The sequence below is a fragment of the Perognathus longimembris genome, chromosome 9 (assembly GCF_023159225.1).
Source record: "Perognathus longimembris pacificus isolate PPM17 chromosome 9, ASM2315922v1, whole genome shotgun sequence".
Taxonomy (NCBI): Eukaryota; Metazoa; Chordata; class Mammalia; order Rodentia; family Heteromyidae; genus Perognathus; species Perognathus longimembris.
This window is the reverse complement of record NC_063169.1, coordinates 4,210,910-4,355,088: the sequence shown is the minus strand read 5'-3', so window position 1 is coordinate 4,355,088 and position 144,179 is coordinate 4,210,910.

Here is a 144,179-nt window from a genome sequence, read left to right as displayed (position 1 = left end):
CACATACTGAAAAATACAATACACAAATAGATTCCAGGAGGATATTTGGGAAACCTGATACAACTCTGACTACAAGACTCCTGGAAGAGAGAAACAACATTTCTCTAATCATTCATTTGTAGTAAACTCAAAAGAAAGTACTTTCTTTTCAACACTTTTGGAGATAAAAAGTAAAATGACATAAAATACCCGAGCAGACCAGAAATCTATAAAGTCTCAGACGGGGAAAAGTAGAGCACTGCCAGGGCGGATAATTTCACACCTTGCTGATTTTAAAAGTCAGTCAGGCTTATTCACGAAGGACCTTCAACATGAGAAAGCAAAGCTCTTTACTTGACTTAACTCTAATTAATTTTCAATTTAATCCATGTAAATGCTGAGCAAAACTCAGTAATGAATCTAGAAGCATTAAAATCTCATTACTGGGTTTCAAGGCTCTGCCACAGTGAACAGAATGCTCTCCATCCTCAATGGGTCTCTCTCATTAGCAGAAATTTCTGAATATAATCACAAAGATTTTGAAAGGTTGAATGAGTTACTTGTGTACAGATAGCCACATTTCAGGAACCTCGCACTAAAGGTCAGTGGGTAAGAAATACCTTGTCATGATAATCCAAGAAAAACCTGTCATTTTTAAGCACACTTTGTTAATAATATTATTCTAGCCTTATGAAAGTACGGAAGAGGAATTGTTCACTAGTTGAATGTAGAATTTTCCTGTTTTATTTAAAAATGCAAAACGAGGATTAAAAATTCTGTAAGTATGAGGATTTAAGATTATAGTTGAGTAATTACAACAATAGCAATATTGATGATTGATGTCTATTCCTGAGGGTCTGTTTAGTTTTGCTGAACACTATCCTCTATCTTTCTAGTCTTATGAGTGAAAAATAAAAGCAAATAACTAGATTAAATAGAATTAAAATGATCATATTGATAACGGTGACAAGCTTAGCATTTTCAAATGTTAATCTTGCTGTAGCTAAAAGCCAATTTTGCCTGCACAAACAACATAATACTTTAGATATTTCACAAAGCCATGGTATGAACAAAGGCCAAAGCAAACTTAAATTGAGGGGACAGCCAGCACCAAAGTTTCAAATTCCATTAAAAAGAAAACAATACTGTTGAAAAGTCCCATGGCTTGAGATACAGCGATGTGTTGTTACTTTATCTCATAATGTGGAATTAAATTGGAAGTACTAACATGTATTTTGACTTCCAAATAATCCGATGAATACTTATTTAATATCTTGAAATGCCAGTTAGTTGTTTGGGAGTTATTCCTAGAAAAATGTGTCATTGGCTTTTCTTAGGCCGAGCTCTACTAGTAAAGCCTTTGTTCGATGGCATGAGTCCCTTCATACTGCTTACCTTCCAATTCTGAAACGAAATTCATGTGCAGCCAATTGAAATGCTTTCAAACTCAGCCCTGAGGTCCTTGAAGTAAAATCACATTATTGGAAATTCCATGAAACTGTTTCAGTCTCCAATTATGCACTGGTTACTCCCTTTACACTACTTCTTCCATAGCTCCACAATTCAAGGTCAATGACAATGCATACTACAAATTTAAGCAGGTTAATAAAAAAGAAAGCATATTCGAGTAATCATTTGGCATTGATTTTCTTCTCTTTGAGCATGGATGATGGTCAACCTTGACTCTTCACTAGAACCACCTAGAAATCGTAAACTCTTCTTTCCTCCTAGAAAATCTGACTTACTAGGGATGCGGTTGACAGGTACATATTTTTTGAGGAACTTCCCAGCAATTCTAACGCATAAACTAAATTAAGAAGCACTCATTTCCAGGGCGTTTCAATGAACACCTGGAGCAGAGTTAGAATTTTGGCTGGGATTGGTTGCCTGATAACCAATTGGAATTTTCTGAGCCTCCTAACAATGAACAGTCAAGATACTTTGTGCCTTCTCCCAATCAACCAAATGCTGTAGTCTACAGCAATTGAGGAAGATGCAGGCAGTGGTTTTCCAGCTTGAATGTGCACAAGAATCCTCTATGCAATCCTGGAACTATAGATTTTTGCCTCACTTAGTATGCTCGATCATGATTGTGTATAGAGATCATTTGGTGACTTTTGTTTCACGTCCAAAGTTTGACATTTCCTCACTTCAGAGACTTGAAAGAGACAACATATTGGTATTTAAAAAAAAATAAAACTATTCAGGGACTTCTAATGATTACAGTCATCAATAATATATATAGCCTGTTATCCTGGTTCATCAAAAATAAAACAACTTGGGATATTGGCACTTTCACATTGGTTAGCAATATTAAACCAATATTTAACATTGGTTAGCAATATTACAAGTTAGTAAGCACAGCCTAAAGACATCAACAATTTAAGACAAGCATTAATGTAATACAAAGAGAATGAAGATGGACAGATGGGAAAGAAAGACATAATTTTGACAGTTAACTTATTGTTTATCTTATATTCAAATTTAGCTGTGTATTCTCTTTTACTTTTGTTCTTCAGTTTTGTTTCACTAAACTGGTGACCCTGTACCAAACAGATCTAGAAAAGCAGCAACGCTTTGACAAAAACACTCAGCTTTGGAATACAGCAGATAGAAACCAGAGTGGTTTAACCCTAAGTTAAACTCACAATCAAACCAAGAAAAAGGTTAATCTTACTTTTTAAGTTTAAAATTTAGGAATTGAGGGAAATCTGAATAATCAAGCAATCTTACTGGAATTCGGCCTAAGTCGGCATTTAAAAGATCAAATAAAGAGAAATTTGATCTTGAAGGTGTAATCATCAATATGGCATTTCTTTGTAAAGGCTCTTGTAAATTACTTTTCCATTTAGTTAAAAAAATAAATTGAATACAAAAGCCATCTGTTAATCAGTGAGAGCTACCTTTAAAGTTAAAACAAAAGGAAAATATGGTGATGAAAATAACATTCCATTTCCTCTCCTTATGTTCTTTATGTAGACACACAACCAGGAGCTTAAATGTCAGCCAGTCATTGGGCACCCATAGGTCTTGGGTAATTTTATTAAATAATTTGTCCCACAGTGAGGGCAAATGAGCAATTTTCAGTTTTATATTTTGTCTCATATTTCAAATCTGTTTGTTAGTGAGAGACAGGAATTTCCCAAATCATTTCAAGTTACACACTGGCATGGAGTCTAGCCATTCACTTCCTGTCTGCAGAGGGATATTTATAGCAGTACTGTGTAAAAGTAGGACAAGTAAAACTAACCAAAAGGGAAAGTGCTAATGATACTTAACAGAAGAAAACATAAATTGCACATGTTGCATGTTGAAAGAATATAAGTAATGTACAGTAATTGAATTTTATATATAATATCACATATAATAACATGATCATAACCATAACGTTAAAGATGAGCTAGAGGTGGGCGTGGTGGTGTGTTTCTTTAATCCCAACTACACAGAATGTGTACATAGGTACATAGACTCTAGATTTTACCCAGAGGTTTAGAAAAAGAAATTTTTTGCCACAGCATATAATTATTTGAAGTGAGAGTATTTATAAGGGAACACATGTGTTCCTGGATCATCAATCATACCATAGATTCAGTGTTTGGGGAAAAAAATACTATCACTAAAGACAATACACCTATTTAGGGGAGTGAAAAAACTGAAGGATGTGACTGAAATCAAAGGCCTCGTTACGTGGAGGAATTCAATGAGAGTTCTAGAGGGAAATGGCATCAGGTACCATGCTGGGAGAAGACGCGGATGCCTACAGGCCATGTCGAGGTTGTGGTAGAGGAAGAACAGCCTGAGGAAAGAGCAGCCAACGTCCCCAGTAGATGAATTTACCGGTGGTGGAGAGAAAGAAAACATAAAGCTAATTACATCACTCACGTCAAGAGCGAGAATATCAAAGTTCCACCACGTTAAGACAGGAGGGCAGACGACGTAGTGGCCCCTTGATCAACAGTGATGCATCCCCCGCTCCAGGAGAGAACCATCTTGTGGAAGACAGGCACTTCTGCCAGCTAGCACTTCCCCCAACTTAGCCTAGGAGTACCTTGGTGTTCGCCGGATTCTCAGATTCTTTTGCTTTCTCTACGAGGGAAAGAGATATGACTGCCGGTGTATAGTTGTAGGATTTCCTGGTTTTCATCCGCAGCAGACTTTCTAGAAGCTGCTAATGTGCTAGGAAGAACAAGCTTTGGAAGACGTGGTGAGGGGGGGAGACGGAGCAGGGGGCAGCTTCTTTCGGGAAGCAGAATGCGCATCACAGCCACTATGCGGTGGATCGGCAGGTGATGAACGCTCTGGTGCGAAGAAGCAATCCCGTGTACCCTGATTGCCAGTGATCTCTTGGAAACAATTTCACTTTTGTTCAGTTTAGATGTCTCAATTCCCAGAGCAACAAGTCCACCAGAGAACAAAATCTCAGTACATTTGAAGAAACGGCGCTGCTTCAGTGCTTCGGGTAGAAGTAGGAGTCCTGGACCATCCTTAGTGGTCTTGCCACCTAAGTAGTTGATCACTGAATCTCTTCCCTGCCCAGTGTTGAGGGTAGATGAGCAATATAGCAAGCTAAAACAAAAACAAAACAAAGTAAGTTTGTCTTAGCTAATGCTGGCTGCTATAATGAACTAGCATAACTGGGTGGCTTATAAACAATGACATGATGAGGCCACAGATAGACGAGACAAGGAAGGCCTTCAGAGTGTCAATTTCAAGGTCAGATATCCCATTTATGATAGTTTTATGCTTACAGCCTACTCACCCACGCAAGTCCTCACCTCCTAAAACCATCTCACTGAGAGCCAGGACTTCAGTATATAAACAAAGGGTAAGATGCATTTATTCATATCATATTATTGTTTTAAACAGAGCCATTATTATTATCGTTATTATTATTCCAATAGGGCGAGGCAAACAGATCCGTGGACAACTGCCACTGTGTGAAGAGATGTCCTGGTCATGAATTCTAAGAGAAAAGCCCAGGCCAGGCCATGGTGACCTACACAAAGAGAAACTGCGGTCACTCGGGAGCAGAGAGAGATAAAGAGACAGGCAAGACCTTTTGACGTGGTTTCCATGTGAAGGTGTGAGGAGAATGGGGTAAGTAGGTTCAGGACTCGTTATTTTGAACAACTTCAGTGTGATTGGTCCAGGGGCTAGCCTTGGTTGTTTGGTAGCCGGCTACTGCTAGCTATCTACTCTGGAATGATTAAGACAACAGGACAGTGGTAGAGAATATAGGGGTATAAAATCATGATAAACACTGCCGCTCAGGAAAACTCCTCAGATTGATTATTTTTTTTATTACTGAAAGTAAACCTTTGCTCCTGTTGTTTCCCACGCGTTAGAATTAGCTAGCCCCATGAAGACACGTTTCTTTTAGGCTAGCAAGTCCTGAAGAGGCCAAAGCATTACAAGTACGAATAATCACCCGTGCACGAACAAGTGCCTCCTCTCCATGCCGCCTGGCCCCGGGACTTCCTTGTCTTTATTTTTTTTATAGGACGCTAAGTACACATCCAATCCATTCACAAAGTCAGCATGCAGGTTTTCTATATTTTAACATAAAGCTGCTTCTTTCCTCAGAAAATAAATGACCACTTCTGGTCAAAACCGGGGCTCTAGATCCTGCATTTATCGTCCAGCTTTGTGAGACTAAATGTTTCCTACTTGTCAGGATTGCTCAACGAATGAACCCCATGCCGCCCGATGCAATGAAGCCGTGCATAGCATCTGCTCTGTCACTCCTGGTGAATAGCAGGGCTACGCTGAAGTCCCGCCGTTTCTAGCTTTACATACATCGTGTATTGGCCAGCATAATCGCCTCTTTGAACTTGATTTCTTGGTCTGCTGCTTTACAAAGGTAGCATCCGATTATTACTATCTCCCTGGGTCCGCACAGTACAGGGTTGTCTTAGGAGCCTCTGAGAGCTCCAATCCAATACGGCATTCCACCCCACCTTGATTCAGCACCCATGAGATCCAGCCCAGTAAACACTCTCCCCACTCTCGCTGTTCCATGATGGCCCTTCTTCAAACGGAAGAACGGACTCTAGTTATGTTTCTGAAGTCACTAGGGGAAGAGGAACGGATCCTGAAAGAATGTGTTATTGTGTGAGGCAGACATGCTGCACTGTACTAAGTGCGGAGAGAAATGTTCCACTTCAAGAGCAGAAGAGTAGGCTACTTCTGTAAACCCTTGTGTTCAGGAAAACCAGGAAGATCAAGATTGTTCAAGTTTAATAACTCACATGGCCGTATCCTCTCTCTCAGCATCAAACACATTTGAAGTCAAGATTCTTCACGTAGAAGTTCTGCCAGGCGTCAGAGTCGCACCTCTTCCGGTGCTTCTCTCGGCTTAGAAGCGGGTCCCCTGTCTCCTTTTGCCCTCTAATTTCTGGGGAAGAAAGTCTCTTTATTTACTCCTCAAAAGACTGTGGCTCTCACACAACTCTGAAGTAGTGACTGATAGATCACCTTCTGACTTCCAGCTTTGTTGATTGTTCTCTTCATAGCACCCAGTAAGAAACAGGAGTGTATACTCTCTGTTTCTTTCCCCAAACTTCCTTACATGTTGGAGTTGAAAATTTTAAGTTGCGAAATACTCCTTTATATGTGCAAGTACATAGATTTTGTCATGATGAGACAGAACTGAGGCAATGTCCACTCTTCAGTAGGAACAACTCCAAGGACTGTCCAAGTTTAATTGGCACAATGTGTAGACACCGCTTGTTTCCCCACCTATTTCTTACGTTTGTTTATATAAAGGGGATGGTGCTACCCAATGTCGTATCTCACAAGCTTTCCATACAGATGTCCCCGCGGGGGCCAGACCTGTTAAAGGAGGTTCTCCCCGCGCCCCGTGAGCCAGGGCGCCTGTCTGTATCCCCGGAACTCGTGTTCATCTTGCTAATATCATTCAACCTAGTTTTTGCTAATAAGGTAAAAATAATAGGTTTTTTTTTGTTTTAAATATTCTGTGTTTATTGATCTCATTTGTATTCCTGTTTCCAAATACACTTATATTTTTCTCATTTCTAAGTTTACCCATCTAAATGGAATTCTACTCATCCTTCAGAAAGAATGATATTGTACCATTCAAATGGAACTGGAAAGACTTGGAAAAAATACATTAAGCAAAATAAGACAGAGCCAGGGACACATAGGTTTCACTGTGTCCCTCATGAGTGATGGCTAGAATGTGTACCCATGGCCTAACGTATGAAACTGTAACCTCTCTGTACATCACTTTGACAACAAATTAAAAATATATATATACAAGTAAACACACTGGGAGGTAAGCAAGGAGTTACAAATGAATTATCTGAAGTAGAATAGACTCTATGGAGAGGGCAAAGAGTGTAATTCCTTCAAAAGACTAAGTCAATGCCCAACAAAATAAGTACCAGAAGATGAGTATTGCAAGAGGGGAGGGAGGGGCCCAGGGAAGAGGGGCGAAAGGATGAAGGGGGAGAGGGGAAGAATGAAGGCTGGAATTCATTGCACAGACCACAGAATTGAGAAATATAACTGAAGGGGTGGGTTGAAGGGGAGGTTGAAGATAGTGAAGTGATAACAGATCAAGATACATTGTACACATAAACTACTTTGTTAAATGGCAAAAAAAATAGGATACATAACATGAACATAAGGGAAGTAAGGGAAGGGTTGAGGTAGATGGGGTGGTTGAGAATGTGCAAAGGGGTGACATGGCTCAAGATGCACTGCATTCATCCACTGCTCTGGTGAACGACAACTCCTTTGTACAACTCTTTAAAGATAATAAAACCATTCAAAAAACAAGAAGTAAAAATAAATAAATTCTTCAGTAAGTTCAACACTAATGGTCAAAACACATTTTGCCCAGTATTTTATGATAGTCTCTCTGAATGTGCCTATGTTCTGGAACAGGCAAACTCTAGGAAGATAGAGATGAAGTCATGCTGTATGAGAGAAGGGCCAGCAGGTAGGACACACTCTCGCGCGTGCGCGCGCGCACACACACACACACACACACACACACACACTTTGTCTTAAGAAATGTATCTGCATTTCTCGTGGACTTAGCTCGCCTCTCCTTCATTCTATTTGAGGGAAACGGCTAAGTGAAGCAGCTCTGGAAAGCGCTTGCTCTTGCAAGACTTCAGCATTTGGGGTAGGCAGGAGACTGGGCTGCACGGAGAGCCCAGACAGGACCGTGGCCGCAGGTGAAGACCAGAGCCCTGACCGGAGCTATTAACGCAGCTGTCACCTCCATGCTGCTCTTCCAAGATGGATCACGTGTGAGAAACTCGAGAACATACTTTTCCCTATCACCACTTACTGATTCACCTTGTGTATCATGTAGATCAGGTTGATTATTCAGACGGAACTGGAAATAACTTTCTGTTCAGTCTTTACATGGTTTAGTCATTGTGTACAGTTCAGGTACTTTTATGCCTCAGAGCAATTTGAAGACAGTCTAATTTTAAACATCAAAAGAGAATAATGATGAATACCTGAAATTTCGACTTGAGAACTATCAATAATTTTTTCATTCTAAAAAAAAATCTCAATATAATTATTTCCAGTTTCTTCATTTTTTTGTATCCATAACACTTCACCTCTCTCAGCTTTTTATATCCTTACATCAAACCTTACAATTTACTGTGAACATTCTCTGTGCTGAGAAATTTAACTTTATTACTCCATTTTGTTCACACAGGAACAAATTTCAGTTGGTTATGAACGTTTTCAGGATGCAGAAATGGATTCTCTAAGAGGTTAAATGTCAAAGCAGTCTTTAAATACTGATACATTTTGAGTCCAGCTACTAAAGTCCGAGTGAATGAGTATTTCAAGAAGTTGTTGATTTTTTATCTTAAAGGATAATACAACTCAATTTCTGTTCCTTAAATAGACAGCATGCTCCAGAAGAGTTGATAATAATCTTGTCAAAATATATAATTTCCCCTCTTTGTGAATTAGAATATGTAGAAAAACAATATTCTTAATTTTTCAAGCATGAAGTATAATCTTGTTTTCATGGTCCACTTCCATGAAAATAGACATCAATATCAGCATGCAGGAAAATAGACATCAATATCAGCATACAGGAAAATGAGCATGGGCACTTAAGAGGATTCTTTCATAGAAGAAAGAAATAAGAAACAAGGAAAGCAGAGAATGCCTTTTTCTTTGGTTTCATTTTCTCTGAATTTAAATGGCAGGTAGGAAAGTCACTGGACACTGAAATATCAGATGATACAGAGCCCAACTGGCATCACTGAAGTTAGACTCCCTAAATCCAAATGATTTCTTTGCTGAATTCAGCTTGATAATTTAGGTGTGACTGCTTGGAACAACCAAGGAACACTTACTTTCTTTGAGACTTAAATTCTCATCAGCAAAACTAGGGTTGGTATAATTTCAATGTTTCAGTTAATTACTGCTTGAAATTATATAACATAGACTAAAGGGCTTTTTATGAATTATGAATTGCATGGATATGTAACTATACAAATACATAGTCCTGATTGACCTTGACTACACCGTAGATACAGATGGCATAGGTAAACTATGACAAGCAATCTTAAATGGTGGGACTTTGTCAAGATGTCTGAACCCAAAGAGCTGAGAGAATCGACCTCAACCTCTCCCGCCCAATTTGGAGGACTTTAGTAGTCTAAAATCGCAATGGAACTGTCACGCCTCTCCATCAGAAAACCCTTCAATCTTACATCCTTTATCTCTTTGTTTCCTATCTAGTGAAGGATGGATAGCTACTTAAATAGCCAATGCACTAGGATTGATTAACACCTGGGCAAAGAGACATGTCATGACACATGGAGATGTGATCTTGTGCCCAGGGCTAGAAGTCTGTAATGTAGAAGTGCCTGGCTCCATGATGTTAGATCATCAGCTAAACTCTGAACACTAGCCACCTCCGGCGGCTACATCACCTGTACCCCCAAAGGCCAACTCCTGGCTAGTTCTTAGTTGTCTAAGTTGAGTCCTGTCCCTTTGATGACCTAAAAGAGAAAGTTTAACATACTACAAAAGTAAAACTTGTTTGCAACAGCCAGAATTTTCTAATTTCAGTTCTTTCTATCAGCCACACTTTCTCATATGACCTTTGTGTCAGAGTTGTTTGGTAATGACACCCACACAGTCTGGTTATTACCCTGCTTGGCACTTGCCTTTTTACATTTATTTTATTTTCTCATTATTTGTGTGCTGTTACTGGGGCTTGAACTTAGATGCTATGCCTTTGTGTTTTTGCTCAAGGCATGCTACCACTTGAGCCACGCCTTTCCTTTTCGACTTCTTAGTGGATAACTGGAAATGGTGTCTCACAGACTTTCCTGCCTGGCGTGACTTTGCACCACAGTCCTCAGATCTCAGCCTCCTGAGTGCTGGCTAGCACTTGCTTCATCACAAAGGACAGAATAGGAGAGGATCAGGTTAGGAACAAAATTCACTGCTTATAGATTGGCTTGTGTGTTTAGGAAATATATCCTATATGTTTAATCTTTGTGAGAAACTTCAATAGTAGTATTCTTACTGCTCTGTTACGAATAGCAGATTAGGCTCTGAAATCACATATAACTTACCAGAACAAAATATACAATCAACAGTGTAAGGCAGAACGTCTGTTCCCTCTGAAATTTCTGTCCCAGCGGAACAGAGCCGAGTGGAATTCACGGCCGCCCACTTGCAGGGAGATGTTTGGTGTCATCGTTGGCTTCTTTTCTTTCACTTCCTGCTGGAGAGAACTACTCATGTGGTTTGCTTGTTTTTGTTGTTTTTTTGCTTTTTTCGTCTACATAAGCCTTGGCTATTAAAGTGAATCAGAGCTTTCTGGAAGCAGCCACTTGATATGCCCCGTGTTACGAGGATCCATCCTGAACTTCTTGACTTCTGGTTGAGCTGGAAGAGGAAAGAACACGCTGATTAATGACTTTGGGGGTGGACGAAAGTGCCCTCAAGTCCTGGCATCAACACTTAGGAGTGTGTAACTTGGGTCTAATGACTTCACATCGTTCTGTGAGAATGTACACGTAAGGCTCTCAATAAGACCAGTGAATGATGAAGAGAGGGCGGCCAGGAAGTAAGAAGTACCGTGGGGCTTCTATTTCCCAACGATGACTCATTATTATTATGTTCTTTCTAACGCACCCTGCTCATCCTCTGCTCTGAACTGAAGTCAAGTTGAGTGTAGGGTAAATAAAAGTTAGGTAAGCAACATAAAAATCCCAAGACCAGAAACAATCTTTTTCTTCAGTGTTGTCTCTCAACAGCCTGTCAAGTGAACAAGGAAAACCCAGAAGAATGGAAGGTTTGACACTTCATAAAAGAGGAAAACATGGTCACAGCCCAATGCTTCCCTGAGAACTCATTTCATCTATTATACTAACGAATTGCTTCAAAACTAGGGAAGAAAGACTAATTAAAAGATTTTCATCCAAAGCTTACATGAAACAAGTTAACAAAGGGAGCCAGGAATGTACTCATGAATCACAGAAACTTCCTTGTGAACTATTGATTCACACCTAGCTTAATTGTCATAATATTTATATGATAACTTTTGTTGCCACAATATACAGGTACTACCCATACCATGGTTACCAGGTAGATAGATACTAGTCCAAAAATGGTTTTCTTTGGTACTAGGGATTAAACTCAGGGCTTCAGACTTGCTAGTCCAGAACCCTACCACGGGAGCAATACACTTGTTCTGCTTTTTTTGTTCATTGCCTGTTTGTGTATTTGTTTGCTTATTTGTTTCTCAGAGCCTTATGCTTTTTCTGGGCCAGTCTTGAACTGTACTACTGCAACCTGCAGTTCCCAAATACCTGGGATAATAGATCTGTGCCTCTGCAGCTCCACATCTGGCTCAAAAATACTTTTTTTAAATTAGTATTACATTCTCTCTGTCTCTGTCTCTCTGTGTCTCTGTCTGTCTGTCTTTCAGCCAGTACTGGGGCTTGAACTCAGGTTTTCAGGCTCTCGCTTGGCTTTACCTTTTATTCACGGCTAGTGTTCTACCAGTGGACTCACACTTCCACTTCTGCCATTTTTTGCTGGTAATTTGAAAAGAAGAGTCTCACGTATTTTTCTGTGTGGGCTGGCTCAAACTGCTATCCTCAGATCACAGCCTCCCAAGTAGTAAGAATTACAGATGGGAGACACTGTGTTTATAGTCTCTTAATAGCTAACTGTGTAACTCTGAATGTGCTTCTTAAAGCACATATATTTCCCTAGATGTATACTTGATCTACTATACACCAAATTCTTTCTTGCATTTCCGACCCATGCTTCACCAGTAGAGTGACTATAAACACTGATGACCTTGAGTGCAAGTCTGATGACCTGTGCGCTCAGCTTCCAGCATGTGAGCATTTTGTGGCCTGAAGCAGACTGTGCCTCATTTCCAACCCATGAAACAATCACTGAAGTAGTCTCAGCTGTATAGTTATGTAGTTAACTAATCGCTTTCCCGTCCATTATCTTATTTCGTATCACAGCCTCCTCCACACCCACCTCCTTTGGTTGCTGAATAGGGAAAAGAAGCTAGTAGATAGGAAAGCTTTCAGAAAGTTAGAGACCAGTCAAGTGAATGTAGTAATAATGGCTTCACGATATAATTAGAAAATCCCACAGAGAGGAGCCATGTTCCCAGTGTTTAATGAGACAACGTTCTTAAACGTTAACACAGACCTTCCGTGGGTATTTTAGCTAACGAGCGCCTAATTTGCAAGGCTGTCTTCATCAGCAGCTCCCGGTAACACCACCGGCAGCACCACCGACGAGGAGAGCTGTGCCAAAGATGCCTGCTGACTGCTGGTTCTGAGCACCACTGCGGCCCTCAGCCAAGCAACCCACACAACACACAACGGCTTTTCCTTTTACACTTCCCATTGGTATAGTAAATAGCAACTTTTGCCAACTATTCATAAAACACTGACCCACACACGTCTACAAGTGCCTATTTTGAGATTTACCAAGAAATAAATATGCAATCTCCAAAACAGCTCGGTGTTTTTCGGTGCCCACTCTTTTCTCTACGCTCATGATCTAAAAGCATTTACACTGCGGGGGAAAAAAAAATTTGAAAGAGCATATAATTATGAATAGTTTCCTTTAAAATAGGCCTTAAAACTCAATCTGAAAAGACTCAGAAAAACACCACTCCTCTTTCTTCTTGAAAACCAACAACAGATGCAAGGAGTATGTTTTGAAAGACTGCTTAAGCAGTCAGTGTCATTTTACCAGACAATTGAAGAGTTATAGCCAGCTCTCTATTTGGTCATTTGTGATAGTTTTAAAAATTATAAATAGAAATTATTGCAATGAGTAAAGATATACACAGCTAGCCCCAGTGACTCATGCCTGTAATCTTAGCTACTCAGGAGGCTGAGATCTAAGAATCACTTTTCAAAGCCACCCCAGCCAGGAAAGTCTGTGAGACTCTTATCTTCAATTAGCCACCAGAAAACCAGAAGTGGTGCTGTGGTTCAAAGTGGTAGAGCACGAGCTTTTACCGGAAGAGCTCAGAGACAGCTCCCAGGCCCAGAGTTCAAACCCCACAACCAACCAGATAGAGAGAGAAAGGCGGAGGGGGGGGGGGGGGCGAGAGAGAATGTATGTGGAGATGATGTAATTTGAAGCCAGCATGAGCAAAAACTAGTGAGAATTCCCTCACCTCATCTCAACAGATAGGCCAGACCTGCTTTCTGTAATTGTCTCCATACAGGAGGCACAGGTAGAGGATTGTGGGCGCAGGCTAGCTCAGGCAAAACATCTCGCCCCCCCCAAATTACTGAAGCACAGTTTAGAAGAGGGAGGTGGAGACACGGCTTAAAGTTGAAGCATCTGCTCAAGTGTGAGGCCCTGGGTTCAAACGGCCGAAAAGATGGGTTCTGAGCAAGAGGGATTTGTATGGAATTGAAGTTTACTATATAGCAAAATGAGCAGAAGAGTAAGAGCCTGGATCTTTTACTGTAAATTCAAGATTCCTTTAGCATTAACATTTAAACTTTAACATTTCTCTCTTGTTTTCGTATTTTTAAAAAATCTGACTATTTAAACCAATCCAATAATTTCAACCACAATCTTACATGGACTTCAAATCATTTTCCTCCTTTCAAAACTCCCTTATCAGACTCTCCTCAGATGTACTATGGGAGGTAAAAGTTGTCACCAGCCTGTCAGAAACATAGGTCCATAAACACAGCTTTCTTCTACCCAAACCAGAGATCTGAAAGTCCTCTTTCCAATCTCTTGCTATATGGATGAAAGCTATGCTGATTTACATCGTCCAAACCCATCCCATGTTCAAGCTTTTGCCCTTTCTCGACTGGAGTGACAAAAATAGAATCCCAGATTCCCAGAGGAGGTGGCATGTAAGCTAAGCCACAGATGATTTGCTCATCTGAGCAAATCCGACAAAAGGATGAAGATGAAGCCACACTTTCACTGAAGAAAAGTGAACAAAACACTTTCCTCCACACCCTTTCACCTAGTTCCCAACATTTTGTTTTGTTTATAGAGACATTGTTATGAAAGATGAAATATAAGCTATGCACTTGCCAGAAGTGGCGCCCAGCCTCAATTCCTGAGTGCTGTCCCTGAGGAGTTTCATTCAGAGCCGGCACGCCACCACTTGAGTCCTATTTGTATTGCCACCGTTTGGGTGGTTAATTACAGATAAAAGTCTTACTAATTTTTCTGCTTGGCCTGGCTTTGAACTGCAATCCTCAGTTAGCTAGGATAATAGGTGTGTGCCACCAACACCCACGTCATTTTCGTTCTTTTCTAATGAAAAACAAGGGACTAGCTCAGAGAAGAGGGTAGCATGTGCAATGTCATGTGACCAAGAAGCAGTAGATCGAGGACTAAATATAAATAAAAATTAAGGCCTGTGTGAGCTCAATGCTGCGTCCATATTAATGTGCCTCAATGTAAGGTGTGCTAAATTCTATCTTCACAAAACCTACAAATATTTTGAAGATACAAAGGATTTGAATGTCTCAAAGGCATCCATCAAGATTGAGGACATTGTTATTAATTCCAAATGGGATCCTTTCAAATGATGCTATCTGACAGCTGTGTAAAACCATAATCCAAAGACATCTTATAAATGTTATCTCAGTAATCAAAACAACTGTATGAAGTAGATACTCTGTCATTTCTACTTTGTGAGTTCCAAGACTTAAGGGATTTCTAGAACTTACTCTCTAGTGTACTTTGATTTTGTGTTTTTGTTTATGAAAGCCCCTAGTAACCCCCCCCCAAAATGGTTACAGATATGTTTTAGCAAGTTTATATTTCATATATAAAATCAGTACATTGGAAAGGCAGACCCAACCTTAGTACATTTTGTTTTACTAGACTTCTTTGGAGCCTATCAGAAAAAATATATTCTGTATTAGGCACATATGTTTTCTGATCTGCTGGAGAGAAAATCTGCTTAGTTCATATAAATCAGATGGGCTGACTTTGGAAAATAGTCCAACATCTCTCTCGTGTGGAGATTTGGCTACTCTTCATTTTCTCTCTCTCTGTGGAGGTCAACACTTAAGATTCCTGCAGCTTTTCTTCATTTCGAAAGTATCTGACATAAACCCTTTCTCCCAACTCTGGACATTTTTATTATCTTTTAACTGAGTAATAGAAACACACAGAGGCAAGCAAATAGGGAGAAAGAACTTAGGCTTGCTTGTCTATGGGATCATACACAGTATAAAAGATGCACTGGGTAGACTGGATAGATAGCTGACAGAAATGGCATCTTTCCTACTACATACTAAGTTTTCGGAATCCCTACAGGTCTCAAACATGAGACTATTTAATCACTAATTATATCTTGTAGCAGATCACAACTCTAACTGGCATGGATCACAACTGCATGAGACACTGTAGCAAGAACCAACCTTCTAAGCTCAGCCCATACAAACAGAAGAGAAAAGTACTTATTTCAATATATTCAGTTTACATAGCAGTGGGTACCTGGAATATTACATTGCATGGTTTCAGTTTCTGCCTTTATACTGAGTAAAGTTTTAGTAACAAGCTTGGTGATATTCTATCCATCATAAAAGATTTTATCTCCTATGTAATCTTTCATAAGAGAACATCAATTTCAAACAACAGTTTTCAAAATTAGACACTATCACACACAGTTGTTAAAAGGCTTGCAAAATGAGCCAGAAGGAAGCATGCAGAAAATCATTGGTCAGAGAGAACCACTGCTAAAGGCAAAGAACTTTAAAACTTAGCACATCTTTGAATTGCAAAAATCCAAGAGAGATGCAATATTACCCAAGGCATAAGAGGCAACCACACCGAAACAGAATGTTCACACATCTATTCACTTGTCGACATCAAAATTATGAGACATCCAATGCAAATTGATTCTGCAGACAATAAAAGGATCCCTTTTAATTCACTTATTTTTCTGTTTAATATTAATTACCTATAGTAGTACGTGTATATCTATACTACAAAACAACAATTCCTAAATGCAAGTTTGAGGGGTAAATTCAATAGACAAAGAGATAGATGATAGATAGATGATAGATAGATAGATAGATAGATAGATAGATAGATAGACAGACAGACAGACAAATCATTTAACGTACAACTTTTAGACTGGCTACCAAGGTTATATTCCTGCATTAACTAAGAAAAATGGTTTGTCTTATCTTTAAGCAGTTGTACAAAAAGATTTCAACATGTCAGGTTGTGAGTGCAATGCATCTTGATCAATATTGTCCTTCCATCTTTCTTACCGATCTCTCCCAACCCCACCCCTCCTCTCAAGTTGCCTGGCTTCATTTCCACATATGTACATTGATTTTTGTTTTTATTTTGCCAATCCTGGTGCTTGAACACAGGGCCTGGGTACTGTCCCTGAGCTTCTTTTGCTCAAGGCTAGTGCTCTCCACTTGAGCCACGGTGCCACTTCTGGCCATTTTCTGTATATGTGGTATAATTATATCCAAGTTAGTTGAGTGTAAATTGTTTTCCTTTGTGTTACTGAAAAACCCCATAAAATAAAGAGTAATACATCCAGGAGATGAAAAAAGATCCATACCAAAGAGGCAAACTTTATATAAAGCTGTTAAAGTGAAATTAGCCTGGTATTTTATTTTAAACACAGAGACAAGATTAATGGAACAAACTGAGATCAACCATCTACATACGCAAAAATTAGTTAACAATGAAGTTGGCATCTCTCGTCAATGGAGAAAGACATGGGTTTGATAGCTGTTAATATTCACTGGGAAAAACACACACACACACACAACACATAAATTCTGCTTACTTTTTAGAAGACATCACCTTACCAACTGACAAATGTTACACTTTTAATTGCATAAAATGGTGTTACCTTTCTAATTGAAATTAAAAATGCAGGAAGCGGAGCTGTAGCTCAAGTGGGAGAGAGCTAGCCTTGAGCAGAAAGAGCTCAGGGACAGCACCTAGGTCCTGAGTTCAAGCCCCAAGATCAACCAAAAAGCAAAGCAAATTCAAAATACAGAATCCATACAAGATGACTGACACATAACAGCAAAACACAGAAGCAGTGTGGGGCATAGAATAACAGCTTTCCCTTCCGCCAGGGATCAACAGGAGGCGTCAATGTGTTCGATGGAAAGCACCCCGCACGCAGCCTCCCGGGTCTCTTCTAGTTGCTCTCTGCATCCTCAGTTTCATATTCGTGTCTTGTTTATCACGGATTTCCACCCCTTGCTCCTTGTCTTCCTCCCTATAAATTTCTCTCCTTTTCCACAGAGCAGCTTTCAATTTGCCTTCCCCTCCTTTGGTCCTTCTAGCTCCTAAGGCTTTCGGACTCTTCTTATTTTCAATGCACCCATATCTCTACTTTCAGTAAAAAAAAAAATAATAATCCTCTATCCATGATAGTCTCCAATTGCATTTTTACTTACTGTATCACTCAATCGCCCCTCTATGTGCTCCCTAGCCAGTGGTAATTCTTTGACCTCTTCCCCTCAGGACGCACTCTGCTCCTTCAGAACTGGGGAGTCCTCAGTGCAGAGAACGTGTCTTCCCGTGTTCCTCAGCAGCACCGACCCTCCCTCCCCCCAGGGTGAAGAGGTGAACAGGAGCTCCACTCTGGAGAGATAAGAAGCACATCAGGCTTTATTGCATCGCCGAGGGAATTTAGCTTACTCTCCTCTGGCTCTTCTCAAACGACGAAGTCATATTCATGAATTCTTCTGTGCATCCAAGGCTCTATTGAAGCAAATTATACGATTAATAAACAATGAATTTGCATGTGACTGGAACACAGTGACCCAGGAGATGAGAACAGAGTGAATATTTTAAAGAAGGTCACTCAGCTCATGCCAAGCCACAGTGAGGAGCGTCCAACACTGACGTAACGGGAGGCAACATGGCCACCTGCAGACATGCTTTCCTGGCCAGCCACCCTGTCAGCAGACGCTTCTCATAACAGGCACAGGAGACAGGCAGGCCTCGTCTAAACGCCTCCCGGGGTGCAGATGCTTGGCCATCCTGCACCAAACACAATCCTGGGAGGCTTCTTTTTTTTCTAAAAAAAAAAAAAAAATGGCAGGAAATGCAAATCAAAACAACATTGAGATTCCATCTCACCCCAGCAAGAATGTCATATATCAAGAAAACTAATAATAACAATTGTTGGAGGGGATGTGGCCAAAAGGGAACCCTACTTCATTGTTGGTGGGAATGTAAACTGGTTCAGCCACTCTGGCAAGCAGTATGGAGATTCCTCAGAAGGCTAAATGTAGAACTCCCCTATGACCCAGCAGCCCCACTGTTGGGTATCTATCCAAAAGACCACAAACAAAATCACAGTAATGCCACCAGCACAACAATGTTCATCGCAGCACAGTTTGTCATAGCGAGAAGCTGGAACCAACCCAGATGCCCCTCCATAGATGAATGGATCAGGAAAATGTGGTACATTTACACAATGGAATTTTATGCCTCTATCAGAAAGAATGACATTGTTCCATTTGTAAGGAAATGGAAGGACTTGGAAAAAGTTATACTAAGTGAAGTGAGCCAGACCCAAAGAAACATGGACTCTATGGCCTCCCTTATTGGGAATAATTAGTACAGGTTTAGGCAAGCCATAGCAGAGCATCACAAGGCCCAATAGCTATACCCTTAGAAACACATAAGATGATGCTAAGTGAAATGAACTCCATGATATGGAAACAAGTGATATATCACAGTTATAACTACTTTCAACATCCTATGTGTATGTGTAGTTTCTATTATTGATGATGTTTTGCATCACCTTCCTATGTTTGTACCTACACTATCTCTGTAATCTTATCTGAGTATATTGGAAACCGTGTTTACTGGTATTGGAAGTAGGAAATTCAAAGGGAATACCAAATTTGAGAGACACAGGGTAAAAAAAGAGAAATAACTACAAAAGCAATACTTGCAAAACTGTTTGGTGTAAGTGAACTGAACAACTGGGGGGGGGGAGGGAAAGGGGGGAGGGAGGGGGGCATGAGGGACAAGGCCACAAACAGTACAAGAAATGTATCCAATGCCCAACGTATGATACTGTAACCTCTCTGTACGTCAGTTTGATAATAAAAATTTGAGGGAAAAAAAAAATGACCATCCTTATAGTTGGGCACCTAAAATAGGACTGGCCTTCTTAATTTCTACAGCTTCTTAGCCTTCATGGTTGCTGTACAAGAGGTAGAATTTTCCAGGGAAAAGTGAAATTCTTTCCCCAAGGGCTACTTTCAACTAAAGGCAGGACGGGAGAGTGCAGAAAGCGAGATCAAATGAGATTGTTCGTAACACAACGCCACCGCTTGCCTCGCGGGGATCAGCTCAGTCGTCCAGGTGGAGAAAGAAATGTCAAGAGGAACCTGATGAGATACGTCTCTGAAAGTTTAAAGAAATATTGTCCAAAGTTTTATGTTGAAAGCTACCAGGCGACAATGAAGAATAATTTTTAGCAATGTCCTGGCCATGGCATATGGGAACATCTAGAAATGAAGAGAAGGTTCTTGGGGGAAGGGCAATGTATTTACTCACACACAACACTGACCCCAACCCCAAACCACACCCATCTCCTATGTGTTGATGCTAGGATCCCATGACTCCCAGTGATAGAAGATGGGCTAGAAGAAAACAGAAAATGAGGGGTGAAGAGAATGAGAAGACACGAGAAAGGGGCCTTTAATTTGAAGTTTGGATTTGACATTAGAATAGTAAAGGGAGCAGAATGAAAGCTAGATAGTTTTAACACCGATATGAAAGGCATTTATTCAAGATAACAGTTACCATCAACACCAGCTGGTGTTGGTAACACCAGTTACCATAGTTGAGGAAGAAGGTTTGCAAACATCTACTGGGAGCTAGATATGTTTAAAGGTGAAATCCCACTTGTGAGTCTAGTACAATGAGTTCTACATGCTATACGGTATACTGCAAAGCAACTTTCCATTTGACAGTTCAGCTTTTTTTAATCTGGAAAAAATTAATTTAAGCAAAGAAAGTAATTATCCTAAAAGCAATAGGGGACTTCAAGCCCCAAGACTCACATGCTCCCCCCCCACACACACAAGCAATAGGTGTGATGTAGCTCTAAAAAATGCCCTAGATTTAAATATTTATACCTAGAAACCGCATATGATGACTTTAAGGAGATTTGTTCCTCTCCTAGTCAATAAGAAGACTGAAAATACTATTCTTTTCAATATAAAAGCAAAACACACATGCCTCTGATACATTTAAATTGAATATGAAATTTGATCACAATTTAGACTGAATATGAAATTTGGATCATTACTATTGATAAACAAATAAATTCAAATGTCACCAACTAAGGATTCTTGGAACATCAAATGGTTTTGGAATAATAACACCAAAAGCAAATCCTAGGAGAAAAGAATAAACAAAAATACAGTATCACTTTGTATGTTTCAATGAACATTTGCCAAGAAGGACCTTGAAGAAAAACACAGCAAGGAGTTCAGTACACATCCTTTCAAACTGAACAGCTTTCCTCAGATAGCGGCTTGCTGGTTGTTGATGGATATTAGGCATATGCACATACACATGTGAGAAAATATGCACACTGAACACTTAATGTTTCCTTCTTGCCTGTTCTAGAAGAAGCTCAGAGTGTTGAAACCCTCTCCCACATGTTACTATTTCTCTCCATAAATCTTCACTGCCTTGTCTTGGGAAAATACCTTATGGCAAATTCATTACTAAATCGTTTATTGTGAAGAATATGCATGTGAGGCAAATTGAAAGATATTTTTAGCCATATCTGAATTTCCATAGAAATATGAAATAATGAATAACCAATGCCAAATTAAGAATTATAAATGAAAAGTCAACATACCCCCTTCCTAATAAAAAGGTATAATTTTTTTTGTATCACTATGTACCTATACACGCACCTATGGCTTAAATTAGCTTGTAGGATTATTTAAGGATATCAAATCACCATTTCGGATGGAAAATCCATTCGACTGGGTCAGAGCTTGCTGTGTAACATGGCACGGGTTTAGGCGTGCATTCGCGGTGGATTATCTGAAGTGCTTCATATGCCAGAATCTCAGAGTCAAGGATCTGAGAAGAAATGGAGGCGGGTACTTCCAGAAGTTTCTCGTTTGGCCTGCTATGTTATATGCTACATCTCCTTTATCCCAGATAACCCACACTAGAGAAGTAGTTTTTTAATTCTCTCAATATGTTTAATGTTCTCAATTAAACAACAACAAAAAAATCTAATAATCCATCGACTGCTTATTTGTGATCACTAAAAGGCTTTCAATACGCTGGAAATTCTCGGCTTAAGGAAGCTTTCGCTCACTGGTGTCTGTTTCCACAAGACCCACGTTCTCTGTGACCCTGAGATCACTTTGTGAAAGCTATGTAATGTGACTTTCAAATGACTCTGAGGGAATGCATTTAAATGTTTGCCTGTCTTCATTTGATTTGCTACATTTTACAAATTTGGGTGACAGAAGATCCCATGAAAAGGACTTATCAGTCAACTCCTGTTATTCCACCCATAAATTTTATTTTAAGTCCCAAGTCCAGTCAGCGGTAAGATAATGCCTCGTGCTGCACTCTACAGCAAGATTTCACACAGGAGGCATGTTACACAACACGTCTCCCTTCAGTCATACTTCTATCATTCCCACATGAACCCCATCTGCTTTCCAGCTCTTTTCCATCTCCACACTTCTGATTTCAGAATGCATTAGTTACTTTTTAAATCAAATTTAAGGTACCTTTCAGTTTTTAATACCCAGGTCTGTTGCATAGCCTCAAAAATAACTTACTATGTTTGAAAAGTTGCCCATGTTCTAATCATTTTCACTCGGTATCCGGGGAAGTGACTCTGCTCCTCTAAGTTTGCTGCACATTTGCCACCGCTACTCTTCTCACTGTGATATACTTTGCCAATTTTTCTGGTCTTCATTATAACTCTACCACTGACGTTAATTTCCCCACTCATCAATCGCTCCTATTTTGTCAATGTTTAGGACTTCAAAGGAAAGAGAAAATATAATTGAACACTGTCACTGATTATTGTTTCTTTACTCTCTCTAGCTTTATAACTTTCTCAAAACACCAATCTTTCTATGCTTTTATGAGAATCTTCATGTCAAGAGTCTCCAATTCTGAACTCTAGCTTCTGTCACCCCCCCACCCCACCCCCGGTAAGCAGGCTATGGATGGCAGATGATGCCGTCCTATTAAGAGACAAGACACGGGTTTACCATGAACCGTGTTGGTAAGCTTGTGCTACATCCATAAGTCCTGCCGGATTCACTATTCTAGTCACTCAAGTTCAGACCTTCAGAAAAATCCGTTCCTTTTCTCACTCATTTGCCAAGCCCTGAAAGCTTTTCTTTCTTTGCTATGTCACCCAATATCCCCCCCCCTTTTTTTTTCATTCTCATTATGATGACAGTGACTTAGATCAGGCTCTTGAAGGTAAGAAGTCTTAACAAAATTACTACCTCTATGTCCATTTCTTCTCAGTTGCAATGCACCACCACTGTATTAAACTTAATGGCCTTTCTTGTATTCTATCGGAATATATCAATATTTTTTCAGTTGGGAATTCGAGGCTTCCCATGCTTTAAGTCAAGTCTACGTTTCCAGTTCTGAGCAACCACAGTGCTAACCATTTGCCACTCTGCCTGCTTCTCCCCAGGTTACACCCTTCCTCCATAATTAATACTGTTCTGTCACATTTCACAATTGTTGCTATCCAATCCTCTGTTCACAAATTACACTCCCTACCCCAAAACTAAAAGTATCCACTAGGATAAAATACTCACCGATTCCTTCATTTTTGGATATAGCATTAACCCTTGCAAGGTTGAACATTGCCTATGTAGGTACATACAGTGAAATGGTCAAGCAATAGTAAAACAAAACATGAGTTATGATGAAAGAATAACAATATTAGAAACCAGGGCTGAGAAAAACAGAAATAGAAATACATGCTATCAAATGCCAAACCGTAATTTCTGTCTGTAGGAAGCCTTTTGAGGTCTTTTCATGGTTTCTGACGATGCTTTATAACTGGAAAAGCACTAATGAATGCTCGTCAATATTTAATTAAATTACTCTTCCTAGATTTGGGAGGAAATAAGCCAACTTGCTTCAAAAGTCTGTTTTTTGTTTTTAGTAAATCTACCTATTTCTGAGTACTAGTACTAATGAATGTCCCTGCATGTTAAAATCAATAACGTCTCAGCACAGATTTTGACATGATAGAAAAAAAAATAGAATGGATGGATGCAAAAGTAGCCTGATGTCACATAGTAGAAACCTAGCCTTGGTTGGTGAATCTGTTTCCTGGCACGTGGCACTGAAAACCTTTGGAATCTCCCAAGCACGGAGCCTTGCACGCTAGGGAAGTGACGGGGCTGGCTGGAGGCCTCTGGCTAACCTCTGCCTGGCTCTTGGTTGCTGGGGGAACCAACTATGTTATACCAGAGTTGGAAAATCCAGAGTGGGAAGGAAGTGATGATGGTTCATTGATACCAACAGCCAAAGCATTAAAGTCATTTTGCCTACACAATGAAGTCCCTGAATTAATCCTCTGTAAAGTCCCCCAAAGGAGAGGTGTCAGAGTTTCCTTGTTGTTGAACATACCCCTGTGTTGCTATGGTGAAGGACCCCAAGTCCACTGTGCAGGCCTCGTCAGTGTTTAGTCAAGGATCCAGCACTACAATGCACCGAACTTAAATCTAATAGTCATTTACTTAAACCTAAGATCCAGAACGATAAGCCTACTGGAAGAAAACGTGAACACTCGAAGACAAGTGGGATCCCAGCATACTCCAAAACTCCTGTACAGGAAAGCAGACAAGAACAAAGAGAAGAGACAATCATGAGAACAGGAGAAGATACTCTCAAATGATATTTCTGAGACAAGGTTAGCATCCAAAATATATGAAGGGACTCAAAGCACATGATACCAAAAGAGCGTAAAAAGTATTCAAAGGATCTTGATAGGTATTTTATAAAGAAGACAACCTAGATGGAGCCAGATATAAGGCAAAATGGTCAAAATCATTGATTTGTAGCAGGAAAATGAACATTAAAAGCACAGTGAGATGTCGCTCCATACATCTTTGGATGGCTATTACCAAGAGGTGGCAGAGAAGGAGTGTGGTTGAGGGTAGGGGGAAAAGAATCTCTTTTATCCTATTGGTGGGGATATAATTAATAGTGACATTATTCAAAACATTATGGAAGCACTATTGAAAAAATTACAACTATAACTACTTTATGATTCAGCAATCTCCCTCCTGGGCATATATCCAAAGGAAATGCAATTGGTATTTGAGAAGCTATTTAAACTCTTACATTCATTGTAGCATGAGTCACAATAACTACGATATGAACTCAGCTAGACCATCAGTGGATAAAAATGTGTCTCGTTAATACTGTGGGACAGTATTCCACCTCTAAACAACAACAACAACAACAGAATGCTTGCCACTTACAACACACTGAAGAACCTTGAGATATCAGGTTACATGGAATAAACCAGGTTAGAGACGTGAAGACACACATATGTTGAAACTAAAAGTCAAATCCATAGAAGCAGAGACAAGATTGGTGGGTTAGAAGGACTGCAGGTGAGCAGAGTGGAAAGATATTGGTCAAAAGACACAAAGTGGCTGAGAAAAGAGATTTACATGTTCATACCACAAAAGGAATGTATAAAAAAAGGACATGTATGTGATGTTAATGTGCATATTAGTAGTTTTAAGTATTGTATAATGCAGATTTGATATACCATCTGTGATACAATTTCATTTTTCCACCGAAAATAATAATTTAAAACGTAGGCATTTGGTAGTGTTAGTTTTTAGTTCTCCCTGTTTCTTACTGTAAACTGTTCTCTGGAGGCTATCTGTCAGTTCTATGGCATACACCTGCAAGGTTAATTACTGAACATGGATTTCTAGTCTAGATATCTCCAATAAAATTAAGATGTGTGTGTGTGTGTGTGTGTGTGTGTGAGAGAGAGAGAGAGAGAGAGAGAGAGAGAGAGAGAGAGAGAGAGAGACTACTATATCTTCTAAGTGACTGAAGTGCACCTTAGCTTAACACATGTAAAGTGGGCTTGGACCCTCACCTCCTCCCTGGGGTGTAGTGAATTCCATCACAACCCAGCGAGTGTCTGAAGCCCTATTCCTGACAGACATACTGCGTTCCTTTCTTCCTGTCTTCTCATGACTCGTGTTCTTGCTAGTGCTTCAGCTAAGGAATACCTGGTATCTGCTTCTCTCTGCTTCTTAAGTGGCCTCTCCTGGCTTATGCCCTGTCCTTGAATGCATCACTAACCCATCTCCAACGTGGGCAACTTTAGGCTGATTCAGTTCTTCTTCTTTTTTCTCTTCACTTCTCCTATAATAGATAGATGGGAAACTCAAAAGCAAATCTATTGCTTTTATCTGTTGATCAATCCATCGATCAATCAATCAATCACCAAACTCGCCATCTGGCCTTCTATTAATCTAGTCTTCTATCTCTTTCTCTACAATTCATCGTTCTTGATTGGTGTCGAAAGTTCTTGTTTTGCTCTGCAAAACCCCCATCACCCTATCTTTTGGCTAACCTGCTCTCTCCATTCCCCCCGGCCCCCATGAAGTTCACGGAGCACCTATAGATTTTTTTCCTTCTTAATTTATTTCATATATGATATTCTTTGTGCCCTGGTGTTCTTTAGGCTCCTCTGCTCATGGACTAAACCCTCTAAAATGTTGGTTTAAGTGTTCTGTGGAATAGATGTCCACTGACACTGTCAGAATTTGTTTACTTTGTTTTCCAGAGGAATACATGTTTTAAAACTTAATGAACAATGAAACTGTGAACTAACTAAACTAAACTGACTTTCTGCTTTGGGGAACAGTTGTATACTGACTTCTGTTAAAAAGTAGTTGTTTTTAGTACTAAAAGATAGACGCAAAGATTGGGGAATTAATTCATATGGCATAAAAATGATAAAGGGAGAAATAAATCATTAAATATTCATTATACCAGATGAATCATCTTATGATAGCCTTTTAAAAATTCATGTGCATTTTTATCCATATATATTTATGTATATGCATGTGTTTTAACTCATGTGTGTTATTTATCCCTATATTAAGGTATACACACACACACACTCACATATTAGAAGTAAATACAAAATTGCCTGGTACACTGGCTTTCTCTGAATTTTCAGGATATTGTTTACTACATTTACATATTTTCTGTTCCATGAATGTCCAGGGAGAGTCAGGCCTTCATGAGATTAAGAATTATACTCTAAATATCTCTGTATTGGTTATTTCTTTAAAATTTTGATTAAATAGATGAAATGACAAAATAGCTAGTGACAGAATTTATACTTTCCCTTTTGATATTCTGTAGTATAGCTGGAAGGTCTGAATCATTTATTACAACCTGGAAAAAGCTCAGCACAACTCAACACAGTCTGAAATCTTTTTATAGTCTAACTTCCTATGTTGTTATTCTTGAACATGTAGTGTCAAATATGAAAGTAAATAGAGAAAAATAAAAGTTATTCAGCTTTTCTGCTCCCACAGCTAACAATGGAAAAGTACGGGTGTATCTATAATAAGTTATAAATTCCTATTCCAATAATCAAACATCCATAGAGATGCCACTCAAGTCTGCAATTACTTGGTTTTTATCTGTGTCTACATGACAAAAGTCAAACACCAACTATGTATACAATATTAAATACTAAAATAGTCAACACAGAAAAATGCTGTAAAATGTATCTAAACTCAAGAACACAAAATACTTGTTAAAGGCTGACTTTGAATTTTACATTTTATGTAAAACATAACATTTTATGTAAAAATATAAATCTATTCATCTTATTTAAAGGCACACTAGCTATATGCATCTAACCATATAAAATAATATATACCAAAATAAATTCTAGGGAATGAAACCAAGAGGTTTTTTCCTTTGTTGTTGTTTTTGTTTTCTTCTCCTTTGGCCTTATTTGTTGGCATAACTGTCCTTGGGAGGATAAGAGGTCACAGAAATGGCGTGACAAAGGGTAAACAAATTCGTCAGTGGTACTCACTAGACATTGTGTTGGAAATGAACTATACAACTTGTGGGTTGGGTCAGGAGGAAAAAGCTAGGAGAGAACGAGGAAATAGTTGACGCTGTTCAAAAAGAAATGCATTCTTTATCTGACTTAGGTAACTGAAATCATCTCTACAATAACAATAAAAGTAAAAAAAGTGGCAATTTTCTTTGGAAATTATTCACTGGACTGGAGATGGGGCTGCAGGACTTGAGCACCAGCGGTCAATGGAAAGGCCGAGTTAGAGCATGGCTCCTGAGTGCCAATCTTCTTGCTGTCACACAAAAGAGAAAGAAATGTAAACATTCAAATAATATTTACTTGATACACGTCACCGCTGGCAACATACCTTCTACACCCAAACATCAGCCTGAGATTATCCTAGCTAGATAGCTTTATAATGTCTATAAATTGATTGGTGTTTTTAGACGCTACCCAGAGAGATGATTTCTTCTCTCACCAAATTATTAAGATAATCTTTATAAAGTGGGATGCTGTAGGTAGGGTTGTGAATACTTTCAGGTGTTGAATATATCTTATTTCACATGATCCTAGAAAAAAGGAAACACGTCCAATTTTGTTGAATGTCTTCTTAGGTTTCACAAACATTCTCACAGATTTGTAAACTACAGTTTGATAATGTCATGATTGTACAGATAATATTGGTACTCAGAAAGATGGTTCACAAATTGCATACCTTATATGCTATACAATCCATGGCTTGAATTCAGTTCTTAAATTTTTAATTTTTAAACCACTACCACTGTCCTTATGGTTGATTCATAAAGGCAGTCTTCTGACATGTGAAGGTTTTCTGAATTACTCTACCAGGAAAACATATAACTGGTTTGGCCCATTTGGTCAAACCCAAGAATTGAGGTAGAAAACATGAAATAGGAAGAGTAAAACATAGTCAGTGGTCCTTGTTTAAAGTGGGTCACCAAAAGCTGGGTACATATTTGTATAGAAAATGAATTCATTGCTACTGTTTCTAATAAGTCATTTTTTACACTTTTTGTCTATATCAAAAGTTTGAGTACTCATAGCCAACATGGTAAAGATTGCGTGTGAAATATAAATAAATAATTTCCTAAAACCATTCTCCATGCACAACTTCATTTCACTAAGAAGCTGAGCGTGAAATCCGGGCTCCGCCCACCCTGTGGAAGAGGTGTCTGTGGAAAACGGAGCCCACTGAAATGGTCCAGGTGCAATATCTAGTTCCAGAGTCTGAAAGTCAGCTCAGAAGGCTTTACCTTGTTTCTTGTCATATAGCAGTCACTTCAGGCCATTCTCTGATACCTTGCTTCCACTGGGCTGCCAAAAGTCACTTGTGATCGTCAAGGTAATTGATTTGATTACCAGTACAGAATTGCAAAATACCGAAATTTCATCTACGTAAGTTATTTCTCAAGAATACCATCCTACATTCCAGGAGATATCTGTTCTAAACATTAAATAAAACTATCTGTTCTTAGCATTAAAATGTTAGGTCATGAATATTTTAAACATTTGAAAACGGTTTTATTTTCATTTTCAAAAAAAATGTTCTCCCTAATTAGTATTTGGCTAGTTTTAAGAATCCTGGTAATCATCTATTATTTGGTAGTGATATTGGTTGTGTCACTTCCTTACGTCTTTGAAGAAAAATTTGGGTAATATTCTTACTGTTTCTTTTTTTATTCAAAAATCATCTAGTTATCCATGTTTTACCTCATCTCAGCCATATTCTATGACATTCACATGCATGGGATGAATCAAAGGATTATTCCCATTGTGAGTGAAACAACTCATGAGGCAAGGCTAACGTCTCTGGAATATCCACTAAGTCAGAAGGTGCAGAAGGCGGGGTCAATGCACACATAGAGGTTGCTGATGAGTTTTGAATTTTCTGAGGCTTAGTTGTTGTCCACTGCTAGAATAAAGTAATTAGAAGAATCATAATAAGTTTTCCTTTTTTAATAACTATTTCCTAGTACTGAGATAAGACGCAAGCTAACTTTACCAGATGCCAGAAGTCCTGCTCTATGGAGACAGAGCCAAAAATACCTTGGACCTCAGAGCAGTGGAAGCTGGGACATTTTAATGAGATAAAGTATTCGGGGAGTACACACGTTTCTACACTGAATGGGGTACTTGGAGTTTTTGTTACTATTTTCTAATGTATCTGTGCTTTTTTAGTGAGAGAGTCCTTATAAGTAGGTTTATACAGTTTGTTTCTGTGAATACGTTGCCCAGTTATTTTTGCTAGAGAACTGAGTGAATGAAATAGTGCAAGAAAAATAGAAACACAAAAGCAACCCAGGACATAAATTGTATGAATATTCCAATAAAAAGTTTACATCAAGTTAGAATTTAACCCATTACACGAGTTGTCATTTGTTTCCATACTAAGTATTACATTTCCTCTGTTTGCAGAGCAGGACTAGAGAGGATGTCCTAACCGAACCCACAGTTTGGTCCTCTCAGGAGGCTTCCTCATGGACAAGCAAAGAGGTAAACGCATTGCCACACAGATGGAAATAGAAGGTGCTACAGTGGTGCGTCACGGCCACGTACCCGGCAGTGTCCACCACTGGAGACGGGCCCTGGGGAGCCCAGTGGACAACCCCACGGCCAATGGGACCCCTAACGAGTGGGCCTAGTGCTAATCATCCAAATGGGAAGACAAGCATCTCAGTTATCCAGCTTCTCCTTAATGCAGGTATTCTCACTGGGGATGACAGAATCGTACAGCTGTGAAAGAAACTGGACCTAACCCACTGAGACTTTCTTTTGTAATTTTTCAGGCCAACATTGATGGTATAAAACTCTAAACACAGTGCGACTCAAGGGCTTCCGAGCCTAATCATAATTTCCTCAAAATAATTTGATCATAAGTCCATAGTTCTATATTCTATTGCTTTCCTAGAGTCGTGAAAGGACATCCTTGTAATTCCAGACCTTCTGTGTACCCCCAGATAGCTGCTTTTCTCTAAGAAAATTCAGAGAAAAACTGCATAGCTGCTTTCTTTAACTTTAGTACGTCTGTCTCTTCAGTCACTGATTAATGGCTCTGCCCTTGGAAATTTTCAGACTCCTTGGAAAAGCAGCAAGTGACATAAATCCAGACTATGTGAGTAGGTAGAAGATTTATGCTCTGCTTTCTTTACTTTGGCATAGTTGGATAAAACATCAAAAATATTCTAGAGAAAATGAAAATCTTAGTTTTAAAATAAGCATATGTTCTTTTCACAGTCTCCAGCCCTGGTTACTTCTGGGTACTTTCCCACAGTCACATTTGGGAATGTGTTGTGTGTCCTGGAGCTCCAACGATGCTAGCTAACGAACACACACATCCACTTGTATTTGTTCTCCTTGTTTTGGTGTATGGATTGACTGACTGCTAGATCAGATAAGATACAGTCATTGCCTCTCCAAACATTCTGCCAATTACACTAATAAACACACAAGCTGTTTAACCTTGAGTAACTAATAATGTGTACACATGTTTAAACCTTAGCAAGTATGGATTATAGGAGGCAAGAGTAATGAAACAAAAAATGGAACTGAAAATCCTTTCAGCCATGACAGCTGCAAGAGGCACTGGGACCATTAAGATCTTTAGCCTCCCGGCAGAGCAGGGAAATTTCAAGTAGAAGGTAAGAGAAGGAAATTAGAACTTCCCACTGATGGAGGCTGGCTTTTTTTAATAAAGCCGTCAGGTTTCCTAAGTGCTGGGAGCCGGAGGCACTGAGCTGTGTGTCTAAACAATGAGATTGATGGTCAGCCCTGTCTGCTCACCAAGACAAAGAGGCTACTTCGCAGCAGTCTTTGGAAAGCCCCGGTTCCATTCCCAAGATGCTTGCCAAGTCCAGTGAAGGATGAAAGCAGGCAGAGCCCAGAATGTTCTGGTAAGGACTATGGGAAGTGCCATTTCTCTCTCTGCATGTTGGGATGGAGAGCAAATAGTATTATCGAGAAAAGAATCTGCTTCCTGCACCTGGGCTAAGTCATCCATGCCTTAGAATGCTGAGCCCATGATGTCACTGGGTATGTAATGGGATCCTAAGACCCCTGGGTCTGCAGTAATCACGAGTGGGAAAGGGGAGGGGGGGAAACGGGGAGACTCTTGGTCCAGCTCTGTGGAGGTAGGCATTGCCCTCACTTAGGTGAGTTTTCCTAAGCAGCCATCTGCTTAGTCTAGCCAACAAGGGACATTCTGCTCTTTAGAAATGTATGTCTTCGGTTAACTTCCTGGTTAGTACGTTGCAGTAAACCTTTGGGTTTCACAGGGGACCAAAGGATATCTTCTTCAGTCTCCACATAAAGCTACTCACTCACGCTGCGCTAGTGTTGTGGCTGCAGGTATTAGAGATTGTAAACAGGGAGGGTTATCTACATAGAGAAATTCACCTTGTCAACAGATAAAACCAAAAGGTCTTCTGAAATACTCTCCACAGTGCAAAGCCTTCAAGTCCTTGTCCTCAGAACCAGGTATCTTAAGTGAATCTTGCCTCGCCATTGTAACCAGGCCTCCCTGGGTTGTTTGTTTTGTTTCATACAGAAAAGAGGGAGGCCATGCCAGTCGATTTTAACCAGTCTAAGTCTTTATACCTGGGCACAGAGGGCCCCCAAAGGATCTATTTGGCTCCAAATTCTATGTATATCTGATCAGATAGTCTTTATAGCCCATTGAAATGGTTTGCAAAAGAGAGAAAGGTGAGTTTGATGGATTAGTTAGTATGGATGGATGGATATATGGAAATAGCACCATGAAACAGCCCTTGACCTTATACCAGTAATACCAATAAAAATGTTTTTCATTTGTTTAAATTTGGAAAGATAATGATCTTTCCTTGACCCAATGGTGAGACGGATTATTAAACTATAAGCCTTACTCTCCAGATACTGGGGTGATAAGAATTGGCCATGACCATGTACCTGGCAAATATTGACACAGGCCTAGTTTTATTTTGGAAACTCTAAATGTCATCAGTTTATCCCCAAAGGAAATCACCAGCATCGATATTGACGACGGTGCCTTTCCTAAAAATAGCTCTGCAGGAGCCCTGGAGCACCGTCTCCTCTGCGAAGCTTGCTCATCAATGGGCTGACTCACTAACAGCTTTGTCACTGCTTTGTGTCATCGGTGGAAAACATCTCTGTCTAAAAATAATTTCTGGAGATCCACGGTCCTTGAGAGTGCAGGAGCACATTGTATTGTTTTCAGATTTCCTCATCCTGTTCTCCCCTGATTCATAAACATCCAAGGGACGAATTGGGCCACCAGAATTGTGGCAGCCCCGAAGATACAAAGTCCTTTCTTATCCTTGGTTTTTGTTGTTGTTGTTTCGGTATACATGGAAAACTCTGGACTTTTTAATCCTTAATCTAGAAAAGACTTTATTCCTTGATAAAGAGGAATGGATTATATTGACTATGTTTCTCCATCAGTATTATTAACTATGTTTCTCCAACAGTATAATTCCATCTGAATCATTAAATCATTAATGTTAAGGACTAAAGAATATTGCCTTCTTTTAAAAAAAAGTAGGTTACATGTAACTAACTTCCAGCCTCCTGCTTTTTCAGTTTAACTAAGAAATAAAAAGTGTGTATTCATTTAAACACTTTGACCTGAATTATTTTCAGTTAGATACTGATAGTTTAGTTATCATGAGTTCCCTGAGGAATTAAAAAAAATGAAAACTTTAGCCTACTGCTTTTCCCATTTTACTAAGAAGCAAAACATATTTATTCGTTCAAATTGCATGATCTACTTACTCCAAGAAGTTTGGAGCCCCCTTAAGAATAAAAAGAACACAGTATAAGCAAAAGACAATGGGAATAAATGTGAAAGGAAATCAGAGAAGAGGACAGTGAAGAGTCCTGCACATTTGCCATGAGTATACCGCCCATATTCATTTCTGACTTTCTGATGCTTAAGGAAAACTGTCATTTGTGCTACAAGGCGTGGGTCAAAGGTATGGGCGACCCCCACGCTGCCAAGCGTCTGCTGGGTTCGTCCCTGTGGGCTGTCTGGTCTTCCTAACGCAAAGCCCCCGCCCATAGCCTTTTGCATTTAAGCCAGTCTGAATCCTTGTAATTTGTTGCAATTTGTTGCATTTGTTGCTTACCGTTCTTGTTCCTGGGTCAGTTGCCTCAAGCATCTCAAGCAGGAACCAGGCCTTCATTTCTTTGGTTCTTATTGTTAACCCAGCATTCAGTACCCTCTAATATCTTACTTACGTTCTGTCTGGACCTTTTTCCATCTTTCTCATTATCTTCTAAAGTTCTGAAACAGTACTTTCTGGTTCAGCCAAAGCTGCTTTTGCCTTTCCTTAACACCGATTCTCATTATCTATCATTAAATCACTTCTATGTCTTGTTTTCCCCTTAATGTGCTTCTAAAACCCTCAGGGGCAAAAACAAATAGAATTCCTGCCTTGGCTTTTCAATGATTCATCACTATTCTGTTCATAGTTCTCATCTTGTTATTCTATACTTTGTGTGTTCATTTGCTTTGCTAATTTGGTATATAAGTTATCTACTGGTTTTTATAATGTACGTTCAGAAAATATTTTATTTGCCAAACTTCATGCTTGGTTTTAATAAGTTGGCTTGCTTTTCCTTTCTTTTCCAATGTATGTAATTCGCTCTGAAATCTTTCCGTGAACTGGTTAGGATATTTTCTTCTGTTCATTGAGTTACTTATGTTACCTCTATTTCTTTAGGTTGTTTCTTTAGAGAATGTCACATGGGGTTTTTTTCTTGTTGTTTTTTTAACTGAAGAATATTTGTTGTTGACTTGGCAACTGTCTTTTTTTTGTTGTTTGCATATGTATAGATTTCTTTCCCCAACATAAAACACCCTGTTTCTGGAAGGAACCTGGTGTTTTTCTCCCTGTGCACAGTTAGAGACAAAAATGATTCAACACTATTTGTTAAGAACTGTAAAGGAGACCTTATCTGGGGCCTCTGCGAGCAGGTACAGAGACCGCCGAGAGTCACAGTGTTGAGGGAGAGGCTGGGTGGTCTCCGCTGGGAATTACAGGATGGGCACCTGACATTCCCGTCTAGGGCTGGGGAGGAGCCAACGGAAAGCTTCCAGGAGGAAACGCGATGCAGGGTGCAGGGCGTCTTCGAGCTGCACTACCCTAGCGGGGTTCTTGCTGAGCACAGGCATTGGCAGCGATTGTCCCACCTGAGGGGTGTGAAGCTGGACTGGGGAACCTGATCTGGTGGCGAGGATAATCAGATACGGAGATTGCTGAGCCCTGCTCCTTTGCAAAAACTGGACTTTATAAGAGGTACGCATGTGGGTCTAGAAGATTCAGCAGCCTCCCTAAGGTCTGCCCAAGCAATGAAGCGTTGCCAGTTCGCCCGCAAAGACATGCCAACTGATGGGCATCATGTCAGCCTCCAGGGCCCGGAGAGAAAGCAAGTGAACCGCCCAAATGCCAAAAACCACATTACAAGCGGACACCCTCAGCATGGTTTTTCTGCAGATTTAAGAGGCCTTTCCCTCTGAATTACCGCTGAACACTGCTTCGGTGTATCTAGACGTCAGCTCTCCTTCTGTTTCAAGTGACTCAGCACACAGGATAGTCCACATCACTTATGCAGTCTACTTAGTTCCACCAGGAAGAAGTTCTCTGGCTTCAGGTGGGGAATAAACATCACGTCCCATGTTTACTGCAGGTAAGGCAAGAGACAGGGGAGAGCCATTGTGCTGGGGCCACCTGATCCTCAGGGAGCGCTGAGATGCGGCTAGCCTTTCACTCCCACTCACAAAGTATCCGTTGTCTAATGTGCTTTCAAATATGTCCTTAAATGATTAACCACTCTCTAAAGTCACTCAAACAGAGATTTTACTCCTTCTGAGAAAGTCGCAGAAATCAACCTCACAGAAATTGTCTTTTGAGCTACACTAGAGTTCAAAATAAGGAAGGTCATTTTGATTAGGGCTCAAGGCTGCATCTGACACCTGAGACGTAGTTAGAGTGGAGAAAAATTCCCTCGGTGTTTATCTCTTAACAATAATAGAAAATAAGTAGACTTCTGAAATGTTTTCTGTTTTTCAAACGTGTGTGTGTATGTATGCATGCGTGTGTGTGTGTGTGTGTGTGTGTGTGTGTGTGTGTACCCATGGCTCCCTCCTACCTATCCTGGAGGCTGCGGATTCCAGTTCGAAGCCAGCCCAGGTGGGAAAGTCCACGAGACTCTTATTTCCAATCTTATTTCCAATTAACCACCAAAACAGTCAAAAATGGAGCTGTTGCTCAAGGGGTAGAGTGCTAGCCTTGAGCCAAAAAACATCAGGGAACTGCCCAAGCCCTGACTGACTTCAAGCCTCAGTACCAGAAAAAGAAAATAAAATCTAATTCCTAAATTGAGATGACATGTTTTACTCACTGAAGTACATGTAATTATACATTTTATAAGACTATAGTTCCGTACCCTTTTCCCTAGATTAAGAAAAGCCAATGAAATTCATATTTTTTTCCTCTCAATTCCTTTACTACTTTGATAAAAAATTATCTTTCTGAAACAGAAAGGGATCTAATACTTTCATTCTGAAGTCACTGGCCATATCTTCATTCATGTCACAAATAGAGGCTGTTTCAGAGGGCATGATTAGGTCAGACATTCTCAGATTCCTTGGGAATCAAAGGAGCTGCACTTCCAAAAGCTAGATGCCCCAGCTGACGTAGCCCTTAGTTTAATTCAAAAGATAAAGCACTTTCTGTTTTTCTTTCTATCCTTCTGTCCAGAGCCAGAGTAGAATGTGGGTGGTTTTGTGTGCTTCTTAATGAAAACTGTTTCAGATTACTTTTTTTTTTTTTCAAACCAGGGCAATGTAATATCTGGTTAGAAATTATTCTATGTTTTCCTTTTTTCTCTCTCTAATATCATCAGGTATTCTTTTGCATACCTCACAGCATAGTCTAAGTCTCACCCATGTATACATGTGCTGGGATATTGAGTGTAGTACTCCCCACAACCGATCCATAAAAACATAAATTCAGCGTGGCTCACCAATGATCTTCCGTTTTTCGAATGCAAGTGGCAATGCACCTCAGTCGCCCAATGCCCATTTTATATTTCGTATATAACCCATTTCACCAAGTAAATGAACGCTCCCTGCAAGTGGAAGCCGTGGCGGTAGCTGCAGGCCGTTGAGGAAATGTGGAAGGGGGGCCGGGTGCGCGAAGCACCCGCGATGACGAGCTACCTTTCGGGGGAGCCCACGTGCGGGTTTGATTTATTTTTCTCCCTATAGTAACAAAATCAAACACGGCTAGTTGACACTAATCAAACTGATAGAGTTCTGAAGAAATTCCTGGTTCCCAATAGGTCTCAGTGCTCTTGGCAAGTAGTGGTACTGTTCTCTTCTGAGACAGAACATGGAGCAGCAAAAGTCCAATACAGATTAAGATGGAAACAGTAGTACAATATCGATACTTTACAAGGGTATGTACTGGGTATGTGGTTTCTGAGGCTGCCAACTTATTAAATGATTCGTCAACGGTATGAGATCTTGGCACAATTGTATAAACCATAGTAGTATTGTCTTTCCTAAAAGAATTGGATCCACTAGGCAGGCGCTGGTGGCTCGCACCTGTAATCCTAGCAACTCAGGAGCCTGAGACCTTAGGATGGCAGTTGGAAGCCAGCCTGGGCAGAAAAGTCCATGAGATTCTTATCAGTAATTAGCCAACAGAAAACCGGAAGTGGCACTATGGCTCTAAGAAGTAGGATACATCCTTGAGCAAAGAAGCTCAGGGACAGCACCCAGGCCCAGAGTTCAAGCCCCAGGACCAACCAAAAAATAAATAAGAATTGGATCAATATTGTGTTTGTCTATTTGCTGGCTGTCTATGTACTAGGTATCATCATCCATCATGTTTCAAGCATTTCTGTACCCATCAGATCTATCATCTACCCATGTATATATCTGCCATCTATCAACTATGTATCTGTCTATCTACTATCTATCATCATTCATCATCTAGATGTCACCGATCAGTCATCTGATTGAGTCTTCTGTTAATCTTCTTGAAAGCAAGAACTTTGTTTTATTAGCTTCTGCATTATTGGTATTTCATACAATTCTGGCATTAATATATGATCAGTATTTTTAATTGAATGAAGAAGAAAGCTTACAGTAGTTAGACAAAACCTCTTGCACTTAAGAAGATTCTGGGGCTGGGAATGTGGCTTAGTGGTAGAATGTTTGCCTGGCATGCACAAAGCCCTGGGTTTGATTCCTTAGCACCACATACACAGAAAAAGCTGGAAGTGGTGCTGTGGCTCAAGTGGCAGAGTGCTAGCCTTGAGCAAAAAGAAGCCAGGAACAGTGCTCAGGCCCTGAGTCCAAGCCCTAGGACCCGCAAAAAAAAAAAAAAAAAAAAAGACATTTCTGGTAATCCCTAGCTCTTAGAGATATGATCTGTGAAGGATAATGTTTACTGGGGAAAGAGCACAGATAAGCGAACTTCCTAAGGCCTCCATTCACAAATACTTGAAACAGTATCTCCTTCCCACACCCATACCCATAAAATATTTTAACCATATTTATCCTCTTTCAGTCCCTCCTCTCCCATCAATACCACATAAAGGACCTGCTTTTATAACCCTATCATTCCTTTTTCAGTCACTGGTAATTGTCCAAAGAGATTTGTATTTCACACATGCAAACACGTCTACTTTATAATTTAACTTTATTGTCAATGTGATACGGTTACATAGGTAAGGTAGTGAGTACATTTCTTGTCAAACTTGTTGCCCCTCCCTTATTTTTCTCCCTCTTTCCCTCTCCCCCAGTTTCCCTCCCCCAGTTGTACAGTTAGTTCACAACATGTTGTCTCGTGAGTATCACTGTTGCATTGACTCAGCCTTTATCCTTTGTCTCACCGTTTTGATGCTCCCCTTCCCTTCCCTAATTCAGATAAACATACAAACAATACCCAGGGTACCAAATCAAATACCATGACAACAGGGGGTAAACCATAGGAAAGACAAATGAAAGAAAAAAGAAACAATTTCACCTAGTACATTAAAAATAGCAATAACAATGAAAAAAACCACTTGTTTCCATATCTTGGAGTTCATTTGGTTTGAAATCACTTTATATGGTCATATTTACCTGGCTATTGAAACATTGTGTTAGGATATCCTAGACATACACTAAATATTACCAGTCAGACTGAGCCCTTTCTTTACTCTCCATTATACACTTTAAAAACATACTTCAGTAATATCTAAATTAATAAAGAGATAAGTAGATCAATGGAACAGGACCATGATTTCAAGGTTCTGCAGGTGATACTCACGGTGAGTTGATTTCAAAGTATTAAACAGATTATATGGGGAAAATATGTTCTTAATTGGTGGTGCTGGAACAGCTGGATATTTATCGGGGAAAATGAATACTATTCTGTATCACACTCCAAATTAAATCTTTCAAATGGGTCATTGCTAGCCACTGACTTATGAAATGTTGTTTGATTTAAACAAAGAAGGATTTCTACTTCTAATCAGCATGACGAAGGAATGGATTTATTCTGCTATCTGATAAAATATATAAAATCCCAGAAGAATTTATCAGATAAGCATTACCCAACATCTACTTGATAATGGTTATTAACAAATCTATGACATTTAACGACTCTTCTCCAAGTTGCTTAGGAATGGTTAGTGTGGCTGGTTTTGTGGCAATGATTCCTTATTTCACAACGGCAAATGAGTGAATGGACTTCAGCTATGAGAAATACTCGGCTGCACGATGGGCTCTTTGCTGCATCTCAGTTCTGTTCCATCCTCGGCCCCGAAGCAGGAATGGCAGAACAGCTGCTGTGCTTCACACTCAAATGGGCTGAATTTTTACCCATAAGTGAAAACATTTTCACTGTTAAAAAATGAAGGATCACACAGCCCTCGAATGTTAGGGCGGGAAACCTGATAGGGAATATGACAAACATGTGCTCACCACTTCCAGGAGCTCTTAAACTAAACCATGGTGCAGCTGCCTGTGGATTAAAAGGCTTTCTCTATGGCTCTTGCATTTTTACCTTTATGCTTTATACTCGTAAATACTGTATAAGACTAGGTGAGTTGTTAAGGTGAGATCATTACAACTATACCGTTACATCTCCCTCCAGAAAAAAAGTACTATTGTTTACTTGTATCGCTGGGTAATATATACAAATCATTCAGTGTATACGGAATGAGAAACTACTGCTTCCTATAAAACACGTAGGACTCATGGCCTCAACCCCACGGAATATACTTCTTTTATCAAGTGGAAGACAGAAACATCGTGTTCATCCTCCTGGTCCAGCCTGTTATTTTAAAATATGTGGTCAAGGGATTTGCAATGAAAGAAATTGTGTAAAACTAGAAGACAAGGTGAAGTGTAACAGATAAGAGAATTTATCATCAAGTACAGGGTCAGAGTGTAACCACAAGAGTCACTGGAGCTGGCAGGAAGATGAGCAGGGAGCTGAAACCAGGACAAAGTGTTCAGGTAGAGGACGCACTGAGCGAGGCCGGACTTCAGAGCCAGAGGAGACCCCGGAAAAGGCGGTCTGAAGATATTTAATGTCTGCTCTGAACAGTGAACATTCTCTATCACCTACTCACTGAGAAGGGCTTCCAGCTTGAGGGCCAGGGCCTCCCACCCGGAATCCGAGCCACTCAGGAGGCTGAGATCTGAGGATCGTGGCTCCAAGCTGGCCGAGGGAAGACAAATCTGAGAGCCTCTCACCCCCAATTAACTGGCAAAAATCCAGAAGGGAAGGGGTGGCTCAAGTGGCAAAATGCTGGCCTTGGGTGTAAAAGCTAAGAGATGGCACCCAGACCCCAAGTCCTGGCATGGGAAAAGGAGGAAGGGGAGGGAAGGAGGGAGGGGGGGAGGAACAGACATAGAATGACACAGACAGAGAAACCAGGGCCGGGAGAGGGCTTGCAGAAGCTCACCAGGGCTTGCTTTGCTTCCCAAGGACTAACAGGGATGTGGGTGTAAGAGGACTAAGCCTCCATTGGCATCTTGGAGGTGTGTTCACAGAGTCTTTAAGGCACTCTCCTGTTCTTTGTGGATACATTGCCTTTAGCAATAACTTTTCCCCCAAATCGGTTAGTGTACTATAAAATCGGTCTGTCTCAGCCATCATTTTTATGGGCCCCCACAAAAGCAGATGGTAGAAATGTAAAAGCCCCAGTGCAATGGGAGGAGCAGGCAAGGGGCCTGGGCGGGGCTGGGGGGGTGGGGGGGTGGGGGGGTCTCAGGAAAGCTCTGCCGGGTGTGGACTGGGCCAGTTAGAAAAGGGCCCCCGGCAGCAGATTGGGCCTGTTAGTTTCTCTGGCCAGGCCTTCTAGTCTCCATAGCACAGCACCAGGGCTCTGGGCAGATGTGAGGCCTTCATCCCCAGAAACAAAAAACAAACCAAGGTCTGTTTGTTCTGCACTGGGCTTTGAACTCAGGGTCTCCTACTTGCTAGGCAGACACTCTGTCACTAGAACCACTGCCCGTCTTCTGGTGTTTGTTTTTGTTTTTTCCTGAAGCAGGCCTGGGCCCAGAGTGTTCTATCCCAGAAGGTAGATGGGAGTATAGACGTAAAAAAATATGCCTGGCTTGTTTCTTGAGATGGAAATCTCATTATTTTTTTTTTTTTTTCATCCAGGAGGCTTCTTGCTCTGATTTCCACTTGTTCCTGCTTCTCCAGGCTGCGATCCCACCGGTGCCTCGCCCGTAACCGAGACGACAGGCCTGCACCGCAAGCACAGGCCTGCACCGCAAGCACGGGCCTGCTTTGTTTTGCATGTATCGTTTTACAAAGTTTTGCCTGGGACTGGAATCAAAACAAGATCCTCTTCGCTTTCGCCACCTCCCTCATAGCCGGGATTACAGATGTGAACCACCCCACTCAGCCATAAAAATCTTTTCTTTGTAAATGACTCCATCTCTGATAGTCTGTTAGAACAGCAGAACAAGTAGGACACAGAGCCAGGTAGTTTCTCAATGAGAACCCTAGTAGGTTTCCCCCTTGCACACCTCTGCACTTGGAGATGTGTGTGCAAGGTGTTTACTTGGGCTTAGCCGGTAAACACCAGGCTGTTCACAAAGACACTGCATCAACGGCCCTGAATTTGACCCTCCCGTGAGCCAACATCAAGTCCACAGCCACTCCATATTGATTCCCACCTTTCCAGCCATAGTTAATATTCTTATTTAATCTATAATTATTTCTTACACTTGACTGCCTAGGGAATATTTATCACATGTTGCATGATGTATTTTCCGCCTTCTGAATTTCATGCCATTTTCCCTGAACTCATTTGCTGTTTCCATGCTCACCATCATGCCGCTGCTTAAGTCTCCTTTCCCGCTGGCTTTTCTGTCTGATGATCATACCAGAATTCATGCTGGAAAGTGTCTCCGAATCAAAGAAAACCCTAACCGCGTTTTAACGACGTAATGAAAGTGTTCCTACACCACTGCTCAGAGCAAGCACCAGGACAGGCAGGCGGAGCCCTGCCCATCTCCAATCCTACGTTAGAAGACGCTGTACGAGGTACCACTTTTAGAGAGCTGCTTCCTGTTGATCCCACACGCTAGATTGCCAGTCATGTGAAAACTACAAAACCCGCATTTGCTACCCCATCACACTCATCCCATAACGGTACCTCCCGTAACATTTCCATAAGAATAATTCCCAAGATATATTATTGAGCACAATGACTCATAAACATCTAATTTCAATGTAGAAAAAAAACAACAAGTTCCTTGGAATTACACTTTGGGACCATGAGATAAAGTAGAATCGTCTGGGGAAAGCTGTGTGACTGATCACACAGAAGCCCATCTTCTCCCACTGAGGATAGGAGTCGAACACTTTTCTAGAAGATTCCAGGAGGTATCTCTGACTTGGAATCGCCACCATAAAAACGTGAGTTGATTTCTGAACTATTTTGATTACCTTACAATCAGGAACATGATAAGGAATAAGAACGAGACACGTAGTATAGCACACATGTAGATATTTAAGTATGCACACAGATGCACATATATTTGTATATGTTTGATAGCTATATATTCACCTAAAATATATCACTAGTAGTGGGATATTTCACCTCACCTCAAATCCATAAGATGTAGGCATGAGATAGCAAGTGATAAAACATTTGGTTATGGAACTGGTAATATATTTTCCGGTTGTCGGGTTCTTATTTTTAAATTTAATACTTCCAAACGTTCCCAGCACCTAGCCAGTGAATAACAGAATAGAGGTTGAGGAATGATTCTTTTCACGACTCACACACTGCTGTTTTTCTGCATACATAAAGGTAAATCTAAAAGTCTTATTTAGGCTACTTAAATTTCTAATGTAGCTAAAATCTCACACTCAAACATCAAGCCCAGATTCAAATATAAGAAAAATCTGACTGCTGATGCTCGCTCCTGTAATCCTGCCTACTTAGGAGGCTGAGATTGGGAAATTGTGGTTCAGCCGGCCCAGGCAGACGAATCTGAGAGTTGTTGTTTTTTTTTTAATCTCTAGTTAACCACACAAAAAATTGGAAGTGGGGCTATGGCTCAAGTGCTAGAGCTCTATCCTTGAGCAAGATATCTCAAGGACAGAGCATAGGCCCTGATAAGAGTCCCAGGACTGTTGCCAAAAAAAAAGAAAAGAAAAGGAAAAGAAGGAAAAGGAAGGAAGGGAGGAAGGAAGGAAGGAAGGGAGGGAGGGAGGGAGGGAGGGAGGGAGGGAGGGAGGGAGGGAGGATAATGTAGTAAAATATTATATTGTTATATTTTATTTGTAGGGGAAAAGAAGGGATCAAAACTGTAATAAGGCTTCCTTATTTTTTCTAAATTTAAAATCAAGTGCTGATTGTAGTGTGTGTGTGTGTGTGTGTGTGTGTGTGTGTGTGTTTGAGAGGGAAAGAGATCAATGGGGGAGAAAATTTCAGATTTGCAGAAAAGTTGCAAAGATAATACACAGCGTTGCATATATTGTTCTTCACTTGTCTTTTTTTTTTTTTAACCTTAAGCTTATTTATCAAACATTGATAACTTTCTGCAAGTGTTATCCAGATCCCACCGCTTTTTTCATCCAGATGGAACCCAGCTACCACATGGCCCTCGTCTACTTACCGGTGCCTGCCAGGGGCGACTCCACTCTCTCCCGGCCTGAACAGCTTCGGAAAGCAGGGTCGGAAAGCAGGGTCGGTACTGGTCATCTGTCGTCTTGGCCTGGTAGGATGTGTTCCCAAGTCATTTGGCAGAGGAAATGGATTTGGGAGGAGATTCCCACAGAGGTCCTTCCCACATATCAGCAGCTATAGGATGCAGGAAGGAAAGATTACTGCGGGGGGTGGGGTGTCACCTTTATCATGTGATTAAAGTGGGGTCACCTTTCTCACATGACTGACGTGTCATCAGCCAGGCCCATTCTCTAACGTCCTACTCCTCTTATGTCCTGTTGGTTAGACACAATTCGCTATACTCAAGAAGAGATCCACTTATCATGATCCTTTCACTCAGTGGCACATTTTGTTTGAGAGAGTTTATTAGAAAAAGTGCCTCTTCTTTCAATTTCAGTCTCTATTACCTTTGATAAAAATTAATTTCCCAATACGTGCATTTTACTCCATACTCTTTCATTACATCTACCAAGCATATGTTAACCTTTCAAAAATTAAAGAGTGGTCAGAAACATTTAGTGTCTGTTTGTAAACAAATGTGTAGAAGATAAATTACTATTAAAATTGTCCTCGAGCTAGGTGCTGGTAGCGCAGGCCTGTAATCCTAGTCACACGGGAGACTGAGATCCTGAGGATGACATCTAAAGCAAGCCAAGGCGAAAATAGCCTGCTGGATTCCATGCCCAACTAACCAAAACGTAGGGCTGGCGGGGTATGGGTCACGCCAGTCGAGTGCCAGCCAAGCAGAGGAGAGGTCCTGTGTTCAAATCCCAGTACTGGACAAGAATGATTTTCACTTTTCAAGTCATTGAACGATGGTTCTGAGTATGACATTGCATGAGAAAAGGAAAAAAAAAAACCTCAACATACATCATTTTTGCCCAAATTGCATATCCTAGAAGAATTGGACAAATGTCCAATGTCTATAGGTTTATGGAACTGAAGTATTTAAATTATTCTTCTTAATAAAAGATATTTCAGATAAAGATCCTAAAATAAAATATGTACTTCCAGTTCCCTGGATTCTAAAGCTATTGTCTCCTGGGGTTTTAATCTTTCCATGAAAGCCGTATGACCTCTTCCCACCGTGATGAAACAAGTCCTAAAATTCTAAGTACTGCGAAGTAGCTGTTTACATGACCAAGCCGTCTCTTTCCTAAACATTTAAAATGACAGCATTCCTGCCCATTGCCTTCAGGGTTGAAGAAGCTTAAATAAGAACGATTTGTGCTGCAGAATTGTGAGACTGGAAAAAAAAAAAAAGACCAACAAAAACCACCCAACCCCACAACTCTCTGAACAGAAGTGTACAGCTGGGAATTGTTGCTCCTTGACACAGTTTAGGTCTGGAGGTAGTCAGAGTATGAAGTAAGAGCCTTTACTTTTATTGGCTATGTGTGGGTTGCTTGGTTTCTTGGCAGGCATGTTTTGCATGCTGAATATTTCCCATGAATACAGGCTTGTTGTTTAGTGATTTGGGAGCCTCTGCTTCTAGCAGGTAACCAATAAATGAAGCAAAGCAAATTAAATATCCCCTTTTTCATGCTTTGGTTATACACCTTTAAGAGGGAAGGGTTTGGGGGCCTAAACTTTCTCCTTAATTGACTAACTTCTAGATTTTTGTTTTGCTTGTTATAAACCCTCAATAGGCTTGTAATTTCCTTTGAGGGTAGAGATTATCATGTGTTTATTTATTACCACAGGACTCCATACAGTGCTTACCATAAAATAAAACTTCAAAGCAGAAAACCTCTTTAGGTATTCCTCATTCCTCAGCATTTTATAAAATAACTCCCAACAAGTGAGTGGTGTAAAATTAAATCAGGGAAATGCTCGGTAGTTTAGAAACGTCCTTTTATGCTAACACCTAATTTAAATATAAGTGGCTCTGGTTTATTTATGTAGAATTTTTCCGTGTTTTTCATTTCTTTACTGAATTACTCCTATTAACTACTTTTTAAAAAATCCAAGCTTTCTGTTGGTGGCTCACCAATAAATAATAATAAATAATCCTGTTTACTTGAGGCTGAGATCTGAGAATTGCAGTTCCTGGGTAGGAAAGTCCATGAGACTCCTTTCTCCAATTACTCAGCAAAAAGCTGGAAGTAGAGGGGTGGCTCAAGTGGTAAAGTGCTAACTTTGAGTGGAAAAGTCAAGCAAGAGCACAAGGCCTGAGTTTAAGCCCCAGTAGTGTCACATACACGCACACACACACACACACACACACACACACACACACACACACTGTCTTTTTGCTTTTTGCCCATTGTGTGCATTAAGCCAAGAAACCAGCCAGAGAAGATGAAGCACAAAAACCTCAGGTAAATTCCTATGTAACCCTTGCTCATCCATAAAATCACTTCCTTTCTCTGCGCTTCCCAGACTAAGATCTCAGATCCCCTTCATGGAAGGTCACCTTTCACACTGTCCAGTTCCTTTAAGCACCTTCTTCTACAGACATCCCCGCACGTTCTATCCTGGTCTTTGCTAACTCTTACTAATAAACCCAGTGTTTTCCTACATCTCATATAATGAAGTCTTATTCATTTTATCTTGTAAGTCTCCTCACAAACCTTTGCAGAAAAAGGCAGTGTATTACAAACCAACTGTTTGTAGAAGTGAGTATATCTGACACCGATAGAAAGATTAGACAGATAGGTAAATATACAGACAAAATTGATGGGAAGGTATTTCTATACAGTCCTGAGGGTTCTTATTCCCATTTTGGCAAGGAGGAATTACCACAGGACTTTTACCCAAAACGTGACCTAATGAGATGGATGGTTTGCAGTGTCCCTCAGACATGGTGAAGCTGAAAGGGAGAAAATGGTGCGGTGGGTAAAACGGGCTGAAGGCCCTGTCAAGGAGGTCAAAGCGAGAGGAGGGGTGGGGGAGAGGAGAGGCACACTGACACAGACCTGACAATCTGATGACGGACGAGGGATGCAGCACGGGAAGGCTGCCAGTTTGGATAAGCAAGTGGATGGATTTCCCCAGCAGCGAAAGTACAGGCCATCAGAGAAAGATATTTGGTTAGGCGTGAAGAGAACAGAAAACTAGTGGCAGTGTGTGGCACAAAAAAGCATACTGAGTTTAGTTTTGTATTTGTTGAGGTTAAGGACCCTATAGAACACTCAAATACATAATTTCACAAGTATTTCTAAAGGATTCTGTGAGTGGGTGCTACCCTTGGTTTTCAATAAATACTTTTTATGAATAATTATGAATATGGAAATTTCTAACTTTATGATCGTATTCATATCCCAAGTAGCAGAAAGTTGTGTATGGCTTTCCCTCCTCCACCCTGTACACTCAAGGAGAACAAGGTCCCATTGGGCTTATCAGAAAGCTCTGGTAAAAGCTCTCCTAAGGAGAAGATTTGGTACCATAAATGTTGTCAACTAACCATATCTCAATTATCTGGACCATGGAAGGAGGCAACAAAAACCAGATATTCCACTGACCTGCTTCCAATTAGCCAGCTTCGTTTTGGATTTTATTGATACCATTAGTAATATTTTAGAGATTGGGAAAACCTGTAGACAGATGGAATGGTCCTAATTGAAGAATTTAAAAGCAACTTCTTTCTTTATTGGAAAAGAGGCCTTCTAGTTTAGCTATGGCTAGTAGACATTCAAATAAAATGTGCTGTAACAGAACTGTTGGGGAATCTGAGTGTTTTGTCAACTTTCAAAATATTTCAGTAATGATGGAATTTTGGTTTTTTGAAAGTCTTCTTCAAAGAGAAATGTGGTACTTCACAGACTCAGAAAAGCCTGAAGGAAGAAATAAGGAATTAAAGATGGTTTCTCAGTTCAGTGTTCTGACACCTGGAAACAGTGAAATCAACCACATCTGACTCTCCCTGAAAGTGAGCATTATCTTCTCAAACAGATGTCCACCTGAGTGAAGCTGATAACTATTCCGGGGACTTAGAGAATAAAAAGGAACCACTTGCTACTTAACTCTCAGTCAGTAAGCATTTGTTGAATTAACAATTAAATTCTCAGGTACAAAAGGGAATAAATACTTGTTCTGGCCTGTCAACACTGTCATGTTCTACTAAGGAAGCGAATGGTAAGAAGTGAAGCCTTTGATTCCCATTGCTGCTCCAGTGCTTATTAATGTGTGCAGATGAATTGTCTACTTTCCCATAAGAGAGTCTTAGACAAAGAGTTAGTTCAGTGCTCGTAGCAACAACTCCAAGTGACAGGCAAGTCCATAGGAGATACACCCAGTAATAACACCTCTGTGACACAGGCTTCCCTGTTAGTTCTGCAAGTCCCTTGCCCTGTGGTGGTTGTTATTTTTAATATCCATCTCTGCACGTCAACAATAGAACTCTATACAAAGATCAGATGGGGGGGAAACACACCCATCCACATGTAATTAAGTTACGAATTGCTGTCTTGGTTCCACCTGGACCTCGCAAGGTACTCTCTTCTGCAGGCAGCTCTCCTCTCCCAGGGAAAGCTGCCGTTGAAAGCCGCCATCGTGTCCCCCTCCCAGCATGAAGGCTAAAAGTCGTGCTCCCTGAGATCTTGGCACACCTGATGGCTTGCTCGAGTGTCCCACCCCCAACTTGGGCGTTACTTCTCTCTTGCTTGTGTTTTCTAATGTCACTGTGGGAGTGTGGTCTGTGGGGCCATTGCTGATCACATCTTTGGTGAGAACCTCACCTCACTGTACCCCAGTGATCTGTCCCCTCCACGGAGACATCTGCCCCAGCTTCCTCTGAGGGGAGCTCAAGGCCAAGCGTGCTGGCAAATCAAATCCTCCGAGTCGTGAGCGCTGCGGGCACGGTAACACTATTTTCTCCAACAGCCTTTCTTGTGTTTCAAAGAAATAAAAATGCATATTTCTCACAATATCAAAGCAGTTTGCTTTACAAATATTCTAGGTCAGCATCACCTGCCTGGGGGAGTTTCGGTGAATTTAATAAAATCTGTGCTCAGAGTGAGCCCAACCCTACTGCCTTGTAGGACCCAGCAGGAAGCAAGTGTCAGGTGGAATTAATTTCCAGGAGGCTCTTGGTGAACACAGACAGCTAGGGAGGGCTGAGGCCGGGGGCGGCGTGAGTCACCGGTCTCCATGAGGGACCCTTCCTGCCCAGGTGGGCGACGGGTGTCCTAGACATGAAAATGATGGAAGAAACAATGACTCCCTGCATACTGAATGCTCCCGAAAATAGGAACTCCAAAGAGAGACAGAGGACTCAATTGTTTCTGGAGCAGTTGCTTTTTATTTTGTTGTTTTGCTTTACTTTGTTTTTTGACACTGCTTATCTCCCAAAGTTGATAAAGGAATTGAAAGAGGGGAAAGGTTCCCAGAGAGGCTGAAATAAGAGGAATGCTGGTGCCTTATTTAGCCTGAAGTATGCAATATTTACTTCTTTTTTATCATTAACTTTCTTTATTGTTATTACAGAGGTGATATACAGAGAGATTACCGTAACATGAGTCAGGTAATGAGTACATTTACTTTCTTACAGTGTCTTCTGTCCCTTCACTCTCTCCCAGTCCTTCCCTCCCATTGGCACCCATGAGTTGTAGAGTTCCCTTTCAACAGTGTCCAGCGAGCTCTGCTGCTGCACTTTTTCACCTTTTTTCCCTCTTCTTTGGTGAGAACCCTCACGCACACGCTCCTGAAGACACACACTTGAAGACACCATACATAGGTAAAGAAGACAGAATCATCAAAAACTAAAAATGAAAACAGAAAGAGATGTCTCTTGTTTTTATATCCTGGAGTTAGTTTTGGTATGTATAATGTCATTTGCAAGAAAACCTATGGAACTAGAACAAATAATGTTAAGTGAGATAAGACAAGCTCAGAGAGACAAACAACGCATGTTCTCTCTGATCCATAGAAATTAGATCTAAAATACACTGGGAGATGATGAATCACACAGGATTCTAGATATTCACACACACAGAGTCCCAAAGTGGATACTCTCAGGAGAGGAACGCAAAAGCACAAAATCTAAATTGTCCCTGCTGGCCTGAAATGGAGATCTTCCTACTTATATCTCCCTTGTACCCGAAATCACAAGGGTCAGCAATGGTGATCATCTCGTTTGTCCAGAGAGGATCCTACTAACTTTTGCATCAGGTTGGCCTCAAACTATCCTCCTACTTTTTCTATCCTCCTACTTTTCTCCTCCTGCATAGTTAGGATTATAGATGTGAGCCACTGCCTTCCCAACTTGAGACATTATCTTTTTCCTAATTCAATAGGATGATTTTGTTTGAAGAGTCCGAAAACTGACATTAATTAAAAATGGGGACGATTGGTACTGGTAACAGATAAGAGTAAGCAAAACTAGGGCAGAGTGGTGTTCAGAAAGACTCCATTATTTTAGGAACAGGAGAATGGAAACCTTGTGGCAAGGCTACATCACAACCCAGACAGTCACACAGCAAACAAGCTTCAGTAACTAATCATTGCAGACTTCCTCTGTCCTCGGCCGAATAAATACATAATGCTTTAATGCAATCACATAATTAGAGATATAGGACCAAAAGAAGCTCTCTGGTAGTTTTTTGTAACTGAACTTCTTAGAGGGAACATGGGAATACACAAACACACCCCCTCCCCTGGGCAGAAGTGCTGTTCGCTAAAACAAATAAACAAATAAGAAGGAACTTGGGACTGCCTGGTTTTCCCTGAGATACTTTCTCTCCAGGCCCCCAGTCAGCTGCCACTAAAACAATGCAAAATTGTTTGCTCTTATCCTCATCATCTGACCCTCGCTTGTGAACTCAGTCCAGCATTTTTCTTATCGCTGCAGGAGTCACCATAGTAAACTGAAGTTCCAGGAGACTTTGCTCAGCCTGTGTGGAGAGGTTGTTTAAGGAGATTGAGTCCAGCAAGATGGTCCATGCAAATTCAGATCACGGGAATTATTAAGCAAAACTTCCTTCCCGTAGACTCAAAGTCTGTGTGAGGATCTTCCTATTTCTGGAGAGTAGAAAGACGCCCCAAGTGCTGAAACGCATACACATAAACGTTGGTCTCAAATTCCTCAGACTATGGGACTTTCTTACTCAACAGCCACTGCAGGGGAGGTTTCCTCAAAGTTCATAAACATGTTTGTAGACGTTTTCTCAGAATACAATCTAACAGGGAGGAAGTTCACACTAAAGCACAGCTACCAATTTAGGACGCTTCTCCTGGCTTCAAGGCTCTGCACCCCAGGTCCGCATCTCTCAGGCACTATCCTGATAACTCAAGAGGAAATAAGCAGATGAATACAAGTGCAATAAACTGCACTAAGAAATCGCTTACTAAATACATATGGATGTAAATAACTGATTTTTTTTTACAAATTACAAAAGTAAGTTAATAATTATGACTCGAGGAATATGATAATATGATAAATATGATAATGTCTACTATCAAGCATGGACAAATTTTGGGCAGGCTAACAAGTTCCAGGTGAAAGAGGATATCGGATAAAGTGAAACCTACCTGGCAAAATCCAGAAATAGGCCAAATAAAAGGAATGAAGTTTGCAATTACAATGTGAGGCATCTTGTCTTCCTTTTAGTCTTACAGTTGTATTAGTAGATTTATTCGTTCACAGATTAAAATGGTATATCAAAATGTGCCACTTACACTTGAAATAAATGTTCAATCCTGTCTAAAATGTCCATCCACTAAGTCAAAATCGATGAAGTCCAGGGGATTATGGCTCCCAGAAGAAGCACAGTGAAATATTTCCTCTAAACCCAACATAAAAGCCTTCCCTATGAAACCTATGAGAATGAAATGAAACAGTATCAGCTGGTAGACTTGACTACCTGAGATTAGTTAGATGGGAAATTGTGTCAGATAGAAAAATTTGCTGTGGGGGCTGGAGATATGGCCTAGTGGCAAGAGCACTTGCCTCGTATACATGAAGCCCTTGGTTCGATTCCCCAGCACCACATATACAGAAAATGGCCAGAAGTGGCGCTGCGGCTCAAGTGGCAGAGTGCTAGCCTTGAGCAAAAAGAAGCCAGGGACAGTGCTCAGGCCCTGAGTCCAAGCCCCAGGACTGGCCAAAAAATAAATAAATAAATAAATAAATAAATAAATAAATAGAAAGAAAGAAAGAAAGAAAACATTGCTGTGGATTACCAGAGAATCATGAGCTTTCCTCCTCTTGGAATCTCACCTTAATGATGCAAGTGTTTGGGTGTTTAGGGTTACTGAGAAACTCCATTTTGTAATGGTTTGAAACTGCATTCTCCTGTGTAGTTAGTTCTCATGGTGCTTATGTCTGTGCTGCAGAAATTGAACTCTAATGTGTTTCTTGTTATCTTGTTACTTTCCCACAGAAGACTGACCTTCCAATAAAAATGGGCCCAACTCAAAATTTAAAATCATACTAGTTTGTCTTTATATTTCTGTATTTTATTTCCTTATTATTATTATAGTTGAACAGTTAATATATTAAAATATTGAAGATAGAATTATTTAAAGAAGAATTAGAGCTATGTTTCATGGTAGGGTTTTTTTCCTTCTTTCTGGAGTTTATTCAACTAGAAATTAAATGCCCTTTATTGGACATGCTGATGCTTGTTTTACAATCCTTTAAACTTATGACTTAAGAGATTTGGAATAAGTTGTGAGATTTAGCGTATAAATGACCATGAGCTGTTTGCCCAGTTTACCATCAATATTTTGGGGAACTGATAACACTTAAACCTAATAAAAACCTTTGCTGCAGTGGGTGTCTCTGTTTAATTGTGCTTCTGAGCTCATCCTAGAACCATTTCCCGTTGTACGAAGTCGTATAGGCAGATCTCTTATCACCACCATCCACATGTTCCCCCACATCATTGAACCTGTAGTATACGATCAAGCTCAAAAGAAAAAACATCAAGACAGTCCACTGGAATCATCCTATTCAGTTTTTCTTATACTTACTTCTGTGTGTGTACCTTCAGTTCCTTGCAAGTTTGTCAAATGTGTAGGTGTATGTGGCCAACAGCGTGACCAAGATACAGGACACGTCAAATAGCATAAGAACTCTCTTTTAGCCCTTCTGCTAACACCGGCATCGGCTGGACTCTCATCACCACTTACACTTGCTCTTAACCTTCCTCAGTTCAGGAATGTTAGCAATGGGATGCTGTCGGGTAAGTGAGAATGATCCTCTTGTTTCTCATCTGAATATGCAAAGTCCCCAGGTCCTAAAGTGTCCATTTCCAAAGGGGACGTCATTTGGGGGAGGTTCTGGAAGATTCGGCAAGTGGAGCTTATCTGGGGAAATAGGCTACTGGGCCCTTGACAGTGTCATCCCTGCCCTTCCCGTCTCTCCCTCTGCTTCCTGTCTGCCATGAGATAAATCGCTCTCAGTGATCAGAAGCTCCAGTGGCCATGATGTCCTGTCTCCATGCTTGAGACCAAGTAACCCTCTGATACCATGTTCTAAAAGATATCCTTCTTCCCTGGAGTTCTTTATGTCAGGTCCTCTAATCACAATAAGGAGCAGCAAACAAGACGCTATCTAAGCTATCTAACAAACATTTTACATGTTCGCTATTAAGTCATCTAAGAAAATAAAATGCAATCATACTCTTAATTCAGTTTTGGTAACCTTTTTTTTTTACTTTATAATCGATTTGTGCTAGAGTTTTCCAATCCCCTTTTGAAAGCTTGTTAAACGTAGCCACATCTTCCTATGCCCGTCCCTCAGGTTTCCTAGTAAGGATTCTGGAAAGTGGCTGGAAATGGATGCACATATCTAGAAATCTCTGTAGTTCAATGTTGCTAACCCCACTTTGAATAGCGCTGTTCAAAATGTATAATTACAATAGTGTTATCATTCCAGATTAAAATATTGTTTGGAAGGAACTGATTCTCACTCTCATATACAGAAATTGTGGATCTAGGAAAGAAGGTAATGTGTTCTTCAGGCGTTTCAAGGAATCCTCCATTATTCCTGGGAAGAACAGACCTTCTAAATCAGATCTTGATCAAGCAAATAGAAAACAGGCAGTCTACAAAAGAGGAAATACAAATGGCCAAAAAATAGATGGAAATGTTTCTCAGTAGAAATCAGGAAAATGCAAATAAAAGCAATGAGCTCATAGCTTATCTTATTGGCAAGCATGTTACAATTCTGTACCAGGGCACATTGGTAAGAGGAGAAGCAAGATGCCATCAGAGCAAACAGGCACAGCTGTTTTAAATTTTTTAATAATATTTTAAGGTTGGTTAAATGTGCTTTGTGGAGGAGTTATTGCAACAGCAGATCCCTACTCTGTCTAAAAATGGAATACATGCCCAAGAAGGCATAATACAATGGGGTTTGTTGCCAAAAAAAGCTAGCTAGATGTAAATGTGTATGGATAAAGAGACAACTAATAGCATTCAACAGTTTTAAAAACTGAATTCATACTCTATTTACCAAGGTGGAAGTATACAAAGGATGCTCTGTTCAAATATTGTTACAAAGCAATAATTCATTACGATGCTTATGACACAAATGATACAAATCATTAAACATATGACATCTGTATAAGTTGGATACTGTTAGTAGTAACCAACATTTCCAAATAATTTATTGTGTCTGCTAGAAATTGTGCCACATCACTTAGTAATGTCAATAATCATCCTAATATGTACAGAATGCTTACTGAACCACAGAGACTAAGCTAAACGCATCATGAAACCCTACGATGTAAATAGTCCCTCCTTTTTATTTATTCGTATGTTCCATAGACCCCTCCCCCCCAGAAGGTATTTAATAATGAAACCTAAGAAGAAAAGGAAGCCAGGTAAAGCCGAGCACAGAGCAGCAGGAGATCCAGAAGCTTCTCTCTGGGGGCGCAGCTTCAGCATGGAGTTTGTCTCCCTGGCCCTGATGAAGTTCCTGGAAGAGCAGGCTTGCAGGCTTAGCTGGGGCAAGTGCACCTCCTACCCACGCGTCCACTTTCCAGAGCGGCGGGACCTCAAGGTTCACACATAGATGCTCAGGTCCGACCCGCTCGCCTGGCCTGGTCTCTGGGGTGGATGCGGGTGGGAGGAAGGGGCGAGAGCGCAGTGGGAAGCGGGGAAGGTGCCAGACCCGCCCGCCCCACTGGGGAGGGCGCAGAGACCCCGGCGGGGCGCATGCGGGGCGCGGACGCCCGGAGCAGCTGCAACACGAGCAGGATGGAAAGGAGAGGGCGCACAGGTGCCAGGAACGGACGAGACCTGGCTGGACGTGCAGTTCTGTGTGCTCCAAGCAGAGCAGTTTCCTCTGATGACCCGAGAATCGCCCGCGTTTGTGAAGCTCGCCGGGCGGCCTGGACTTGAAGGTGGGAACCCACGGCTTTGCGCTTCAGGGCGTGGTTGGAACCCCCTGGAAGCTCTCCTGTGCTAGGGAGTGGGGTGGCCCCGCTCTTGGTGCACCCTCTCACACCCACCCGCCCTAGATCGAAGGAATCCGGATTACAGGAGCAAATAAGGGGGTCCCCCTCGAGCCAGCCTTTCCTCATGCGCACCTGTCACAGAAACAGCGAGGATAGACATCCATCAAAGCAGCTTCCCCGCCGAGGAAGGGATGGCTTCACCTGGCTTGCCAGGTTTCCTATTCAGGCAACTGTAGTGTGTCCCCTCTAACCAGGTCTGACAGATGATGAAGAGGTTTGATATGCACTGGAGACATTGGAGCAAAACGAAATCTTCTCCGTCTTGTGGTTGCTGGTCGCTATGGGGTGCAGGACAGCGTTCTTGCCTCCGCCTTCCTCCAGTGTAAATACTGAGACTTTGAAATCCAACCCGCCCCTCACCGAGGGAAGCCTGCAAACGGGCTCCCAAGACGGGAGCTCCAGTGTGTTGCCGCTGACCTTCTCAGGGATGGCTGGTGGGTGGGTTGAAGTCTACCAGCTCGCCCCCTTCTCGTGGAAAGGAGAGCCGGTTCCCGCGGATGCAGTGCTGGAGGTCCTTCCCTACCTCCACGCTCTGGGCAGGAGAAAGGTCAAGCTGCAGAACAAAGGGTCTCATTCACGGGGTAGACTCGCTGTCGAGCGGGAAGGCTGGGAGGGTCGGGCACACACAGCCGGGACTGTTGTGGCATTGTCTAAATATTTCTGTGTGATTCCACTCTTCAGAAACAATAATACCATCAGGTATAACTTGTGTGATTTAAAAAAAAAAAAGACAAGTATATACTAGCTTCCTTCAGACTATGGCAAATGGCACTTTTCACTCACAAGGATGGATAAAGGTTAATTTTTATTTTTTTTAGATCAATGTGGTGGTCTTCTTTCCTCAGGCAATTTTTTGTTTGAATATATTATCCAGTGGTTTATTTTTCTGGATGATTTCAATTATATCCCAATTACTTACGTTAAAATTGTTCTTTCTTTCTAAATGTTAAGTGTATCAGAAGTTTTAATTTTAAGCATTTTAAAAATAAATTACAACCTTTCTCCAAATATTCCATGTATTCATTCTCCAAGTAAAGATATCAAAATATTTGCTTTAAAATAATGTAACTGTTCTGGGTGCAATTGTAGCGACTCAGGAGGCTAAATCAGGGCTGGAAGCCAGCCAGGGCAGAAAAGTCCAGGAAATTCCCATCTCAAGTCAACCACCGATAAGCCATTATTGTTGCTCATTTTTCCACTTCCAACCTCACTCCTCATTACAATTCTGCTTCAGAGATTTTCCTAAAATGCCCATCCACTCATGCCACTCTCTTGTTAAAAAAAAATATACTACTGGCTCCCTTCGCCCAGAGATAATATTCAAGCAGATCCTAGTATAATCTTAAATCCTTTGTTTCCCAAATCCTTAATCTCAGGTATTAGCTCCCCGGTCCTATGAGCGTGAAGATCCAGAGAACATTGTTTTTCATCCTCCAGTCTCTGTGCCTTTATCTCACATGAAATGCCATCCATGTACTTTATTTCCTTAGGATAAATAAAAACTTCTTATTTAATACACTGGTCATATATAATATTTTTCCCCTGGCAAGCCAATACGTGTGGCTCAAGTGGTACACCACCATTTGTTAGAGGAAAGGCCAAACAGGAACACGAGGTCCTGAATTCAAACTCCAGCACCAGCACCAAAAACAAAAGGAGGAAAGAAAAGCAGAAAGGGCTGGCAGCCTGGCTAAATGGGTTGTGCTGCCTCGGTAATGGGTCCAACAGAAAGATCATTAATAGGCAGAATCAATATAGTGAAAATGGCCATATTGCCCAAATTGTTATACAAATTCAATGCAATCCCTATCAAAATCCCAGTCACATTCTTCACTGAAATAGAGAAAGCAATCCATAAATTCATATGGAACAGCAAAAGACCTAGAATAGCCAAAGCAATTCTAGGCCAAAAAAAGCAGTGCAGGAGGTATCACAATACCTGACTTCAAGCTCTACTATAGGGCCATCATAACAAAAACAGCCTGGTATTGGTATAAAAACAGACCGGAAGACCAATGCAGAATTGAAGATCCAGAAATAAAACCGCACTCTTACAGTCAGCTGATATTCGACAAAGGAGCTAAAGACATGCAATGGAATAAACATAGCCTCTTCAACTACTGATGCTAGGAGAACTGGGCTGCCATATGCAGAAAACTCAAAGTAGACCCAAGCCTATCACCATGCACCAAGATCAACTCAAAATGGATCAAGGACCTTAATATCAGACCTGAATCCTTGAAACTACTGAAGGACAGAGTAGGAAAGATGCTAGAACTTATAGGCACAGGAAGGAACTTCCTGAATAGAGTCCCAGGGGCACAACAAATAGGGGAGAGACTCCACAAATGGGACTACTACAAATTAAAAAGTTTCTGCACAGCTAAGGACATAGCCACCAAAACAGAAAGACAGCCAACCATATGGGAAAGGATCTTTACCAGCACAGCAACAGACAAAGGCCTAATATCTGTCATCTACAGAGAACTCAAAAAACTAAGCCCCTCCAAGCCCAGTAAACCAATTATTAAATGGGCAAAGGAGCTAAAGAGAGACTTCACAATAGAAGAGATAAAAATGGCAAAGAAACATATGAGGAAAAGTTCAACATCCCTGGTAGTAAAGGAAATGCAAATAAAAACAACCCTGAGATACCACCTCACTCCAGTTAGAATGGCCTATACTCTGAACTCAGGCAACAACAAATGCTGGACAGGGTGCGGGGAAAGAGGAACCCTTCTCCGTTGTTGGTGGGAGTGCAAATTAGTACAACCACTTTGGAGAACAATATGGAGGTTTCTCAAAAAGCTCAATATAGACTTACCCTGTGACCTAGCCATACCACTCCTAGGCATCTATCCTGAACAGCAAGTCCCAAGATATCACAAAGCATTTGCACTTCCATGTTTATCACTGCACAATTCACAATAGCCAAAATATGGAAACAACCCAGATGCCCCTCCAAAGATGAATGGATACAAAAAAATGGTACCTATACATAATGGAATACTACATAGCGATTAGGAATGGTGAAATATTGTTATTTGCAGGGAACTGGTCAGAACTTGAACAAATAATGTTGAGCGAGACAAGCCTAGAACACAGAAAACAAAGGGGCATGATCTCCCTGATATATGACTGTTAAGATGGGGTGACGGGGAGACAGTGGAGACCAGGTCTGTGAAACCAAAAACTTCTTGTCAAATGGTATTTCCCACAGGATTGGGGCAGCGACCCATTATGTAACTAAAACCAAACAACTACTCAACATATAAAGGTCAAAAATTGACCTCTCAGGGGAATACAATAGCTCAAAAGCTATGTATGTACGTTCATATAAGTCTACTGTCGACATATTGTCTAATATCGACATTACATTTAAAGCCCTAGGCAAATTTTATTGGGCCTGGCCACATGGCTACAGTATATGTTCTTGGTACATTGTGTATTGTATATATGTCTACCTGACCTAGGGAAGGGAAAGAAAAACAGGGTGTAAGATATCACAAGAAATGTACACACTGCCCTACTATGTAACTGTACCCTTTTTGCACAACACCTTGTCAAAAAATTTTGTTTAATTAATAAGTAGATTACAAAAAAAGAAAGATCATTCATGATAATGATATTCAAAACCCCCAGTGATGCCCCTTTATGAGAAAAAAGAAAGGTAATTCATTAAAATGGTATTTGTAGTCCCCAGTAATACCCCCTTCATACAAATAAAAAAATTCTATAACAATATTTGTAGACATACTGCATTGAAAAAAAAAATTTCTCCAATGTTCACCCCTCGGAACCTGTGAAGGAGACTTGATTTGGGAATCATCCGCAGCGGCAATCAAGGTAAGAGGAGGCCTCCCTCGGTGGGCGTGGTTAAAGTCGGAGTGGACAGGTGCCCCTACAGCACGCCACCGTGAGGGTGAAGAGACAAGACTCCCGGGGCGAGCGCCCAGTGCAGGCCGGGTGCACCTGTGAGCCAGCCAATCGCAAGGACGGCCAGGGTCCCGCTCCCCTCCAGGTCCTCCCTAAGAGACCAGTCCACAGACTGCACCTTGACTTTGGCCTTCTGACCTTCCGCACAGCCAAATGATAAACCACTGCGGCTGTTAGGGCAAAGCCAGGAAAGTACTGCTGTGGCTCTCGAATGCACAGTGCAGAGCAAAGCCTGTTCTCTGCTCCGGGAATGCCTGGGTCTCAAGGACGCTGAGGTGAACCCCATGCTCACCTCGGCCTCCGCAGCTCACCCCTGGGTCCTTGACTCAGCCCCGGGCACCATGGCTTTCCCAGCTCCACTGGGCTCCACCCTCTCAAGTCCCATGATAGGCTGAGACCAGCAGAGCCAGCTGTAGAGTTGGAAGAGATCAGTGCAAAATTGTAACACGGGGCCTTTGAACCAAAAGGCATTAAGAACTTCAAGACAATGGCAGCAGGGAATAAAACTAAGCATCGGAAACTTCTTCACAGGTGACTCAGCCAGGCTGCTGGTCCTGGCTTTTCATCATGGTCGGTGACTAAATACCCACAATAGGGCATGTTACAGAGTCAAAGGGCTCCTGTCCATCCCTTTCTGTATTTACAGTGGAAAGCAGGGCTTTGCTCACACACTTGATCTGTGTGTGTGTGTGTGTGTGTGTGTGTGTGTGTGTGTGTGCCAGTCCTGTGGCTTGAACTCTGAGCCTAGATGCTGTCCCTGAGCTTTTTTCTCAAGGCTAGCCACCTACCACTTGAGCCACAGCTCCACTTCCAGCTCTTTGGTGGTTAATTGGACATAAGTGTCTCATGGACTTTCCTTCCTGGAATGGCTTCAATCTGAGATCTTAGATCTCAGCAGCCTTAGGAACTAGGATTATAGACATGTACCCAGAACACACATATCCTTATATTAAAAAAAAGTGATCTGATGTTTAGTAACCAAAAGACAACTATTTGAGCACAGAGCTTATTATATATGTGTGGCAGGGCTGCAATTTTCCTTTGTGTTTTCCCTGTTAAATTGTGAAACAACAACAATTTAAGTCTTCTCCTATGGCCAAAACTTTAAGCCCAAGGTGACTGATTGCTAGGTATATGAAATTATCATTTAAAAGTGATGTTGGATATTCTATGCTTTTATTTTATGTCTACCAAATCGACATTGGAGAACATTTTCTATGCAACCACTACAGGCAAGATGTAGTAAGTTGAGCAAAATGCAAAGTATTTCTAAGGCTCCGTCCTCTTAGAATATCAACCACCTTAAGGCAAAACAATGTCCATTTGTCTGATTTCTCCCCTACTGGCTAGGAAAGGACTATCTTGACTTGACAGAACCCGAATGACCATGTATACCCATCCAGTTTCACTTCCAGCTTTCCAGCCTCTGGAGAGATGGGTTCTCAAGACTCAATGAACTCTGCACATTCTCTTTGCAAAGATAAACATGCACTCTATAAACCTCATCGGCCTAAACAACAGAAACATCTGTTTAGACTCATGTGCAGCCTTTTGGCTGAGCTTACCAAGAAGGAGGCTTCGGGAACACGCTCATCCTCTGTGTCCCGTTGTATTCTGCACCCAGCCCTCAGTTCTGCTCACAGGGATGCACGCTGTGGAGATTATCAGGCCTGGGAATAACTGAACTGGAAAACTCTCCATAAACAATCTCTGGCAATGAGATCCCACTGCTCTCACAGATCATGCCTTCATCTTCTGTGAGAGAGAAGAATTTTTTTTAACACAACTAAGCACGAAATGTAAAAGGCTGCTAAAGTAAATGTGGTGGTTTTATCATTGCAAAGGACAGAACTATAGCATTCTAGAAGTATGTACGTTTATCGGAACTAGGGAAGTGGAGAGACAAAGGGTAAAAGGCGAACCCATGCAACGGCAATACTTACAAGACAATATGCTGTAAACCAACTGTATAACTCAGCGCGGGGGACCCAGGGAGGGGAGAAGAGGTAGGGAGAAAAACGAAGGAGGAGGTAACAAGTTTGATAAGAAATGTACTCACTGCCTTATGTATGAAACTGTAACCCCTCTGTACATTACTTTCACAATAAATTAATTATTTTTTTTAAAAAAGAAACCACTAGAAGACCTTCTCAAAGGATATTTCTTCTCCAGTGCTTCTGATCAGTCCTGCATAGCAGAATAAACCTACAAAATATGGGATGAAAGTAAGGCCCAAATGGTAGAGTGCCTACACACACACACACACACACACACACACACACACACACACACACAGCCCTGAGTTTACATGCCATTCCTGCTGAGAGAGAAAAAGACAGGAAGTATTATTCTCTGATGATTACAATGTCATAGGAAATGTCATTGTTAACTCCTTCTGTTCCAGTGAGTTAAGTGACTCCATAACCAGGGCAGAGAGACCAGCCGATTTCACAGTATGACAGATCCTGTATGTTAGTTGTCATTGCTAGCAAGGTAGATTTATCTGCCTGTGGTATAACAAGAAGCTGTAGCTCAGGGAGAAGCGTGGCTTCCACAGGTTAACATACAATGTCAACACATACTAATGTCAAACTATAAGCCTAGATGTCAGGAGTCTCTGCCCCTTCATGTTTTGTGGATGCTGCTAACGTTTCCTGTGTGCCGTGAGACGCTTCTTTTAAGTTGTGAGTGTGTCAGGCATCCTATATTTGGTGGGTTAAATGATCAATAAGTTATCACATATTGTATTACTACCAAATTTCTTTGCGTTTTAGCTAATCAAGAGCAGACTTTGGGAGACTAGCTATAGAAGACACTTCCTGGAATCGAGCAAATAAATGAACGGGGAGGTTCCACATCACTGAAGAAAACTCATCTGTCTTACATTTTTACTACATTCGATGGCATTTATATGTATCTCTGATGGTAATAAAAAAAATAACACCCGAAGTAAAAGAGCATTTCCCCAACTTTACAGAAACATTCACATGGACATTTTATGGCTCTACTTGATTTTTCAGTTTTTATGAGATATATGTATATGTATATATGTATATATACACAGATATATAGTTGATTCTACACAAGTGTCCTATTACTCATCTGTAATAGCCCTCTTAATAGCATATATTTATATTTAAGATTATTATGTATGTGTTTTATATATATTTCATTTAGTAAGTCTACAGAAAAAAAATAGCTTCTAACTGTTGCTTCACATTAAAATTTTGGCAAGCACACTAGTTCAAAGATCTGACTTCTCTAAGTTTTTACATGAACCAGGTATGGCTGGGTTATTTATATTCAAAATAAAATTTGACTGATTATCATTTTAAGATAGACTCACTAGACTATTTTACCTCAAGTATAAAAAAATACATACTGATAAAATATGAGCCACGAAAAGTCCAAATTAGAAACTCACATCCTATTTTAACAAGAAAGGAAAGAGTTCTGAAATTACAGGTCTTTCATTGTTTTAAGCCAACATTTTCCCCAAAGCTCATTTATAGAATGTAACTGGTTTGTAGAAACATTGTTGTGATTAAGAAGGCAACATGTGTATACTGAAGACTTTAAAAGCAGAAACACATAAGTGTGTGGCAGGGTATCCTTAAAATTCTTATGGGTACAAATAGCTAGAGTGCTTGAGACAGGGTATGACAGGAGAAATAAAACTGGCTTCATCCTATCCTAAGTCATTTGGTGACTTACTTAAATGAATTATTCATGGAAATAGGACTTCTCTATAGAAAACTTGGTAAGTACACAGAAAGTGAAGAAAAACATCACTTGTGTCTGTAATATATTGTTTTACTTTAATGCACTTTAGAACCCTTTCACTGGACAGTTTCTACTGACACACGGAGACATGATTTTATGAGAATATTTACAGAGACACGGGGAAGTAGTATGAAGAGAGGTTTGATGACAGATAACAGCTATCATTGCTGGATTATTAATCTTTTCCAATTTAAAATCTAGCTCACAATGACTCAGATCTTTCAACAAGAATTTTAAAGATTCAAAAAGACATGACTGAAGATTCTTGGAGTTAAAATTGATTTCTCTTGATATTCTTCGTGTTAGGCTCTCACTTTAACAATCCACTTTGCAAATCATTTGGGCACTGTTGGTAAAGACAAGCAGAAAATGGGCATTGGGGAGGTTTTACCTGATCCTCTCTACTATGCTATAAATAAAAAGCAAAAACACGTTTTTTTACTGCCATCACCAAGTGAGCAGAAGCAGAAACAACATAGTTGAAGGAATCACGCACTCAGAATTCACCTGACAATGCAGGGTCCAACCACACCCCAACACTGAAAATTCACCTTCTTAAATGACAACCCACAGATCACTAAGAAATCCTTCATGCTGAACTTTTCTATATATATATATTTTTTTAATTATCAAACTGAGTTACAGAGAGGCTACAGTTTCATACATTAGGCACTGGATACATTTCTTGTACTGTTTGTTATCTCTTCAGTTTAACTTTCATCTGGAAAACTTCCATTTTTAAGTATTTTTTGACAGAAGGACATCACGCAGTAGTGCACTATTTTCTGACACCTTGCATATTTAAGCATGTCTTTCACAAAGGGAAATGGATTAACTAAGCATAATTTGATCCCTACTACTTTCATAATTTGATCAAGAAATTTCTGTCGTTTACTAGGATTTTTTTCAAAAAACAATCTGAGTTTTTTTTAAAGTTAAGTAATGATGGTGTACAGAGGGTGAGAGTTCCATAATTCAGGTAAGGTGTACATTTCTTTTTGAACCATGTCACCCCTTGTTTTGCTCTCTCCCAGGTTTTCCCTCCCCTCCTCACACACAAGTTGTGTAGTTCGTTTTCAACATAGTGTCTAGAGAATATCATTGCTGCATTTCTCACCCTTTGTCCTCCTATCTGTGCCCTCCTTCCCCTTCCAAAAACAGATAAACAAACAAACAAGACAAAAGGAAAAGAAAACAAACAGCAACAAAGAAACATGCGTTTCCATTTCCTAGAGTTCATTTCAATAAATATTATTTTACATGAGCAGATATGAGCTATTTGTGCCTTTGTGTTCCTCTCCTAAGAATAGCCTAAAGAACTGTATAATTTATCATGTTCATTGTAGTTTTTAAAATTATTTACTTGTATTTACTTGTAGATTTATAGACACATTCTAGTTTCCACAAAGGAGGAAAAACATGCAACCTATGTTTCTTTAGGGCAGGATATCGAATCAACCCAGATGTCCCTTAGTGGACAAATGGATCAGGAAAATGTGGTCTGTATGCACAATGGAATTCTACTCGTCTATCAGAAAGAATGATATTATTGTAATTCACAAGGAAATGGAAAAACTTGGGGGAAAATTCTGTTAAGAGAAATAATCCAGACCCCCCAAAACACTCTGAGTTTTATTCATTGATAGATAAGTAATTTGGTCTACTATGGTAAATAGTAAATATGGTAAGTCTATATTCAAGACCTGTGAGACTTTTTTTTCTTTGCTTTGCTTTGCTTTCTTTCTTTCTTTCTTTCTCCTTTTTTTTTTTTTTTGCCAGTCCTGGGTTTTAAAATAAGGGTTACTCTCCCTGATTTCTTTTGTTCAAGACTAGTGCTCTACCAACCACAGATCCATTTACAGCTTTTTTGCAAATTAATTGGAGATAAGTCTCACAGACTTTCCTGCCTAGGCTGGCTTCGAACCACAATCCTCAGATCTCATCATCCTGAGTAGCTAAGATTACAGGCGTGAGCCACCAACACCCAGCCAAAACCTTTTATACACCTTATCTTACAAAATCTAGAAATCTGTGTGTTCTATGCTTCCAACACATTTGTAACTATAAATATGAGTGTGAGTTACAGTTAACAAATTAGATACCATTCTATGCTATTTAGATGGGGAAGGTAAGAAGGAAGTCACCTTGCTTCTATTTTAGCTGTTGCTATAGTGAAACACATTTACAGGTGGATAAGCTGGCTTTTCTTACAGCGAGGGAAAGGATGACATTATCCACAAAGAAATGTACTCTCTCTGATTCATAATTCAAGTAGCTGACTTATGTAACTGTAATCCCTCTGTACATCACCTTCATAATAATTATTTTTTAAGACCTGGCTTTTCCTGAGGTGGAATTCCAGGGTGAGTTATGACCTAGATGAGTGGTTAGCAGTGCTTAGGGCAGCTTTCTGGCCCCGGCATGGCAGTGACAGCAGTGTATTCTTGACATTCGGCAGACTTCAAATGATTCTTCCCCTTCCTGCTAAAGACACCCTTCCTAGGACCATTCAATGTTGTTGGCCAAAGATTTTCACCTAAAAAGCAACCTATATCTTATTTTTTCCAAAAAATGTTCTTGTGTTAAATCTTTTACCATTTGACATCTTTCTTGCAACACACTCTTGACCGATAAACCTTCTCACATGCTTCTAGAAGTGTGTTTGGTTGTTTTCTTACTTTGTATCAATAATCTAAGAATGGCAGTCTTCATTAGTTTACCATTATAGACATCCTCCTGTTAACATCAGCACCAAATAGTAGAACTGAACCATGCAAAAATATCTGATAACAATCAGGACAGTTTTCTACAGTATTCCTGTCACCCAAGAACTTCCAGAAATTTTCAGTGAGCTTATGTATAGCCATTCCTTTACCTCTTCTTTGCGTGTACCTTTGGACTACATTAGTCAACAATTCTCAACTCTAGGATTAACTTGTACCCCAAAAATGTCACTTAGACATTTTGGACACCCATTTTCCATTTCCTAGCTTTTGGAAAAAATTTTAAAATAGGTCCTTATACCTGGATGTCTTTGAGCTAAAAAAAAAAAAAAGTCACATTAAAGTGCTGGAGATCTAGTAATAGAAGCTTTAACTCAGCCATGCCCCGTTCCCAGAATTCTTAGAAAGTAGCTTATCTTAAAATAGAGAAGAGTATCCTTGTAATGAAGTGTCAGTAATTCTATATGTTCCTTGTAACTCCTTGTTGATCCCAAGGACTCCTCTCATGTTTGATTAGCATAGCATTTCCAGAGGTGATTTCCACGTGCATTGCAACCCACCCACAGTGTCCTGAAGTGCCACTCGTCATAAAGACATGCATCACTAACTCAGCTACACAGGCTTTTGTTCAACAGACATCTGAGTCTGTTGACAGGAAAAGCTCCATTGTCTGTTTATGTTCACGATGCACTAAAGTACTTCAACTTTCAAACAAGTAAATGCTACCCAAATGACACAGGTAAGCACGCGCCTAGCCTATCTTACAGGTAGTCGGCCATGCTTAATTTCAATCTGGTTAAAGCATAGTATCTCAATATTTGTTTGAGAAAATGTTGCTAGTTTTCTCCTAGCACCAGTTTCTTCATAATGGTTTGAATTTCACTACATTTCAAAAATTATATCTGACCTTTTCCTATTTTATGTGTATTTTCTACTTTAGGACTGAAAAGTTATTTAAGCATAGATGGTTATCTTTTTCCATTTTTGTTACCTCTCTTTACATTCCTCAGATTTTTCTATTTTTTCCTAAGAATACTTAAAATCTGTATTCCACATGACTTTTCCTACAGTTGTATTCTTTACGTTGTCAATGTGAACTTCAATTCTACAGAAAATTTGTGTTTGCATGCATGTGTGCTATTGTTGGTGCTCCAACTCAGGACCTGGAAGCTGTCTGTCAGATATTTTGCTCAAGACTGTCACTCTACCACTTTAGCCACACCTCTAGTTCTGGCTTTTGGGTGGTTAATTGAGCAGCTAGGATTACAGGATTACAGATGTGAGCCACTGGATGTACCAGATTTACCTCGAAAACATCATTGTCCTAGGACTACTTGTCTCAACTATTTAGTTTTCAGTTTACCTAGTTCTTGGAATAGCTCAATTTTCTTCATTTTCTTTGAAGTATCATACTTCTATATCATATATGTTAAAACTCCCTGCATGCTACTTAGAATATTCTTTTTGATCTTTAAAGAGAGGTTCAAGGCCAATCACGGAACTTTGATTCACCTTCTAAGCAAGTGCAAGTGGATGTTCTAGGAATATTAGATTATTCCAAAAGACTTGAGGTACTAGAATGTAGATTTTAATAATTCAGTATGGTTTGCTATAATCTTCTAATGTAGCCAAGAAAACTAGTGTAAGAGAGTGCATAAACAGATAATAAAGAATAAATTATAAAATGATAAAAAGATACTTAATTGGTCCAATAAAAGGCAGTAAAGAGGAAAAACGCATGTGCTAAACAGGATGTTAAATCACAAATTTGACATTGTATAGGTTAAATAGATCAGCCATAACATGAAATATCAGCTAAGTGCTCCAAGGAGACTAAAATAATAATAAAATAATAGTAATAGAGTATATGTTAGACATAACTTAAATTTGAAGATATAGAATAACAGAAAGAGAAAAAAGATGAATATGTAAGTACTACTTAAAAGATTCGTGGTGAAGGTACAGAATTATGTTTTAGGCATCTAGTGACATTGGGAAAAGAAAGTCATTTGTAATGATAAACTACTCAATACAAAGACATAATCACTCTAAAAATATACTATAACATAGCCTCAATATATAGTTTAAAACAACTAAATATAATAGATGAGAAATCACTATATTTAATAACTTCAGTTCATCAAAAGAAACCAATAGGCTGGGAATGTGGCCTAGTGGTAGCGTGCTTGCCTAGCATGCATGAAGCCATGGGTTCGTTTCCTCAGTACCACATAAACAGAAAAGGCCCACAAGTGGCGCTGTGGCTCAAGTGTGCAAGTCTTGAACAAGTCTTGAAGCTCAGGGACATCGCCCAGGCCCTGAGTTCATGCTCCAGGACTGCAAAAAAAAAAAAAAAAAAGAAACACACAAAAAACAAACAAATAAAAAAAAAAAGAAAAAGAAGAAGCAAGAGAGAGAGAGAGGAAAGAAGAATTCAACCTAGTAAAAAATTCAAGTCAGCATGAATATTTATACATACATATTTGCAATATGTATGAAAAAGACCCATTAACCTACAGACACAGTCATTAAAATGGAAGCATCAAATTAAAACTCCTTGGACATGCATTCTCTAGTCTTCAGTCTAAACTTCATGAGTTAGGAATAAATACAGAAAGGACAGCTTCATCTACTCCAATAGAAATCTATTGCTTCGAGCACAATGCCTTGGGTCAGCATCATAAAGAGAGCTTTGCAGTGGCTAATGTCCAGCCACAGAAGATAAACATTCCTTGGTTATTTTATTGGCATTTGTTGTCCTTTTGTTATAGTTTGTTCTTGCTTTATAAATAAAGGAACCCAAACTAACTGAAGCAGAATGGGACGTCATGTATTTGCAGTGAGCAGGACACATTTAGAGCTCTTATTCCTGCTCCTCTGTGGAGTTGGTGTCTTTCTCTGCCACTGATTTCTTCCATAGGCATAGAAAACAGGTGCCAGCTTATCCTGACTCCATGTCCCTTCTTCACTGAGAAACCTGAATCTTTTCCTTTAATCCAGTTGCTACAAATCTTAGGAAAGAGGATGTATACATACATGCAAACATACATACATATGCACACACAATGTATGTTTGCATTCCAAAATATAGATATATCTTACATATATATATATATATATATAAGCAAACATGTGTTTGGTTGCATTTCAATGTGTGTGTGTGTGTGTGTGTGTGTGTGTGTGTGTGTATCCCAACTTTTGTTCAATCTAGCTATAGTAGAATAGGTAGTGCCTGGTGTATTGAATCTGGATGTGTACAATAGAATTAGTTCATTAAATAGATGAACACCAATTCTCCTGAGAAGAAAGTTGGTGTTCCCATAAAAGAGGAGAAAGGATTACTGTTATGGATGAGATTATCTACCATCCTAAATGTGTTTTGATTTCCTAATTCCAGTAACTCTGCATGTATCTGAAGTCAAGTTACAGTTTGGAAGTAGAGTTACAGATGCAATCGTTAAAATGAGATCAGAGTGGAGCAGCGTTGGTCTATAATCCACTAGGACTGGCGTTCTCATGACAAGATGGCCACGTGAAGATAGAGACATGTATGGGGGGAAAGCTAGGTGGAAAGCCAAGATTTGGGCTATGAAGCATTTGGCCAAGGCGCCCTGCTGAAGGGGAGAATCTTTCAACACCTGGATTTCAGGCTCTGGCCTCCAGAAACCTAAGGCAATAAATTTCGGTGGTTTTAAGCCACTTGCTTTGTTTCTGCTGTCTTAGGAAATTGATGTAGGTGTTGAATGGAGAGATGTGCAGATCCCCACACCGCTGACAGCTGAGGAAATGAGTTAGGTGAGAGAGCAGGGAAAGACAGGTGGGCCTCGCTCATCGCTTCCAAGCCACGTGTCCTGTGGGAGTGATGCTGACTGTGCTTGCATCCTGGGAGGAATCATGTGCTGGGATTGGGGTTATTTTATGGAAGAAAAGAGTGGGGAAGAGATGCCTACAATTGAAGTAAAATGCCACAGTTATTCTGCAGGTGCCATAACTTTGTGTTTTAACTCTAATTACAGTACTTACCTCCCAGACTTGCCTTTCTTATAGATGAGATAGAAAATGATTTAGATATTTATGCAACTACCAGGAATCCCATTTCATTGTTCTGCACGTGGATATACAGTGTTTGCAATGCCATTTGTTGAAGAGGTTGTATTTTTCCAGCCTATATTTTTGGTTCCCTTATCAAATATTCGGTGTCTGTAGGTCCGTGGAATTGTCTCTGGATCTGGATTTTTAAACATCTAACATGTTTTTTTGTTTGTTTGCTGCCCAGCATTGTTCTTTGTGTGTGTGTGTGTGTGTGTGTGTGTGTGTGTGTGTGTGTGCCATCTGGGCCTTTTGTGGTTGCATGTGAATTTTTGAATTGTTTTCTCTATCTCAGTGAAGAATAGCATGGGTATTTTGACTCATGCTGCATTGCATTTGTAAACTGCACGATGCCATTTTTGCAATATTAGTTCTTCCAATCCAGGAACACCAGAGGTCTTTCCACTTTCACTTGGCCTCTTCAAATTATTTGTTTTTGAATTTTATATCATTTTCATTATAAATGCCCTTCACTTCCTTGCTTAAGTTGATTCCTGGGTATTTTTTTTTCCAGACTATTGCGAATGAAGTTGCTTTCCTGTTTTTACCCTCAATCTTCTCAGTGTAGGCATGGAGAAAAGCTACTTAATTTTATGAATTGATTCTATGCCCTAATACTTTACTAAAGTTATTGATTAGGTCTAGGAGCTTGGGAATGGAGTATCCTGGGTGCCTTTTATCATGTCTTCTGCACATAAGGATCATTTGACTTCTTTTGCCCCTATTTGGATCTGCTTTATGTGTTTCTCTTGCCTTATTGATCTATCTAGGAATTCCAGGACTATGTTTAGCTTCTACACATGAAAGGTTCTCTTTTAGACTTGACAAAGAATCCTATAATTCCCTTTATGAGTGTTCTCTATATTCAGAGAGAGCAACTACTGACTTTTTAATTATGCTTTTATTATCTTTAAGTAGTTGTACAAAGGAGTTGCCAATCAGCATGAGTACAATGAGTACAATGCATGAGTAAAATACATCTAGATATATGTCACCCCTTTCAACATTCTCCCCTCATTCCTACCAAGCCAACCCATTCCCCACCCATCCTTCCAAATTTCCCAGTTTCCTGGGATATGATTAAATATATTTGTTTTCTACCTAAAGAAGAGTAAAAGGAATTTTTTAAAAGTAACTTTTCTGACTAGTTGGAACTGAAGCCAAGCTTGTCACTAAACCTTCCTTACTGAGCTTAGGTATCACTGTTAATTATTCCTTTGGGTTATAGCGTAAGAAACATAACATTGTAAATGGTGGTGTTACCAAAAAGGGCCCCATGATGTCCAAGTTGGATTGAGAGAGGTAGCTTGTTTATTTGTGTACTTATTTCATTTGCATCATTTCCTGTATGAAACTTGGTTGATTCTCAATTTCTTTAATTTCCTTTTTCTGTTCCAGTAATAGAGATTAAACCCTAGGCTTCACACAAGTGCTCTGACATTAGAGCCACCTGCGCAGCCCTTCAGGCAAAAGAAAGACACACATGCTTCATCTTCAAAATGGAGGAAATAAATCCCCATAAGAGAAATGTTGGTTAAGATTGAAAGGAAAAATTCATGTGATAGGTAGACATAGTAAATAATACTTGTGCTCATCTGTTTTTTTTTTCTGTTTGTTTTCCTAATTAGCTAGGATGAGGGAATTAAATAAATGAACCACCAGGTGGCCTTGGAAAGGGAATACGAAGTACTAATCATCTCTGTGCCAGCCATGTTGGGAGGCTAGTCCCCTGTGTTGAGAAGAGACTCAGAGGTGACCTTGAAGTGGTACAGCCACTCTGAAAGACCATTTGCATCTCCTAGGATGCGAAATATAGTCCTAACCTGTGATCCCACAATTATGCTCCCAGGAAAACAAATGAGTTGAAAACTTGTGACCACAAAAACAAAAACTAATCTGTACATGAGTGTTTATAATGGCTTAATTAATAATTGAGCAAAATTTAAATGAACCAAGATACTTCTTTCTTTCTTTCTTTCTTTTTTTTTTTTGCCAGTCCTGGGCCTTGGACTCAGGGCCTGAGCACTGTCCCTGGCTTCTTTTTGCTCAAGGCTAGCACTCTGCCACTTGAGCCACAGCGCCACTTCTGGCCATTTTCTGTATATGTGGTGCTGGGGAATCAAACCCAGGGCTTCAAGTATACAAGGCAAGCACTCTTGCCACTAGGCCATATCCCCAGCCCCAGATACTTCTTTCTTGGTGATTAGATTACAGATAGTATGCTACATCTTTACAATGAAAAAAATAGGAGCTAATGAGTTTGAAATATTACTAAGTAAAAGATAAACTACAAAGACTACTAGCTGTATGATTCTAAGTCTATGACATTCTCAAAACCAAAAGCATGCACGCCGTAAATAGAAAATAGGATGAGCAGTTCCCTGATGTCTAAGGAAAAAAAGCACAGGATGAACATGTAGAACACAGTGAATTTTTAGGTAGGTGAATCTTTTCTGTATGACCTATAATGATGAATACATGGTATTATAGGATGGCACAATAGAGATCAGACCCCAGTGTGGACTATGCTCTTTAATAATAGCACGCTAATATTTGTTACTAAAGTATAACAGCTGAGTCATACCTACACAAGATTTTAATGACAAAGAAAACTGAGTGGCATGCAGGTAAAAGATAAGACTTTTCTGCACATTCTAAACCATTTTTCTCCTAAACCTAAAACAGCTCTCAGTAGTAAAGTCTATTAATTTAAAACAAAACCGAACCAAGGGGGTGTCCCTTGTCATTAGTCTCATGCTGTTCCTTTTGCATTGTTTCACGCTGGCATTGAGACTTTTCATAAAATACCACCAGATCGTATGTGTGGAAACACTTTTAGTTGTTCGATTTACTTCCTAATCTTTCTGCAAAGGGTGCTTAATTTCACTGGGTGATGAGACCTGAGGTAGCCCAATGCCCGTACCCCGTGCGGTCTCTGATGCCGAGCCTGGGTCAGAGGACAGTCTCACTGGAGGGATGGCCGGCTCTCCAGAGGCTCTGCCAGGCGACGGCACCAGCAACACCGTGTAGCACTTGTCTAATCACACCCTGTTTCACACCGTGCTTTCCTAAAAGTCACACAACTTCTCTGACCCCACAAATAGGAAAAGGGTTCCGGAACTGAATTCAAACCTCAACAGTGTCCTGGAAAGAAATCATTTTCTTTGGTGACATTTTTTTTCTTTGATGTACTGGAGAGAGAGAGAGAGAGAGAAAGAGAGAGAGAGAGAGAGAGAGAGAGAGAGAGAGAGAGAGAGATGTGCAGAAGCAGCTTTGTAACAAGACATGTCTAAAAAACCTTCCAAGCCTAATATTACCATTGCTTTAGCTTCCAGTTGTCACCCTCCTGAAATGCATACTCTGTTACTGGCGTATGGGGTTATATATGTGATTAATGGCAGTGCATCCTAAGTATCCACTTGTTTTACAATGTCAGCACATGACCAGCCCAGCAAACCCATGGTTTTGTTAGCCTTATTGATTAGGGATAGTGAAAGTGTGGGTTTAAAGAAAAGTGATATATGACTGGCACATGGCTGATGTAAACTCTTAGACAAATGAAATCTGAGGAATGCCATGGCTTCTTCCAACCAAGCAGGTGTATTCATTTTCCTAATGAACTTTCTGCCACAATTGCCCTTGTGGTTTTCTTAAAAAGTGAACCGGGCCAACCAGTTCCACCCAAGGAAATGACAGTCAAGGTGAAGCCACGCTCCCTTCCATGGATAACTGGCTACTTGCAGAGTCGGTCTACTCAACGGAACTTTCCTTCAGAGCCAGGCCAGGCCCACAGGTGTGACGTTCACTGGAGGGTCTTCATTCTTACAGCCTGGCCTCTTCCAAAGCAACAATACACATTCCCCCGAGTCCCCTATGACACTTCCTGTTGGATACTGCCAAATAAACATATATTTCATAGAGAAATCTGTAAAGCCCACTTCACTGATAATTGAACTAAAGATTCTACCAGAAGCACAAGAAAAGATCAGTGGCCAGAGAGACAAAAACACCAGATGAACTCGTCGTCACAGAGACAACCAAGAAAGGCAGATGGGTGCAGGCAGCCAGGACACAAACACTAAGTCTACTTCAGTGAGAGCCAAACTATGGCAACAATGGTTGTGTCCCCAGGACTCAAGGACAGGAAAATGCTCAGTCCTTGAGAAGCATGAAAATGAGACGTAGGACAGATGGGAACAGTAATTGCAGGAAAATAGTCTCACTTTCTTTTAGGATTCTGTCTTCCTCTTGATTAATGATTCATTTTTCCTTCTCTGCTTCCAAGCCTGCCTGGAAGAAAACAGAATTCCATTTCAGATGGGAATTCCCAAGTAGGCATTCCTATGTTTTATACTTTAATGATCCTCAGATAAAAGTGAAAAAAGAGCGGTTCATCCTAGCTACTCAGGAGGCTAAGATCTGAGGACCAAAGCTAGCCAGGCAAGAAAGTTCATGAGGCTTTTAATTCCAATCAACCAGCAGAAAGCTAGAAGTAGAGCTGTGGCCCAAGTGATAGACCACTAGCTCTGGGCAAAAAAAGCTCAGTGACAGAGCCCAGGCTTTGAGTTTAAGCCCAGGATCCAAGTCTTATAGGCATAGATGTATACCTTTTCTGACCTTACAGGAAGTTTCTCAAGACTTTCAGTCTTGATTTTTACAAGATTTTTCTTGTAATGTGGCGCATAAAGAATAAAGAGGAAAATCCCTTGCATTTGATTCAACCTTTAGAATAGCTTTTGGTAACAAACACTTGCTTTTAGAAAACAAATCCACATATATAGAGCCTCATTTTGTTTATGACCCTGCTGGGCCTTGAACTCAGGGCTTGTGAGCTGTTCTTTTGCCACTTTTCTCAGGGCTGGTGCTATACACATTGAAGTGCACCTTGACATCTGGCTTTTTAGTAGTTAATTGGAGATAAGAGTCTCACAGGCTTTCCTGCCTGGACTTGCTGTAAGCCACAATCTTCAGATCCCAGCCTCCTGAGTAGGTCAGATTAGAGGTGGGAGCCATCAACTCCCAGCTATAGATCTCTTCTGACTAAGTAATTATAGGTTAGCCACACTTGTCGTTCATCCTCAGGACAATCTTGTCCTCCGGTGTAACTCTGTACCAGAAATTGTCACAATCAATGAAGACAAAAGCAATGAGCCAAGTCTTCCCTTCTTGGAGTTTTTGGTCTTTCTGTGGGACAGACTGAAATTCAAACAGGCAAAAAAGTTTATCACTGTAAACCCCAGTGCACATGAGGAGAATAAAAGGCAGAGTGGCTTGAAAATTTAAACTCTCAGAGATTAAACCAAAAATTTCTTATTGCAGTATGACGATGATCCTAATTATGATCCAATTATGGCAATACAAGTGAACTTCATATGATATGGATCAATACTGTGAAGAGAAATATATAAACATATATACACACACATTTACTTATGTATGTTTACGTATGGAAGAACTGGTTACAGATCCCTGTGGCTGCTGCTGAAAGCACTCCGTTAGCATAAAGGCATGAAAGTCGTAGTGAGCCAGCCCAAAGAAGGCTTCACATCGTGTTAAATACTGGATCTTTTTTTTTTTTTTTGCCAGTCCTGGGCCTTGGATTCAGAGCGTGAGCACTGTCCCTGACTTCTTTTTGCTCAAGGCTAGCACTCTGCCACTTGAGCCACAGCGCCACTTCTGGCTTTTCCTGTATATGTGGTGCTGGGGAATTGAACCCAGGGCCTCATGTATACAAGGCAAGCACTCTTGCCACTAGGCCATATCGCCAGCCCAATACTGGATCTTTCTCAAAAATTTAAAAAAAAAGTCAAGAAAAAGAAATAAAATAAATATATATGTACGAAGAGGGCATAAAAGCATTTCAATGAGAACTTGATAAACGGGAATGTGGGGATAGGGAAGGAGATATCTCTAGACAGGGTTATTCTGAGCAAACCATAATATCTAAAACTCTGGTGGAACCAGAGTTGGTGTAATGAATGTACTGCACATGAAAAAACTGAACGACAGGAAATCACAGTAGGCTCTGAGTCGACAGCAGAGGGCCAGGTTAGCAAGGAGGGCCAGGAATAAGGATAAAGATGGTCAAAAGAGTGTACTCGCATGAATGAACACAGAATGCTCACACAACACAGAACAAGAATACCTGTTGAGATGGTTTAAGAAGAAATAGGAGGGGGGTATGAGGGACGAGGTAACAAACAGTACAAGTAATGTATCCAATGCCTAATGTATGAAACTGTAACCTCTCTGTACATCAGTTTGATAATAAAAAATTTGAAAAAAAAAGAAGAAATAGGGATACAATGTAGACGCTAAAGGGGTAACAATAACTGAGGTGCATTGTCCACATGTATGGAAATGTCACAAGAAATCCCTCTTATACACTAATAGATACTAGTGATTTTTAAATCAAAGGTTAAAGCCTTTGACTGGTCACTATCTGATTTGAAATTTCAAAATATCACTCCAGCTGCACATTGTAAAATGAACTGGAAGAGACAAAGTACTTTGAAAATTTGGTGTAACATTGGAGGGTTTGGCTTCCAAAACACAAAATTACTGATTCCTCCCTAAGTTTTCTGAAAAGACACATCTGGTATGCAACTCTGGAGAGATACAGCAGAAATTCGCCCCTTTCTTTATCTTATAAAAGAAAATACACTATACACATTACCTCCCAGATAATGCAATGTGCCTGGGTAGAGTCTCCATATGCCAAACTTTTCTCAAATTCTAGGACACACGCAGTAATTTTCTTTCTTTCTAGAAATTTAAAATAAGGCATAGGATCCAAGAAAAACTGATATAATTAACTGAGGACAAAGATTGCATCAAACACATAGGCATATAAAGCCAAAACGGAAGAAAATAACTCCTCTGTTGCAGTATGTTTGTGAAGAGCTTAGAGTACTGACATGAAAATGTTTGTAATATGTTGTGCCTCCTAATATCTTTGAGATGAATGTAGGATCCAGTGTTTTGTTTTGCTTTGTTTTAATCATCTGAGACTCATCCTCCTTTCCAGAAAGAAAGCTGGACAGAGAAGCATGTAACGCGAGCTAAGGCCTGAAGCAAATGACATGTATGCATGAAATGAAGAGCCCAGCCCAAAGAACCAAGGTCCAGGAAACCGGAAGATGGAGGGTGACCCTCAGGTTAGAAACCCAAGCACATTTGGACCTGTTTTTTTATCTATAAAGTAAGAATTAGGAAAGGTTGACTCATTTAAAGGAAAGGCTGTGTGTGAAACACATACACACACTACCCTGAACTCAAGAGCGAATTCTTAACTCTTGTGTCGACACAGAACAGCCCAGATTGAAGTTGAAATGGTATCAGGAAGTCAAGGCTGGTGAAGATTCCAAGACTTATGTATAAAGACACGTGCCTGGAGAATAAAATCAGCACAAGATGGAGCTGGGGATGAGGCTTAGTGGTAGAATGCTTGTCTAGTGCATGAGGCCCTGGGTTCAATTCCTCAGTACTACATACACAGAGAAAAAAAAGAGCCAGAAGTGGCACTGTGGTTCAAGTGGCAGAGTGCTAGCCTTGAGCAAAAAGAAGCTCAGAGACAGTGCTCAGGCCCTGAGTTCATGGCCCAGGACTGGCCAAAATAAAAAATCAGTGCAAGATGTTATACCAAAAAATAAAAGGAAAACTACTTTGACTTCCGTTCAAAGATTAGAGGAGTCTCCACTGCCTGGAGCTTGTGCTGGGCGTAGTGAGCCCCCCTTGTGAGATGGGAATCTCCAGTCAGCGCTGTTGCCAGGGACACATTGTGGAAAGCTTAGCTAAGAAGAGCTCACGCGGTGAGCTGGTCAAGTCAGACCTGTGAAGAGCCGGCTCACGAGTCGTCCTGTTCCCTCTCCCTCTGCACTGACCACGGAAGGCTGCATGGCGTGGGGCCCTGGGAATGTTGGCCCTGAGTCCTGCGATGAGTAGAGTCCAGCACCACAGATCACCTTTGTTTTGGACAATCCTCCTGATTGTCCTTGATCTTTCCCAGGGGAACTGAAGTCTTATTAGCATCACTGGGAAAGTTAGTGGCGTTGTAACTTCCTGGGTTTTACCTGAATCTCCTGAACCAATAACTGAGAGTGGAGCTAAAATACCCATGGTAACCCTGCCCATCCAGCTGCTCGTTTAGTGCCAGTATCACGGCTTGAACGCAGGGCTCTGCACTCTGAGAGGATGTTCTTGTCCATGGCTGGTGCTTTACCACTTGAACCATGCCCCCCGCCCTCCAATTCATTTTTGTACATATGAAAGTTTAAGTATATTATCTAGTCCCGACTGGCTTTGAAGTGCGATCCTCAGATCTCAGCCTCCTGAGAAGCTGGGATTACAGTTGTGAGTCGCCAGCAGCTGGCCATGTTGAAGGTTTTGTTCATATTAGCAGCACCACATGCACGTGAGTTCTGCCTGCAAGGGCTACATCCTAGTTCAGAGGTGGTTTTGCTTCTTTATAAAACCTTATGGGTAACAGGCATATGGGGGTCTGCCATTGAACTAATGACCTTTGCATGATACATGAACTGTAGCTCACATCAATTTTATATGGCCTATGCATTTCATCGTATGCACATGTTACACAAAGGTGACTTTATTTCTTGAATTTATAAGGAAGAATACCACCTATTCAGTTTTCATAGGGTCATGGAGGAAGAAAGATTAAATTGGCTATTTGTTGATCTTTTAAAATTAGCTTTACAGTAGCCCTTTCAATAAGCAGTCGTGGTTAGAGATATGTGAGGTTTGTGTACTTTGCATAATATGTTGGAACATATGTTTTTTATTTAACAGTTTTTCAAATGCATTCATTGTCTTAGCACCTCACTAAGCAGAACAATCTAAAAGTTCACCGATGTTATGGAATTATACAGCTACGCAGATTCTTCTCATTTTCAGATAAACCAGAATGATTAGTTTACTTTCATAATCGTATATTAGCTAAAGAAAAGTTTCTGTCTTCAGAGGAGTAATTTTCTTGTGTGAGGAAGAACTTTGCTGTCCATCTGTAAGGAGTGCTGTTTCATGTCTCGTGATGACTTAGACTGCAGTATCCGCTGGTGTCTGGGCATGGTGCTCAACTCTGTCACCACTTCCCCCCTTCCCTGCATCCTCAGAAAGTTTATGCCAGCTGGGAAATGTGTTTCCTATGGGGCAGATAAAGACATAAAGGTTAGCTTCACTGAGGGTTTTATCCCTTCTGAATAAACTTGAGATTGAAATCCTTGTGGACTCTCCATCATATGTATAATGTAATGTATACTACATATACATATATACACATATTACATATAATGCATATATACACAGATTAAATATATGTGTATGGACCCATGTGTGTATTATGTATAACATATGTGCATCCATAATGTATGTATTACATATTATGTATATGTTATGTATCTGCCATATTGAGGATTAAACTCAAATCCTCACACTTGCTAGGGAAGGTACTCTAGCACCAGAGCCAGGCTCCCAGCCCAATCGCATATTGGTTATTATTGAATTACAGTCTCACTTCATGTTCCACAAATCCTGGGTTGGGAGTCTCTTATTCTTGTTCCCATGTCACTGGAGGTTGTTCAATGTGCCATTAAACCCAGCCATTTATTGTGCCTTTCTTGTGCCACTGTGCCCAGCCACTGGTTGAGGTGGAGACTCTGGGCCAATCTAGGGCAGCAGAACTGTAATACCTCTGTTTTTACCTCCCAAGTAGCTAGACTCCTGGCTCAAGCTCCCATACCCAGCTGAGTGAAAGTGAGAAATAACACTGGTCATCAGTACTAAGTTTTAAAACAGAACCAAGTGAAAATCATCAGACAGTTACAAAGCTTTACAAAAAGAAATATTTGGGTGGCAAATCATATATATATATATACAGTACATATAATTATATAATATATAATTGTTTCTGAAAGTAGTGTAGATAGAGATCTTAAAGTGATTGTTATTTCTATGGTACTTCACTGAAGTCCTGAATTTTGGTTTGTCAAGCTGTCTTCTGCTGTAATAATTATCTTGAAAAAAATCTTCCCAAATGGTATTTAATTATGCACATGTCATTAGATCACTCAAATCATAGTTTACAAATAATTCAAAATATTTCATTTCAAGACAATTCATACTTACTATTGCTAATCATTGGAGAACAGAAATTCTAACCACTTAAAAGGAAACATTAATCTATTCTTTTAAAACTTATTTTTGACAGCTGATATATTCATGTGGCTCCACATTTAATACATAAAAAAGCAACTTGAGAGTGAAACTTTCTTATTCATCCTGTCCTTTACATGTAATCCCACTTTTGAACTAATTATTGTATGAATTATTTGCATACTTTCAGAAATATGTTATAAATATAAAATGATGTGTGTACACATATGCATATATGGTTTTATCTCATAAGCATTTGAATGTTACTGTTTTCAATCATCTTCTTCAAATAATGTTGTTGTTTTTAGTTTTCACAAGGCCCAAAGTATTTAGTAGCATCTTGTTTCTAAATACCTAGGGAAAAAAAACCAACATGAAATCAAACCTTATATTTTCCTTGTGATATTTTGGTTAAAAAAAATAATGTGAGCAATTCTGAAAATCCAATGTAAGAGTAGAAAAAGTGCTGGGTGTCGGTGGCTCACGCCTATAATCCTAGCTACTCAGAAGACTGAGATCTGAGGATTGTAGTTCAAAGCCAGCCTAGACAGGAAAGTCCATGAGACTCATCTCCAATTAACCACCAGAAAACTGGAAGTGGCACTTGGCTCAAGTGGTAGAGCACTAGCCTTGAGCTGAAGAGCTCAGGGACAGCGCCCAGACCCAGAGTTCAAGCCCCTCTGACAAGAAAAGAAAGAAAGAAAGAAAGAGAGAGAGAGAGAGAGAGAGAGAGAGAGAGAGAAAGAGAGAGAGAGAGAAAGAAAGAAAGAAAGGAAGGAAGGGAGGGAGGGAGGGAGGAAGGAAGGAAGGAAGGAAGGAAGGAAGGAAGGAAGGAAGGAAGGAAGGAAGGAAGGAAAAGCACAGTTTGCAACACTTTATTATTAAAGAAAATAAGAAAAAGAAAAATAGGGAAAATGTCCAAGCAGAGTTCTAGTGGCTGTAATCCTAGCACCTCAGGAGGCTAAGATCTAAGGTTCGAAGCCAAGTCTGTAAGACTCTTCAGTTTTCCACCAAAAAGCCAGAAGTGGAGCTATGGCTCAAGTGGCTGAGTACTGGCCTTGAGCAAAGCAGTTTAGGGACAGCACTCAGGCCCTGAGTTCAAGTTGCAGTGCTGACACACACACACACACACACACACACACACACACACACACACACACACACAAATCCAAACATTTAAATTACTCCAAGCATTTAGATTACTCCAAATTTAACAGGTCCCAGAAATTTTCTCTCTACCTGGAAAATCCTATAGTGGCTTTAGTAAGAGGAGTGTAGTTCTGGAATTTTATTTTTACCCTCATGATGTCTAAGTCACACATCTAGAGGAGTTCATCTGAATGAAGATCTCCCGGGAAATTTGACCACTTGAGAATTGCATTCGAGGAGCTGAGGATTTGTATGGCCAGAAGATGTGCAGAACAAACATGCACAAATGACCTTCCAATAAATGACCTTCAAATACATGAATGGCTCTGTGGCTGCGCAGCTATTGGATGGATGTTCAGTTGTATTTGAAAGACCTTTTACCAGAACAGCCCAATAGGTAGTGTCTACCCCAGCAGTGACTTCTCACAAGTGGAAATTGGACCACACCGAAGTAAAAATGAATGTGCAGACAAACAAAAAGTAATCATTCTCCTTTGTACAATTACTTAACGATAATAAAAATAAATAAATTGACAATAATGACAATGACGAATTCTTCAAGCATCCAGGAAGGAGGAACAAAAGAGAGGGGAGTCTATGGAAGCATGGCATCTTGGGAAGGCTCTGTGTCTGCAGCGTGGATGGCAGTGTGGGTGGTCGTGGGTTACAGAGCAGCCTGGGCTCAGAGCACGCCAACCCTGCCTGTCAGGTTCCCCTCCCTCCCTTCCTCGCCTTCCACCCTTCCACACCCCAGCTGCTGTGTTGGCTCAAATCAATTCTCTGCTATCTTTGAGAATATGCCTCATCTTTCATTAAAGATGGGAGTCTCTCAGGTTCATCTGCTCAGGCTGAGTTCAAACCTGGATCCTCAGAATTCAGCCTCCTGTGTAGCTGGGATTACAGACGTGAGCCACCAGTACCTGGCTGCAAATAATTTCTGAATAAGACAGTAAATAATGAGGTTATTTGTTGTTATGGAGGTAGGCTGTGTTATTTTTGACTTTCCAGACTTGCAACTTGCACACCTTCATGGTCATCCGAGTATACCCTGTGCGGAGATGAAGGCATCTCTACCTCCTCAAGCGTTCATGACTTCTGGCTAGCTGTTTGGAAACCTATCAGAAGTTGCTGTTGACTCCAACTACCCTACTGAATGCTCGGTGTGCAACAGACAGAAGGGGAAATGGGAATGATCCGAGCCGAGTGACAGCCGCCTCTGTCACTGAGGAAAAGACTTCCAAGCAAAGCCTGCTCCCGCGGCTGGGGCGGCCTGTGCAGCAGAAGGAACCACAAGCAGTGTGAAGTCAACAATCACAGAGCAAAGTGCGGAACTGCACAACGAAATCAGGAGGAGTCACAAAAAGCTATTTCTCTAACAAGGCAAGATTTGTTGATGATTTTGACATTGTCCGTAGAATTTCAATAAGCTTTTGCTTATTGGCACATAGATTGTGTTTAAGTGGAGAAATTAAATGAATGGCTCTGTAATCAATGCTAATGTCTTAAAGGTGAAAATTTAAAATCACATTCTGTGCTAGCAACATGTTCAGTTTTCAGTTTTTACCAATACATACCTCATTAAAAGGAATTGCTTCATCTTCTAAACATTCTAGGATCATTTAATTATATAAAATTATATTTTTTCTAGTTCCATCCATTTCCCTTAAATGATATTAGCTTGCTCTTTCTATTGGCTGTGTACAATTCCATTGTGTATTGATACCACTTTTTGTATTCACTCACCTATTATGGGGCATCTGGGCTATCTGTGAATAGTGCAGCAACGAACATGGATGTACAAGTGTCTTTATCATAGCCTGCCTCATACTGTTCCCTGTAGATGGCCGGGTCTGGTTATGGTTGCGTTGTAATGAAGATCCAGGTTTAGTTTTTTGAGGAGCCTCCAGAGTAGTTGTACTAGTTTATAGTCCTACCAACAGTGCTGTAAGGTTCCTAGAACAAATCATGTTAGGTGAGGTAAATCAAGCTCAGAGAGACACAGCAAATAGATCTAAAATACACTGGGATATGATAAGTCATACAGGATTCTAGATACTCACACACAGTGAGACCAGTAGAGGATATTCTTAAGAGAGAAATACAAAGGGGCAATGTCTACATTCCTTTTCATAGTAACATAAAATTATACATATATATGTGTGTATATCAAAAGAAGACATATTCCATATCTTGCCTCTGAGATAGGGTAACAAGAGACCTCTCTTCTTTTAATTGTTTTTAATTTGTTACATCTTTATTTTTGATTGTTCTGTCTTTTTGTCCTTAGGTATAGTGTATTCAAGTATGTATCTTTAGAAGGGTTAGGAGGAGAGCACAGAACTCGTGAAAAAGTGCAGCAGTGGAGCTCACTGGACACTGATGAAAGTGAACAAGACGACTCATGGGTGGAGATGGGAGGGACTGGGGAAGAAGGAGGGAACGGAAGACACTGTAGGGAAGGAAATGCACTCATGACCGCACTCGTGGCATTGTGGTCCCTCTGTGCCTCGCTCCTATAGTAACAATAAAATACACTACTTTTAAATTTTATATTACATTATATAGAATTTAACTCTGAAATGTCCATTAGCTTTATTTTGAACTGAACTCATAGTATGACTTAAACTAAGAAAATGAGAAAGATGAGGGTCAGTGGCTCACATTTATAATCTCACCTACTTGGGGAGGTAGAGATTGGAAGGATTGTCGTTTGAGGCCAGGCTGAGCAAAGGTTAGCAAGACTCTATCTACTTCAACAAACAAGCCAAATATAGTAGTTCACATCTGAATTTCAGGCAATGCAAGGAAACATGGAGTCAAATTGCAAAGGCCCAAGACCGGCAACACAAATCAAGTATAAGAGGATAGGAAAGAGAAGAAGGTCGTAGAACCATCTGCGTAGCAAGCTCAAGGCCCTAAGTTCAAACCCCATCAAAGCAAAAATAATTAAAACAAAGGAAAGGAAGTGATAGAAGACATGAGCATCTATATGGGTTCTGCTACTCAACACCTTCGTGAAGTTTTCACCTATTCTGAGTGTAGACTTCGCAACGTCATGTGTCCAGTGTGGCTGGAGAGATGGTGCCTTAGCATCATGACTCGGTTTGGGAGCCAAAGGCACTTTGATCACTTAGTGAATCGGAGTGTCTCTTTATAGACATGGCTACAGCCACTGTCTCTTCTGGAAGACTCAGTTCCTTGGCTCTTGTACTGCATTCCTCAACTCTGGCCTTTACTTCATTCTGTAGATGTTTACTGAGTATTAAAGAGATATGGTGTGTTCATTACTATAAAACGAATGTCTCACATAAAATAGACTCTCTGGTTCTATTTTTACCAGGTCATTTCCTCTGGTCTTAGTGACCTCTATTAAATGTCTAAGAAGTGTGCTTCATCAATAGTCAACTACTATGCAAAGCTCACGTCAAACATTTATTTGTGGACCTCTGAAGTAATCATTAAGAAGACGTCCATGGACTCGTACAGCACTGAGCTTGAGACTTGCTCTTTGTCATCATTCCAAATCTAATTTGACTTTTGCTTTAATAAGTTCTTTTCCTCTCAGGCACAAACCCACATTTATCCCCCTTTTCAGGGCACGATCAATATGTTACTCAGCTATAATGTAACTAGTGCAGTCAGTTTGGACTTCATCAATGAAAGGACTCATTGATTCATTTCATAAAAATGATTTATGGATGAGAACTTTAAGTATACAGCTCAGCAGCACTAAAAGAAGAGCGTTTGGGATGATGAATGCAGGTGCTGTTTAAAAGTCACCAGTGCTTTGTACATAAAGAAAACTTGACATGCTGGAAGAGATTTCCCCATGTTTTGCTAAGTGGGTTTAGAGTATGTCTAGAAGACTACAGTTGCTCAGGTCCAATTCCCTGTAAATATCTATATTCACTTGGGAGGAGAAAAAGAAGATTCTTTATAGCATAAATGACACTGAGTGCATCTGTAGCTATCAAGTAGAAATTAAAACAAGAAATCTGTTTGCATGTGACAAGCTTAAGCAAACTCCAAATGACATCCAGAGATTGGATTTTTTTTACCAGAGACCTAACATTTCAATTCAAAATTGAGCACACTCCCATTCTACCAGGTCTCTCTCTGTAAAGACACTCTTTATTCATCTGCTAAGAAATAAACCCTGAGCTTCGTTAATTATTGTCACACCCTTCCACAAGAAAATGCCACCTGGGCCACAGAATCCAGTTTCTCCAAATATTAGAAAGAAAGTATGTGTGTCCAAAGTGCTCGTGTCCCACGCCTGTAATCCTAGCTACTCAAGAGGCTGAGATCTGAGGGCTGTGGTTTAAAACCAGCCTGGACAGGAAACTCTATGAGACTCTCATCTCTAATGAAATACCCCAAAGCCAGAAATGACACTGTGGTTCAAGTAGGAGAATGCTAGCCTTGAGTAAAAAAAAAAAGCTCAGATACAGTGCCCAGTCCCTGATTTCAAGATCCAGGCCAAAAAAAAAAAAGGTAAGTAATATATAACTTATGCTTCTTTGAACTAGTATGTGTACTTTAAAATAATACATTATACTTTTTGCCTTTATACCTTCCTTTAGACAACAGTTTTCTTCTGCAATCCTGGATCTTGGGAGTCTAAGGTAGAAGAAACAGCCATTTGAAGCCAGCCTGAGCTACATAGTGAGAGCCAGACTCAAAAGAAAAAAAAAATGATTTATATGCAAAGCATGACTTCCATTACTTATAGGAAATTCTTTACATGTTAAATTTTCATGATGTATCTGCTAGCAAATTTTATTATAGTTTTATTATTGCAGATAAAAACATAACTACCAAATCAAAGGCAAAGTAAATGTAGTTACTATGCATGCATAAACATTATAGATTTCATGCATTCTGAAATCACTTTAAATGATGATTACATGTGAAAGTAAAGGGAAGCATTTTCTATTCAAAAGATAATAAACAAATGATCTAAGCCCAGTGTCAATATTCTTAACATACTCACAAAGTCTGTGAATTCTCTGTCCAGGAATATATCAAACCATGAGATACCCCAGACTGTATCTCCTTCTACAGTAGAGGCAAGTCCACTGAATCCAAATTTATGGATTCTTTCTTTGCCGCTGTCTAACACTGGGGTGAAACAAGAAAACTTGGTCACTAGCTGAGGCATCGTGGAGTAGGGGAAGGGTAGGCACCATAGATTTTCATACGTGTCTTTGCAAAGTGTTAGCTTTCAGGGTCATGAAGATTTGTAGCAAATAGTAAAAGAGCTCAAGAGATGCTTGTGTAACTTCCTTCAGTGTTCCACACTGATTTGTTCATTCTTTGGTGCTTAGATAAGATGGAATTCAGAAAGATATATGCGAGTTATCATATTAGTATCTTTCTGTTGCTATGTATAATATTATAGGCTGAATTGGTGATAATGAAATGCTACAATGAGAAATAGACTTCAGTGTTTCAGTCGCTTAAACAATGGGCTTTCCCCCTTGTTGATGTCACAATCTATTTCTGTTAGAAAGGACAGACAACTCCTTTGCATTCTTTCGGAATCCAGCCCGTCAGCAACGAAACCATCTTCAAACATGGCCATTAAAATAATCCTGATAATTGTCATGCTACTTGACTGGAGAAGGGAAAAGGATTGCAAAATAGACCAGCTCTAGAACACAGTTCCGCTAGGTGAGTGCTCATTCTCAGTGAACGCCGAGGAGTCTTGAAAGGACGTGGCACTCTGCACAGGTATCACACTTGGCTCTCTGCCAGAGAAGCAAACATATAAATCTGTTTTGAATCAATATTCGAAATCTTGGCTTACTTCTCAGTAGAAACAAACAGATTTTCTTGTAACCATACTAATTATTCCTATTACTCTAAGTGGGAAATGTAAATCCATTGGCAGTAGAGGGTGTGTGTGTGTGTGTGTGTGTGTGTGTGTGTGTGTGTGTGTGTGTGTGTGTGTTCAGGAGTGATCAAGGAATGCAGAGGCAGTGAAACAGAGGAGTTAAAACGGCAGACTGACAGAGTTCCTGCCTCTTGTTCTTTGCCTCTGAGTAAATCACACAGAATTGTCTAGTGTCCATTGCCTTCATCTGTGAAACAAGAATAATAACCATGTCTGCTTCATTAGGATGAAGCATGGTTTAATAACTTACACATAAAGTAATTAGAATAGGCTTCTGTACACCATGTTTGACAAGTTCACCCTGTGGTTATAATAAACACATGGATTGCTTTGGTCTTGTAGCCTTAAGTTTAATTCCTTGCTATAACCATTTCACATCTTGTGAGCACAGAGAACTGGTTTTTGTATTTTTTTAAAGTGGAGATGTAAATTCCAATTCAAGTAGGCTGTGGGCTCAGTGACTTTTTTCAAGTCTCTCTTCATTGTGTGAGATCGAATGAGAAACTTGAAGGTGAACAAAGGCCTCTGGGAGCAGCACTTTGTAGCCCCATCATCTGCATGGAAGTTTTCACCTACCTCCATTCTCCAAACTGGGAAGGGAGTGTTAGACGGAAAGAGGAGTGGAAGAATTTTGGTATGCACTGGAAACTAAGTCAAGGCACGTTCTGAGGTGCTATAGGGGGACAAGGAAGCTGAGAAAATAACAGAAATAAGTACAATCTATGCTCACCACTTGACAGAATATAAGAGGTCCAAGCATAGAACTTACAAACAATAGTCATTGAGATACTTAAATTAACACCCAGTGATATTGGCCAACCATCAGCAATTAGGAGAGCCCATTCTTGGACTCTACTAGTCATCGCTCTTTGCTGTTTTTTGTTTTTTTTAATTTTGTTGTCAAGGTGATGTACAGAGGGGTTACAGTTGCATACATTAAGGTGGAGAGTGCATTTCTTGTCCAACTTGTTACCTCCTCCCTCATTTTTCTCCCACTCTCTCTCCTCCCCAATCCCTTCCCCAGAGTTGTACAGTTGGTTTACTACATATTGTCTTGTAAGTACTGCTGTTGAATTGGTTCGCCTTTTACTCTTTGTCTCACCATTTTGATGTTCTCCTTCCCTTCCCTAGTTCAGATAAACATATATACAATAGCCAGGTACCAAAATTAAATATAGTGACAACAGGGGATAAATCATAGGAAAAATAAACAAAAGAAGAAAGAAATAATTTCACATAGTACATTAAAGATAACAACAATGATAAGCCACTAGTTTCCATAACTTGGTGTTCGTTTTGCTTAGCATCATCTTATGTGGTCATAAGTACATAGCTATTGAGTCATTGCGATCATCTGCTAGGACTATCCTAGACATATACTAATTATTACCAATGATGGAAACCATAGAGTCCATGTTTCTTTGGGTCTGGCTCACTTTTCTTAGTATGATTTTTTCCAAGTCTTTCCATTTCCTCACAAATGGGGCAATATCATTCTTTCTGATGGAAGCATAGAATTCCATCGTGTATCTCTGTGTGTGTGTATCTGTGTGTGTGTGTGTGTGTGTGTGTGTGTAAGAGGGAGACAGAGAGAATAAGAAATAGAGAGCCTAGTCAGTAAATTTTTATGGAAAAAATAGCAATGGAGAAAGTTTCAAGAATAAAATATATTCTCTCTATATTCTATTTATCTATCTATCTACCCACCTACCTACCTACCTGCATACCTACCTTTCCACGCACATCGCATTGCTTCTATTTTTCTAGAGAATGCAGAGTACTACAGGAGACTGGGGTATCCAGATAGTTTCAGGGTAGCAGACGAGGAGAGGTGAGTGATGAGGGTCTGCACTCTGGCTGGGTGGGGCTAGCCGTTCTTCCCTCTCTGGGGGCCACCAGCAGCCTCCTGCCAATGGCGTTTAGAGGAGCAGTTGTCAGGGGTAGTCAGCCTCAACCTGCTGTGGCACAGGCCTGAGGTCTCCTTGGGCTCCCCCATCTTCAACACCACAGAACCACACAGTCCCTGCCCCTCCACTCTGAGCCATGTGCGACCACACTCAAAGCTCGTGTCCAGTCGATGCTCTGTGTATTCTCATTCATCTCACATAAACCACCACTGTCTCCAGTCACCTGGGAAATGTGCATTTGACTTCTAATGTGAAGTTGACTTCTAAGGAATCCTGTTGGCTTTAGCTTCGAGAGACTTCAGGCTCCAGCCTCCTCCGGTTCACTGTGCTGGGACTCCCTGATGACGCTCGCCCTCCCCACCGTCTCCCTTGTAGATATTCTAATATCCCACCAAGGAGTCCCTGTCCTGCTAGCCTGGGCCCTCCACCGCCCACTCAGAAAACAGCCATCAGGGGAGGCGTTGGTGCTTCAGACCGCCCTCCTCTATCCAAAGCTCCTGCAGGCTCCCAATTAGAGCCAAGGCTAGCACTCTCACGGTGTCTCCGCCGTGTCTCTTCCTAGCCCCACTCACCCTCCAGTCACTTAGTCTCCAAGTCACACCGACCTCTGCATTCTACAGTCCCTGCTGATACAACTCCGGGCTTTCCACAGTGGCCAATCCTGCCACAGGCCCAGGACAGGTGTGCTGCAGGTAGAGAGATTGGCCAGGGAATCAGTGAAGGCTCTCCTGCCCTCTCTAAACAGCTCCCTTCCATACGCACAAATACACAAGCAGATGGACTAAAAAGCACAGCACGAGGAGGGTCGGGTCCTAGTGGTGTCACTCCTGGAATGACTTACAGTGTAACCAACAAATAACAGGAAGCTGAAACACGTTCTATCTGACGGGACGAGGGCTCCAAGGGAAGGGGGAAGACGAACGGGGAGAGGAAGGCTGGGTAAATAGAGTCATAATATCCCATGTACACAAGTGAAAATGGAGCCAGGTAATTTGAGAGGATGGGCAGGGTTGGGAGAGATGGGGGAGAACGTGGGAAGCGGTGACCCTTGTCAAGATGCATTGCACTACTCATAAACTGACGTGTTTTCTTTTTCAGTAGCACTTAGGGACATTGCTGTAACCCCTTAACGACTTGCTGGATGAGTACACATTGTATCATCACGGTGAAATTTCGCCTAAGACCTCAGTGTCTTACTATTTCTACCTGAAGACTACCTAAATGCAGCTTGAGGATTGTTTCTCGCTTTTGTCTTGAATTTGTTTTGCTCTGTGTGTGTGCAGGTGATGGGGTTTGGACACAGGGCCTGGGTGCTGCCCCCGGCCCAAGGTTAATGCTCTCACACTTGAACCACAGCTCCATTTCTGCTTGGGGCGGGATTCATTGGAGTTAAGAGGTTTTGCCTGCCTAGGCTGGCTTCCACCTGTGATCCTCAGATGGCCGCCCCTTGAGTAGCTAGGAGCCCAGTGCTCCGGCTGACCCCAGAGGTTGTTTCTCCGTAGAAGATGATTTCTTTACGCTGATGGAGTAGCAGCCAGCATGCCCTCATTCCTAATGTGCAGCACCTTGTCCCTGCATGCTGCCTTCCATCCACAGGTTGGGTGTTCCCTGGGAAGAAGCCGACCCGGGGGAGTTAACCAGGACCACAGTCACCCTGTAGACCATGCTCGGACACCTCTTGCTGCCTGGCTGCCTCTACTATGCCATTGCTACATTTCAGTCTTTGTTTCCTTGCAATTCCATTCAGGGGGCCGAGTTTTACCACGTATTGAGAAATCTTGGCTGCACAAATTGAAAGCCTGGCTTAAGCAAACACAGCAGTTTAATCCAGTGCTGGGGTTCACACCTTTAACCCGAGCTACTCAGGAGGCTGAGATCTGAGGATTGTGGCTCAGAGTCAGCATTGGCGGAAGACTCCGTAAGACTCCATCTCCAATTAACCAGCAAAAATCCAGATGTGGAACTGTGGCAAGCAGTATGCTTGGGCCCCTCTATTTGAGTTTTAGATGAAGGAAAACTGAGAGGCATAAAGGAATCCACCTTCTTATTTACTTAGGCTTTTAAAGTCTTGCAGACAACATTTGTCCTTCTATCTCATGACTAAATGATCTACAAGGCCACACAAACAGCACTGAGCAGTGGAGTTTCTTACCATGAAGGAAGTATGGTTAGACGTCAGATTTTACTTCCTAACAAAGTAAAGAATTGCTACTGAGACAATTAGCAACATCACTATGGAAGTCAATTCATTTCATTTCTAAGAGACAAAGATAGAATATAAAATGCTACTCTATTAACCTGAGCCCAGAAAAGTCTTCAAAAATTTCCTATCCATCATCTTGTAACTCTGAGAACGATTTCTCCTAGAAACTCTGAGAATGCACATGCCACCTCAAAACATGCTTATGAATGCAATACAAATGGCCTTGCTTCTCTCATCGGCCTGAGCCCAGACTGCACCTCCTGTCAACGCAATGTCTATCCAGAGACGTCAGCAGGGTTGATAGGAAGTTGAACCACAATGCAGTTGAACTAGATGACTTACCGTTTTAAACCACTGCGCTCGATGCAGTCCCCAGCATCCCTCCCAACGTGGAGAAGCAGGCTACGCCTCGCTTCAGCGCCTTTGTATCACCCCTCTTGGAGTCGTTAAAGCAACGGGAGAAAACAAACTGTAAATGACAAAATAATGTCAAGGCCTTTAAAGATTCCCAACATAGACTCAGCGTATTCTTTTCAACATTCTGCGGCGGAGTTAAGGATGATTGGCAGCAGTGCTTTCATTAGCTCTACTGCCACATTCCATGAGGGGAAATCCCATCCCAATTTACAGATTGAAGGAATTCCATGAGCCAAAGAATTCTCTTCAGAGAAGCCTATCCACCAGGACGATGATCTTTCTGGCTGTTGACAATGTGAACCTGTGACAGAGGATTGCCTGGGCGAAGTGATGCTACGTAGTGCAGAGGCTCCACTCCCAGTGGTCATGTACGGGCAGAGTACACACCAAAGTTAAAGGCAACCACATGGAAACAGTCCAGATTTCCAATGAGAAAACTGCCACCATTCACTCAATGAAGGAAGAGCAGAAACACCCGAGGAAATTTAGGAGGGTGGGCGAGGGAGGACAGGGAACAGAAGCAGCAGACAAAAATCAAGAAAAGGACAGTCATCCCTTTGAATCTTTAACAAAATCTGAAAACTATGAGAAACTCATTTGTGGCCAAATTAATTTGACTCCAAGGATGCAAAGCTGGTTCAATATACGCAAGTCAATCAATGTAATCCAAGAATCACATGATTATTTCGCTAGATGAGGGAAAAGCATTTGATAAAATCCAGCACCCATTTATGATAAAAGCTTTGGAGAAACTAGGATTCCAGGGAACATTCCTGAATATAATAAAGGCTGTCTATGACAAACCCACGGCAAGAATTATTCTTAATGGTGAAAAGTTAAAGCCATTTCTCCTAAAATCAGGAGCAAGACAAGGTTGTCTGCTCTCTCCTCTCCTCTTCAACATAATACTAGAATTACTAGCCAGAGCAATAAGGCAAGAGGAAGACATAAAGGGGATCCAAATAGGAAAAGAAGAAGCTAAAGTCTCTCTCTTCGCAGACGACATGATCCTGTATCCAAAGAATCCCATAAATTCTACTCCCAAATTACTTGAGCTGATCCAAAACTTGGGCAAAGTAGCAGGATATAAAATAAATCCTCAAAAATCAATAGCTTTTATATATGCCAACAACCCGAAGAGCGAAGCTGAAATCAGGAGAACAACTCCTTTTGAAGCGGCAGCAGAAGATGGAAACACTAAAAGCCAGGGTACTACAGTATCATCATACTAATATTTTACATACTCTTTATTTTTTTCGAAACCATAGTTTATGTCTTTCGAGATAAGGTGTCCCCATTCTTCACTCCTTATCTGCATATTTCCTTTCTTAAACCTCAGAATTTATCTATTTGTTCTCTTGGAAATCTTTTGGGAGTTTTACTCATTGGCTGTCTCAGTCCTTTGTCTTTGAGAAATGGCTCTTTCCAGTGAATTTGAAGAGGGATTTTTCCAAAGGAAACACACCATTATGAAGTGACTGCTTAGGCGTTTGTTCTGGGAAATTTCTCCCTGAGAGCGGGCCAGATAGGATGAAATTAGATAATTTTCTTTGAATTCCTCATGGAGAGAATAAGAGGCCTGGGAGTAGAAAGGAGTTGGATGCCAAGGGGACCCCCTGCCAGAGGGAAGGGTGCAGTCAAACACCACCAAAGCATTGTTCTTTGGCCTCTCTGTCCTCCCTGGCCCTGCCCCTTCCCCCCGCCCCCTCGCTCTGGCACTGCCCTCACTGGAACAAGATTTTGTTTTCCTCTCTGTACAGTTCTCTTTGGCATTACAAATACTTGACTCACTTATGGTCATTTCATAGCCCATACATGTGTAGTCTGTTTCTTCTTTTTTTGTTCAACTTTCATTTTTATTATCTGTAAGCAATTGTACAAAGAAATCACCATCCAACAAATCAGATCATGAACACAATGCAACTTTTTTCTAACTTTTTTATTGTCAAAGTAATGTACAGAAGGGTTACAGTTACATACGTAAGGTAGTGAGCACATTTCTTATCAAACTTGTTGCCTCCTCCTTCATTTTTCTCCCACCCTTCCCCCTCCCTGGCTCCTTCCCCCACCCACCCCGGAGTGATACTATTGGTTTGCAGCATGTTGTTTTGTAAGTATTGCTGTTGCATTGGTTCTCCTTTTACCCTTTTTCTCTCCATTTTGGTGTTCCCTTTCCCAGTTCCGATAAGCGTACATACAATACCCAGTGTACCAAAGTTAGTTACAGTGACATCAAAGGTAAAATCATGGGGAAGAAAGACAAAAGAAAAAGGAATAATTTCATATGGTATGTTGAAAATAACAACAACAAAGATAAACCACTTATTTCCATATCTTGTAGTTTATTTCATTATTCTGTCCTAACCTCTTCCCTCAATTTTCCTAATCTCATAGAATATGCACTACATATTATGACTACATGATTGCCTCTTCCTCTCCCCTTCCCCTTGACATTCTGACACTCACACATTTTTCAAGTACTAGTGTCCTAGTATTCACTTAGTTGGACTACAAGACTGTGTTTCTAAGGAATCACATTCTTTAATTTCTCCACTGTGGACACTATACTTTGGTCACTACTTTTGTGTGCATCTGCAGACAGCCCCATATGTGTTTACTTATACATTGACAAATTAGTACTAGCTTCTACTTAGGAGAGAAAGCATGTGTCCTTTATCTCTATGGGCCTGACTTACTTAACCTAATTTTTTCCATGTCCATCTATTTCCTTGTAAATGATGTAATACCATCCTTCCTAATAGATGAGCAAAATTCCATCATGTCTATATACCTCATGTCCATGCATCCATTGAGGGGTATCTGGACTGATTCCATACTTCCTTGGCTATGGTACAACAATGAACATGGTTGTGTAAGTGGCTTTACTGTATCTTGATTCATCCTCTGTTGCATAGATTCCCAGCAGTGATACTTAATGTTGATCTCTTCCACAGTAGTTGCATGAGAAATTGATGGCTGTGTGTCGACAACTCCACATAAAACTGATAGCCACGCATGGCTTCCAGTCCATACTCACAGATAATGCCAAGAGCCAAAGCTTGACATTGGGACTCCTAGATTAGGCAAACAAGCTTTGAAGATGCTCCAGAAGATGGAGCATCATTCTCCAGTTCCTTTTAGGGTGAAGGAGAATGGAAATGAGAGAGAGATACAATAAGAAAAAGGCAGGCTGCTGTCCTCTCTACAAAGAAGGGCCGATTGTTGAAGTTGCATTTCTCTCGTAATTGCAAACACAAGGAGCTATGGAAATGTCAGTTGAGACCGGTAACCACCAAGATGGCCATACATACAACCACCAACTGACGCTGAGCCTCATGGCACCTCATCGTAATGCAGGAGCAGAGCAAAATAACAGTGGTAGAGGTACATTGTGAGCTGTGTACAAGTGGCACATGTACACTGAAAGTCTCATCCCTTTCCTGGAAAGAAAAGTAATATATTCAAGTCCTTCCACATAAAATGAAATGCCCATCTCTCCTCTCTGTTTAAGGCTACTCTATCAGTAGAACATCCTGCTCACCTTCGTTTGTGTAATTCCTTTAATTTATATTTCCCTTAAAAATAACCCTCTGGCCATAATAGATGCAGAAAAGAAATTCCACTTTTACATTGCACATAGTCATCCTACAGCTATCCTTCTTGGTAGGAAAAGTAGAGAGAAAACGAATTCTCAGATTAATCCTAATCAACCCTAGATGGCAAAGGCAGAGACCACATAGCATTAAATTCGGAGTTGTGAAAAAATATTATGAGTTTGCCAGGTACCGATGGCTCATGCTTGTAATCCTAGCTACTCAGGAGACTGAGATCTGAAGATCATGGTTAAAAGCCAGCCCAATCAGAAATATATATGTGGAGTTGTGATCCTACAAAGAACATTCTATAAACAAAGTTCTGTAGATTTCATTGCTGCTATTTACCTTAAATTAACCTAAATGGGAAGAAAGTCCAGGCTCCTTTCCATATATAATATGTGTTCTATGATTGGAAAGAGGAAATAACAGTGGTGTTAACCTAAGTAACATAAAATACCATGAAATTCAGAATTGATTAGAAATGGCATAAGTGAATGGTTTTCCTCGCTACTAATGAAAAACATACTGTATTTGTGTAAACAATATGCTGAAAGTGGCCTGAAACTGTAGACAAATGAGAAATTTCCCAGCTCAAACATGTCTGAGTAGGGAACTGGGAATCGGAAAGCAAAGCAAGCAACGCGGAGACCGGAAGGCGAGGCACGAGGGACGACCAGAAGGAATCTCCCGTCGGTGCTCACAGGGCTTCACGGTGGGCAGACATGTAAGTGCAGCCTGCATGTTGGCTGTGGTCACCCTACCCCTTGAGACTCTCCTATGTAGTAGAGCTGACTCCAGGGGACTGGTCCTCCGGGGATCCTTTGCTCACCCCGGGCCCTCGCTCTTCCTGAGCTCCCTGTGGAAAGCACCATCCGCGTGCTCACCTCGGCCACATTCCATGACATGGCCTTTGGGGACGCATGGCAGACAGCACCAAAGATGTGTGGCAACAAGAGAGGAAGATCGGATCAGAAATCCAAGCAGCGACCAACCAGATCAGGCAATTTCTGGACTCAAAAATTTGCTGGCTACTTCATACTGTCCGTTTTTCTCTAACTTCCAACTTTCTTATTATATTTTTTCCCCTGCTCCTCTCTTTCATCCCCTGAAGACAAATTTCTTTCTGACTTCTGTAAGTAGCTTTTATTTCACTGTCTTTTGTTAAATCTTGGGGTCAGTACTGGTGTGGATTATGGGCCTGGGCACAGTCCCTGAGTACTTTTACTCAAGCGTGGCATTCCAACACTTTGAGCCACAATTCTACTTCAGGATTTTTGCTGGTTAACTGAAGGGAAGAGCCTCACAGACTTTCCCGCCGGGTGTGGGTTTGAACCGAGGTCCCAAGTAGCTAGGAAGACAGGCATGGGCCACCGTAGCCCAGCCTCTCTGTCTTCTTCTGGAGTAGGCCTCTACATTGCTATTGTCTTGCCTAAAGCAATCTTTCCAATATCCTCTTAAATAGAGATGGGCATTTCTCCAAAAGAGCTCTGTAGTGAGATGCTAATGTAACAAACATCTCTCTAGCAACATGTGTGAGTTAATTCTAAGTTCTTTTTTTTTTTTTTTTTTTTTTTTGGTCAGTCCTGGGCCTTGGACTCAGGGCCTGAGCACTGTCCCTGGCTTCTTCCCGCTCAAGACTAGCACTCTGCCACTTGAGCCACAGCGCCGCTTCTGGCCGTTTTCTGTATATGTGGTGCTGGGGAATCGAACCTAGGGCCTCGTATATCCGAGGCAGGCACTCTTGCCACTAGGCTATATCCCCAGCCCCTAAGTTAATTCTTTTTGTAAAATTAATTTTATTTCTTTTTGTTTATGTGGTACCAAGGAATTGAACCCAGGGCCTCATGCATGCTAGGCCAGCACTCTGCCACTAAGCCATATTCCTGGCTCCCTGAGTTAATTCTTACTAAATTAAAGCCATATCTGCAGTAGCAGCATTGGAGCTCTGGCTTCATTAACTCTAATAATAAATGTTATCTCCTTTTTTTTCAGTTATTACGGGAAGTGATTGATGATGTATGTGAACTCTTGGTTATATTTTTGTGTGACATACACTATTAATAACTAGCCAGATCTGTTTCATAGTAAGACTTCAGTCTATGGATTGCATCTACACCTACTATGTGACAGAGACAGAAAGAAAATGTTTAGGAATGAAAATGGTATCAAAATGATCATTTCTTTGCTTCTTTCTTTCTTTCCTTCATTATTTTTCTTTCTTTCTCCCTTCTTTCTCTCTCCTTTTCTTTCTTTCTCTCTTTCTTTCTTTTCCTTCCTTTCTTTCTTCCTTCCTTTCTGTGTCAATGGCTCATATCTGTAATTCTAGCTACTCAGGGGGCCGAGATCCAAAGAATGGTAGCTCAAATCCAGCCCGAGAAGAAAATTTTGAGACTCCATCTCCAAAATGACCACCAGTAAAGCAGAACAGGTGGCATGTCTCAAGTAGTAGAGTGCCAACTGAGTTAGCACAAGGCTCTGATTTTAAACCCCAGAATTACCAAATATATATGTGTATAAATGCTAATATATTTGCATTTTATGTGAAGTATACTAAAAACTAATATGCATATATAAATCTTTAAACCAACTAGTATCAGGACTTGCAGGAAGGCAAAACAAAATGACAGTGATATATAAAATAAGAAAGGATTGAAGAGTGGTGATGGACAAATTAAGACAAGTTAAGATAGATTTACAAAATTTGAGCAGGTCTGTCAAGGTAGGGTAACAATTTGGAATTTAGTTCAATAAATGTAAGATAAATACATCATTGCCATGGGTGATATAGCTAGCAACAAAAGGTTTGGATTGCATAATAACATCTGAGAATCCTTAACTTCATACCTATGAGTCTGTGCTCTCTGCTCCAGTCAAGCAACATCCTTAGAATTGTCCTCAACTTGGACCATTCACATTGAGAACTTTCAACTCCTACTCACTAGAAAGAGAAGAATAATAAGGAAGCCTTAGGACCCATGAGGAATGAAAAAAAAATGGCATGGAATGTTTGCCCCTCCCAAAATAAGAGCTTTACAGGGCTAGTAGAATAGTTGGTGATGGTGCTTAGAACATAGTTTGGTGCAATTGACCTTTGAGCTCTCAGTGCCTACATGCAGTTGCTATTCAGTAAAGGTCTGTTGGATGAATAAATGAATAATTGAATGGCCAGCTGTTATGCAGAATGGAAATTAAATTTATTCGTTGTGTCCCCCAAGGGCAGAGGGTAATGAAAACTGTAGAGATGGAGACAGAGGCGGCAGCTTGGCATAAAGCGGATTTTAATCGTGCTGTCTCCACCCACAATGAATGGAACTGCTGCCAGAGAGGACCAAGTTTTCTCGATCACACCCTCAGGGAAGCAAGCTCCCCCATGAAAAAGGAGCAGTAAAGCACCATTCTTACTCCAAGACTATCAGGTTCCATCACAACCCTTAGATTTCTAATTTGAGCTAGAAATCCTATAACACCTTAGGAGCATTTTGTTAGCATTGTTTAAACATACTGCATCGCCCTGCACAATTTCCTGCTTGCACTTAGATTTCATGTTGCTCTTGGCTATGCCTCGTGAGTCAGACACAGGTTTCATGTGTTTCATTGTTAAGAAGAAACAATGCATAAGGACACACTCAAGGCAGCCTCTGGTCTGCCGATCACATAGCTGGGGGAAGGTTCTAGTCTATGCAATGCCAGATGCAACGTCTCTCCAGAGGGGAGGGAGACTCACCTGCCAAGAACACCTCAACACGCTCTGTGCCGCTGATGTAAGTGGAGCTGGCTGTTCTTTTCATCTTCAGCCAGTAAGCTCACACCGTGCCCTGGTGCCTGTACCACTACCCAGAAGAACCTCAGCAACCACACTCATCTTTTTATTACAATTAGGGTCCCACCCCATCCTCCTCTAACTGGATTCAGCTCCACAAAAGGCCTGGCTTCCCCTTGGGAAGGAATGGTGGCTGTCAAGTTGTGGGTGAAAATCTCCTCCACCATCACTTTCTACAATTGCTACACATTGATGCTTTCCACAGCTACGGAAAGTAATTCCAGCTGGGCTCCGGAGGCTCACGTCTGTAACCCTAGCTACCTAGCAGGCCAAGATCTGAGCATCACGGTTCAAAGCCAGCATTGGCAGGAAAGTCCATGAGACTCTTAGCACCAAGGAACTACTCAAAAGGCCGGAAGTGGCGCTGGTGCGCAAGTGCTGGAGGCTCAGAGACAGCACCCAGGCCCTGGAAAAAAAAAAAAAAGAAGAAAGAAATGTACTTTGATACACATGACTTTCTTAAGGAATTAAATTATCTCTTTTGAACATAAAAATCCCTAAGAATTTCTTAATTCACCCAATTTCCTTGATAGCTCTTAGAAATTACTGACAAAGAAAATCTCAGTGTACATATAATTATAGAATTAGATAAAGAAACCCAGGGAAGCAAAAATTCAAAATAAAACCAACAATAACCAAAAAATTTAAATTAGATAAACCACATCGGGACTTGAAAGACCAATCAGATTAAGAGAATAACCAGAAGAAAAATAAATAAATCAGTTTCATCTATGACAGCAAAACCAAAAGTCTGATTTCACAATATCTTGAAGTTTTCACAGTCTCTTCATGACCACAATTTAGTCATTTCTTACCTGATTTCTCTCTCCTTAGCCTACCCACATATCTGCTTTTAATATCCAGTTTTAGCAATATGCCTGCTTACTGTCACTTCAGCAGCTCCTACAAATTTACGATAGTACTAAAATCTGCTTCAGGACTGCCATTCTTCCAAAAAGTTATGAGAACAAATGTCTGACCATTTTTGCATAAGACAAAATAGCTAACAGTTGCAGCGATGGCCTTGAATACTCTCACTACTAATCAACCATGAATCCAAAAGAATCCAAGCACAGTTCTAAAAAGGATGAAAAACTGGGGCAGTAGCGTACTTACTAAGGAGATTTAGGCAGTAGATTCTTGGATCCGCTGTGGCTCCGGATCTTATAACTGTTCTTGAATGTATACACACATGTATATTATGCTAGACTCAGCCATTATTTTGCTTTATTCAATTTAAAAATAAGACAACAGCCCCTTCCTAGGGAGCTTCTTAAAAATCTTGTGTCATTCTTTTCCATCTTAATCCTCGTGTTTCTACCTTGAAGGATATATCACCGATAAAACTGAATACATTTTGAAAGTAAATGTTAAGAAGAAAAATAGCTTGAAATGAAACATCACCATGCTAGAAATAAGTATTTTTTAATGTAGATGTAATAGCCTGAATTAAAGAACTAAGTCAGGTATTTTTAATCTATCATAATACTACAAAGTAAAACCCATTGTGTCTCCTAAGAACTTTTCCATCAAAAGCTTACACAAGATAATCTGTCTCTCTCAAGATTTTCTTTGTTTTTTAAAATATAATCTGTACAGATGTTGACTTTTTATAATGAACCAACAATGCTCCACCATGAAGGAAAAAATCCAGGCCCTATCTCTTCTGAAGGAATAAAGATGAAAAGTGAGTAGTATCCAATAAGGAAAGAAGTAATGTTGTCTAGGGCCTGACGTTTTATTGAGCTTCCACCTGATTGGAAGCAACATTAACAGTACACTGCATCAGAATGCGCGTCTCCCAGATGCGAGAGCTACCGGAAGAGAGCCGCTGTCCAGCGTAACCACCAAACCAACAAGCAGGTCAGGCCTGGGTTATTTTCCTTGTCACATTGAAGTTGACATCATTCAAGAGAAGGCTTTTCCAGACTATTGATTTTCTAGTAAAATTTACACCATTTCCAGGAAAAGCATGTAACCTCTCCATGTATGAACTTGACGTAACCATAACAATCATTTCCTTAAAAAAAAAATATACCTTGCCAAGGTTTTTAAGAAATACAGATGGCTCTGGTATTGTGAGGCTCAATCAAGGATACATGGGAAGCACCGTTCACAGACCCCATCTGGCAAAGATGCTTGCGAAAGGCACTGGCCATGGTAGAAAGAGACACCGAAGCGTCGGCACAGGACAAGGAGAGCTGTGGTTGTTCTGATGGCTGGCCAATGCCACCACACTACATAAGGAGAGAGCAAGGAACGAGCTGGTGTGGAGCACCACAGCCTACCAAGCAGGCCTCCGCATTGCCACTTAACGACCACACTGTACTGGGAGGTGCGTTTATCACCGAGGATGGAGATGGAGGGGCCAGGGGGCCACGAGTGGGCAGACTTGGGCCTGGCTGAACTAGATCCACACTGCTTTGCCAAATGACTCTGATCTCTTCAACAAGCTCCTGATTTTTACTACAGAGGCTTGGGTTTATTTTTTCTATAGTCATATCCTAGAGAATTTTTTAAAATAGTGTCTGTTTCTTTACTTACTCTCCATTTGGGCCTCAAGTCCTTATTGAAAAGATCCTCCTCTCCTTCCATCCTTCTCTCTTCCATTTCCCTGCCCCTCCCCTCCCTGATCTTCCCCTCCCTCCCTCCCTCCCTCCCCCCTCCCTCCCTCCCTTCCTTCCTTCCTCCCTTCCTTCCTTCCTTCCTGTACCAGTAATACTTGAGAAAAACAAGTGAAGAGTAGAAAACAGTAAGGCTGGGAAACTAGGCAAAGCAATCAACATCATTCTTGATTAGGAGGTTGAACACTCTAGGTAGCATGTATAAGGGAACGCTATGGTTGAGCAAACAAAAAGCGTTATCAGATAGCCAAGGAAACCATCTCTGTTGCTAACGTTGGAAGAATAGATGGAGAAAACCAGAGAAGCGTACAAGTTCTTGTTCAAGGGCAAGTAGAGGCCTATATTAAGAGGGTGAGAATAAGTATGAGAAAAAGAAGAGAACACATGTTATTTACAAGTAAATATCAATAAGGGTTTCTAAAGTCTAGTTAGTCAGAAAAATGTCACTTTTTAAATTAATTTACTTGCTTTTTATTATAAAGGTGATTACAGAGGGGTTCCATTTCCCAGTCAGGTAAGGAGGGTGTTTCCTTTCCACAGTGTCTTCTGTTCCCTCCTCTCCCCGTCCCTCCCTCCCTCTCCACCCTCCAGTTGTACAGGTCACTTTCATCACTGTCCGGCGAGTTCCACTGCTGCACTGTCTCACCCTTGAGTCTGGACGTGAAAGGAGAACTTGAAAGGTGAGCAGGGAAGCGGGGAAACCCCGAATTCCATTTTGGATCTGCCACAGGGAGCTCTCTCCAAAGGGAGCTGCCAGGCAAACATCTGGACACAGCTGGCCGGGCCAGCAAGCAGCACCCCAGGTCCATGTGTCTATCAGCCGGAGATGGGGGAGGCACCGAGGGAGCAGGGCACCATGAATGGATGAGATCACTCAGGACACCAGGGAGCTAGGGAAACAAGGACGGCAGCCGAGACCAACTCCTGAATCAGCACAAGGCAGGGCAGGGAAGAAGCTAGCAAGGAAAATAAAACCAAGAGTGGAGCAAGGAAAGAAGAACAGAAAAGAAGTCCTACTGAGTTACACAGGGAGGTATAAAAAAGAAAAAGAAGGGATGGCAGATTGTTTCTAACAGGATATTTTGAAGACTCTTCTCCCGAGGGCCACCGCCCCCACCACAGATGGAGACAAGCCCGCCCTGCTTGGAGATGAGACAATGAAGCCCTTTGTTTGGTGGCAACAATGTTTCCAGCAAAGGATGAGGCTCCTAAAACACATCAAATTTCATACACAGAAAATCATGGAAAATAAACACGACGTTGTCCATATGCCTGGGTTCTTGCCTCAAGTGAGGCATGCAGTATAGACCAGTAGAAACAAACACAGTGGCAACAACACTGTAAGATTTCAACATCCACGGTGGTTTTAAAAGAGGAGCTTTTAGCAAAGCTGAGTACTTCATCCTCCTTAAAGGAAGCTATCTGCCTACCCAACCTGACCTGTTCCTGTTCCGCAGGAGGTGAAGTTACCTGCTTCCTAGAACAGGATCATTGGCCAGAGAAATGAGAGCACAACTGGCACAGAATGAATCCTCATCCTTCCTCCTTCCCACTTGAACTTTCCCTGACTGCCACTCAGAGCAGAAGTCTGGGCGGCACACTGCAGGGTGATGGGCTCTGAGACACAGACCGGGCCTGGCATTGTTTAATCCATCCACCCCCGAAGGCTACAGGGGCCAGGGGGTGTGCACCTGAGCTGCCCACCGAGCCCTCCACCACCACAACCTGAGACAGGACGACATTGGAGAGCCTGGAGGGCGACAGCTTTCCGCTCATTGAAATATCAGGCTGTAGAGAGCGTGTGCGTGCGTGGTCAGTCCACTGTGCACACACACACGCACGTGAAGCTTCCCACACTACAGGCACCTGTCACCTGATGCTGAGGCCATGCCTGTATTTTTCAACTTGTTGGATTTTCCCCTCGTCTGAGGCTGGCCGCGTGGAATGGACTGGACGGTCCCGTGAGGCCTTGGGGAAACTCACTGATTTCAGGGAAAGCAAGCAAGTCCAGAGCTACCTACATGGCACGTGCCAGGACTCGTCTTCCACCTTCTCCAGTCGCGTCTAAAACCAGGGCAGAAACGCCATGCTCCTATTCTGAACCGAGAAGGTACCTCTGAAGGTACATAGAAAGAAAAGAAGATAGCCAGCTGCCACTTCACTCCCATTAGAATGCGTGCAATCCCAAAAGCAACACCACCAGGTGCTGGGGGGGGAACCCAGCCCGGGACTCTCGGTCTCCCACGGGGAAGGCAACGTGGTGCTGCCTCCTAGAAAGTGAGTCGGGGGATTTCTTCTAAAACAAAGCAGAAACTCTTGCCGTGTGACCCAGGGGCCTCATTCAAATAGTAGCACCACTGATGTCGGTTCACCAAAGAAAACAAAGAGATGTTCACACACACAGACGTTGGTTAGAAACACTTTTTTTTCTCATTGTCCAAAGTTAGAAGCAACCAAGATATTCTTTGGTGTTTACATATGTAAATAAAAGGGAAGGCAATTAGATAGTGCTATATTACACAGTGCTTAAAAAGAATTGAGCCATGAATCCATAGAAATAGAGAGACTAAGTGCATATTGCTAAGTGAAAGGAGCCAATACAAAAAGATGTACACACTCTGTCGTTGCAGCTATATCGTATTCTAGAAAAAACTACAGTGGTTTCAAAAGCTAGGGAAGAGGGAAGAAGGACTGAACAGAAAGGGTGTTTGTCGCCATAACAAAAGCACAGTGATGCTGTAACCGTGGGCAGAGGTCGTAGTTCATTTTCCCAAGCCCATAGAATGTGCAGTGCCATGAATGGACCCTCACACAAATTGCCACGGCCCTGGGTGATAATGAAGGATCGATCACTAGCTGTAACCAAGATACTAAAGGGATCTAAGATGGTGATAGTAATGGGGGCTGTGGAGCAGTAAGGATGAGCTACCTGGAAACGCTACCGTCTGCAAAAGTTAAACAAATCACCCAAAGTCTAAGGCCCTTGAGGCTTCCTGGGTCTACTCTAGAATAGTCTTGAGTTTTCTCTTTAGCTGAGTAAAACAAATCTAGAACGATTCTACATTATTTCTTCGTCTCCTCCTCCTCCTCTTCCTTCTCCTCCTCCTCCTCCTCCTCCTCCTCCTCCTCTTCCTCCTCCTCCTCCTCCTCTTCCTTCTCCTCCTCCTTCCCCTTCCTCTTCCCCTCCTTCTTCTCTTCCTTCTTTCCCTCCCCCTCCCCCTCCTCTTCCCTCTCTTCTTCCTCCTCTTTCTTTTTGGTACTGGTACTGGAACTTCACCTCAAAGGCTCTTGCTCTGTAGCTTTTTCACTCAAGCTCTACCACACCTCTGCTTCCAACTTTTTGATGGATAAGTGAAGATAAGTGTCTCTCAGGTTTATCTGCTGGATTGGCTTTGAATTGTGATCCTCACATCTCAGGCTCCTGAGGATTACAAACATAATCTACCAGTACTTGGCTCAACTTTATTAAATGATTCAAATTCCTACTGGACTTCTGTATCTTGTTCCTCATAGAGCCTCACTTTAAATAAATAAGTTGTCTCAAATAGGTCACATATACAGTGTACATGTATTTATTTCTAGGATAATTCATGTTCTGGAAAGCATAGTAGTTATAGTTCATTGGTTTTACAATTTTTGTCAACTATACATTTGAAAACATCACCAATGAAGAGAAAGGCTGTCCTACAGCTCTAGTTGGGAATGGTTATAAAAGTTTATTATTTAAATCTGTCTTTATTTTGAGAAAGTGACTTCAACGGGTCATGATGGGCCTGAATTCAGAAAGAGCAAGCTAAATTCCGCCCCTCAGTGCCATGCTAAACAGGAAGGAACACATAAAACTGTCAAGCTATTTCGCTGAAAGGTCTGTATTGGAGTTTAAAAAAAAAAAAAAAAAAGCAAAGAAGAGGAACATTTCCAGTAGTGATGTGGAAGGTTTCATTTCATTTGTTTGCCTTATAAAGTTGTGCTTGGTCATTTTATTAAAAGACAACCTTGCTATAGAAAACCCAAGACTGCCCCCATGAAATTATGCGTCCACAAATATTGATTTGCACCAGGCTGGACCCTGGCTACGGCAAGGCAAAGCCAGGGCCCCAATGGCCCCATTGATTCCGAATAGAAGAACTGTGTCTTCTGTCTGTTTTGACTCTCCAGGATTTCCTTAACTTTTCCCTCATCAAAAATATATCAGTCTGCAGTCTGAGGTGTCGACTGAATGTGCCAGGAGGTGTGAAGAACGAGCGGGGCTGGCGTGAAGAGCACGGGCAGTGCCGTCCTGCCCACCCCCGCCCGCCTGGCCCGCCTTGCCCGCCCTCCCTCATCACCAGAGCTCTGGCCTCGTGATCACCGCACTTCTTCAACTCAGCTTTGACTCAAAGGCCATTTCACCCAGTAGAGTCAAGCAGGAACCCTCCTTCATCTTCATAAACACAGTAGAAGCAAGGCAGAGGTTGCCACATAGGAGGAGGTAGGAGGGGGTGTTGAATTTACTATCCACACGCCATCACGATCCTCAGCTGAGAAGTGAGGATTTGCTAGGAGTCCCCTCTACGCCGACATGGTCTCCATTGTATCAACCCAAACCTTAGTGATTGTGCTGCCACCCGATGTAGAAGAGCGCCGTAGAAAGTGGCATAAAAAGTGAATCCAGCTGGGTACCAGTGACTCACACCTGTAATCCTAGCTCCTCAGGAGTCTGAGATCCAGAGAATCATGGTTCAAAGCCAGACTGGGCCGAAAGGTTTGCAAGACTCCACCTCAAAAAGTCAAGCTGGAGATGTGGCTGAGTTTGTAGTGCAGCAGCTGATCAAGCAAGCTGAGCAAGCCCTGAGCTCAAACCCCAGCGTGGGAGAAAGGGATGCGTCAAACATTACTTTCACTCGCCTTCCTTTTAGAAATGAGGAAAAGGGTTCAGGGAACTTAAAGGAGCGTGCCGAACAAATTAACTGAAGCTGATATAATTTCTAAAAATAATTATCACTCTAGAAGTCTATTATTTGATTCTAAAGCAAATTACCTATTGTGGCACTCAATGACAATCTCCTCTATTGACAGAATTATCATCACGTTATTAACTTTCCTCCAGTCATTTACTCTATGCCAGGATTCACTATAAGTGGAAATGGTAATATAAATACAAAGCCTTTTCCTTAAGAAGTCTTATGAGATCCTGGGCATGGTTCAAGAAACAGAACACATCAAGCAGGATGCCCTGAGTTCAATACCTAGTATTACAAAGGGAGGGAGGAGGGGTTGGAGTGAGGAAGGCTAAAAGGTATATGAAAAAATTACTAAATACAAGGGAACTGCAAATTAAAAATATACTTGTTAGAATGGCTAGCATAAAAAAAACCCAGAAGTTAAGTGTTACTGAGATTGTGGGAAGGGGAGCCTTTGTACACTTATGGTGAGGATGTAAATTAGGAACTATGGGAAACAAATATAGAGCTCTATGCTTCAGCAAACCCACTACTGGGTTTTAGCTGAAATATGAGATTACTATATCTAAAGATATACTGTCTTCTATGTTCATCATAGCAATATTCACAACAGTCAAAACATGGAATTAAGCTAATGGGCCATCAATACAAAAATGGATAAAACTTGGGGTATATATGTATATTGATATATATATATATATATGTATGTACATATATATCAGTATTTGTCCTTAAAAAGAAATATACTGTATCATTCCAACCATAGATGAACTTGGCCAATATCATGTTAAATAAGTTAGGCACATGAAGACAAATACTATGGGACCTCACTTAGATGTGGAATCTAAAAGTTGAACTCAGAAGCAAAAGGCTGAGGAATGGGAGCTCCAGGGAAATAATAAAGCACATGAAATCCCAATTAGAGGGACCTATTGCACATCTCAAAGTATATTTGAGAATTGCATAGTGAATTTTAAGTGTTTTCACCATGAAAATAACACATGTGCACGCTAAATACCTGGAGTTAGCCATCCCATAGTGCATATATCTAACAAAATGTTTTTTCATGCCCAATAAATACATGTAACATTTCACAGTTAATTAAATAGTAAACATTTAAAATAAAAATCTAAGAATACTTGTAATAGAAAAAAAAGTCTTCTTAAAAACCCCAAACAGCCTGTAATCTTAGTTAATCAAGAAGCTAAAATCTGAAAATCATGGTTCAAAGCCAGCCCTGGGAAGAACGTCTGTGAGAATCTTATCTCCAAGTAACCAGCAAAATGCTGCCCGTGGAACTGTGTCTCAAGTGGTAGAGCACCAGCCTGGAACAAAACCCCTAAGAGATAGTGGCAAGGCCCTGAGCTCAAGCCCCAGTACTGGCAAAAATGAAACAAAAACCAAAAAACCTGAATGCCTTTATTGGGAGTAGAGCTGCCTGTGCCAATGCCTGGCTGGCACTCGGTGTTTTCAGAGCTGACGCCCAGCAGGTTTCAGGCGCAGGGCTTTCCACAGAGTGCTGGACCTCCATGTTTATCTTTTACCAAGTGTCCCTCTCGTTCAGAAACACACTCAAGGAGAGAATACTTGGAAAAAAAAATAACGCGGAGCTGTGCACTGAATGTGGGAATACAAACCTAGAAGGCTCATCTTACATGGAAGACGTGATTTGAAAGATTTCAAAGCAGGTAATCAGTGGTGATTCAAAGATGTTTGGCAAAGTTGCCAATAGGTGCACATGGATCTTTCATAACCGACGATACTAGACAGAAAACAAAAGATTAAACAGCTCCTCAGAGTGAATTAATGCTGAAGCTCGGGAAGGTCACCATTGCTCTCGGCTGCTTACGCCGTCACTGAGTAGATAGCAATCTACCTAGCTAATGTTTACCTCAGAATCTAGTTCAGCCTATTAGAAATCAACAACTGAACACTAAGCCGCTAATTCAACGTATCATATTTTGCTCCACTACTCAGGCAGATTGCGATTTTTCACACAGTAGCATATGCACACATTTCTCAGAGCAGTGAGGATCTAAGGTGACAGATGCTAGTGCTCAAGACAGGGAACTATTGTTTCCACTTGACTCTTCCAAAAGGAAATCTATTATTATATAATGGGATGATGCATCTAAAGCTGCATGCAACAACAAGAAGTTACTTTGGGGCAGCTGAAAAGCGCCTCCTGTCTGGAATCCAGACCCTGATCTTCACACCAACCCTGCAAGCCTGCCTCATTACCCTGTGAGCATCAGTGAAGTCAAATCATGTGGCCAAAATGCATACAGCTAATTCATGGGACAGCTGGTCTCTATCACAGCCTGTCTCTTGCGGTCTTTCCAGCCTATGACCTTTGACTGTCCAGAACAGTGAGAGTTTTATAGAGAAAAAAATACATAATTTTAAGTAAGTCATAAAAATGGATCACTTTGCATCTCAGCCTCCAAAGCACATTAGCTATATAGCCTGTGGATGGACGCATACCTTTCGTAATGCTGAGGATTGCTGGGAGCATTCTTACTGCTTAGTTCTGTAGAGCAAGAGCGTCTCTTTCTATGAATTGCTCAGCACAAACAAAAGAGCATTCTCGAGGAAGAGGTCATGCCTAGAAATCCTGCTTCCCACCCATACACCTCACTCCTGAAATGCTGAGAGAACACACCGGAATGACTTCCGATGCTTTCCTGGAAAAGGAAGGAGCACACTGGGCGTGAACGCACACCACATTCCCTCCTGTCTCGGAGGAATGACGGCCACCTGCCGCTTGCCCTGGGCATTCGTGTTTCCTCTTCTTTTCCCAAAGTAGAGCCATTATTGAGTGACGTATTCCCAGTGGTTCTCAGGGGAGCACAAGAACGAAAGGAAGGCTCGGGAGCCAGACTCCCTGGATGCAAGTCTTAGCTGAACCACGTAATCTAGCTAGTTCATCTCTGGAACTGGTTTTCTTGTTTATAGAATAGCAATGATTAACTTCCCTTAGGGTTGTGGGATTCAATGGCTTTATTATAAGTGGCCTAGGCAAGACCTAGTACATAGTAAGAGCTCTACAAGTTTTAGTAGGGGTATATTGCACTCATAAAAATATTGACTGATGGCTGAGGGCTGGTGCCTGTCATCCTAGCTACTCAGGAGGCTGAGATCTGAGGACGGCAGTTTGAAGCCAGCCCAGGCGGTAGGTGAGTATGTGAGACTCTTGCCTCCAAAGAACCACCGAAAGGCTGGAAGAAAAGCTGTGGTGGAATGCTAGCCTTGAACACTACAGCTCGGGGGAAGAGCTAAGACCCCGAGTTTAGGCCTATGTGTGTGTATGTGTGTGTAATGAGTAGCCACCAATATACAGGAGGTTTATGACATGATGTTGGTATCTAACAGAATATTGTTAACTTTAGACAAGAATAAATGATAGTCGAGCAGTACCGGCTTCTGTGCTGAGGGTCTGCCATCCGTTCTCTGATTTGATGACTGACAGGCCATACCAGACTCATGGTTTATTTACTCCTTCCAGACAAAAAAACAATACCGGTGCTCAGAGAGGTCACCGCTGATCTCCTTCCGAACACACCCTGCCTCTGAGACGCTCACTCTCCTCAGTCCCAGAGTCTCCTGGGTTCACCAACTGCTCTGAACCTCATGGAGGGGAGGGACGCAGCTCGAGGCTCCAGGGAGGGGGGCTGCCCCCTGCTCCCCCTACCCTGCCCGGAGGTCGGGGTCACCCCGGTGCCCATCCCGTGTCCACCACCCCACGGCCCCTCGCCCCTCCCACCTTGCAGCTCACACGCCCGCCCGCTTCATGGAGGCTTGTCTTCGCAGCTCTCAAATGGCTCACGATGGAAAGCAGCCTTCCTCCCTGCCATTTCCTTCCCAGCCGCCCACCGCCCGCTGGGCTCCTGCAGGCCGGCTCGCAGACGCCATGCCTTCAGACGGTGACACAGCTTCCAGCTTAGGAAGAACAAGGATCAGACACGAAGTCCGGGGAGAGCAGACGGTGCTTGGGGGCTTCCCGGTCACTCCGTGCATCCTCCACCGAGGGCCTGGATCAAAACTCCACGCAGATCCGCGTCCTCCTCACTCGCCTAGGCAGACGTAGTGTTGGGAATACATGTGCCAGCCGACAAACAGGCTCGATTGCGAAGGGCACGGAGCGGAGGAAAGCTACTTTTCTGGAAATGGAAGTGCACTGAAATGGATGACGTCGCCAAGTGTCAGGAAACGTAGTCGCGGTCACACCGGCTCCTCCCTGATACACCTGCAGCCCAGGAAATCCCCACGGTGCCCAAAGATGGGAAGTTGTGTATTTACCTAACGTGGGCTTCAGTGTTAGGCTGGAAGCGTAAGTCATCAGCCCCACAGTGCACGGGGAGTTTTGCGACCACATGCTGAGCAACGGCCCATGGAACATTCCTCTTAGCCCGGATCTGTCCAGCAGCTGATTCGTCTCTACAAGCTGAACTCTGGACAGCTTCCACCTTCCTAGGCCACAGGAACGGTGTGTATACATCCTGCTAATGTCTCAATGAAGATTGAGACGTTCAGTGTGCATCGATGAGTGGAGACAGAAGGCTAAATCTGATTTTGATTGCTAGCGTGCCAAACTTAGAAGAAAGCACAGACACAGAACAACCCCTCACACCTGAAAACTATCGTGTTTCTGAGAATGATCATCTCAAACACTTCCAAGGTGTATTTTTGTGGAAATGGTTCTATCTCATTGTCATTTTATATAAAATCTCAAAATATCTCTACTGAAAAATTCAACTGTACTTAGGATGCCATGTCCTTTATGTCATTCATGTGCTTGCTGGACAGTAAGCAAGGGTTGGTTGCTTTGGTGACGGATGCTCACCAAAGATTCATCTTTCTGCAAAAGGAGACATACATTGATTTTAATGGACTGTATGTATTGTAGAAACAGAGGAATCTAAGTAAACTAGAGGGAAAATCAATTTTGTCATCCTGTTTGAAATTAGGTCTTTAGTGTGAGCAAAGGTTTCCTTGTAATACTTTCTATTTCTCAGGCTTCTTAATTTGTTGACCCTTGACTGACAAGTAAAAATGTTTAAATTAAATGTGAAATTCCAGTGACTTTTCTGTATAAGTTTTTCTGAATTCAAAGCTCCATAGTTGTACTCCAATTGCCTAAATGACTTACTAAAAAAGACACAATAATGGCTCCGTAATAATAGACATATTATGTCAACGGCTCTGTAGTAGCAATGGTAGACATTATTTACTCAAACATACAATATGTCTACATGTTATGTAGCCACATAATAGCTAATACTCCATATCTAACTCATGAAATATATGTAAAAAGGTTTACTGATTCATTCTGTCAAAATCCAGGTAATCCAAAATAGAACTAGGAGGCCAGTATTCTAAAATGTGGACTTCTTTTCTTGATGGCATGCACAAATTCTACAAGGGAGGGGGGGTGTCCTTGTGACATTTCCACACTTGCATCGAGTGTTTATAAAAGGAGGTTTCCTACTCTGCAGAAAAGTGAGTTCGCCAAAGGGGGCATGCCATGAGAAAAAGAATAAATTGAATCCTGTTGAAATTGTTAGCAGGAAAAAGGAAAGTTCCTGGCATCAAAATAAACCAGTGAGGGCTGGGGATATAGCCTAGCGGCAAGAGTGCCTGCCTCGGATACACGAGGCCCTAGGTTCGATTCCCCAGCACCACATATACAGAAAACGGCCAGAAGCGGAGCTGTGGCTCAAGTGGCAGAGTGCTAGCCTTGAGCGGGAAGAAGCCAGGGACAGTGCTCAGGCCCTGAGTCCAAGGCCCACGACTGGCCAAAAATAAATAAATAAATAAATAAATAAACCAGTGAGGCAGACAAGTGAGGACCTAATCCAGGACAGTCTTCTATAAGGAAAAGTCCTGCATCCACCACAAAGTTAGTCTCATTTTTATTGTTGCCAATTTGGGTTTTTCAAAATAACAAAAATAAGTCAGACACTGTTAGCTTACATCTGTAATTCTAGCTACTCGGGAGGCTGAGCTTTGAGGACCATGGTGTGAAGGCAGACCAGGCAGGAAAGTCGGTGACACTCATTTTCAATGAACCAACAAAAAGCCAGAAGTGGAGCTTGTGGCTCAAGTGGTATAGCACCACATTGAGCGGAATAAGATAAGGGACTGTGCCCGGGTCCTGATTACAAGTCCCAGTAATGCCATCAAAAAGAAAAAAAGCAAAGCAAAGAAAACAATATTCCTTGAAGAAAATATCCATCAATATGTTGATATATTTTCTTCCCAATTTATTTATATGAATTTTTTACATAATTCAAAAAATCCCATGTACATTTAGATCTATTTTCCTGAATTTAACAATAAAGATATTATTAAGTGATTCCCCATAACATAGCCCTCTCATTATAAAGCTCTTTAAAGGCTATACGATGTGTTTGAGATGTTGGAAATATTATGATTTACTTTCTCAGTCTTCTCTCCTAGAAAATCGATGTCTTCAATATAGTTTGGTGCCACTCATTCATTGCAAGGTTGAATGAGAAGGGTCAAAAGGCCGGAGGACTACTTGAAAAAGAAATATTGCTCTGAAAGAAATTTCACCATCAGTCATGGTGGTAAACATCTGTAATTCCAGCCACTCCGGAGACAGAGGCAGGAAAATCACAGTTTGAAGCCAGCCTAGAGGAAAAAACAGCAAGGCCCATCTAAAGACGCAGGTAAGGTGTGGGGTAGTTCACACCTGTAATCCAGTTATGCAGGAGACAGAAGATGGCAGTTGGAAGCTGGCACTGGGTAAAACATGAAGCCAAGGATAAAAGAGAGGAGAAGCATGGCCCAAGTGGAAAAGTAAACTGCCTTGACAGAATGGGGTCCTGAGTCCAAACCCCAGTACTGCAAAGAGGAAAAAAGCCAGGGAAGAGAGAGGGGGTAGATACATGCGCAGTTGACTGTCATATTTTTTTTTAATTCTTAACTTTTTTTTTTTTTTTTTTTGGCCAGTCCTGGGCCTTGGACTCAGGGCCTGAGCACTGTCCCTGGCCTCCTTCTGCTCAAGGCTAGCACTCTGCCACTTGAGCCACAGTGCCACTTCTGGCCATTTTCTGCATATGTGGTGCTGGGGAATCAAACCCAGGGCCTCATGTATATGAGGCAGGCACTCTTGCCACTAGGCCATATCCCCAGCCCTCTTAACTTATTTTTAAGATTGAACAAAACCATTGACACAACAGGATGTTGGCTATGCTTTTTTTTTACTTTGTTTTTATTTTTACTTTTTTCCTAAACATTCATGATAAAGACAAATCTGCATTTAATAAAGTCCATAGTTTATGAAGATTGGTGTGTGTGTGTGTGTGTGTGTGTGTGTGTGTGTGTCCTGAGACTTAAACTTAGGGCCTGGCTGCTATCCCTGAGCTTCTATTGCTCAAGGCTAGTGCTCTACCACTCAAGCCAGAGCTCCACATCTGGCTTCTTGAGGGCTGACTTCAAACTGCAATCTTCATATCTCAGCTTCCTGAGTGGGTAGGATTACAGGCGTAATTACTGATGCCTGACTTTTTAAAAATACAACTGAATTTGATTTCCATCTGTCAATTCTGTCAAAACTGTGAATCTAGACAAATCAATTGCTCTCCCTAATCTTTGCCTTTTAACATCTGGGAAGCTGATTAACGATATCTACTCTGCAAAAAATATACCTACCTGATACTTTTTTTTGCAATAATTACATGTAATGTTATAAATAATAGCATTCCCTAAATATACAATATCATTATGACCAATGATTTAACTACATGGGTAAGTAAAGACAAGGGAAGAAAGATAACTACAGTTCCTCTGACTCTCTAGCCACCCAAGTATAATTTAGCAAGCCACATTTAAAGGATGCTGAGGAAGGAAAAAAGAACCAGGGTGGGGTGGGGGTGGGGGGACTTCAGAAGGAAAAGCACAGAAAACTGCTGACAGATCTTTTATAATGATCATTTAAGCCACAAGTAAAATTCTCTCTCTGTGGTGTTATGTATTCCTTAAAACTCATGACGATCACGTACAAAGAGCCTCTGACTTCTGCATGGTCTCCCCATCTGATTTCATGACAGCAAAAGACCGTTGTTTAGGTGTCTCCCAATTTAGCCACGTGCCTCTTCTCTGCATTTCTTTGTCATACTACGTCAAGGTAAATAAGTTCTATGCTTAAAATTGGTTACATATTGTCAGTGATACAATTCACCCACTTCAAGTATACCAGATTTTAAAAATCATTTGAGTCTCCAGGTAGAACATCTCTACTATAAATTAAAATGAAGCTCATAAGGGCCACTATTACAGCCCTATAGTCTAAGACATGTGTGTGTGTGTGTGTGTGTGTATGTGTGTCACAATGTAGCCTGAATTAGATCATTAAATATACGTGAATGTGCTAGGTGATTTTGATACCTCAAATATTAGATTTTACAGAAGACACCAAGAGTCCTTACTTTTTCCAGTGCTTGTTTTTTTGTTGTTTTTTTTTTTCTCTTTGGAACTAAGAGTATAGAGTCAAATGACATCATCAAAATTCATTGTGTGAAATTCTTTAAATTTCTGAAATCCCATAATGGTAGATTTCAATTTGCTTTCAATTACAATCCCTGTCTTTCAGTCCCAGCAACTTTGATTTCATCTTATGAAGTGAATTTTTAGTGAACAGTTTCCCTAAATTTCTTAGGGCTTATACTCGGGTTTACCCAAGGAAAATCACAAAATGAGCCATCTCTATTCTCACTGCTATGCTCAGACCCAAATTATGGCTGACACAATTCACCAAAGAAAGTTAATGTGTGGAAATACACACTGGCTCACAGTGGAAGCTAGTTCCCTCGTCTGAGGCTTCGTTTCCTGTCTGCAAGCAGAGGTATTGGAACACGTGTATTTTGGCCACATACTGATCCTCTCTGGTGCTCCATGTAAAGTTGGTGGTGTGGAGATGCAACAGGGTTTTCTTACAACGGTGAATTAAGAAATGCTAGATCCTGAGTTCTCCAGCAGAAACTCCTATTTGCGAATCATCGGGGAGATCCTGGAGCAGACCACTGTAACGGTGTCCGTTCTGATTTCTCAAGTTCATAGGAGCTTCCAACCACCCTGTGGCTGTTCTAGGCAGAAAATGGAGATAGAATCCAGAACACTGTACCACAGTAGGGGAACTCTCTCTTACATTTGCTAGCTTCCCTTCTAGCACCAAAACGTTCCAATGCTATCTTGGTTACAAAAGAGTAAGAAAATACACCCTGATTTCAAGACAGTTGTAAAATATACATGGATTCTAAGAAAATTATGTTAGAAAGCCTTACAAAATTAGACCTGAAAACTTACCCATGGAAACAAACAAAAGATTACTGAGCATCCTTCTTAAACATGATTAATATCAAATATCTTGTGTACCATTCTGTTTTTTCAGATGACAAAGAGCTGCCTAACAGTAGTCCAAAGCAAAGTGAAGAGAATGAAGTCGACGTAAAATGACTTGCCATTATGGCTTTCATTTCCAAAGTAAGTGTTAAGACCGAGTCTTCTGCCAGGGCTTTCTCTTGTGCTCAAACCATTTGGATCTTTTTGTATCATCTATTTAAAAATGTAATTAATGCTTGTCATTTTTTAACAGCTGTGTTGATAAGCTTGACATCTGCGAGCCCTGCTGAGTAAATGGAAGAGAAAAGTGGAAAGGATCAACAGAGAGCCGCTGTGCAGGGGATCCGGAGAAAGGGTTCAGAATCACCCTGGAGACAAAGGCCATCGCAAATGGCGAGGAAATGACTCCTCCGTCCAGTTATAATTAGCGGCCCCCCTCCCGTGCTTCCAGGACTAAGAGTGTGTGCTGACCAAGGGCGGGATGAGGGCTGGCTCACCTCAACACAAACAGAAAACACAGTGCCAAGACCCCGCCTGTCACTTTTTTCCCCTTCATATGTTTTCTTCTGAAATTAACCTTAGCACTGGCCTGGGCTGCAGGGACAGGGGTCCAGTCCGGACTCCCCATTCCCGGCTGCCTGGGCTGGAGGGACAGGGGTCCAGTCCGGACTCCCCATTCCCGGCTGCCTGGGCTGGAGGGACAGGGGTCCAGTCCGGACTCCCCATTCCCGGCTGCCTGGGCTGGAGGGACAGGGGTCCAGTCCGGACTCCCCATTCCCGGCTGCCTTGGCTCCTGGAGGGACAGGGGTCCAGTCCGGACTCCCCATTCCCGGCTGCCTGGGCTGGCCAAGTCCTCCCACGTCTTCTGCGTGAACCCCAGTCGGTGACCAAGGCAGGATCCAGGGAAAGGCGGGTGCAGTGCACGCTCACAGCGAGTGTGCCACCAGAAGAGGAAGGCAGGGTCTCTGTGACCCAAGCACAATGAGGGGAGGGGGGAGCCTTTTCCTTCCCACCTCGCTTCCTCCACCAGCTCGAGCCTCTCCTACCCTCACCCCATCTTATCCCGGGGTGCTGTGTGCTGATACCAGAGCTGAGAGCCCCTGAACAGGCAGGCACCCTGCACCGGGCGCTGCGCTCAGCGCCCCCGCAGGTGTGGGCTCTCGGGGGGCCCCCCTCCCCCCGCCCCGGGCCCCAGGAACTGAGTGTGCAAGCTAGGAGGGGTGAGCCCCAGGGCGTCGGCCCAGCCCCTCGTCCTTTCACTTGTGTGAGGGAGGGCAGCCGGACAGGCGGTTCCGCTCCAGGCCGGCGCGCCCTCCCTTCTTTGTGGGTGCATATTAAATTGCACCCAGTAAGCGGTTTTCATTGTGTCGCTTTGCATGTAATTATAGCATAGCCTGATCACACACGTACTTAGCATCTCTTTTGAAATTATGTACCGGGGTAGATGCTATCTTGAGTGCAAAGATGCTCCCAAATGTGAATTTTCGGGTTCTTTGCCATGGATAATAGATGCTATAAACACATACATATGTATATATATATATATATATACATATATATGTACATATATATATATATAGAGAGAGAGAGAGTAGAGTTATGCCTTGATCCTGCTAAAACTTACTTTCGACCTAAAGGAACACAACGATCATCTATAGTTTGCATAACTATACATTTTAATGGATATACTATATTCATTCTAATAAAAACAAAATTTGATGCCTTCGGTGCATGCCTTAAACATGCAGATGCTTCAACACAATTATGAGCATATTCTGATTTTTTCCCTTTTAGAACTAATAGTTAATAGTGTCCTCTAATGTTATTTATTTCCAGGAACATTTTGTTTTATCAATAAGGCAAAAACACACTTAAACTGTCAGTAAAATGGGGGAAAAAATCACAACATTGTTTAAAACAAAGATGACTGAAATGTGTGTGTTTTCAACTTCGTCTCTCTCTTCTTGCATAGATGAAAGAAATTGTTGGGTACTAAGAGGGGGTTATTTTGCAATAGTGTCTTGTTCCTTAAAATGGATGATCTGAAACAAAGCAAAACCCAAGATCAAGAAATAATGAAATCAAAAGAAACACCACTTTTGCAGTAGAGCTGTGCTGGTGAGAGGCCCTTCGCGCACTGCCTTGACAGTCTCACCACAGAATTGAAACACCCGCGTGTGCCCGGCACAGGGGCACCTGCCGGCATCCTTAATCCTCAGGAAGCGAAGATCTGAAGAGGGAAGCCCAAATCCCGTGGCTACAGGAAAGCTCATGAGGCCCTCACCTCCCAGTAACCATCAAGAAGCACGAGGGGGGCGGGTGGCTTAAGTGGTGGAGTGCCAGCCTGTAACAAAAAAACCTAAGGGGTAGAGCGCAGGCCCTGAGTCCTCGCCTCAGTACACACACACACACACACACACACACACACACACACACACACACACACACCTATGGGTGATCCTTCTAGCTGTATTGGTGGAAGGTATCTGTCCTTTCTTGGGTTGAATTAGCATCTAGTTCTGGGTAGTACAGATCCTCCGGGAACACCTTCCTTGGTTCTCGGTGGCAGCAGTGGCAGCCGCAGAGCCTCCGTGACCGCGACGCGTCAACCCAGCCCGGCTCTCTGCGTGTGGTGCTGTCTGTGCACAGCCCGTCTTGGCCCACTATTGCCTTCAGGAAGCCCACTTCCCGTCCAGTGGGTTGCTTTTCTGTTTTATTAGACACAAGCCTAGGGAAATGCTTATTTTTATGGCTTCAGAAATCCTGTGTGCATACTTCAGTTGTCAGATTTGTATATTTGTCTAACTGGTGCCCAAAGTAAAATGTGATTCAAAGGTGATGCCAGGCTTTATTCTTTGGAGATGAGGCAATGGACGCTTAAGTCCACCTCAACTCGCAGACTACTTGGGTAGGATTAGAGCAATTCTCCCAGGCTATGGTAAGCTCCTTACACGAAGACTCTGTCTGATTCAATGATGTGTTCCAAGCAGCAACCATAGAATCAATTAGTGCTTAATTGTTTTGAGCGAAGTTTCTTTGCAGTCACACGGTGATAATATAAAAGGCTTTTATGGTAATTCTGAGAATTACCCTGACAACTGGGTATTAAGTATATTCCTAGCAAATAAAATCTGTATTATAGAGTCTTCGTTTTGTGTAAGGAGTACACTACTTAAAGCTATTTCATCAAGATTCTCTTAATACCTTATAATAACACAGGAAATTAGAAGATGAGGATGGGGTTGCTTTAGAATAGCCTCTCCAAATTTATATTGACGGATTTTAGCTTGATTCCTGCCCATTTCCTACTAACTCAACATCTTGCCACAATAATTGCATCTTGCTAAAACAAAACAAAACAATGGACTGGCTAATGGCTAATAAACTACCCATCGACTGCAGATTCATCCTGGAAAACAGGTATAGACCGCGAAGCAGCCTTGGAGTCTCTGGAACTTAAAGTTCAAATGGAGTTGAATCTCCACTTGAAAGAAGGAGAGTCAAAAGATTGTGGAGGGAGACAGATCAGAACTGGGGGTGGGAGGGTCAAAATTCCTATGCTGTAAAACCTATTCTTCACAGAAAACAATCCAGATGGCTCTCTTGGGTTTGTTTGGCATAGTTGGTCATGATATCTGTTTCAGAATACAGACATTTTGATAAATTCACAACCCTGTTAAAAAAGAATTCCTTTACTGGTAGTACCCAGCATTTGAGAGAATTGTATGGTTTCAATTAAAGATCTAGTGGAGAGAATGAATATACACAACTTTAAAGCTTTCTTAGATGATATTTTAACTTCCTGGTGGAAGTATGTACCAGACTTGATATTTGCTCCTTGGTGAGGTCTTCTAATGGTCTTGTGATTGATGGTTGATTTTACAATGTTGCCACTAAGTAACCTACAGAAATGTCTTAGCTACAAGGACCATATTGTTTGAATTAAGGGGGTTAAATGAAAAGTCCGTAAAGGAATGACTAGGACCATAAGCAAAAAAGGCTATCACAACCAAGTCAACCACATGCTGCCAATGCAGCTCAGTTTTGACAAGCCTGAATTACCTCAGCTCACTGGTTCTCCATGAGAATTGTGGGTATAGCACTTTTGAAAGGAAGTATGATTTTGAGAGCATGTATCATTTCAAAGACCTTTTTATAGAAACCTAAAAATAAACGCTATAGGATACTTTGTAGCACATACATAATGATAGAGTTGGGGATATGAACTTCAGAAGGACCAAGATGACTTGTGGTATTATTCAGTAATAGCCACAGAAATTATTATGAATCAAAGAACATTCAAAGACACTCTCTGTAGTAATTTCACATATGAAAATAAAACATGATTGTGCTACAATTGTTGGACCACCATGGTATACAACACCAACCTCTCTGTGGTGCATGTCTTCATGGCGAAGCTTTCAAGGGGTATGCTCTGAAAGTGGTTTCAGAGATTTGTATTAGTCTGAAGCAACTTTTATAAGAGTATTTAAACTATGAGGCCATTTTTTACTAAATTTCTTATACTATTTCCATACCCACCACCTGAGCAAAAGATCTCAGATATACAAAATATGTAATAACGATTAGTTTCATTGTACTGAAATCTCTCTGGTGGCAGCTACTAATCCTGGTGTTTCTTCAACTGAAATGCAAACATTTATCTTTCCACTGAGAAGTCACTAAAGTAGATGATCCCAGCATCTTGGAACCATAGCCACCTAAGGCAGAGGATTTATGTCAACACTAAAGTCTAATGATAAGAATTCATAAAGTCTGCATGTGATTTGTGAACAAAGCACCCAAGAAACTTCAGTGACCTTCAGCTTATTCTAGTGGCCTGAAACTTGTTCAGATAATAAAGATTTCCAAGTTGAGGGACGCTTTACATGTATCACTTTAGATAGAAACATTAGAAACATATGCTGGGTGCTGGTGGCTCACGCCTGTAATCATAGCTACTCAGTAGGCTGAGATCTGAGGATTGCAGTTCGAAGTGAGCCCAAGCAAGAAAGTCTGTGAGACTGTTATCTCCAATTAACCACCAGAAAACCAGAGATGAGCTGTAGGTCAAGTGGTAGAGTACTAACTAGCCTTGAACTTAAAAGCTCAGGGATAGAGCTCAGGCCCTCAGTTCAAGCACCATACCAACCAAGAAAAAGCAAAAGAAACACGTGATGTTGTTCTAAAATCTACCCTTATTCTTTAGGAGTGTTCCAACAGATGTTGTGGATCTTTTTCTCCCAAACCACCTTGAAGTGTTAGTTCTATTATCTTCTGACAACAGGTCTAGATTTATTCCCTACATTTTGAAATGTTTACATTGAGTAATTTGCCATTACCACCCTTTATCAGTCCCAAGAAAATGCTTGCATTTATAGAATGGAGCAGGAAAGTCTGATTGTGTCCAGATAGACACTTGAAGTTTGCTAGGCTTTTTCAAAAGTGGCACCCAGAGTTCATGGCAGGTAGTCACTCCTACAGATTAATAGAGGAGGCAGTATATCTTGGCTTGCATCTCCAAATATAATTGCATGGAAAACAGAAATACATTCTCTGGGCTATTACGTTTGTTTCAGCCTTCATTTGATTTTTTTTTTTTTTTGCCAAATGATTTTCCTATTTAACATAACAAAGCCTACTAATTCTGTTCAGAGAGGCTAACTCACATACATTATCAAGAAGCAACATTACTTTGGTTAAAGATGCCAAAACACAAATGAAAAGGTGGACTACACACACATATATATATAATATATATATTACATATATAACATGCATACTGTACGTATATTAAAATGTACATATATATTTGAAATGTAATAGACCTATAATATATATACTATGTAATGTATTACACACAATATATGTATTATATATTTAACATACTTGTATTATATATTAATTATATAAAAATTATATATTATATACAATATATCATCTTGTGTATAATATAGCATGTCACATATAATATAATATTAGTATATAATGTATATTATGTATTATATATTATATGTAATATACATGTATAAGATACAATGTGCCTGTGTATGTAATGTGCATGGACATTGTACATGTATAGTATATATTATGTGTGTGATGTGTATTTAACATACATTATATAGCATATTTCATGTCACATATCTCCCGGTTGTCCTTTTCCATATATCCAATGAGTTTAAAATAGTTACACTCAACTTCTCTTCCTGCTTTCTCAATTTGCCAAACACTTTAACTCCTCCTTACACCCACATTTCATTCCTCTCCATTCCAAACAGAAGGCAAACAAGGAGGAAAACTGGTTATGACAAGGTTGTTTCTTCAAGGAACCAAAGTCAAAGCCAGGCGAAGGTAGAAGGCCGCTTTGTTAACACTTCGAGGAGGCAGGGCTAGTTTCACAGGGCATTGCCTGAGTGTGGCATCGTGGTGTGTATCCCAAGTGATTCTCCATGGAATAGCGCTTTCTCCGAGGATTATTCCAACAGGAGTAACAATGCTCTCCGTATCGCTGGTATAAGAACTAGGAAACTGGACTGTATGATTTCCTGAATGGCACTGGGAGCCTGCACCATTAAAGTCTAGAGAGCAAGTGTGAGTACATTTCCTCATGAAAATAAAACAGAAATCCCACTAAGCTCAAAATCCTCCAGTCAGGAACTGGAATCCCAACGGAAAAAGAGCAACTTGGCCTTTCTTGAAACAAACAATCATTAACCAAGTCACAAATGGTATCAAATATGTTCTTAGGGTTTTTAATCGAAGCTTAGCTCATAATGTATTTGCGGGGGGGGGGGGGAGGCAGATTGGGAGAATTATAGAAAATTACAGATGTTCAGGGTGCTGTGCTTTTGTTTACTAGGCATTCCTAATAGTAATTTGCCCTTTTTATTTGAAAGCTGCATTTCTGATGAGATTAGCACCAAGTAGGGATTGCTTCAGTGAAAGATTTAAGTCAAAATCTTGTTTATTTCCTGCCTATTTGTTGCTAAGCTAGCATGAAAAGGTATAACGTCCATTAATTGTTTGGATATTTGTCCCCCAGAAACAAACAAAAAAAAATAATCTCCAATGTTAATAGGTTTAGATGGATTTATACCCCAAATGTAAACCAAAAAAAGTCAAATATAGTTGGTTTCAGTTCAGTCAAGAGAATGGGCAGAAACAGACACAGGAGATGACCAGACCAGATTCTACAGAAATACATTTGGGAGAATTTTTAAAGCCCATTGAAAAGGAATACCCATAGGAAGAGGTTTTCTATTTTTTTTTCTGTTTCTCTAAAGGTTCTAGCCTCTTTCCATCAGCTCAAATGTCAAATCTGAAATAAAAATATTCCCTTACATCAATCTAGAAGATTGGTGACGGTAAGAGAAAGGATTACAGCGATGCTGTTAATTAGTTCAGCTCATTGGAATGACGTAGGTACTGTAAATGCGGACAAGCAACTTCCCCTACCAACACCATGACTCATTTAGATGGTAATGGCTTTTGCAGACCTTTAACCCCCACCAGCCTTTATTTTATTAGTACAAAGACAACCATATGCTGCAGAAGGTAGCAGACAATGAGAGCTGTGAACTCTGACTTTCTGGAGACTTCTGCCTTAGCTCTAGATGGCAAAGTATCAGAAAAATGTGGCAACTGTGTTCTCTTTGAATTCAGTCCACAGGAGATCAGGACCCAAAGCTCCTTCTTCATTTATATTTAGAGCAGTTGGGCTAATTAGTGATCTTTCCTCTTGGGAAAAGAAAAGCAACCCTAGGAACATCAAAACACATAGTTTATTAATGACACCTTAAAATACTATTTCTTTATTATCTTGAAGTAGTTGTACAAAGGAGTTACCATTCAGTAAATCAGTGCAATGCATCTTGATTAAGATCACCCTTGTGATTTTTCTCCCCCATCCCTCCCATCGCGACCCCTCCAAATTTTTCTAGTTTCATAGGATACGCCTGGATCATTAGGACTGCATTCCCTCCCTTCCTCTCTCCGTTCCTTTCCCCACACTTTTCAAGTACTGGTGTCCTGGTATTCGTGTTGCTAGACTTTGAGTTCATTTTTCTAAGGAATTACATCATTTGATTTCTCCCCTGAAAATACCATAGTTCCCTCCATGCATTTCTGTGCCCTTGCATCCCACCGTATATGCATTTACTTGTACATTTCTAATTGTACTTTTAAAATTCATCCTAAACTGAAAGAGCCAAGGCATCATAAAGCAAACTACTCAACTAAAGGAATAATATCAAGAAGGAGAAGATCTTATCCCACATACATGCATGAGTTAATGAGGGAAAAACGGAATGTGCACTTTTGTTGCCATTCTGGTCCTACAGCATGTTTAGAAGACATCTACAGGAGAAATTGTAGGAAGGTTTGAAGACCATACCCTACATTCAAAACCCACTGGGATCACAGCATAAAACCTGGGACAGAATGGACAGGATACCCAGGAAATGAATCACTTGATGTTCTCTAGCTAAAACTAGCTATTTTTTTCATAAGAAATAGAATCTTTATCATTTCTTAAAATTTTATTCATTTCTTTATTGCCAAAGTGATGTACAGAGAAGTTACAGTTGCATACATAGGGCAGTCGCTTTTCTTATTTGAGAATGACTCCTTGGTTATCCTAGTTGATGGAAAGGTAGAAAGTACTAGTCCCATTTCCCTATTTTCTTTCCTTTTCTACCAAGCAAAAGAGGCTAGTTGTACCAATGAGACAATGGAAAGCGATCTAATTGGGCATCTCCTCTCAGTGTTTACATTTAGGGTCACAAAATCACTTGGCTGAAATATCCTGTTCAAAGATAACAATAATAAGCAAAATACATTCTTTCCTACTAGGACATGTTTCTAAAGATTAAGCCAGTTACTTAAATCATTATGCTTCACCCTAAATTGACTTAAAACCCTTGGCTTGGTAATAAGATGCCATCATCAGTTTCATCTGGTAAAGGAAAGATTGGTTCCACCTCACTGGCTTTAGTTCCTGAGACTCTGCCACATTTCCTGCCTGTCAGTCCTAAGACATGAATTTTCATTGTGAAGGAGCTGGAATGTGGACTAAGTTCCAAGGAGCTTCTTCCTGTTAGTGTGTGCATTGTACAGAAATCACTTCTGCTAACATTTTCCAGGCAGAATTTATTTACTGGACACCTTTTCTTTTCTGTCTGCCAAGTCTCCTCTGGTACTCCTTTGATTATAAGGCACGTGACCTTGTCCACGCACAGAGCATGAGCAATGCTGAATTTTAAGAGAGACAATCGACAGTAGAATTCAAACGCCTGCTTTATTATGTGTTCCTTTGGTTCTGTACATCATAAGCCAACAAGCTTTCAAAGGAACTGTAGGCTTCAAATTTTTACTTGACTATATGGAAGACAAAAAAAAAAAAAAACCCACCAATCTGAAACATCACCTCAATGTGGAAGGAGATACAATCTATTTGAGAGAAAGAAGAACATGAGAAGGAAATTACTAAATCTAATATGTGGTGTTCTCCTGTACACGGAGGTTTCTAAGCAATGTCTCAAACTTCAGATGGAGTTGGAATCCCATTGTCCCCATTCCCCAAATCTATTTTTCTACAATTTTCCTCCTCTTGGTGAATGTCAAACTAATTTTTTGGAGTTATTTTTTTATGTCTCTCACTGTTTTGAGACATCTGAGCTAAAAGCAACCCATTTAAAAAAAGGTCTCAGATCTGACTACTTCTGAGCAGCCCTGCTTTCCAGTGTAGCCCAAATTGTTCCGCCATGTTTCATCTGGTCACACCTTCAGTCTCCCACTGTCTACCTCCTCCTCCTTCTTTCCCACTGGAGTCTAATCCAAACCCAGTGGCCGGAATGACAATAAAAATCAGATTATGCGAGACATCGTCGAAGGGCTGTTCTGTTCCACCAAAAAGAAACACAGCCTACAGAACTGATTATGATCTGAGCTCCATCGCTGTCGTGCCTAAAGCCCTTTCCTCTGTTAGGCTTTCCTACCACGATAGCCCCTTGGTCTTCCCCAACATGTGGGGCCCCCTCCAATTCCAGGAATTCGGTAGTGCCTTCTCCTGGGTGGGATCTGGGGCAGATGCCTTTCTCACCGCCTTTTAAGCCTGTGCTCCTTAATTACTTCTTCAGTGATTGCTGGGATGAGCACTCTCCACATCTCCACTGGCCCTCACTCCCTGCTGAAATTCTTCTTTCTTTCACTCGTGTGTCTCCGGTCGTTAGAAAAGCACAGTCCACAGAAGGGACCACCTAAATGGCCCTATGGACAAGATCACTCACAGGTGCCAAGGAAAACAATCCTGCTTCTTTCCAAACATTCGCTTCCTTCAGACCAGAAGACCAATTTATAAAATCTTAATCTATACCATAAAACTTTATCAGTACATTAAACTACAGATCCATTATTTCTGGTGACATCCCTGATTAGATATTTCAGAAATTGTTCATTTGCGTAAATAAAGTTGGTTTTAATTTCTCAGGTAAATGCGTTGATTTTTATTTATTTTTATTATTATTTGATTTTGTAGGTACTACATTAGTAAGGAATAATTACATTACCCATTGGAACAAACAACTTCTACATCTCAGGGCTTGAATAAATTAACAGCATATGTCAAATCTCTCATGGTTAGGTTTATTTCAGATGATGATACAAAAGATAGGCTTTCTTCGTTTGGTGACAGACAGCTGTTAAGATTGCCAACAGAGGGCTGGGGATATGGCCTAGTGGCAAGAGTGCTCGCCTCGTATTCATGAAGCCCTGGGTTCGATTCCCCAGCACCACATATACAGAAAATGGCCAGAAGTGGCGCTGTGGCTCAAGTGGCAGAGTGCTAGCCTTGAGCAAAAGGAAGCCAGGGACAGTGCTCAGCCCCTGAGTCCAAGGCCCAGGACTGGCAAAAAAAAAAAAAAAAAAAAAAGATTGCCAACAGAAGAGAGCATATGTGAAATTAAATCTCCATCCTTTCACAGCACCTAGATGACTCTAAGAATCTCTGTGCTTCGTAAATGGAATATCTCTTCTGATATGTAGATGAGATTCTTTTTTCACTGGAGTTTGATCAGTGACCAATTGTCATTCATCAGAAGCCAGACAAAATCAATAGGTGAAACGCAGCAAAGGCACTCCTGACAACCTGGAATGTGCATGTGGCAATCTTTTTAGAACTTTTGCCTAAATAAACACTTTTTAAAAAAAAAAGCAGTTATTGAAGACCCAAAAAATGAGACAGAAGAAGAAGTCCCGAGGAGGATTTAAAACCATGACCGGGGGAAAAATCATTCCACCACATCTTCTGAAGCTGTCATCCCCCACGCTGACCTTGGAAGTGAATCGACAGGCCCATTATAGGCTTTCACGTTTAGAGACAAACAATATCAGAACAGACAAAACAAGGCCTCAAACATGTCGTGTGTGGTGCTGAAGAATAATACACTAAAGAATACCATGAATCTTATCCCACAAAAACTAAAGGCCCACTCTATCTGTTTCTAGAAACTGTAACAAAGTAATTACATTAGAGTTTCAACTAGAAAATTTTGTTCATGTTTTGTAAACTCTTGCTACTTTTCACTTCCAAATAGGAAAACAAAATGCACCCAATGGATAATGGATGTGACTAACAGAGTTCAATGGTGCATAAATTCATCTTCTGGCAATGGGGTTGATTTTCTCCTCCTGTAAAGAGACGTTGACGTTATCTCATTCACCATGCAATGTTAAGGAAGCCAGGTAACAGATGACATTTACAAGTTGGTCTGGCGCTCCTGACTAGGCCGTAGCATTTTCCAAATGTCTGTAAAGTTACTAACTGCCAACAGCAGACAAAGCAACTTTGGGACCATGATAAAACAAGGCAAGAAAAAGGCAAGGGAAGACTACTTTATAATTTTCACCGAGCACAGACAAAAACAGTCATTGTAACACCCACAAAATGCCAAGTACTTCATTTCTCAGCCTAAATCAGTAACTGCTACTTCTTTACTAACTTCAACTTTATCTTTGTCCAAATCTTCCCTTTCTATAAATAAGATTTCTCCAAGGTTAAATTGCCCCTGTTTTCTGGTAGCACACAATTTAGGTCGATACCTTTTTCTTTATTCCCTTTCATAAAATAGCTCAACTCCTATACTTACAGTGGGTTTGTTCAATCTTCTCACCAGATTTGGTGGTTTCCTGTGGCAAAATATCACCATCTTGGAAACCCGAAACAACGGAAATATGTTCTTTCAAAACTAGAGTTGCCAGGTGTCTGCAATGCAGGTCTGAGGGAGCTGAGCTTCCTTGGAAGGCTCTGAGAATCCACTCCTTACCTCTGCTCCCTGCCTACAGAGCTTGGAATTTCTTCACTTGTTAGCTTGTGGCAACCCCGCCTCTGCTTCCCGGACACCTGGCCTAGACTTTGATGTGTCTGTCCCTCTCTGAGTCTGTGAAAGGTCACCCGGTTCCATTAACTCTAGGGCCAACACAGACGATCTAGAATGATTTGCTCGTTTCAAGATTCTTTCTTTCTTAATAGGTTAATAGGTTCCACGGTCATTTGGGGGCTGCTGCGGAATCCGCTGTACTGAGAGACCTCATGGCTCCCACGGTGTGTGAACTTCCTCACTGCTATGAGGCATAATCCTAGATTAATCAACTACAGATGTGAAGGACCTCGGGGTCCAAACTGGATTATCCCAGAAGAATGGAATCCATTTATCCACTTGCTCTGACATGAACATTTTGGCCATAATCTCCAACTAGCTAGGCTGATAATAAAACAATCCTCTCTTGGTTGGAAGAGTGATAAAGAATAGGCAAGAGCACAAAGAAAATGTAAGTACATGATTCAGTCTAAGAATAACAATTAACCACAGGTGAAGTAGCAAACTCCTCATTGCAAAAATACTAGTCTACCCCATCTCCTTTTCTTCTCAGACAGCCTTCCTGACCTTTCTCTTCATTTTCCCCTTAAATTGTAGGCATTTAGAACACAAAAGCCAAGCTAGTGCTTTCTGATGCTTATGTATTCTATACCTTGTCTTTGCAAATCCAAATTATACTAAGCATGCAAAATTTAATGAAGCCTAGGAATGAACTCCCAATATAGTATTACTTTGATCATATTAGAGTGGCTGTTCTTATTTCAAAAATTCCTCTACAGGAAACAAGACATATCATGAGCTACAATAGTTTATAATGGTTCTGACACATCATCTTCTTTATGAAAGCAATACTTTTTGAAAATAGGTATGTTACAGATTTGTAAACTAAAGCAGTATTCCTAACCCTCACCTGGGAAAATTCTTTATAAATTCTGATAGAATTGTTTCAACTCCAAATCAATTACAAAAGCATCCTTGAGGTAGAGTCCAAAATCCTTTTTTTCCAAGATTCTTATGCTTTAAAAATCTCCCTGAGAAATTCAAGTACTCTTCAGGAGTTAAGAACTGCAGCTAAAATGAGACTTGACTGACAACACAAATCAGTAGCCTTATCCATTCCTGCTTTTATGATTGTAAAGAATATTCTAGAAACAGAGACATATAAAATGTTTGACCATACAACGTTAGCCACTATAATTTCTAGCTAAATGATTCATAATAAACCATTTCCAATTCTGAACTCTAGAAAGTTCTGGTGCAATAAATTCCAACAGGAATATGGTGAAGTAGTGGCCATGTTGCGGGTGCAGAAGTGGCAGGTGGTTTTCTTTTCTTCTAAATTTCAGGACTTATTTTCTATCCTTTTTCAGTCAATGTATAGAAAGCTGCCCCTTTCTAACATCCGTCAACATGTGAGGTCTAACATTACAGTGAACTTTTTAATGGTACCTCTTCTGGCACAAGTTGGGACAGTAAAATATTCTGAAACTTGCTGTTTGCCCTAGTGAAACTCCCATGTGGCAACTGGGTCTGCATGACATTGAAAATATGTTTTGATTTTTTTCAATAATGGGGAAGAATCAGCACAACTGATGTCTCTCTTGAGAACCTAGTTAACCCTCTGCAGAGAATTATTTTTGATTGATCAAATTATTTTCTCTGTTGCTCTCACCAGGGGCATTATTGAATGAAGTTGGATAACAGGTATGTCCCTGCTGGAGGGAAAATGATTCTCTGTTCCAGCAATATCTTCAGATGAGGACCATGTTACTAACTCGAGTTTACCTTGTTTCCTGACATTGGTAGTACTGGGAAAGCCTCCTCCACGACATCGTTTGGAATCTGAAAGAATACATCCTCCATGAAACAGTGAGGTCCAGAGAAATGGACAGGACCTGCAGTCCTGTTTCCTATGATAAAGTGTAAGCAATTATTTTCTGCTCACAATAGTAGAGTGATAATGTTATTTGATCTCTTTGCCATACCAAGTAATGGATGGTGAGGTCCCTGGGTTTGAATATTGCGGTTTGTCTTGGGAATATTGCTTTACTTATCTTCCCCCAAATTTCCTTCCCTGTGTGATAGAGATACTATCACCAAACCACCTATTTTAGAAACCTGAGGACACCCGAGATATATGGTTAGCACACAGCCGAGACACTGCACTAGGTAGGTGATGTATACCTGTGTTACAGCATTGCATGGCTCTAGAGATGTCTCGAACCAGTTATCGGGGGCTTTCTACATGGAGAAAATCTCTTGTATTCCAAAATCTGAGCAACAAGCTGATCCACGCTGTTCTAACAGCTCCACCCTACCTGCCCTGCTTTTTCTGTGCCTGGCTAGCTTTGTTAATTTAATCAACTGTTGTATGGGAAAACAAATTGGACCACTTATCAAAACATTCTCTGGTTTTCTAATGTTTTGCTATCAAGAAGGAACAGAGCCTAAGAGTAAGCAGTAAAGTTAATTACTTTTAGAATCACATTAATGGCCAACAAGCACGCGGAGCCAAACGTGGTGCATGTGTGCTTGCCGCTTAGAGAGGTGAGAACAGCCCTTACAATTTGTGGAATGACGTTGGTTGGCGTTGGGAGAAATGTAACTAAAGCATACTGTACAAAATGCTCTTCATTTGAAAAAGTCTTATTGTTATATTGTACAGATAACCAAAATGAGAGCTACTAGATTTTTAATCTCACCTTTGTCCATCTGTTAATTGTTTTTATTTAAATTTTGTTGCATTCTGCATAGATGTTTTAAGATATTATATTTAATTTTTGTTTATTAGCAAAGGAAATAACTGAAATTTATAAATAATTTATAGATAATACATTGGAGTTAGGTGACATGTTGCTTATTACTGATTCAGGACATTATTAATTTAGTATGTATACTTATTTCTTATCTAGAAGATGGAAATTGTTTTTCAATTATTTCCTAACCTATTAAATTTCAATCTTACAAAAATAAAAAACAAAATTTATTTGTACCCTCCTATAGTTTCCCAGACTGATTTGTTAGCAGGGAGAAAATTTGCTTTGAGTATTTGATTTATGATAATAATCTATATCCTTTTGAGTGTATAATAAAATATTTAATTGTATAATTTGTAGAATAACTTGTATAATTATGATGTTTAATAAATCCTCTGAATTTATTATGCAATTTATAATAAATCCCTTTGAGGATTTATTATACAATTTAATTATACAAATAATTTTACATAATCCTTTTCTGGATTTATTATATAATTCATCATTTCTACATAGCCATCTTCAGGTCTCTTAGTTATTTTTACCTTAATAACTACTTTAAACTTCTCTGGTTCTCTGTCATTTATTTCAAGAATCCAGTTTCCCAGCCCTGACTGTTGAATTGTCGAAGCTGTAAAATCGCCTCCACCCTGTCCGTGAGAATCCTTCCTTAATAGGTCCAAATTGCATCAGTCTTAATTTATTGACACACACATGGCAAAACCATTTTCTCTCTGGTTTCATCCCTGTCTCTTTTGGCAATACAGTAGTCTCATTTTCTTCTGCCCATAAAATATTTCAGCTTGGATTAGTATTTCTCAACTTATTATTTTTCCTGTTTAGAATTCATGTCTAGTCTCAATTTCCCAAACTACCAATCTGTGCCCTCACATCTGGAATATTTGTTTTCCAATTCTTTTCAAAAATGGCATCAAATTATTTTTATATTTTTACATTTCAGCACATATTTCTCTTGAAATCATAGAAAACATAAAGCTACTAATGACATAAAGGAAAAAGAAAACTGAGTATATTTTCATACTTGTTGTTGGTACTGGGGCTTGAACTCGTGGACTCACTTTTGCTCTGTTGGTTCTCCATCACTCACTGCCTTGGAACCTCCGTTCTCCAGATCATATCCTCCTCACTGAGATCACAGGCTTGAGCTATAACTTCCTGGTGGAACACTAAAATTTTGACTAAGATACAAATAACAGAGCAGAAGAGAAATCATGTTAGATATACTTACTTACGTAAGCAAACTTAGTGTTGAAAAACAATGAAAATGAAGGAGCTGTTAAACTGAACCAGAATGCTGGAGATCCAAGACCTATACGTAAAAATCTAGAATACCTCAGGATCACAGAATGTTATTCTTGTTTGTTTGTTTGTTTGATTTGCTTGTTTTGTTTTTGTGCTGGTCTTGGGACTTGAACTTAGGGCCTGGGAGCTGTCCCTGAGCCTCTTGGTGCTCAAAACTAGCACTCTGCCACTTGAGCCACAGTGCTACTTCCAGCTCTTTCTGAGTCGTTTGTTGGAGGCCAGAGTTTCATGGACTTTCCTGCCCAGGCTGGCTTCAAACCACAGTCCTCAGATCTTGGCATCCTGAGTAGCTAAGATTACAGGTGAGGACCAGCAGCGCCCCAGGGAATGTTAGCTTGCAATGGACTAGAAGGTGCAATTTCAAAGGAAAATTTCCCAGTGTGAAACCTGCCTTTTTGTGAATCGCTCCATAGAGACCTTCAATCTGGTATACACTGAAACTCTTACATTCCTGCTTCCCCAGATCTTTATACATTGTTCTGCTAATTTCTGTTTCTATTCCTCTCTTCTTGTGATGTGATTTCAAAACCCAGTAGGAGCGTGGCATCTATCCTGGGACACACACCACCATACTTTAATGTGTATTTTAAAGTGGACACTTGAAATTTCATAGTCGATGATCTTTCCTCGGTATTGTGACAGGAAATAGTCATTTGGCTGCAGGAAGCCACCGTTTGCAAGATGAGCGATGCCCCGTTATGCAACGGGGTGGCTCCGGTCCGTCCTCGGCATCCACCCGGCCTCTCTCGAGTATGCCATCCAATGCCCAAAACCTCATTTCTCAGATGTTTTTGCAGATAGAATTTTAGTTGGAAAAATAAGTCTGCCAATTAAGAGCAATCATAAGATATTTGGAAGGCACCAACAAGGTGGAGGCCACATCGATCCTGCTTGGGGCTCTTTCCGAACCGCCAGGAATGTGTACAGACATTCCAGCACGCGCTCAGCAACCTCATGAGTGTTGAGAGGCAGCACCGAGACGTCACCTGGGCTCCGTACAGAGGCTCAGGCAATCCAAGCGAGTGTGCCCATCTGATTCTAAGGTCTCAGCTTCAGGGGCTCAGTCCTCTCTTCAGAATTATTCTGAATCTGAATTCTGTATCAGAAATTGTTTTCCAATTAAAATGCATAAGGCGTCCTGTTCCGGTCATCTGTTTTGTCTAGTAAATATAATCCGACATGAATGTAATAAATATAATATATAGTAACTAAATACAATGTGACTATTACGCACCAGGACCCACACTCTACTTGATGTACAGAGGGGGTACAGTCACATACATAAGGTAGTGAGTACACTTCTTGTCAAACTTGTTACTCCTTCCCTCATTTTCTCCCACTTTCACTTTTCTCATTCCCACCCACAAGTGGTACAGTTAATTTCCAAGATATTGTCTTGTGAGTATCACTGTTCCATTGGTTCGCCCTTTGTCCTTTGTTTCACCATTGTGATGTTCCTCTTCCCTTCCCTAATTCAGATAAGTGTATATACAATACACAGGGCCCCAAAATCAAATACAGGGACAACAGGGGATAAGCCATAGGAAAAAAAGAAATAATTTCATACAACACATTCAAAAGACAGCAACAATGAAAACCCTCTTGTTTCCATATCTTGGAGTTCATTTGGCTTAGTATTATCTTAAACGGTCATATGTGCATAGCTATCGAGCTGTTGTGATCCTTTGATAGGACTGTCCTAGACATGTACTAATTATTACCAATGAGGAAAACCATGGAATCTATGTTTCTCTGGGTCCAGCTCACTTCACTTAATATGATTTTTTCCAAGTCTTTCCATTTCCTTACAAATCAAGCAATGCCATTCTTTCTGATGGAAGCCTAGAATGCCATTATGTTTGTGATTCTTTGGGTAAATGCCCAGAAGGGATTGCTGGGTCATAGAGCAGCTCTATGTTTAATCTTTTGATGAACCTCCATATTGCTTTCCAGAATGGTTGAACCAGTTTACGCTCCCACCAACAGTGTAGTAGGGTTTCCCTTTGACCACATCCTTGCCAGCATCTGTTGTTATTCGTTTTCTTGATCTTGGCCATTCTTACCCAGGTGAGGTGGAATTTCAGTGTTTTGATTTGCGTTTCTTCTATGACCAGAGATGTTGAGCACTTCTTCATCTGTCTCTTGGCCATTCTCATTTCCTCTTCAGAGGAGTCTCTCTTTAAGTCGTTAATCCACTTAATAATGGGTTAGTTTCTTTGAGGATTTGTTTTGGGGGGATTTAATTTTTTTGAGCTCTAAGTATATTTTAGATATGAGGCCCTTGTCTGTTGTGTGGCCAGTGAAAATCTTCTCCCCATCTGTGTCCTTTCTATTTGTCTTGCTATCTATGTCCTTTGCCATGCAGAAGCTGCAGTTTCATGCAATCCCATTTGTCCAACCTTTCCTTGATTTCTTGTATTTCTGAGTCTTAATTAGGAAAGTTTTGAGCTGTGCCAAGGAGTCCGAGTGTTGCTCCTATTCCTTCCTGTAATGTTTTCAGGGTTTCTGCTTTCATCTCGAAGTCTTTGATCAGTTTGAACCACACTATACCATTGTCACACAGAATATTCCCCCAGAAACGTACTAATATGTGTTTGTGAGACAATGATTATGTTCTATTAAATTCTGCAAACATTTTGGCTTTCGTTTTGTACAAGAAGGGTCCAATGTTGAACAATAGCCCCTTAAATTCCATAGACCCAGGCAGTTTGTAGCACTTTACAGTGAAGCTGGGAGTCCCGGTAAAAGGGAGTCACAGGGTACAAGTTGTAACTGTTACACAACCTTTGAGTCATGTGAGAATTGATGAGTCAAGTCTGTATTTCACTCAAGTCATGATTTTAAAATCAACAGTTGCTTTGGCCCGGACATTGGTGCCTCACTCCTGTAATGCTATTTATCAGGGAGCTAAGAACTACAGGATTGTGATTTGAAGCCAGCTCAGGCAGAAAAAAGTCTATGCGCCTTCATCTAACCAGCAAAATGTCAAACTGGAGGCGTGGTTCAATTGGTAGAGTGTCATCCACGAGCAAGAAAGCTGATTGAGCTCTCATGAGCGTGAATTCAGGCCCTGGTACTGCTCTCCCACCCCGCCCTACCCGGCCGAACAAAAGAGAGTATAAAGAACATAGCTGTTATCTACTACTGGGTCCATTCTAGAGAATTCTGATAACAATTTTGTGTGCAGAAAACATCAAAACTCTTTCCTTCACTCTAGGGTAGTTTCAAAATACACCCAAGAATAGATAGGTAATCAAAATTCATGAAAGTTCTTCTGAGACTCACATTTTGATCCCAGCCTTAATGACTTTCTTTCTCCATCTACATGAGAATAATCTTGACCACTTTAACCTTGGTACTTGCCAGTGTGTAGCACGTAAATGACCACCTAAATGCTCATAAGAGCCCAGCCTTGAGGCTAAGCTTTTTCAGTAGGTCACTTGATAACCTGGAAAATAAATGAGAAATATGCTCTCAGATTTCAAGCGTTGCTAAACTAGGTCAGACTGTTAATATTTGAATTACAATTCAAAAAGTCCGAAATGAGAAAAATCTTCTCGCAAAAACATTTGCCTATATCGTGGACATGGGTTTGAATTTTGATAATACACACGTGGGTAGGTATGTGCAAACTCAGGAACAATTAAGGCATGTGCAATACTGTGTCCCGCTTTTGGGGAATGAATGCAGAAGCCAGTCAGAGAGTTCTCAGATCCTCAGTTCAAGGTGGTAACAAAAGAAATCTGTGTCACCGAATTCATGAGGTTGTTTTTCTTAATGAATGATCATCCTCACAGAATAAGTGGAAATTCCTTCATTTAATTAAGGCACGAAGGAAAGAGGGAAAATTCCTTCAAGATGGCAGGTAGGTCTTGGGTCCTGGTTTCACCTAGTCACCAGCAGCAACTGGTCTGTGCCATGGGGCCTAAGCCATGTGTCTTTATTTGACCCCTCAGAGTCCACACTCTACCCTCCCCTTGCTCTCTATTTTGAACATGGACCTGCAATCAATCACATCATCCAGCTTCTACCCCATGGGGTCCCCTCCATCCTCTGGTCTACGGTTTTACTAAACTCAGTCAATGTGGAATCTCAGCAGATCAGAGGAATAAAGGAAAGCACAGCCAAGGAATTTATTTCCTTAAGCCCAACGTGTAAGGTTTCCACGCGCTATTTGTGTCACTCTAGCATTCCTCTCCATGCCTTCAAATTCACATGGATCACTTGATCCACAAGTCCCAAAAAATGGCATGTCTTTCTAACCACATAGAACGATAGGTTTCTCTTATACTTACACGGTTCCATATCCATTGGTAAAGAAATTCCCCTTTTAACTAACTTACTTTGAATAATCTGTTTCCTGTTGGAATCTGACTGTCTGTGGTCCTAGTAGTGCCAGATAAGTGGGCACGAGGGCCACAGTGAGATCAGCAATCGAGAGGAAATCTCTGTTGCAATTAATTCTGTCCTAGCATTCCCTAAGAATCAAGAGAGCAACAGCACACCACACCAAGGGGATTTTGACCAGTGTTTTAGATATCCTGGCTTGGATAGTGTGTGTGTGTGTGTGTGTGTGTGTGTGTGTGTGTGTGTGTGTGTGTGTGTGGAACTTTGAGAATAAATGTCCTTGAAAAAAATTTATAGGAACCTATAAAATGGCAGTTTCTCATTTTGCCTGTACCTGTAACTCAACCACCACTTATGGAAGAACCATCTGTTATGGCTTTTCCTCAAAAATCTCCTTTCTTTTAGCACAACTATTTTTATCCCGAGCATCTACACAAAATACGAGATATTTATCATTTATGCTGTTGATCTAATCTAACCTGGTATAAAGTGCTTTATGGCCAAACTTCTTTGGACTTACTCTCCAAAATAAATATGTCCTGTGGCCCTTTGGTCTTATTTTTTAACGACCATTAATGTTTGTTATTGGGTTTTCCTCATGTGGAAAAAAAATTGGAATCCATTTCCTACAAAATGAAATTTTGAAAAAGCATTTGCCAGTGGTTTGGCTTTTGCCAGAATGGATGATTCTAGAGTTGGCTTCATTGTTCTGGTTCTGGGTCAAAATGGATTTGTCCGACATCTATTTGGAAAAGGATGAATGTGTGATTGGCCCATTTTGAAAGGCAAGGCTAGTGACTGCCCGGCCTGGGCCTCTCACATCTTGAATTGTCATTGCTTAGAGAAGAGTCCATCAATTACCTCAGCAACAGAAGAAGGAATGGAATGCATGTGGCGTCCTAAAAAGGAGCGACACCGATGGGAGTGAATGGGGCACCCTGTCAAATTAGGGTGCTCTTTTCATATTAGGCAATTCTGTAATGGAGATTTCAATTCACCGGTATGTTTTAATACCACAAGTGTATGGAATGGGATGCATGCTATAATCTCGTCCTGAAAATAAAAATGTTAGTTTAACTAATGGAGAACAACTCAACTTGGTGTGTGTGTGTGTGTGTGTGTGTGTGTGTGTGTGTGTGTGTCTGTGTGTGTGTGTCTGTGTGCATACTCACCTTTTATATCAAACCTGGTTATTGATAGTTTTTAGTTCACATGATTAAAAACTGAGGGCCACTAACTTCAAAGTTAAGATGTCTATATTTGGAAGAATTACATATAAATATATAAACATTATCCTCTAAGAAATAACATGATACACACACTAATCTTTTATAATATAAAAAAAAGTAATGAGCCTGTCTCTATGAAATATGCCGAGCATCAGAGGTTCAGTGGAGTGGAGAGAATTAAAGGAACGCTTGCTCTTCGGAACCTATCACCCAGACAAATACTTTTTTATTACAAATTCTACGTTACCTTGCACCGTCAAAGAAAATATTCTCCACACCTCAACCCTACCCACGTCGAACGCACAAGCTTTCTTTCCTAAGGAGAAGCTCTGGAGAAGCACAGCTTCCGTCTGTGTCATCTACACGAGAATGACAGGGTCAGCGTCTCCTTGTCAAGGTGCGGGTCTGTCGCAGGCATCATCACCACAGCCAGAGCAAATCCTGTCAGGAGAGGCGTCACGCGGCTCTAAATGGGGTCATGCCGCGCACACATCACTGCAGATTAAACCTCCACTGACCGACGGCATTGATCGTGTCCACAGAGAAGATCTGTACACATTATACAAGAGCAATGACTGTTTCTAGTCATAAGTAGAACCTTTGGGATTAAGGAGATTCTTTAAAATTGTATTTTCTCTTTATGAATTTCCTATTGCTTTTTTATTTTCTTTTTTCTCTTACCTTCCTTTTTTTCCTTTGTCCTGCTTTCCACCTCTTCCTTCCATCCTTTCTCTCTGCCTGCCTTCTTTCCTTCCTTCCTTCCTTCCTTCCTTCTTCCTTCCTTCCTTCTTCCTTCCTTCCTGTCTTCCTTCCTTCCTTCCCTTCTTTCTTTATCCCCCCTGCTAGTACTACCAGAGTTTCACCTCAGAGCACCAAACTTACTAGGCTTTCTTGTTTCTTAGATGATGTTTTACCAAATGAGCCATACCTCCAGCCTGGCTTTTACTGGTTACATTTTGGAGGTTGAGACTCGTAGATTCTTTGGCCTGGGCTGTCTTTGGATCTTCATCTTCTAGATCTCAGACCCTTGAGTACTAGGATTACAAGCATGAGCCATCAATGACCCCCTAAATATTTTATTAATTCTCATTTATATATATGTTTATATATTATTGTTATTATAAAGATTATGTACAGAGGGGTTGCAGTTACATAAATCAGGTAATGAGTACATTTCTTTTTGAACAATATCACCTCTTCCCTCCCTCTCTCCCAGTTTTTCCCTCCATTCCCCACCCACAAGTTGTATAGTTCATTTTTAACATAGTGTCTAGTGAGTACGATTAATTCGTGATAAACTTTCTTTAGCTATTTTGAGCTGATTATTTTATATGAAATAGGCTTAAATTGAAAATGATCTGAAAAAAGAAACAGGCATTTAAAGCATAACTTATGCTTTCCAAATGGATTACTTTGCAATACTAAGTATTAGGTCTCTCATTCATTATCAATAACCCACTGAGAATAAATCTCTGCTTCCCCTTTTTAAATGAAGGTAAACTGATCCCACGAATGGGAAGAAGTCCTGAGGGCACTAACCGGGCAAGGCCTCTAACCTCATCTTGTTGCATACATTTTAATACAACTTTAAAGGTAAACATACATATTTATCTATACAAAATCTAAGCCAATAGAGAGAGAATCAAAAGAAGAGGAGAGATCCTGGCTTTTACATGTTATCTAAACAATCCTGTTGTCTTTGGTCTCTGTTATAAACATGTTTCTCTCCCCCAAATGATGATGTCATGAGCTATGCTGGCATGTGATGAAATTTTGTATTCTAAGATTTAATACACAATTGTCTTTTCTCAGGATGCTTCTAGGGATCCCCTCTCTCTCTCTCTCTCTCTCTCTCTCTCTCTATATATATATATATATATATAATACATATATATATGTAGTTTCAGCTATTTTTTGTTCTATTGCAATAACTTCCCCAGTAGGCTCCAACATGACATGCCTCTGAGCTCTGACTATCATTCACATTTGGTCTTTGAAGAGACACACCTAACCATCTCATAGACATCTCAAATATCCCAAATTAAACTCATCAACTCCCCTGCACGAAGGAGTTGTTCCCATGAGTTCTTAACTCATTATGTGCTATCTCCCACTTCTAAGACTAAATATCTCAGTCATTTGTTATCTCGCCTTTCCTTTATCCTCCCATTCTAGTCATTGTAGAAACCATGTTGGTCTTTGATCTGTAGAACACATCCTCTTTCTATTTACGCCCAATGCCTTGACTTGGGCATCATTATTTCTCTTTTTTTTTTTTTGAAATAAATTACAAGAAGTACATGGAAAATGCATAGCTCACGTATATTTGCAAATGACTAATTCAAACATCAGCACCAACATCAGGAATGGAATTGCACCAGAACCGGGGCCTCCGCCTCCCACCAGCCCCCCTCTCCATCCCCAGCACGTCCGTAGTGCACTCCGCACTTTCACACTGCTTCATTTAAGCTTCAGGAACTTGCACATTTCTAGAAGGATCCCCTTGAGCCTCCTTCCATATCATTTTTGACAGCAAGGACTTTAGTCCACGTAGTACATTGTTGATCTTTGGGGAAAAGAGGAAGCATTTAAAAAAAGAATGCTAGGTGCTGATGGCTCATGCCTATAATCCTAGCTACTCAAGAGTTTGAGATACGAGGGCCATGGTTCAAAGCTATTCTGGGTAGAAAAAGCCCTAAGAGTCTTACCTCCAGTTAACCACCAAAGATCCAGACATGGAGCTGTGTTCACTGACAGAGCTCCAGCCTTAAGCAAAAAGTCTGAGGGACAAGTGCCCAGACCCTGACTTCAAGCCCCAGCACAGCACCAAAAATAAAAATAAAATAAAGTGTTTAACCCCTATTGCCTCCTCTATGAGGAGTCTATAAACAGGGTAGCATCTTAAGAACCGGGAACGTTTTTGCTCATTTGTTCTGTTATTCATTCAGCAGTGGCTCAGGTAAACAGGCCACTCTGCCTCTGTCCCACAATGCACCTGTCTTCTTCCCATCGACCCCTCCATGCCCGCAGCGTAGCACCCATGGAAATGCTAATTCCACTTTAAAACAAGCATGTTCTTGAAAGAGCCATATCCCCTTGCAAGCCTGGCTCTTGCCAAATATTCAAAAGCAGGTGCACGGGGGGTCAGCTCACCTCGGCTCCGAGACACAAACAAAGGCTTGGTGCATGAGTCAGTGTGACCTTTACAAGTAGAAAACAGGGGGAGCAGTGCTGAGAACAGCAGCCTGGACGCATCCTTAATCCACTCGCATGAATAAGCAGCTTGTGCAAGTTGTCACTGAATGCAGATTAGACATGGGCCTCGCTGGGCTCCATCTCAATGTACAGTTCTGCTTCGAGGATCCCAGATTCATATGCAGGCACATATAGAGAATCATCAACACATCCTTTCTACCCTAAGTCCGGAAATTTCCACACCCCCCCCACCTCCAAAATTCGTCATCTATATAAGTAGGTTTTAACGAGCCAAGTCCATCAAACAACAAAATAATCCTTCTTTTGGCAACATAATAAAAAGTACTCTGTTCCTATATTTGGAATAACTTCAAATACTGTCCTCAAGCATTTTCATGTTTCTCCTTACACGATTTTGCCAATTATTTGTTCAAAATAAAATTCTTCTTTAAAAGGGGGTTTATTTTTTTTTTCCTTTCCAGTTTCTGTTAGGAGAAAGATCTCCAATTGTAAAATGCCCTTTGGCTAATTTCAGAGCATATGAAGCAGTGTTTGTTTTCACTTGTGTGTATTCGTATTCAGAAATGTCCTAGACTCTTATTTCCGATGAACCTCTCAAAACCCAGAAGTGGTGTTGTAGCTCACGGTGGTAGAATACTAGCCTTGAGCAAAAGAGTTTAAGAACATTGGCCCTAAGTTCAAGCCAGATAACCAAGAAAGAAAAAAAAAAAAAAAGAACAGAGAAAATTCAAGTACTGCCAGAAAAAACAAATAATTAATCTTTCTATATCAGTTTGGAATGCATTTGCCAGTACAAGCATTTTCTCAAAATACTTTGCCTGAATATAAATCTCTGTACCAGAGTCATAAATTTTTTAAAGATATATTATTTTTCTTTAAAAATATGCATTATATTGCACTTGGTGAAAAATGACATACACACAGAAAAATATTCATGGGAAACACATAAAAAGTGAACAGACCCATAGGGTGACTTCTTTTAGTCAATATTCTTCTAATAGTAATCATCATGCTAATTTAATTAATATCACACCTTAGTTTACATGAACAGACTCACAAGCTATTTACCCTATAGTCCTTGTTTCTTACTATCAGATGTCTCTGTGGCATATCGTTGATTCCATTCATTCTCACTAGTGTATAGAATTATCCTATAGCATAAGTGGACAGAGACAAATCCAGTTGACTTTGCTGAACACTTTGGTTCCAGTTTGCTGTGCTGGTATACATAACATAATGAACATACTCAACAGGCATTTTAGGGTACACGTATATGAATGTAGGAGAGATTTCATGATGATAGGGTACTTAATGCTAAGTAAATTTTCAGGGAGTTGGCCAAATTTACACTAGAAATGGAAGGGTGTTGGTATTTTGGGTGATGTTGTCATTTTGATGAATATATCATGAAATCACATCATAGACTTAATTTATATTTCCATGCTATACAGCTAGCTAATTCTCTTTCTCTTCCTATCTCTTTCCTTCCCTCACCCTTTCTCCATATGTATCTGTATAAGTGTATCTGTATACGGACATACATATATTTGTGGACATACTTACAACTTTTTTCTACTTTGCTTCCTCTTTCTTCTGTCTTTAAATTTTTACCTTTCCAATGTATCCCCCCCTTTTTTTCTTCTTTATTGTCAAAGTGAAGTACAGAGGGGTTACAGTTTCATATATAAGGCAAGTACATTTCTTAGCCAACTTGTTACCTCCTCCCTCATTTATCCCAGGCCTCCCCCCTCCCCACTTCCCTCTCCACCCCCACGAGTTGTATAGTTGGTTTACACCATTTGGTTTTGTAAGTATCGCTATTGCAATGGTTTGTCTTTTTATCTTGTCTCTCGATTTTGGTATTCCCTTTCCCTTCCCTAGTTCCAATACATGTATATACAGTATCCGAGGTACTAAGATCAGTTACAGTAATATCGGGGTAAAGCCACAGGAAGGGAATACGAGAGAAAAAAAGGTATATCCAGATGGATTCACAGTGGAACTCTTAAGTGCTTCAAAATAGAACTCACTCCACGATTCCTCAAGCTCTTCGATGAAATTGAGAGCACAAGTTCGCTACCAAACACATTCTATGATGCCAGTATAACCCTTATCCCAAAACCAAGCAGGGACTCATCAAGAAAAGAGAACTTTAGACCCATTTCCTTGATGAACATTGCAAAACTTCTCAACAAAATTCTTTTTTTTTTGGCCAGTCCTGGGCCTTGGACTTAGGGCCTGAGCACTGTTCCTGGCTTCTTCCCGCACAAGGCTAGCACTCTGCCACCTGAGCCACAGGGCCCCTTCTGGCCATTTTCCATATATGTGGTGCTGGGGAATCGAACCAAGAGCTTCATGTGTAGGAGGCAAGCACTCTTGCCACTAGGCCATATTCCCAGCCCAACAAAATTCTTTTTTTTTTCCCTCATACCCCCGCCCTCCTCCCCCTTTTCCTTTCCCCCCATGAGGTGTTCAGTTCACTTACACCAAACAGTTTTGCAAGTATTGCTTTTGTAGTTGTTTGTCTTTTTTTACCCTGTGTCTCTCAATTTCGGTATTCCCTTTCAATTTCCTAATTCTAATATCAGTATACACGGTTTCCAATATACTCAGATAAGATTAGAGAGATAGTGTATATACAATCACAGGAAGGTGATACAAGAACATCATCAATAATAGAAGCTACAGATACACATGGGATGTTGAAAGTAGTTACAACTGTAATATAACAATCGTTTCCATAAAATGGAGTTTATTTCACTTAGCATCATCTTATGTGTTCATAAGGGTATAGCTATTGGGCTCTTGTGACCCTCTGCTATGACTTGCCTAAACCTGTACTAATTATTCCCAATAAGGGAGACCATAGAGTCCATGTTTCTTTGGGTCTGGCTCACTTCACTTAGCAAATCGATTTCAACAAATCATTAAAAAATCATACACTATGATCAAACTGGATGCATTCCAGGGTTGCAAAGCTGGTTCAATATATGCAAGTCAATCAACATAATCCACCACATCAACCAGAGCAAGGTCAAGAATGACATGATTATTTCGCTAGATGCAGAAAAAGCATTTGATAAAACCCAGCACCCATTTATGATCAAAGCTTTGGAGA